Source organism: Mesoplodon mirus, assembly GCF_964341445.2.
Source record: "Mesoplodon mirus genome assembly, chromosome: X".
Classification (NCBI taxonomy): domain Eukaryota; kingdom Metazoa; phylum Chordata; class Mammalia; order Artiodactyla; family Ziphiidae; genus Mesoplodon; species Mesoplodon mirus.
In genome coordinates, this window is record NC_138981.1 from 91,413,231 (window position 1) to 91,557,409 (window position 144,179).

The 144,179-nt window shown below is 43.0% G+C and overlaps 2 protein-coding genes and 1 long non-coding RNA gene across 3 annotated transcripts; 2 read left to right on the forward strand and 1 right to left on the reverse strand.

The window, feature by feature from the left end:
* Window positions 1–4,617: 4,617 nt before the first annotated feature.
* LOC309796971 (uncharacterized protein) lies at window positions 4,618–46,484 on the forward strand (the record flags this gene model as incomplete). Its single annotated transcript, XM_082610355.1, has 4 exons — window positions 4,618–5,106; window positions 29,043–29,173; window positions 30,003–30,231; window positions 46,391–46,484. The coding sequence occupies exons 1-4, from the start codon at window positions 4,814–4,816 to the stop codon at window positions 46,482–46,484; spliced, it is 747 nt and encodes a 248-aa protein (XP_082466481.1). The 5' UTR covers window positions 4,618–4,813.
* Window positions 46,485–46,617: 133 nt separating this feature from the next.
* Window positions 46,618–70,859, forward strand: LOC309796815. The gene is made up of 3 exons (XR_014292509.1): window positions 46,618–47,101; window positions 59,741–59,855; window positions 70,702–70,859. It is a non-coding gene; the product is annotated as an uncharacterized lncRNA (long non-coding RNA).
* Window positions 70,860–116,017: 45,158 nt separating this feature from the next.
* LOC309796262 (uncharacterized protein) lies at window positions 116,018–142,942 on the reverse strand (the record flags this gene model as incomplete). Its single annotated transcript, XM_082609308.1, has 4 exons — window positions 142,484–142,942; window positions 128,381–128,495; window positions 117,149–117,279; window positions 116,018–116,316 (listed from the first exon to the last, which is right to left on the reverse strand). The coding sequence occupies exons 1-4, from the start codon at window positions 142,650–142,652 to the stop codon at window positions 116,018–116,020; spliced, it is 714 nt and encodes a 237-aa protein (XP_082465434.1). The 5' UTR covers window positions 142,653–142,942.
* Window positions 142,943–144,179: the final 1,237 nt, after the last annotated feature.

Consider the following 144,179-nt stretch of genomic DNA (forward strand, 5'->3'; position numbering starts at 1 on the left):
TCATTATGATGTGTCTAGGAGTGAATATCTGTTTTTTATCCTGCTGAGAATTCACTGGGCTTCTAGAATCTGTGGATGGGTGCATTTCATCTGCTCTGGAAAATTTCTGGCCATCATCTTCTTTCCCATTTCTCACTTCTGTCCTTCCAGGATTTAAATTAAATGTATATTAGACTTCTTCACTCTATTCATTGTGTCTCTTATCCTACATTTTTTTCATATAATTCATTTCTCCAGGCAAAATTCTGGATGATTTCTTTGGTCTATCTTCGAATTCAGTAATTCTCTCTTAGGTTTATTTCTCTTCATCGCATTTATCATCATCTAATGATTATGTATAGCCTTCTGTTAAATGCATACTTTGAACCCTCAATCGTTACATTGTTTAGTCCTAGATGTCCTGTTTGATTCTTTTTCAAATTGGCTATGCCACTTTTTAGGATTTTCTGTTCCCTGAAAATATTTTAAAGCATTTTTAAAAATTTTTTGAACTATAGTAGGCCATAGTGACTATAGTCTGTGTCTCATAATTCGGATATCTGAAATATTTGTGAATTTGTTTTCATTGCCTAGTTTTTCTTTCAGCTGTCACTTACAATGTGTTTTGTTGCTTATGTGTCCACTTATCTTTGACTATGTGCCAATATATTATTGAAAAATTATTTATCAGACTGATTTCAGGCATAGGAAGACAGAACCTTCCTGCAGAGAGCATTTTTACTTGCTGCTGCGAAATGCCTGGGGTCACTACCTGTCCAAGACCACTTTAATCCAAGTTCAGGGCTTGAAGTTCCTTGGGTCACTCTGGTGATGGATATCTAGACTCCAGTTCCATGCCAGGGCTTGTTGCTTCTGGTTCACCACTATCCCAAAGGGGTAGTCACTTATTTTAGAGTGGCTGGAGGGCTTATCAGATCTACTCACTTGGGATGAGAACTTCAACTTTTCATCTCTTTTCCATGAGGCCACCAAAACCACAGCTCAGTGTCACAATTCTTTCTTCTGGATTTGCTAATGCCCTCAGGCAAAAGTGGCTTTGAGTGCTGGGCTTTCCTATTTGGGTTTTTGCTTTCTTCTAGATTTTAGCCTCAGAGTTTCTTAGCGCTTAATGAAGATAATTTCTTTTTCACATTTCACCCAGTATTTTTTAGTTGTCCTCATTGGGATGGTGAGTGCAAATGACTTAGCCTGCCATGACTGGAAGCAGAGGTGTGCACCACCCTCCTAACTTCTCTCCTTGTCCCCAGTCTCTCTTTCTTCTAGTTCTTCCTCCAGAAAGTAACTGGTAGTTTCTTCCTGATGATGCCATTTTCCTGCACAAATCCTCCAAAAGCTTACTGTTGAATGTAAGATGAAATTCAAATTCCTTTGTTTGGACAATCAGATCTAAAACTCTCTTTCTGAGAAACTAGTATATAGCACAGGGAACTCTACTCAGTACTCTGTGGTGACCTAAATGCTAAGGAAATCTGAAAAAGAGGTGATATACATATACATAAAAGTGATTCACTTTGCTTTAAAGCAGAAACTAAAACAACATTGTAAAGCAACTATACTTCAATAAAAATTAACTTAAAGGAAAAATAGAGGGCTTCCCTGGTGGCGCAGTGTTTGAGAGTCCGCCTGCCGATGCAGGGGACTCGGGTCCGTGCCCCGGTCCGGGAAGATCCCACAGGCCGTGGAGCAGCTATGCCCCTTAGCCATGGCCGCTGAGCCTGCGCATCCGGAGCCTGTGCTCTGCAGCGGGAGAGGCCACAACAGTGAGAGGCCTGCGTACCACAAAAAAAGAAAGAAAGAAAGAAAGAAAGCAAACAAAAAACAAAAATAGAATAGATGCAGATGAAAAATGGAGTACGTGGAATAGGTTATGGAGAGAAAGGTTGAAGAAGAAAAGTTCTCTGCCAGTCAATCAGAAGACTTTGGACTTTTTAAAGCAAGAAAATGATGTGATTTTATTTGGGTTTCGACATGGCACTTTGTGGGCAGTGTGGAAATTGGGTAGGTATCCTAAATAGAATGTTTGCATTTCCCCCAAATCTATGTGTTGAAATCCTAAACCCCAAAATAACGGTATTAGAAGGTGGTGTCTCTGGGAGGTGGCTAGGTCATAAGGGTGGAGCCCTCATGAATGAGATTAGGGCCTTATTTAAGGGGGTCCAGAGAGATACTTTGACCCTTCCACCAGTGAGTACATAGTGAAAAGTTGCCACCTATGATCCAGGAAGTGGCCTTCACCAGACACCAAAGCTGCTGGTACCTTGATCTTGGACTAACCAGCTTCTAGGACTGTGGAAAATAACTGTTAGCTGTTTATAAGTAAAAAAAATAAAATAAAATAAAATTCTCTTTCTTAGCTTCACATATTCACTGAGTAGTTATTTTCTGTGCACTGAATGTGCGGCCCTCACTAGGCCAGGTACTACCTATTCTTTTTCTTCTTACGTGTTTTACCTCTTGCCTTACCTCCCAACCCACCTCATACTCTAGACAAAGTGGAATACTCGCAGTCATGGGTCAGAGCTGGGTCAGAACACAGATGGGCTAACTCCTAGGTCAGTGCTATGTCCTCTACACCATGATCCCATATTCAGGTTTAAGTGCATTCAATCTGGATATTGATGTACATTCTAATAAATGAACTAGACAAAAACTCAACAAGTATAAATTATACTGGCTTTTTCATATTCCTTGCTGCCTTCTCAGCTCTTTGTCATGTGAGTGTGGGACGTAAGCTCTGGAAGTAAATTCATTCTTGCCATCAAGTTTTTGGCCGTATCCATAGTCACAAGGATGCCTAGGAGAAAACCTTGAGGCTTGCTTTTCCTGTCGGTTGAGACACTGATTGAAGAATTTGATTCCAGGAATAGGAATAACCTGCTTCCAAACAAAACAATTCCCACATGCCTGTGGCTGCCTGAAATAGCAGTCAAAGCTGAGTTTCACTGGAAAAACACACTTTTCTAGAAGTAGGCCAACCTGGAAATAGGGTTCTAGTTTCGCTCTTTGCCACTGTGTAACCTTGGGCCCATCGACCCTCCTTCTCTAGGCAGTCCCCACACCTCCTCGCCCATATACAATTCAGATGCTCGGACAAACTGATCTGAAATGGCCTTTTCATTTTTAACCAGCAAGCATTGTCTGTTCGAGGATGCCTGGGTGACCAGAGACAAGGGGTGCAGGATTAAGAGCAGTAGGGCTGGGCTCAACTGACCCACTGCTGTTGTGATGGTTCGTCATAGAGGGATCCCCCACCTAAGTAAGTGGGTTAGTTCTATGCGGACCTGCCCCGTAAGTGAGAAGAGAGCACTTACTGCAATAGAAGGAAAAAGAGGGGGAAAGGAGAGGGAAAACGAATGTGTGAAGATGCTCTGCTGGTGAAGAGAAGGAAGGAAATTAAGAGACACATTTTAAACATGTGTGATTCTAAAATCGTTTAAAAAAAAGACAGAAGAAGAAAGAGGGTGCTTGAGAAGAGGTCGAGGTGGGGTAAAGAGTTAAATTTTTAGCTGTACAAAACACTCAGCCACCCCAGAGAGTTCCATGCAAGTAAAGCTGTGCAATATGCTGGGCACAAGCAGTCCCAACTATTTTCACCAAATACTGAAGGAAAGGGGAAGGGGGGGGAATGTTTGTTTTGAATATTCTAGTTGAACAAGAGTGAACCTGAAATCCATTTTGATTTCAACACTTTTACATGGCATGCCTCACGAGGTCCAGCGCTGGTGAATATGACTGAGGTCTATCTGTTCATTGCCCATGTGGCTTATGTGCTCGGAAGAAGCCTCTTTCTGACCTTGCTTCATCAAGGTACCTGAGATGGGAAGGATGAAGGGTAGTGAATGAGTGGAAGCATTTCCTCTTTCTCTGAGATATTTCTACTCTATGTGGCAATGTTCAGGGTAGCGGAAAGAAGAGAAGCCCTCTAGCAAAAATGTAAGGCTTTTTTTTCCCCACATGCGGGGCCAGAATGCTGGAGCATTAGAGTGGCCTGCTCTCCGGGGGCTCACTGCCTTGAAGATCCGATACACTGACCGTTGCCTTCTTTTCCCCTTCCATGCTGTCAGCCAAGAACCCTCACTTCAACTGTGCATCCCTTAGCTATGGGAGGGGGGCTCCTGGAGCCCAATTTCGGTCCTGATGATGGGCCAGAACCGTGTCACAAAACGCACTGGTTGAACCTCCTCTATGCCTTCCAGAGGACAGGCAGTCTGGTTCACTGGAGGCCCGAGGGTCAGGGAATGACCACCAGTCAACTAGGTCCTGATTCCTCAAAGGTGTCCAGTATTTTCAAAACGCAGATTGAGCCTGGGTGGTCAAATTACTACTTTCACCACAAAAAGCAAACTCTTGGGCATACGCTGTTCCAAGTGAAAAGCACATTTTGCGTTTTTGCAGAGGGGAGGTGCAGGGCGGGGTGCCCCACGCCGCCGACCCCCGGCCCAGCTCTCCAGCTGCCAGGGAGCTGGAACTGCGGCTGACCCGGGAATGACTGCAGACGCCAGAAGGAGCAGAGGGCTGGGCGGCACACAGGCTGCGGTAGGAGGCGGGACCATGCATCTCGTTGAAAGGCTCCCGGCGCCTGCCTGATTGGCGAAGCTCGCTTGCCATCGGGGTGGGCGGAGCCAGTTGTGCGCCGGGCCTCAGGCCCGCCCAGCGGCTGCCAGAAGTGCGTCAGACCCCGCGCTGTGTGCAGCGGCTGGGTTCGTGGTCGGGGTGCTGCGTGGAGTGAAGTTGCTGGGCTGCTGCTCTTCTTGCCGCTCCCTGGCTCAGGGCCGCTGGTCGACCCGCACCCTCCGCGCTCCCCTTGGCCTCGATGTTGTCACCTTACAGGCGGCTCTTTGCAGAAGCACGACCTCCTCGCCCCGCTCCTCTTGGTTATCCCGCGCCCCCCCTCGTCTATCGGCCTCCCGCTCTGCAGCGGTCTCCAGGGTTCTCGGACGGTCGGAGCTATGGCGTCCCGACATGCGGCGGGCCCCTGTGCGCCTACTCCTCATCAGGACCCGGCCCTTGGCGGGCGACGACCCCAATCCCAGGTGGAAATTGCACTTTGGCTTCTGACCTCTCCTCGCCTGATGTTCCTGACGTCGTTCTAGACTTCTTTGATTGGTGAGCGGGGTCGCCAGGCTGCCATGAGCTGGGCGGGCAGAGGGTGAGTGGGCGACCTCTTAGAAGGAGACGGCTGGAGCAGACGTGGGTCTGGGCTTTTGAACCGCTGCCCACGCGCGCTGCCTGCTGGCCAGTCCGTAGAGGAGTTGGTGGTGGGGCTGGGCACGTGCAGCTGCGATGGAGCCCCCTTGTTTCAGCCCCTGTGTTGCTGTGGTACCTAATAGCGCTGAAATGGCGGGGGTCGGGGAGCTACCGCCCCAGGGTCCACCCCTCCATCTCCAGGGACTGAGTTCTCCTCAGCCAGGTATACTGGCCCCTGTGTGTGTGTGTGCGCGGGGGGAGGGGGTGATGGTGCGGTGAGGGCTAAAGTTAGTATTCCGTGCTGAGTTGACGGCTGGTAAAACTGGGAGGGCCTCGAACGGCCTAATCCCAGATTCCGCTCCCCACTCTGCTCCGCCAGATAGGGTCCTCTAGCAACAACCCTTCTTATTAAATGCACCGGATGCTTTCCTGCTTCTTACCCCTGAATAGACCAGGGTTCAAACCCGTGTCCCCTCCATTGGCAGGCGGATTCTTTTTTTTTTTTTTTTTCGGATCGCGGGCCTCTCACTGTTGTGGCCTCTCCCGTTGCGGAGCACAGGCTCCGGACGTGCAGGCTCAGCGGCCATGGCTCACGGACCCAGCCGCTCTGCGGCATGTGGGATCTTCCCGGACTTGGGCACAAAGCTGTGTCCCCTGCATCGGCAGGCGGACTCTCAACCACTGGGCCACCAGGGAAGCCCAGGACATTCTTGCAGGTTGCCATTGCCACAGTGCTGTCACAACATACTCATTACATTTATATGCAAACAATCACACATTCACTTACCCATATTGTCACAAACAGGAATGAACTCACGTAGGCACGTCAAAACAAACATGCTCACACCTCCCAAGAAGCTCACAAGTTATCTCAAACTCAGAAAAAAGTACACTCACACACATACTTCCATACATTCCCTTATACATGTATACTTACATTCACATATCACACAAAAACACACGTACACAATCATCACATAGGAATATGCTGACATGCACTCAGATGCTCACCAATTCACTCATACAGATGAGTACACACAAAATATTCACTTAAACATACAGACTCCTTCACAATAAGGCACTCTCAGCCGTGGAAAGGCTTGCATATACCCAGTAACGTACACTCACCTAGTAACAAGACGCTTTCACACATGAACTCCTAAGAACATGCTGATGAATTCCCTCATACGTAAACACTCTCAGATGCACACATACACACATTCACTGCACATAAACCTACTCAAGCAGAACTGACACATTCACTGCACATAAACCTACTCAAGCAGTCATTCAACCACATGAGCATGCTGACAGTTTCATGCACATAGAGACCTATATTCATTTCCCAACACACTCATTCACTTTTCATGCACCTGAACATGCTCACAATCAGGAACCTACATATACACTTGCACATAAACATGATCACATTCGTCACGAAGCCCCAGCATTCACTCACATAAACTCACAAACATACTCCCATGCTCACATTCCACTCATACAGTGTACTCACACTTTAACAAGCTCACATAAATAAACACAATAAACCCTCACACCTACATGAATATGCTATCATTCATGAACATGCTCACAAATTCACATGCACACACAAATGCTTTTTCAATAAATTCAAACATTTCAAATATAATCACACTTGAAGACGTGTAAAAGTTCATATACTCATGCTCACAATGTGCATGCTCACCTATAGACACACAATTGCGTTAACACACGTAGTGTTGACTCATCCAAATGTACATACTGACTAAAAACTCAATACTACTCATTCACATTCGCACCATATGCTCGCACGTTTACTCAGGTATGCTCACAACTTCACTCATTTCCATGAGCGTGGTCAGACATTGACTCCCTCACTTGAACATGCTCACAATTTCACTGATGTACATACTCAGAGCTGCTCATACAAACACACTGATACATTCACTCCATAAAAATGAGCTGACACCTTCACTCAGTCGCATACCATGATTACCGTTTCTCTCACAGGGATACCCAAAAATATACTCTCCAGTGCTCCCATTTAGCTACCCACATTAACATGCTCACCATCAGGAACATGCTCACGTACGCCCTTGCACACAAATATGCTCGTGCTCACCACAAAGCTCACGCATTCATTAATCCATACGCTCACATGAACTCAAGTCGTGCGCTCACATTTCACCCACACAGTATACATGCATGAATATGAGCATAAAATACATTCATACACGCCCGTGAACATGCTTTCATCCAAGCATACAGTCACAAGGTAATGCATACACATGAACACCAAGAAACCTTTACTTGACCACTCAAATATTCTTCCGTGAGCATACTCCAAGACACGTACAAATTCACATAATCACTTTCAAAAATGTGCATCCTCACATATACGCACAGGATCACACACTGACTGACCAACATTAAGATGAGTATAGTTCACTTCTTGCAGTGAACATCCTGACGAGTTCCTCACATATGTAAACATGCATACATTCGCACTCACACACACAATTCCCTTCACTCACACAATCATGCCGACAACTCAGTGAGTCACAGAAGTATTACCACACATTCACACAGATGAATATGATGAAAAATTCATTCATACGCCATACATATTAGGTTTAGAGTTCCACAATCACACATTCACTTTCAATTTTATGCAAATTCTCATTGTCTCAAACGGAAACATGCTTATACATTCACTTGCACAGAAATCTTCTTACAGTCACCAAGAATCTCACAAATTCTTACAACACGTAAAACACTTTCCCTTACAACACACTTTCACACATGACCTTACTCAGATGTACTCCCACATAAACAAGATAAAAAAGAAACCCACCATATAGTCACTACACAGAAACATGCTAATGTGTCTGTACATGCTCACCATCCATACATACAATGAGTGCAATGAAACATCACTTGAAAAATGCTTGCTCACAATGAAGGGGCATGAGCAGGCTCACACATACACTTACACAGAGACATACATATATACACACACTCACACATTCATCACTCAGCAAAAAGTTTAAGCATTCAAGCATCGAAATATGCCCACAGAGTCACTCATATTTAAAGACATGCATTCACACACGCGGACTGACACATTCAGTCACACAACGTGGTGACATTCACTCAGCCACATGACCATGCCCACATTCATTCACACAGAGGCTCCCACTGAGACATTCACTTACACATGCAGATTAACATTGAGAAGATCAGGATCATGCTTGTAAGAACCCTCACACAAAAACATGCTCACATCCACTATGAAACATACAGTTTAAAACACACATATGTCAAATTTCCAATGCCATCCTAACACACTGTCACATGTATAAGTTTACACATTCATTCTCACGAGTGTACATGCTTACATATGTTCACACGCTCAAACATTCCCTCAGTCCTGTTAACATGCTTATAGTTCACTCACTCAAATGCACATACAAACTGGCTCACACACATACCCATACTAACATATGCACACTCAGATCCTCAAACATTCCCACAAAGTAGCTCGTACCACACTCGCATAAGCATAATCACATACTCACTTATACACACGAAAGTGATTACAAATTCCCTCACATTCTAGACACATTCATTGCATGTATATGCACACACTCACACATTCACTTTTCCACGCAAATTATCATTGTCACAAACACAGCATGCTTACAGACTCACTTGCTCAAGAACATACACTAAGAATCTCACCCATTCGCTCAGTTACATAAAATCACATTCACTCACACATGCTCTCAGAGTAGGTTATTCAAATATAGTTGTACGTTATCAAGATCACATGAGAACCACCTGCTCATACCCGCTAATATGCTAATAGGATTGCACATGCTAACAAATGGACGCGTAGAGATGGGAACACAAATATTCACTTTGTAAACACAAATTTACACTTAAGAACACAATCACCCATGAGCAGGCTCTCACTTAAACCATCATAGAAGACATGCTTGCGTACATAAACATGCTCACACAGTCACTCACAAAACACACTCAAATACTCATTCAAATATGCCCACAAAGTTGCTCACATTCAAAGACATAGAAACATTCATGCATACCGACACATTCACTCCTTCGCACAAACCTACTCAAACGGTCACTCAATCACATGAGCGTACCCACAAATTCATTCACACGGGGACTCAAAGATACATACTAAGATGCTCCCACTAACACATTCACTTATACATGCTCATTAATATTGTGAAAATCAGGAACATGCTCCCATGGACACTTACACATAAGTGTGCTCACTTCTAGGTGAAGGTCCAGTAGTCACTCACAGAAGAAAATACACTCACATGCACTTACACTCATGTTTGTATTTCACTCGCAGAAATACACTGAACGATTCAAGTCACGGTAATAAACTATACATATTCACTAACTCAGAGAAACATGATAACAGCTGTACACATGGTCACAAATTTAAACATACAGTTGAACACACAAACATGTCAGCATACACAGATGTACAGGTTCACATATTCACTCTAAAGAAGATAAATGCTCGCATAGAAGCACGTGGTTACACATTCACTCACATTACCACTTGCATTCACTATGCAAATGCATATAGTGACAACTTGCCCACATCCATACACATGGTAACTAACGTACATTCACACCGAAATGTTCATACTTTCACACACTCACAAAAAGTATCCCACACCTCACTCACTTTCATGAGCTGAATTACGTATTCATTCACTCATGAAAGTGATTACAAATTAACTCACTTGCAGATATGCTCATTGCAGTTATAAACACCCATTCACGCATGCACATTATTATTGTCACTAAGAGTAACAAGCTCATATATTCACTTGCACACAAATATGGTCACACCAAGCTCACAAATTCACTCAATTACACTACTTAAGAATAGTTGCATTCACTCACTCACATGCTCACAAATTACTTTATTCAAATATATTCACTCATTTATGAGATCACTTGAAAAACAAACTCACTGACTGAGAACTCAGCATTACACTAACCTACATTCACATGCTTATAAATTTATTTATACAAATGAGCACACATACATGTTCACTGTAAGTGTGCAGATTTACAGCCAGGAAATTACTCTTGCCCCTAAACCGTCTCACACATAGACTGTTGCACACAGATATCCTGACTTACATAGAGGTACACATTCACTCAGAAAGCACACCAAATATTCACAAACTCAAACACAAAAATTGACTCACATTCAACAACACATATGCATTTACACTCACACACTGACACATTCACTCTTTCACACAAACATGCTCCAACGTGCATTCAATCAAACGACCATGCTCACACATTCTCTGTAACTGGGATACAAATATATACAGTCAGATGCTCCCAATCCACACCTTCACTTACACATGTCATTCACAGTCCTAACCTCCAGAGTATGCTCACACGGATGCATGAAAACAAACATGCTCACATCCATCTTGGAGCTCAAACATTTGCTCACAGAAGAAAACACACTCACATGTCCTTCCATGTACACACCCATAATTTACACGAATGCTCACACTACCTTAACTAGCTGAAAACAGTGAATCTGATACTTATTCCCTAACGTGCTAACATCCATACACATGGTCACAAATTAAAAGATGCACTTTAACACGCACAAACATGTACATCAACACAAATATTGTCTCAGATCTACATGTTCATATATTCAGTGTTGTGAGTGGACCAGCTCAGATATACGCATACTTTCAAACATTCATTCACTAATATTAACATGCTTAAAATTCACTACTCAGACACGTGAAGTGACAAATTTACTTACACATATACACATATATACCCCTTCAGACACTCAGGCATTCATATACCTACCCAAAATTTCCCACATCACCCTTGTGAGCAAATGCACACATTCACTTATACACACAAGAGTGATTACAAATTCGCACACATTCCAGACATGCTCATTGTGTGTATATGCACAGTCCTACACATTCATTTACTCATGCAAATTTTTGGTCATAAATATTAACATAGTCACAGATATAATTGCACACAAACATGCTCACACTGACTTAGAAGCTCACAAATTCACTCATTTATATAAAAACGCTTACATTGACTCACACATATGGGCATGAATGACCTCATTCGAATATACAGCTGACCCTTGAACAACAAGAGTGTCACCTGTGTGGGTCCACTTATATGCGGATTTTTTTCAATAAATATACGGCTAGCCCTCTGTGTCAATGGGTTTTGCTTTCACAGATTTAACCAGCTGCATATCACGTGCTATGTTTATGATCCACAGTCGGTTGAGTCCGCGAATGCAGACTACGGGGATAGAGAGGGCTGACTATGGGACTTGGACACTCTCAGATTTTGGTATCCTTGGTGGGTGCTGGAATGAGTCCCCCGTGAATAGTCTGCAACTACTGTAGTCACATATTAACAAGGTCACAAGAAAACATACTTGCTCATCCACTATACGTGAATATGCTTACATGATTCCCAGGCTTACAAGTTCATTTATACAGATGAGCATACAAAAGTGTTCACTTTAAGCGTGGCAATGTAGATCCAAGAGACCACTCTCACCCACGAACAGGCTCACCTACACACTGTCACAGACAGATGGGCTCACATACATACACTCACACATTCACTCACTGACAAAACACTTAAACACTCATTCTCAAACTTGCCCACCAATTCACTCCCACTCACAGACACACATACATTTACACGTACATACTGACATTCACTCCTTCACACGAACGTGCTCAAACACTCAATCACATGACCATGCCAAGAGATTCATTCACACAGGGACACAAATGCATACATTCAGGAGCTCCCACTCACACATTCACTTACACACGCACATGTTCACTCTTAAAATCAGGAACATGTTCACATAGGTATTCACATACAAACATGCTCACATCCTCCATGAAGCTCAGAATATCCACTCAGAGAAGCAAATACACTCACATGCACTTCCACTCATGTTTATTCAGGTTTCACTTACACAAATATACTCACCTGTGAACTAGCTCACCACAGTGAACCTGATACACGTTCACTTACTCATACAAACATGCTAACCCCCATGCATATGGCTGCAAAGTCAAGGGTATGCTTGAACATACATTTACAGCAGTCCTCAGAGACTGAAATACTAGCACACTTTGAGATTACAAGGCCGCACATTTACTCTCACAAATGCACAAACTCACGTACATGCTCATTTGTTCACTCACATTATCATGCTTACAGATCACTCACTCAAACACATATACTGGCACATGTACTCACACATACTAACATACATTCACACTTGGTGGCTCACAGTTCACACACACACAGTAGCCCCACCTCATTCAGATTATCATCATCAATCATGCACTTAAAACATAAACTTGGTTACAAGTTCACTCACACTCCAGGTACACTCATTTCATTTACACATGCACACACCCATTCCCTTACCCATATAAAATATCCTTGTCACCAACAGTAACATGCTTACATATTGAGTTGCACAGGAACACGCTCACAGTCAGCAAGAAGCTCATGATTTCATTCATTCACTTGGGGGCTTCCCTGGTGGTGCAGTGGTTGGGAGTCCGCCTGCCGATGCGGGGGACGTGGGTTCGTGCCCCGGTCTGGGAGGATCCCGCGTACCGTGGAGCGGCTGGGCCCATGAGCCATGGGCGCTGGGCCTGTGCGTCTGGAGCCTGTGCTCCGCAATGGGAGAGGCCACAGCAGTGAGAGGCCCGCGTACTGCAAAAAAAAAAAAAAAAAAAAAACACATTTACCCCCAACGACTCAGAATTATGCTAATCTGCCTTCACGTGCTTACAAATTCATTCGTACAAGTGAACACACTTAAATATTTTAAACACAAATTTGCACCTACGAAAACACTCACCCATGGACATGTTCACACTTATGTCACACAGAGATATGCTTACATACAGTCACATGTTTGCACACTCCCTAAACATGCTCAGAATTGCCTACAAATTTAAATTTAAGAACACGTACATTCACATGCATCCAATTATACTTTCACGGCTTCACATAAACATGCTGATATATTCAGTTAATTTCATGACCATACTCATAAGTTTACTCACATGGGGACCCGAGTATAAACACTCAGGTGCTTCCCAATGCTGTTACTCACACTTTCACTTGCACATGCACATTCTTGAAATCAGGAACATGCTTACGTATAGATGTACACACAGATATGCTCACATCCACCGTATAGCTCCACCATAAGCTCACAGAAGAAATGCGCTCATATGGACTCACATTCTCACATTCTCTCACATGAATATGCAGACACAGTACCTAGCTCAGCAATGATCCGGACACATTCTCTCACTCACAGGAACATAGTAACATCAGCATTGTCAATAAAAAAGTATGCCATATGGAGTTTAAGGCATGGAAGGCTTTTTTCAGGACCATTGTAATAGGGGCCAGGGACTATTGCCATAGGGAAAATAAACTCAACTCCACATACAAGACAGACAGATGACAGTTTATGGCCAACAGGGAGGGTGAGGGAGTTAGTGAATGGCAGATTACTGAGGGGAACTTAGGTATTGTGTTGGTTAATTTTAGGGGTCTATTTGATTTGAGTAAAAGATGCCCAGATTGTTGGTGAAACATTTCTTGGTGTGTCTGTGAGCAGGATTCCGGAAGAGATTAGCATGTGAACTGGCAGACTTAGTAAAGAAAATTGCCTTCATCAATGCAAGTGGGCATTATCACAATCTCTTGAGGGCCTGAATAGAACTAAAAGGCAGTGGAAGGATGAGTTTTCTCTTTGCTTGAGCTGGGACATCCATATTATTCTGCTCTTAGACATCACTACTCCTAGTCTGGGACCTTTGGACTTGGACCAGGATTTGCAGCATCAGTCCCCTGATTTTTGGGCCTTCAATCTTGATCTGGGACTTTCCTGTTTGTCAGGCCTTCAGACTTAGAGTGGTTTATACCACTGGCTTTCTTGGTTTCCCAGCTTACAGCAGATTGTAGGACTTCTCAGCCTCCATAATCTCATGAGCCAATTACTATAATAAATCTCCTCATCTATATCTATATCTATATCAACATCTATATCTCTATACAACAGAGAAATAGCATTAATATAAAGATATATCTATAAATATACAGATATTAGATATCTGACATAGCTATCTAGATATATATACCTACCATTGATATTGATCTGTAGATATAGATAGATAAGCTATCTATATGCCTATCTGTTTCTTACTGGTCCTGTTTCTATGGAGAACCCTGACTAACACAAGGATGAAGGGAGGCTGGGGGGTGGAACTTGATTAGACCTCAAGAGGAGGGATGAAGAACTTAGATACGAAGGAGGGGGGGATTCTTGCTAAACTGGCCTAGGAGGATTTTTGCTAAAACTGGGCTTGGCAGGCCAAAGATAGGATCAAGCTTGAGGCCTAGTGAAGAAGAGGACTCAGAATGGCCTCAAGTTTGGTTAAGAAGGGAGTTACTTTGAGTTCCCCTTCTTGTGCAAGGCAAGAAGAGGCATTCTTTTTTCCTGTGAACAATATAAGTCCATTTCTCATTCAGTCACCTTTTGTTCATTAAGGAACAACTGAGCCATCTGCTGATGTTTGGTAGTAGAGGATATTTGCTGGATCATGCCAGGAATGAGGCATTTAATGAGGGGGATTTCTAAGAAAAGGAAAAGAAAGATTAATGTTTGTAGTGGACTATTTGAAGCCAGCTTCTGAGTCCAGAAGGACAGCCCATTGAAGATGCTGGGCTTGAAGCATGTTTAGATGGTGGAGTGAGGATGGCAGTGGCAATCTGATGGATTTCCTAGTTTGCAGTGGATGTTTTCTGATGGCCTAGACATCAGTTAGGTTTGGGTAAGATCATCCACAGTCATGATTATTTCGTGGAGCAGAGCATGGGAGATAAAGTGAATTTCCCGAGTGGCCCACACGGCAGCAGTTCCAGGCATGAGGATCATACATGATCTGCTGCAGGGAAGAGTCCTTTGAAGTTTACATCAAGTTGTCCAACTTCAGCTCACAGGGCTTCTTTAGATCCTGTGAAACAAAGCCAGTTAGAAGAAAACCTAAGGATCCAGTAAGAATCTGGGTGGTCAGCTTTGAGTTCTCTGCGATGTCAAATCAGGAGGGTTGGAGAAAAATTGGAAACGTTAGTTTGAAGAGTTGTAGCCAGATGTTGAAGGAAATTGGAAGAATTGAGAATTTGGTAAGGACTGACAAAATGTGTGAGATAGCAGGAGCTAGTCCAATTTACATGTAGGTAACACAACCACGTAGTTTACAAAGAAGTGCAAATTAGCTGAAAGATAATGAACGGGACCAGAATCTCATCCCTCACGAGGGTGTGTTTTGTATTGAAATATAAAATTTCACTCAACCGTCACTTCCTTTTTTTTTTTTTTTTTCTTTTGCGGTACGTGGGCCTCTCACTGTTGTGGCCTCTGCTGTTGTGGAGCACAGGCTCCGGGCCACTCCGCGGCATGTGGGTTCCTCCCGGACCAGGGCACGAACCCGTGTCCCCTGCATCAGCAGGCAGACTCTCAATCACTGCACCACCAGGGAAGCCCCGTCACCTCCCTTTTGATCAAAGATAATCAAAGTAAGATTATTCTTGCTTATAGAGTGTCTGGTCTTATTAGATTTGGCTTGCTTATTTGCACAATTGCAGCAAGAATGATAATTGACCACATAGGCCATTTTTAGTTTACTCTGCTGGAACTTTTCATAAGGAGTCTCACTCCGATTGGACTTTTAAAAGCCTCTCAAAGCTAGGAATCCAAGCCCAAATCTCACCACCACAATTCCCCTGCAGTACCTATAGATCTGGGTAAATTAATCTCTTCTTGAAGGCCCCCAAAATATCCTAAGTTTCCTAGGCCTGCCATGAGGTGACCTCTCCCACTCACCTATAAGGCTGAGAAAGCTGTGAACCAGGTGCCAGGCCCATTTTCCCAAGAAGACTTCGTAAGCATTGGCTCCATAAAGTCACCTTTAGTTCCTTAAAACTATCTGGTCATATCTGATTATATATATTGTTCTCAACTATGAGAGTCTGGGACTTCCCTGGTGGTCCAGTGGCTAAGACTGTGTGCTCTGAATGCAGGGGGCCCGGGTTTGATCCCTGGTCAGGGAACTAGATCCCACATGCCACAACTACGAGTTTGCATGCCACAACTAAGGATCCCACATGCCGCGACTAAAAGACCCCACATGCCACAGCTGAAGTTCCCGCATGCCGCAACGAAGATCCCTCGTGCCGCAACTAAGACCTGGTGCAGCCAAGTCAATCAATCCATCACTATTTTTAAAAACACTGTATTCTTTCAAAACATGATAGTCCACTCAGAGCTTTGGTCATATTGTCAAATCAATTATGTTCTGTTCCCAGGAGGAAGGATTCTTATTGAACCTAAGCAGTTCATTGTATTACTGTGAAAATAAGAATACTTAGTAAGAATATTCAAATTCTAGAGTGATCAGGCAGGCAAAAAAAGATAAATACTTCATTTCTGCTTACAGAAGTATGATCTACTAAACTGTTATGAATTGTAGATAGCTGAAGTTAGAAAAGTAGGCAGTTCTTTATATCCAGAAAACAGAACATTAAAGCATCAGCAGTAGTCCAAGCAAAAGCCATAATCGTCCTTGACCAATTCATTCAGCCCTATGTAATTCTTGTTCTGCTTGATCTTGGGTTAGCCATCTCATGAACTTATCAGCTTCTCCAGGAGAATTGTGGAAATCCTGACTCAGGCCGGTGGTACGGTCTCAAAGTTATTTAAGCAATGCCATTAGGAGTTTTGTGCCTCACGACTACCTGGCATAGTCCTTTCTGTGGGACTCTCATTATGTTGAAGATATTTACTGTGGCCTGTAGCTGATTGCAAGAGCTTTCAGGGAGGCATCAAACTAAAACAAGTGTGGATGACAAAAGAGTGAAAATGGCCATGGTAAAAGACGTGATGAAAGTTCATTATAAAAATGATGCAATTGCCAAGGACATTTGGTTGTTTCTGTGGCATACAACATTTTAAGACACTAACTGGCATGACAGCTGATAACATTATGCTGATGTTGTCTAATTCTAAGGCAAAGCAGCACCAAGATACGTCATGGACAGCAAGGGCACTGACATTTATAGGAATTAATACAATTTCTGAAGTATTTGTATTAATAACATTTTACACATAGAAATATAAACTAGAGAAGGTTAAGCATCTCTTCATATTTGGCAGTGCTTCCTGTGCAACTCAACTTATCAAATAAACCTACTTATTGTAACATCTCTCATTTACAAGGTGAAAGAACAAACTCTGGATTTTCTGCAGGCCCTCTGGGAAATATCAGTGTCAGCATGAGATCAAGCAGATTTCATTTAGGATTTGAATTTGGAAAGACCAAATATCACTAGTTGTTAGAAATGGCAAAAGATTTGTACACCTGGCTAAATAGAATCATGGGTCACTAAGAAACTATTTGGCCACCTATCTAACCAGAGTACTAATATAAGATTTCAAAAGTAAATATTGGAAGTAATGTGATTAAAAAGAGCCTTCTCTCTTTTAGAAGTAAGAAGACTCATTTATCTTACAAATAAAGGACATGATAAATCAACAAGAAGCACAGGAAATTATTCTGATAAGACACAGAATCTCTGCTTTCTATGGAGATTACCTAGAAGGTAAGGAAAAACCTATTATCATCTCTTATTAAGAGCAAACCTAAGAGGGTTTTGTCTTAGCAACTTTCAAATATACAATATAGTAGTATTAACTGTAGTCATCACGCTGTACATTACATCCCCATGACATTTATTTTATAACTAAGAGTTTGTACCTTTTTTATGGCTTCATAGCTGCGTTTCATTTTTTAATATATTTTTATTGAAGTGCAGTTGATTTACAATGTTATGTTAGTTTCTGGTGTACAGCAAAGGGATTCAGTTATATATATAAATATATATATACATATATACATATATATATATACACAAAGACACATTCTTTTGCATATTCTTTTCCATTATGGTTAACAACAGGATATTGAATATAGCTTCCTGTGCTATGCAGTAGGACCTTGTTGTTTACATATTTTATGTATAGTAGTTTATATCTGCAAATCCCAAACTCCTAATTTATCCCTTCCCCACCCCCTTTCCCCTTTGGTAACCATATGTTTGTTTTCTATGTCTGTGAGTCTGTTTCTGTTTTGTAAATATCAATAAGTTCATTTGTATCATTTTGTATTAGATTCCACATGTAAGTGATATCATATGATACTTGTCTTTCTCTGTCTGACATACTTCACTTAGTATAATAATCTCTAGGTCCAACGATGTTGCTGCAAATGGCATTATTTCATTATTCTTTATGGCTGAGTGGTATTCCATTGTATATATGTACCACGTTTTCTTTATCCATTCATCTGTCGATAGACATTTAGGTTTCTTCCGTGTCTTGGCTGTCGTAAATAGTGCTGCTGTGAACATTGCAGTGCATTTATCTTTTTGAATTAGAGTTTTCTCTGGATATATGCCCAGGAGTGGAATTGCTGGATCATATGGCAACTCTAGTTTTAGGTTTTGAAGGAACCTCCACACTGTTTTCCATAGTGGCTGCACCAATTTAATTTCCCACCAACAGCGTAGAAGGGTTCCTTTTGCTCCTCACTTTCTCCAGCATTTAGTGTTCGTAAACGTTTTTTTAAATTTTATTTTATTTTCTTTCTTTATTTGGCTGTGCTGGTTCTTAGTTGGGGCACGTGGGATCTTTGTTGCCCCGTGCAGGATCTTCATTGCACGTGGGATCTTTTAGTTGTTGCATGCAGGATCTTTAGTCGTGGCATGTGGGATCTTTGGTTGTGACATGTGGGATCTTTTAGTTGTGGCATGTGGGCTCTAACTTGTGGCATGCGGGGTCCTTTAGTTGTGGCATGTGGGATCTAGTTCCTCGATGAGGGTTTGAACCTGGGCTCCCTGCATTGGGAGTGTGGAGTCTAAACCATTGGACCACCAAGGGAAGTCCCTGTTTGTAAACTTTTTGATGATGGCCATTCTGACCGGTGTGAGGTGAGACCTCATTATAGTTTTGATTTGCATTTCTCTAATAATTAGTGATGTTGAGCATTGAAGAAGATGTCTTCTAATCCTAGTTTTTTTGAGAGCTTTTATCATGGAAGTTTCTTGAATTATGCTAAAGGCTTTATAAATGTCTCTTAAGATGATCATGAGGATTTTTCTGGTATTCTGTTAGATGTAGTACACTTTGAGTACTTTTTTTAATATAAATTTATTTATTTTTATTTTTCTCTGCGTTGGGTCTTCATTGCTGTGCGTGGGCTTTCTCTAGTTGCGCTGAGCGGGGGCTATTCTTCATTGCAGTACGCGGGCTTCTCCTTGCAGTGGCTTCTCTTGTTGCGGAGCACAGGCTCTAGGCGTGCCGGCTTCAGTAGTTGTGGCACGTTGGCTCAGTATTTGTGGCTCAAGGACTCTAGAGCGCAGGCTCAGTAGTTGTGACACACGGGCTTAGTTGCTCCGGGGCATGTGGGATCTTCCCGGACCAGGGCTCGGACCCGTGTACCCTGCATTGGCGGGTGGATTGTTAACCACTTCTCCAGCAGGGAAGTCCCTACACTGTGATTTCTTTTCTTTCTTTCTTTCTTTCTTTCTTTATTTTTTGCTGCTGTTGCATCTTCGTTGCTGCATGCGGGCTTTCTCTAGTTGCAGTGACTGCAGGCTACTCTTCGTTGCGGTGTGCGGTCTTCTCATTGCGGTGGCCTCTCTTGTTGCGAAGCATGGGCTCTAGGCACGCAGGCTTCAGTAGTTGTGGCACATGGGCTCTAGAGCGCAGGCTCAGTATTTGTGGCACATGGGCTTAGTTGCTCCGTGGCATGTGGGATCTTCCCAGACCAGGGCTCGAACCTGTGCCCCCTTCATTTTTGGGTGGATTCTTAACCACTGCTCCACCAGGGAAGTCCCTACACTGTGATTTCTTAATGTTAAATCAACATTATATTCCTGGGATACAAATCCAAATCAACATTATATTCCTGGGATAAAAATCCTTTGGTCAGGGCATACAATCTTTGTGTATGTTCTTGGACTGCTACAGGCATTATACCCAAGGAGTCTAGGTCGTTTACAGGGAGAGTCCAAAACGGGTTCCAAACAGGCAAGTACAAACAGGCAAGAAACTCATACAATATGGAAGATTCTCTTCTATCATTATACACAATCATGCATGAAGTGAATCTTTTAGAATGAGAAAAAGTTCATAATGAAAAAAGATAACAACTACCATGAACAAAAATTACAAAATATCACACACACACACACACACACACACACACAAACACACAATGCCACATATGGCATGATTCCATTTCTATGAAATGTCCAGATTAGGCAAATCCATAGTGGCAGAAAGGAGATTAGTGGTTGCCAGTGTTTGAGGATAGGAGGGAATGGGGTATGACCGCTTCCTGGGTATAGGGTTTCTTTTTGAGTTGATGAAGATGCTCTGAAACTAGATAGGGGTGATGGTTGCACAGCATCGTGAATGTACTAAAAGAACTGATTTGTACATTTTATTTTTAAAACTTTTTATTTGATTTGTCCATTTTACAGTGACTAAAATCATTAATTTTATGTTATTTTATTTTCACTTTAGTTTAAAAATAATAAAGGAAGAAATGTGCAACCCCGTCTTAACAGAGAAGAGGCTTCTTGTAAAAAAAAAAAAAAAAAAAAAGCCTGAGTTGGGACGTTAAGGATGATTAGGGCTTAGAAAGTCAGTTTGGGCCAAAGCTATGCATAAGGTCTAGTTAGAGGAATGAAGATGGGCAAAGATCCATTAGAAGAAAGAGAACATAGTATATTTGAAGGAGTAAAAGATGATCTGTGCAGCTACAGCAGTGAGCATGGAATGTGTTCATTTTGTGATGTATGCAGACATTAATTTGCACTTACTCTGTGCCAAGCTCGACATCAAGTAGGCCCTTGTAAAGTATTAGCTCATTAAATCTGTACAGCAATCCGGTGAGGTTGGGACTATTTTTCACCTCATTTACTGATGGAGAAATTGAGAATTATTATAGAAGACAGGATTTGAGATATTAAATCCTGAGCCCAAGATCTCACAGCCTGTAAGTGAACTGGAACTTTTATCCAGGCAGTCTGGTTTGAGAGCTCACACCCTTTAAGTGCCACAGCTGCCCAAAGACACCAGGTCCTGCCTCTGCAGGGCAGCTCATCTCATGAGTTTAAAGACACAGGGGATTGGAAAGTGTTTCTGTGTAGAGTTTATGTTTACAGTTTGCCTAAAGTTCAACCGAAATAATCTTTACCCATACACTCACACACACCCACTCAACCCTCCCGATACATTTCTGAGTCATACAAGGTTTTTGCTTTTACATAGTGTTTGCACAGATTTTACCTTTAGACCTCCCAATTCTTCCCAAATCTTAAGGGTATTTTGAAATCCTTCAGGTAGAAACACTGCCTCACCTGAGAGTGGTGTTCCATCAGGGGCGCAGGCAGAGGTGTTGAGTATATCTGAGGCTAGGATATTAAACCAACATATGGGGAAGGAAGCTTTTTTCCTAATCTCTGAGTTTCCTAGGTGGCCATGGGAGAAAGAAGAGAAGTCATTATGTACATGAAATTTTCTACATCAAAATTAATGATATATGTAAATTTCATTAAAATCTGTCAGTGGTTCCCTATTTACTATCTAAACATGAGTACACTTCCTAACAAAGGTCTTAAATTTTGTTTTTGTGTTTTTGGAAGTGGGTGTTACTGATGTTATAGTCACTTCTGTGTTTATTTTGTGTCAGAAGGCACACTGTTTGCATTCTTTGTCAGGATGTATAAGAGGAAGTAGATGCGAGGTAAGTAAAATTTGTTTAATATCTGAGCTCAAAATTCTATAACCTGTTCTAAGTTTCTGGGTCTCTGTCAACCCTATTTTGCCTTTCCAGCTGGCTCACTATTAAGCTGTGCCTGTAGAGATTTCCTGAGAGAGACAAGACGTCTGAAGGAAGGAGAATCTACCATGTCTTGTCTCTGTTCCTGTTCCTCTCTGTATCACCCCCAAAGACAAGAATAGTCTTGCAAATGAACTTTTATTACTTTATTTATTTTGTTTTTATTTATTTATTATTTTTGGCCGTGTCAGGTCTTCGTTGCTGCGCATGGGCTTTCTCTAGGTGCGGCGAGCGGGGACTACTCTTCGTTGTGGTGTGCGGGCTTCTCATTACGGTGGCTTCTCTTGTGCAGCACGGCCTCTAGACTTGCGGGCTTCAGTAGTTGTAGCACGCGGGCTCAGAAGTTGCAGCTCACAGGCTCTAGAGCACAGGCTCAGTAGTTGTGGCTCACAGGCTAAGTTGCTCCGCAGCGTGTGGGATCTTCGTGGACCAGGGCTTGAACCCATGTTCACTGCGTTGGCAGGTGGATTCTTAATCACTGTGCCACAGGGAAGCCCTCTGATGAATTTTTAAGAAGAATTCTTTGATATGTCTTTTATATAATTGTGATATGTTCTTTATCCTTTCATCTGCCCAGAACACTTAGCTTGTCTCCATTCCTTGGCTCTTGTGAATAATGCTGCAATGAGCATAAGGGAGCAGAGCAGAAATCACCTCCTTTGGATCTGTTTTCAGGAGTGGGATTGCTGGCTGATCTGATAGTTCTACTTTCAGTCTTTTGAGGAACCTCCATGCAGTTGTCCACAGTGGCTGCACCATTTTACTTTCCCACCAACAGGGCACCAGGGTTCCCTTTTTACCACACTCTTGCCAACACATGCTGTCTCTTGTCCTTTTGATAATAGCCATCCTAATAGGTGTGATGTCTTAATTGCAGCTTTGATTTGCATTTCCCTGATGGTTAGTGATGTTGAACACCTCTTCATATACCTATTTGCCAGTTGTATGTCTTCTTTGAGAAAATGTTTATTCGAACCCTGTGCCCTTTTATTAATTATTGGTTGATGGTTTTTTTTTTTTTTTGCTGTTGAGTTGATTGAATTCCTTTTATATTTTGCATATTATCCCCTCAACAGATAACATGATTTGCAAATATTTTCTTCTGCTTCACAGGTCAGTTGCCTTTTCATTTTGTTGATTGTTTCCTTTGCTGTGCAGAAGCTTTTGAGTTTGATGTAGTCCACTTGTTTATTTTTGATTTTGTTGCCTTTGTTTTGGTGTCATTTCAAAAAAATATCATTGCCATAACCTATGTCAAGGAGCTTACCCCTGTGTCTTCCTCTAGGAGTTTCACAGATTCAGGCCTTACGTTTAAGTCTTTAATCCATTTTGAGTTCATTTTGGGGTATGGTGTAAGATAAGGCTCCAGTATAGTATCTTTGCACGTGGATATGCAGTGTTCCCAGCAGCATTTATTGAAGAGACTATCCTGTCCTCATTGTGTGTTCTTGGAGTTCTTGTCAAATAGTTGAACATATATGTGTGGGTTTATTTCTGGGCTCTATATTTTGATCCATTGGTCTATATATATATATATATCTGTTCTTATGCCACTACCATACTGTTTTCATTACTATACCTTTGTCATATAATGAAATCAGGAACCATGATGCCTCCAGGTTTGTTATTTGTGGGGTGGTTCATCAAAGGGTACAAATGATCAGTTATAAGATGAATACATTCTAGGGATCTAATGCACAGCATGCAGATTTAATTTAAGATATTGTATGGTATGCTGGAGACTTGCTGAGAGAGTAGATCTTAGTTTTATCCCACGCACCACCCCAAAAAACCTTTAGCTATGTGAGGTAATAGATGCATAAATTAGTTTGACTGTGGTAATCATTTAACAGTGTGTACATACATCAAGCATCACATTGTTCCCCTTCAATATACAAATTTTATTTGTAAATTATACTTCCATATAGTTGGAGGGGATGGGAGGAATGTGTGTCCTGTTCACATGGAAAAAATTAATTACTATAAACTGTCAGAGGTGAAGCACAGTATTTGGGTTACTAGAAAAATACACTTTTAGTCAGCTGTCTTCAATAAACTCAATGAGCGAAAGGAAACAGTGATCAAAGAACTAGGAAACAATGAGAAAGATGTATCCCAAAGAGATAGAAATTATAAATAGGGACAAAAAAAAGTTCTTCAGGGGCTTCCCTGGTGGCGCAGTGGTTGAGAGTCCGCCTGCCGATGCATGGGGCACGGGTTCGTGCCCCGGTCTGGGAAGATCCCACACGCCACGGAGCGGCTGGGTCCGTGAGCCATGGCCGTTGGGCCTGCACGTCCGGAGCCTCTGCTCCGCAACGGGAGAGGCCAAAACAGTGAGGCCCGCGTACCGCAAAAAAAAAAAAAAAAAAAAAAAAAAAAAAAAAAAGTTCTTCAGCTGAAAATCACCGTAAGTGAGATGAAAATTTAATAAAAGATGTCCAACAGCAAATTTGAACAGGAGCAAAAGGATCAGCAAAGTTTAAAAGGTTAGTTGAAATATCCAGTCTCTGGAAAGGAAAAGAGGAGCAGAAAAAGCAAAGAATGAAGAATAATGAGCAAATCCTATGAGACTTATATGCATCAGCAAGCTTATCAATGTACACATAATGACAGTGGCAGAGGCAGAGGAGAGAGAGAAAGGGGCAGGAAATGTTTAAAGAAATGATGCCTGAAAACCTCCAAACTCGGAGGAAAGACATGAATCTACACACCCAGTAAGTTCTACACACTCCAAGCAGGATAAAATCAGAGATCCCCACCTAGGCACATCATGATCAAATTATCAAAAGTCAAAGACAAAGAGTGAACCTTGAAAACAGCCATAGAAACAACTCCTCATGTACAAGTAATCGTCGGTAAGATTTGTGCCCATTCCTCTACAGAAACCACAGAGGACAGGTGGCATTGGAATGGCATATTAAAAGCATAGAACAAATGAACAAAAATACCCTTTCAACCAAGAATTCTATATGTGGGGGAAATGAAGGGGAGTTAAAGACATTCCAAGACAAACAATAACTGAGAGAGTACATAGCTAGTAAGCTTGCCCTATAGAAAGTACTGAAAGGAGTCCTTCAGGCTGAATTGAAACAATGCTGGGCACGTATTGGAAGCAATATGAAGAAATAAACCACAAAGGCCAAGGTAACTACACAGGTAAACGCAGAAGCCAGTATTGCTGCACTTTTGGTTTATATCTCCTCTTTTTGTTCTCATATATGATTTAAAATACAAATGTATAAAGCATTAACTATAAATCTCTGTTAATGGGCACCAAATATACAAACATGCCGTGTGTCACCATAATTAAATAAAGAAATGTGGCAGAGCTAGGGAAAAGCAGAGGTTTTGAATACTATGGCAACTATCTCCGTATTAATACAAACTTGATTATTATAAAGCTAAGATACTAATTGTAACTCCCAGTGTAACCACCGACACTACCCCACAAAAAGCTCCAGCACTAAAAAAAACTAAAAAAGTACAGCAAAAGGGGTGATGAAGGATCACCTTGTACACTATAAAAATGTAATTAATAACAGAAAATACAGTAATTGAGGAGTGAAGGAACAAAAAACGACTGACATGTGGAAAATAAATAGGAAAATGTCAGGAAAACTCTTTCCTTGTCAGTAATCAATACAATAACCATAGATAAAACTGTTCAACGAAAAGACAGCACCAGTGAGTGAACTTCAGGCAGTCACCTTAGCGCTGGATGCTCTGGCCAACAGTTAGCACCATCTGCACATTTTCATAGACAATCAGGCCGTTGTCGTCGGTCTGGCTGTCTGGTCCGGCCCATGGCGGCAGCGACGTTTCCTTGTGTAAAACTGTCCCCTTTGGGGTAAAGAGCCTTGGGAATCTCTTGGCCCACAGACTCCCAAATTATAAATCCAGGTCACACGTGTCTCTACATATACTAAAACCACTACGCAGGGCTTCGCCAAGACCCTCCTTATGGGCTTTGGTGTTCCGGGCCTTATTGATGGTGACCGAGGCATGCATTTTACTTCACAGGATACACCACGCTGGGCTCTTGAACAGCCTTCAGTGGACCTTATGCCTCCCTACCTGGCCTTAGGCTGCAGGACTCAAGAGTTCCAGAGTGGCTTACTTCCACAAGTTCAGATTCCATTACACGAAAATGGCACGTTTCTGTCGCTTGCAACACGCCAGAGGTGAATTATAGTATAGGGTCTGACTGCATCCTTTGGTGTTTGACTGCTGAGGGCTTTTAAACGTCAACCCTCCCTCTTCCTCATTGCCCCACCCTCCACTCTCTCCTTTGGCACGGTTGTAGGGTGGAGGGCAGGAGGAGTGGGCATCAAACGACACTAGCTACTGCCAGCACAAGGGAACTGTCATGCTGGCCCCATCCACTAATCACAGTAGAACTCCCAAAGCAATTTCTTCCATTCCTGACTCTCTGAAGTCTATTTTGGAGCAGCTTGAAAAGGCTGCCCTGCTCTCCCCCCAGAAGCCTCCTCACGTAAGGAATACACTTTGCATCGCGTCTCGGTAGTGTGTGTGTGTGTGTGTGTGGTGTCACCAGTCTTGATTGACCGTTGAACCCAACTTGGGATAGGAGGAGTCCATAGTGACTCAGGGTGGCAACAACAGCTCTTCTCCTCAGCCTTCCCAGGAGCGCACTGCAGAATGTGTGCTTCCCATCTGTGAAGCGTTAGGATGTGTCAAATTAGATGTCCTGGATCCCAAGGCAGTGTGCTTACTGGAAGTAAGGGACATAGCTTATGTTCTCCTGAACGTGAAGTTACAGCTGACACCCAGTCTAGCTTCTATGCCCATCAACAGTAGTAACTGGGATTAGCATAAAATAGTTGTTGATTTCTTCCTCGTTTTCAGCATTCGTTACCCTTGACCACTCGGCTAAGTGGGGCTGAGTACAACAAAAAGTCTCGGACTGTTGACCGAGAAATGACTCTAGGAAGCCTGTGCTGTTAAGGTCTGCCATGCTGTATTAGTCTGCTCAGGCTAATAAAATGCCTAATAAAATGCCATAGGCTGGGCGGCTTAAACAAGACAGTTATTTATTTCCTAGAGTTCTGGAGGCTAGGAAGCCCAAAGTCAGGGTGTCAGGATGGTGGAGTTCTTGGTGAGGGCCCTCGTTTTGGCTTGAAGATAGCCACCTTCTTCCTGTGGCTTCACGTTGGGATGGTGGGAGGAGAGTACCATCTATGGTCTCTTCCTGTAAGGGCAATAATCCCAATGTGTGGACCCCAGCCTCCTGACCTTACCAAAACTGAATGACCTACCAAAGACCCAGTCTCCAAATACCATCTCCGGGGGGTGGGGTGGGGCTGGGGCTGGGCTTCTCGTATGAATTTGGGAGGCAAGGGGTGTGCACAATCCAGTGCAGAGCAGGTGCTCAGCCCAGTCTTTAAAAGAAATCTCTGTCTCTCTCTCTCTCTCTCTGTCTCTCTTCCCTCTCTCTCTCTGTCTTCATTTCTTGGAGGCTGCAACGGAATTGGGGAGCCCTGATGAAACACTCTCCAGCTCCTGTCTTTACTGCTTCTTCCACTCTCCATTCTCACTGCATCCATATCGACTCTGTATGTCCTTTTCTAAGGAGCCTTAACAGCATTAAAACCTCCAAATTCTCTTGCTGTCTCCTGTGGGAGGTTTTAAGCGTTGCTGAGATTTGATCTATACAACTTCTCTCTCTCTCTCGGTTTTGAACTAAGTGTGTCTGTATCAGTGTGAGCTGCCCCAGGGTGGCAATTGGGGAAAACATGCAGGTTCCCATACCCCAGGGCGCCGCCTTTAGGGGTATTGTAGTTTTGCTCTTGCAGTTGTGGAATGAAAAGAAGGGATTCCTGTGCGCTCACAGAGGCTGAGGGTGAGCTGGCCCTTTAAGGCCTCCAGGGAAAGTGAAGACCTTGATCACTCATTGGACGGTGGTGCTGTCAATCCTTGGCTGCTGGCAAATGAGCTTAGAGTCGGTGCTGGAGGAAGTGGCCCTTCGTTGACCCTTGTAAGGTGCGCCTCCCGTCACCAGCCAATCAAGCTCTTTCCCGCCTTGTGCGCAGCAGGCGCGGCCCAGTCTCGGTGGGGCACTCGGCGGGCAGGCCGTCTGCACTTCCCGTAGCGGGGCTCGCAGAGGAATCTTCTCCGACTCTGGTGCCCTGGGCAGGCGGCTTCTCTGCAGCCCCCACCCCGTCCCGGTGGCCCAGCTGCCAACAGCGTCCCCTCCCTCAGCGGCACTCAGCGCAGCGGCCGCCATCTTCCCCACGGTCGTCACTGCAGCCCGATCCGTGTCTGGCGTGTCCCTCCAGCCATGTCTGCCACCGAGGAGCGTGGGCCGATCCCAGGTGGCCAGGATAGAGCTGGTGGCAGGGCGGGTGGTGACCCCAGTCCCCTCGGGGTCCGTGCCTCCCCTTCTGGAGGGATGGATGGAGTCGAGGGGGCCGCGGCCCTTCTGGCTTCCCTGGGGCTCTCCAGAGCCCTTCACGGGGAGGATGGTGGGCAGGAGGCCGCCCAGGCCGCAGTGGCAGAAGACTGGGATGCAGAGATGGTGGAGGAGGAGGCGGAAGAGTTTGAATTAGACACCGAGGACCGGGAGGAGGCTGAGTACCAGTCAGAAGAGGGGGAGGAAACTGAGGAAGAGGTCGAGGAGGAGGAAGAGACAGAAGAGGAGGACGAGCATGGGCAGCTAGGCGCGGGAGTGGTCGCAGGCCGCGGGGCGCCCGCGGTGCAGTTTCATTTCCTGCTCCGGGATGTGGCCCATTGTCTTCTGCACCACAGCCACTACAAGGACCGTGTCCTGGTCGGGCCCCACGCCAGCCGCGTGATGGTCAGGCGCCGCTCCCGACGGCCCTCGGACCGTGCAGAGGCTGCCGCGCTTCCTCACGGGCAGGAAGACCTGGGAGAGGCAGGTGAGGTCTGGGGGGGGCGAGTACCAGGCAGAGGGCCCCCCGCCCTGGGAGCCGCGGGAGCCTGCGGAGGGGGTGGCATCCCAGAAGGCAGAGGAACCGGTGGCGGGGGCAGGGGAGGCTGAGTTCTGGGCGGGCGAGGTCCTGGCTGATGGCTCCGAGTCCTGGGTGGCTGGGACTTGTGGACCCGTCGAAGGGGCCGAGGCTGGCGAGGCGCGGCCCAGTCCCCTGTCCCTTGCAGCCCCTGACTGGGCATCGGCCTCAAAGGCAGGGTGCACTCAGCGCTGGCCTCTGGCGGTTAAGTAGCGGGTCAAAGCTCTCAAAAACCTTCAGGCACGATATGCACAAGTAGAAGCCCAATTCAATAAAGACCTTTAGGATCTTGAGAAAAAGTATGCTGCCTTCTACCAACCTAGGGGCAAACAAATGGCATACCTCACTTTTGGCTGACGGGCTTTGAAAAATGTAAAGATTCTCAGTACGATGACCTGAGAAAATGATGAAATGGCACAGGGGCACATTTCAGTGGCTGAGGAATCAATGAGATTCGCGGTAGAATTTGTCTTGAAAGCGGGTGAACACTTGCCAGTGAGGTTCTGGCAGAAACATACAAAAATCCGCTCAGAATCAAATGATTTCGATCCCTTCTCCAAAGGGCCAGAAATAATCAGCAGCACAGTGTGTGAGATCTCCTGGAAAGAGGGGGAAAATGTTGGGAAAACTGTCAAGCAGCAAAAGGGTGAGGGCCAAGGAAGTGCTGTATCAACCAGTAGGAACATGATCAGTTATTCTTCTTTATTTATTTATTTTCTGACATATTTCTCTTCTCCAGATCCTCCTGAGAGCAGAGAACTAGATTCTGCTGCTGATTTTAAATCGGGAAATGTTTCCCACCACCTTGGGATGCCAAAGTCCGTATCACTTGACACTAAAGAAGAGAGTGAATATCATTATGAAAGTGCTGAGGAAGAGAAAGAGGATGGAGATGAAAAAGCAGAAGAAGGACCGAAGCTGGATATGGTCTCAGCAGAGGGCAGCTCTGGAGAACACAAGGTATTATTGTATAGTGCAACCGGTCCTGACATATACCTGTTACTGACAGCTTTATGTTTTGTTTTGTTTACATCCTTAATCTATTTTATGTTTATCTTTTTAACATCTTTATGGGAGTATAATTGCTTTACAGGGGTGTGTTAGTTTCTGCTTTATAACAAAGTGAATCACCTATAGTATACCAATATCCCCATTTCTCTTCCCACTTGCGTCTCCCTCCCACCCTCCCCATCCCACCCGTCTAGGTGGTCACAGAGCTCCGAGCTGATCTCCCTGTGCTACGCAGCTGCTTCCCACTAGCTATCTATCATGTTTTTAATGTTGTTTGTAAAGTAAATAAGAAAAAATTGTTGAAATTTAGTTTTGGAAGAACAGTTTAATGTTAATAATGTGCTTGTATTCTAGATGGTATGGAAAGAAGTGTGTTCTGAAATGTATTTCATTTACAGCCACAAGTCCATTGTCCTGGAGCTTTAAGTCTACTGCAGATGGGAAATTTATCAGACCTGGAAATAGAGACCTATATTTTTTTAGAGGTCTAAAATATAGAGACCTATAGTGTTAGAGACTGGTCACCAGGAGAAGCAGCTAAAGCGACTAAGCTGTGCACTAGCTGTACCTTCATCACCTGGCCACAGAAATGAAGTCTCTTGGAATAGCAATGCCTTTGAGACGGTGACTCCTTACAAAGTAGTAAAAAGTTAAGGATTTCAAATAAGACTGCATTTCATGAGTAATTCACAAATATTAGTTCAATTTAGATGTTTTATTCAAAAGGAAAGAAAATTAGCCACAGTATTATTATTGGCTCTCACTGAGTTGGTAATTCAATCCTAGTTTCTCTTCCCGCTACCCATTCATCTTTTCCTTTCTCTCTCTCATCTCTCTCTCTCTCTCAGTATCACACTCTTTCTTTCTCCCTTTCTTAATTTTCACACCTGTGGATGTTTGATAACAGCCACATTCTCACTTTATAGATATGGAAACTGAAGGTCAGGGCTCATAAGGGATTTATGATCTGTGTAAGGAGCATAGGCTCTTAACTTGGAAAGACATTTAAATCACAGAGTGGCCTTTCAAGAAAAAAAAACTAACATATATAGTGGTTGGCAAGAGAGAGATGTGGTTGGTGTGATGAAATGATGTGCACCCTGACAACCAAGGGTCTGGGTTACAAGAAGAAAACATTTTGTTTTCTCCTTGGAGAGCCAGGAGATGTACATAGTATTGACTCATATTTAGAAAGTCCCTGGTGCATGTTATTGGTGTACAATTGTTAATTGACTCTTATCCCATCCTACAGTTGGAAGACATAAAAAGAAGTGGAAAGCGAAAGAAAAGAAAAATGTGTCCTTCACGGAGATTCTAGTTTTCATTAGCCCACAACACAGATTTTGTTTCAAAGTTCAACATCCCAAAATGATATTAACTGCTATCTGACTTTATTCTTACGTTTTACATATAAATTTGACAGTATTGTTCACATTGAAAATAAAAGCTTGTTTGACACGAATAAGCTGCAGATTTTTTTTTAACATAAATAACACTGACTCCAATGTATCTTTGTTCTATTTATTTCGGCCCACCTTACTGTCATTGAAAGGGATTTCTTTCAAGTATTTGGTAAGCCTGTTTGACATCCTTTTATAGCAGCCTCAAATAAATTAAAATATTAGATTATAAACAACTTGTGTGATGATAGAGATGGTGGCCCAGCCTCTAGTATATGTTATTGAAAGAAACTGATGGATGACCTAGCTTGCCTGGGGACCAGATGGTGCTATTGGCCTGCCATGGAGCAGCAGCATCAGCATCAGCATCAGCATCAACTGGGAACTTGTTTGAAATGCAAATTCTCAGGCCCTGCCCCAGACCTACTGGATTGGATATTCTGAAGGTAGGCTGCTAGCCATCAGGTTTTTACAAGTCCTCCAAGTGCTACTGAAGCACACTAAAGTTTGAGAACCACTGCTTTAGAGCAGTGGGGGAAACGTTTAAGTACACCTACAGTAGAACCAGCCTTAATTCACTGACTTGGTACTATTGCAGGTAAACTGAACAGGATGGTAAGATCTGGACTGAGGAAGGTACTAGAATTCTCAGGGGCCTGAGACACAAAGACCTCCCGGAGGGAGGTGTTAGTTTCCTAGGTTGACCGTAACAAATTACCACAAAGCAGGTGGCTTAAAACAACCGAAATTTATTCTCTCACAGTTCTGGAGACCAGAAGTCTGAGGTTAAAGTGTCGGCAGGACTGGTTCCTTCTGGAGGCTTAGAGGAAGCATCCGTTCCATGCCTCTCTCCTAGTTTCTGGTGGTTGCTGTGAATCCTTGGCATCACTCGGCTTGTACATGCAGATTTCCAGTGTCGTTCTTCATCTTTACATAGTGTTTTCCCCTGTCTCTGTTTCTGTGTTCTTTCTCTTCTTACAAGGACACCAGTCATATTGGATGAAGGGCCCACCCTAATCCAGTATGACCTCATCTGATCTTTATTACACCTGCAAATACCCTATTTCCAAATAAGGTCACATTTACAGTTTCCGGGGGTCAAGACTTCACCATATCTTTTGCAGGGATACAATTCAGCTTATAACAAGGGGCAAAGATTCAGTAGTGGAAGGGACAAATAGATAAAGGAAGAACCTAGTTCCAACACGATAAAAGCATTATGATACCATGCACATATGAAGTTTAAAGGCATTCAAAATTATTAGATTGATTATACATACATCTATTTGTAGTAAAAGGCATACATAGGAGTAATGCATGCATATGTAGAATGCAGAAAGGTGTGTATGAGAACAATAAACTTATTTAAGACAGTGGTTAAATGTATGGAAAGAAAGGGAGAATTCAGTTAGGGAGGGGAATAGTGGGTTTCAATTTTATTTGTAAGCTTACGTTTCTTAAGACGGCTGATGGTTGCATGGGTGTAGCATTCTCTGTACCTTTGTCGAGGTCTGAAATATGTCCTAATTTAAAGAAAATTAAAAGAGGAAATGGGCGTAGTATCTGGAACTTCTTTAAGGGAAAAGAGTGAAGTGGTCCTTGAGCAGAGCAGATGATCAGAGAAGGGGAGGACCAGGGGTTTGAGGGTACAAAGCCTTATTTCTACATTTAGTTAAGGCTGCTTGAGAGCTTCCTGGTTAGCATCAATACATTTTCTGTTTTCCATGCTAGTTCCTCTCGTATCCTAGAGTAGATTAACGTTATTTATGTGTGTATCGCCCCAGCTCCCTAAAATGTGAGCTTCTGACTTGTTCAGAACGTAAAGGCTTTTATTGATTTCTCTCTTCTAAAGCACTGTGTTTTCTTCTTCATAGATGCTTGATAAAGTTCTGTTAAAGTGAAGTGAGTGTAATGTATCCACAACCCTTTCCCCTGTCAGTGGGGTTGACATTTAAAAATGCATTGTCATGTAGTAACACAGAGTATTCCTCATGGCTAGAACAACAACAACAAAAGGCACGAGGCCTTTTGTCACCATTGTTTAATGAAAGAACAGTCCAAGTAGAAATTTATCCATGTACGGTCCCTCGAAAGACCTCAAATTGGTTTGGTTCCATATGGTTCATGCCATGCCAGCAGGGTGTGTGTGTGTGTGTGTATTTCTGTGTTATATAGTTAGTGTATTAACTATCGTTAATATTAAAGGCCTTTACCTGCGCTTAAAAATTTTCGGAGGTTCACTTTATTTATATATTTATTGGTTTATTTGTTTATTTATTTATATTTTTGGCCATGTCATGTGGCATGCAGGATATCAGATCACCGACCAGGTTTCGAACCCGTGCCCCCTGCATTGGGAGCACAGAGTCTTAACCACTGGACTGCCAGGGAAGTCCCGGGAGTTTCAGTTTAAACAAACGCATGCATACCTCTTTTTGAGATAAGCCTTTTTTGGTGCATGCTCGGAGTCCTTATCCCTGCCCCTTACCGAGCTCCAGTTACCTAGGGCCCTGAATTTACTCCCCAGGTGGCCCCATGTCCCAAGCCCCAAGGGGCATGTGTGTTCCTCTTCACTGGGTCTGTGCTTCTGTGGGGTGAGTTGCACTGTCAGTGTTATACTCTCAGGACTGAGAGGTATCTACGAGGTGATGGCCACGTATACAGGTAACAGGAAAAGTGGGCTACGTTATCCACATGTATGCACCTGAAGCCTCTCATGTTGAGGGAGGAAGCTCAGGCTTGCTGCTCTGAGGGTTTGCTGTAGGTCTAACATATCAGGCTTCTCTGAGTCTCTGAGAGACGGTCCCTAAATCAGGTCAGGGACAAATCCTGTGTTTCCTATCTCTCTGGGTGTTTGTGGATTTGTCTGTATCCACATGTATAAAATGTGTTTTCAGTGAGTCCTTCAGCCTTGAAAACTCTGTGCTTTTTCTAGGAAGAGACCTGTCTTGTCCCTCCCTGCCTGGTCCAGGAAAGGTTAGGATGTTCTGATATTTTCCTTGGTTATGGCTCCGTCTTCTGAAAGGATTTGATCCAAAAGTTCTCCTGTTATTCCACTACCTGAGAGGTGACCATTGGGAGAAAAGCAGAGGGGTAGGGTGGGTGCCGAAGTTGGAAACAGTTTTCTGTACCAGTTAGGTGTATGCTAATGACACTAAAGTTAGTGATGAAGAATCACTTTTACTCTTAAGCCACCTATTTTCAGATGCTTATAACTCCAAGGAATACAAATGGGTACAGGTTTACAAGTCTAACAGGGCAGGATTCTCAGACAATGGTGTTTTGTGAAATGTAGTATTATCCAGTCCTGTGAATCACGTCATATAGTAGGATCCGTGTTGAGGCATAAAATGTACATTTCGTAGAAGTCTGAGCAATGAATTATGTGTGTTTATAGATAAGGAATTGATTTCATCCCCAATTCTATGAAGAAAATGAATTTAAAATGATTCAAAGAGGCACCTAAAGGTTGGCTCCTCCCTCTCTCTCTCTGTCTGTCTCTGTCTCTCATCCAATTAGTTATTTACACTGTTGCCTTTCTCTCCGTTTTCCTGCATTATTTTAGACCGCGTCACTTCCTGACAAATTTTATGAACTGTTTCATGTATACAGAAGATAATACAGAATATATGTAAGGTATATCTTAATAATATGTAAACCTGTGTACTCACCACCAAGCTTGAGAACTAGAACACGGCTAATGCCTTGGAAGCCCCTGCTGTGCCCTTCCTGATTCACCCCCTCATTCCTTCCCAGAGGTAACCATGATCCTGAACTGGGATAATAATTCACATTTTTATACATTCACTGCAGAGGAATGTTCCCTTAAATAATGTTATTTCTTTTCCATTTTGGAGTTTATGTAAATCTAACTATACTAGATGTATTACTTGTCTTGCTCTTTCTCTACCCCCGCAATTTTGTGTTTGTGGTATTTATCCATGCTGATGTGTGCAACTGTAGTCATCATTATTCACTGCTCTATAGTTATCCATCATATGAAAATTCCACAATATGTCTATTTCCTGTTGATGGACATGTGGCTTGTTTCCAGCTTTAGGCTTTTGCAAATTATTTTGCGATGAACTTTCTCATTCATATCCCACTGTGCCCTTATACAACAGCTTCTTTAGTTTCTCAGTTGAGAGCAATTCTCCGCACTTCCCCATCCGCCCCAGCCAGGGTGATATTTGATAACGTCTGGAAGCATTTTGGGTGACATAATTGAGGGTGTGCTACTGGCATCTAGTGGGTGGAGGCCAAGGATACTGCTAAACGTCCTACAATGCACAGGACAGTCCTCTACAACCCAGAATTATCTTTCCAACATGTCAGCAGTTGAGAAATCCTGATCTACAGTATAGGCCTAGACATGAAATTTCTGGGTCTTAGGTTCTGTCCAAGTTCAGTTTACTAGGTAACACCAATTATCTTTCAAAACGGTTGTACTAGTTCATATTCCCAAGAGCAGAGGATGAGATTTCTATTTGCTCCACATTCTTGCCAACTCTTAGTATCATTACCTTCATTACTTCTTGCCTGAACTTTGCCCTAGACTCCTAACCTTCTCCTACCTCCCTGTCTTTCCCCACAGATACATGCTTCATATACTTGCTAAGTTAACCTTCCTAAAACCCAACTCTGGCCATGCCAAATTCCTGTAAGAAAAATTTGATGACTCTACTGCATACACAATAAACTTGGCATTTAAGACGCACACAAAAGGGCCCACTAGCTCTGTAGTGCTAGTAATACCAACTTATTAGGTGGTTTTCAAATAAGCCCTGCCCTTTCTCTTCCCTCTGCAGCATGTGTGTTGTTGAAGACTTACCCTTTCTTAAGTCTGTTCTACCTTCATTTCTATGTCCGTTAATTCAGCCAGTTATTAATTCTTTTTAATTTACTGAGTATTTGTCTTTCTCTGTCTCACTCATTTCTCTTAACATAATACCCTCCAAGTCCATCCATGTTGCTGCCAATGGCAAAATTCTTTTTTTATGGCTGATTAGTATTTCTTTGTATATATACCTGACATCTTCTTTGTCCATTCATCTGTTGAAAGACACAGATTGCTTCCATACACTGGCAATTGTAAATGACACTGCTATGAACATTGGGATGCATGCATCTTTTTGAATTCGTGTTTTTGTGTTTTACAGATGGATGCCCAGCAGTGGAATTGTTGGGTCGTATGGTAGTTCTATTTTTAGTTTTCTGAGAAATATCCATACTGTTTTCCACAGTGGCTGCAACAGTTTACACTCCCGCGAAACCGTGTAGGATGGTTCCCTTTTCTCCACATCCTCGCCAAAATTTGTTACGTGTGTCCTTTTGTGAGGTGGTGTCTCATTGTGGTTTTGGTTTGCATTTCCCTGATGATTAGTGATGTTGAACATGTATGCATGTGCCTGTTGGCCATCTGCATTTCCCCAGAGACAGCAGTGGAGACTTCATTCTTAAGGCTACAAGAAGCCATCAAGGGGCTCTACTTTGGGAAATAATTTGTGTTTTAGAAATGTCACTCTGAAAGCAATGTGAAGAAAGGATCAGAGAGGAGCAAGAATGGAGTGCTCATTGTAGCAGTGATTTATGTGAGAGATGCTGAAGTCCTAGACTAAGGTAGGGGTATTGAAAGCACATGAAGAAGTGTATAGAACTGAAAGTCAACAGTGATTGGCTATGGGTGATAACTGGATGTGGAGATACAGAAGGTGTTATAAGCGTAGAAGAATAAGTGGTGGTAGATGTATTGAGAACTTAGTATACCTGAGTGGGAGCAGGAAAAGAAGGAAAAGAGGAGAAACGCCAGGGAATCGCTGGCGGTCCAGTGGTTCGGACTCGGCAGTGGCTGGGGACCAGGGTTCGATCCTGGGTCGGGGAACTAAGATCCCAGCAAGCTGCGCGGCACGGCCAGAAAAAAAAATAGGGAGAACCCCAAACCAAATCAATAGTGACTGGAGGGAGAGACAGAAGAGGGAGAGTGCAGATGGGCAGAAAATAGAGAGGCCAAGGAATAGGAGGGCTCAGTGAGATAAAAGAACACGTGTAGATAGAGTGGAAGAATGAGAGAGCAGCATGGCCAGGGGCTTGCGGTCCAACACTGGGATATTTTCCTTTTAGATGTGAGAGGTAGAGTAGTTTAGGGTGAAGAATAAACCAGAGTGTCTCTGTGAGAGGGGTTGGCTAGTATGTTGTAAAGATGTTCATTGGAAATGAGAGCGTCAAATTGTTGAGTGATTGATGTGGAAGTTGGAGTCATGTAGAAAGTGGTAGGATGGGGCAGAGAGCAGTGGATGGCTAGGGTCAGTGGATGATAGCGTGAGGGAGTTATAGAAGGTGGCATAGCGGGATAGCTTAAACCTCAATGATAAATTTTAGGACTGTAGGGACTGATAGATACGTTAACAATGAGAGCTGGAGATTTTAACCCACCACTCTTAGAACATGAACGTCCAAGCAAACAGAAATAAGCAGTGATATCAAAGGCCTAAGCAATAATACATTTGAGCTATTAGATACTATAAAACTTTATACCCAACAAGCAGAGAACATAAATTCTGTTGAGCATATTGACCGTTTACAGAAATAGACCTTACTAAGAAAAAGGAAGCCTCAATAAACTGCAAAGGATCACTGGCATGAAATCTAGGCTCTCTGAAGATAATGCTTAACGCAGTGGGTAATAACACAGAGATAGCTTTAAAACACCCAAATGTTTGGAAACAAAATAGCATACTACTAACTAATCCTTGGATTGGAGGAAATCAAGAAATATGCAGAACTGAATAACGGGAATATTCAGTATCCCTCAAAGTTTAAGATATATTTACCCTGGACCCACTAATACTACCACTAGGCGCTTCGCCTAGAGAACCCCATGCCCATGCAAAGCAGATGACAAGGCCAAGGATGCACAGAGCTGCATTGTTTGTAATTGTCCAGAACTGGACACAACCCAAATTCAAATACTAGTTGGGTAGGTATATGAAGTGATATATGCATCAGTGGAATGTCATACAGCAAAGAAAATGAACAATCTTGGCTACATACAAGTTAGATGAATCTTATGAATCAAGATATCAAGCCAGAAAAAGAAAAAGAACACACACACACACAAGAAAACATTCTATAGGAGGCCATTTTTACAAAGTACAAAAACAGGCATGCATAAATAAATCACAAGAGCCTACAAAATACCTGGGTGTATGAGGGAAAAGCACAAGAGACTTTTGCACGGGGGCGGTGGTGGTCATGTTTGTTTTAACTCAAGTAGTAGTTATAATTTCCAGAATTGTTTTCTTGAATAATACCCCAGAACTGGGACAATCAGGAGGGTGGAAAGTGAAGAAGACTTTGGACCACTCTGTTTCTGCTGAGAGCATCACAAATTTTGGCTTTGAGACCACATTGCCTCCTCCTCCATCTATACAAAGTTGATGTCCCATGCCTTGCCTTTTGATACCCACAAAACTAGGAACTGTACCCTGGGACCTCTATTATTACTGCTGCAGGAGAAGCAACAGTTTCTGAGCCCATGCTCACTAAGAGAAATCAGAAACCACAGAAGAAGCAGCATAGACTCCACCTTCCTGCTCCCACCAAGTCTCATGGGGGTTTATTATCTGCTTGGCAGAGGCTAAGCTATGTGTGGAATCCAGGCCATAAGGGCGGGAGTTCAGGAAATGTAGACTTGGTCTGCAACCTCGACCAAGCCTTACCTGCTGTGATTGGGATTGTAATGGAGTCAAGTGAGCTAATCTACGATATTTGCCACAGGATATAAAACTGGAAGTGGGGAAGCCAATTAGGAGGCTATTGGAGTAGTCCACCTGAGAGACGATGGGAGCTTGGACCAGAGTGACAAAAGCAAGGCGTTAGAAAGTGGTTGGATTTATATTTTACTCAGAAAATAGGACTTGTCTATAAATTATGGCAGGGTTGAGGGAAAGACATAAAAGTGTGAAGATTAATACTTCCTTTCACTCCTGCCCCAGACATCCAGTTTTCTCTGCAAACCCTCAAGCCTGGTTCAGGAGCCCCTCTTATGTATATCACTGCACCATGTGTTTTGAAATTCCTTGGCTCATCATCTATATTTCTACTAAAGAGTTGTTTCCCTGGGGGCAGACCGTGTGTGTGGCTGTGCATGGCACAAGACCTGGCATATGGCTCTCTCTCAGTAAATACTGCTATCATGAGGAATGGAGGAATACCACATGACCTTGAGTTCACCAACTCAGTGACCTGGGGAATTCCTCTGTATTAAGGGGCCCTATGACACCTTGCTTATTTCCAGTGTTGCCAGATGGGGCTACATCTTCTAGTGTGCATTGTGAACACATTTGGGTAGTCAGAAACTGGAATCCAGCCCCAAGGGAGGGGCACGGGACTGAGGCTTACTCAAGTCAACACACATTATGTTCCGCTAAATTTCCCCTTTGCTCTCCATGGGAGTGATTGCCCTAAGCACACTTATCCCTCATTATAGTAAGTCAGAAACACAAAAACATTCTGCATTTTGCCCTGGGCTCCATTGTGAACAAGGCTGTATCCACATGAATATCTGAGACAAAGCTGCTGACAGAAAGGTATAAATGCTGAAGCTGCTCTAGGAACTACTTGAGAGTCTTAACTGAAAAGTAAAGGGGAAGGTAGTTTGATATGGAGTAAGGGCTTTGAACAAAGTAATAGTTGAAACCATTTACCTTCTGTGATGACAACGGAACACGAAATCCAGCCATTAGAAATTATAAGGTAAGGTGATAAGGTGGTTGCGTGTCACTCAGGGGTTTGACATCCGTACTGGGTAAGCCAGAAACTGCTTCAGGTCTCCCAAAGAAAAACTATGATGAACAATCAGTTGCTTCATACATTGCCACTTGTAAATTAAGAGGGTAAACTAGTACTTTTAAAGTGAATTTATTGTGATTCATTGAGCTTAGTAATTTGTATATTCCTTGGGGTTCTAAACGCTTCCTGGAGCCTGTGGGGGAAAGGGCCTTCTCTCATCTCCGGGATTCCAGGAGCTTCTGGCTGGGCAGACACATTTGGGACATATCTTAGGCACTGGCTCCCCATGGAGTGCCTTCTCCAACCCTTGTAGACACCTCCCACTGCCCCCAGTCAGGGTCACACAGCTCATTTCAGGAACTATGGATAATAAGGCCAGGCTGCTCCCATGACCCATGTTTCTTCTTCTAGTCGGCTTCAGTGATGCATATTTTTGCTTCTCATTCGTGCTATTAAGTGGCCACAAAAAAATGGCCTCGTAACTCTAGAACAAGTAGATTTTCCATATTTTGAGCACTGATTGTATGATTGGCCATAATAATTTAGGTGCCTTCCATGAATTAACTCATTGCAGCCTCTAAAGAAGCCCTATTATTATCTTACTCTAGAGATGAGGAAACTGAGGCACAGAGAAGCTATGTAACTTGCTTAAGATTCCACGGCTAGTGGGTAGCACAGGTGAAATTGCAACCCAGGCAGTCTGGCTTCAGAGTCTAACCTCTGACATCTACTATATCATCTCCCCTCCTGGCTGGAAAATGGGAAGAATAATACCTACCTTACAGAGCTGAAGTGCGGATTAAATGATTATTATTCGTCCTCTGGAGCAGGGTGGCCATTTTCTGATCAGTGGGATGGGGTAGAGAGTACATTTTGTCAATTAAGGTCCACACATAATCCTCAAGGTGAAATAAGCATCTCCATTTATTTTTAATAAATTCAAAGTGAAGTTCTGTATAAGCAAGTTGCCATAATAATGCATTTCAGTGTAAAGATGCTCTCTTAATATGTTTGCCTCAAATGGAACACAAGAAAGGTCACTCTGACTTCATTTCCATAGCTCACTCCTAAATAGGATCTGCAGATCCACACAGAAGCTTTTCCAGACCTAATAGCTCCTGGAATAGGTTTATGCACTTGAAATTCTTCCTTAGCCCAATCAAGGTGACACATAAAATTAACCGTCATAATTCCTATGGAGAATACTCACCCCTTTCATAGCCCGTGAGATGACATACTTATAAGATGACGACCTTTCATGTATGACTAAGAAAATTTGAACAGCTCCTAGGTGTCAGGTTGCTCTAACAAATAGATTTGTTAGCAAATGTATTTTATTAATGAAGAATGAAATGGAGAATGTTTATAAAATAGTCGTTCATGGTAAGTCTGAGCAAAAGGTATTCTAAAGGCAAGCGTGTAGAGGCCCATCCCCTTGTCTTTATTTCTTCTGCTCCTGCCCAAGGTCAAGATTCATTATCTCTAACTTGGATCATTAATATAGCCTTCATTCTTTCTGATTTCCTGCACTTTCATTATGATGTGTCTAGGAGTGAATATCTGTTTTTTATCCTGCTGAGAATTCACTGGGCTTCTAGAATCTGTGGATGGGTGCATTTCATCTGCTCTGGAAAATTTCTGGCCATCATCTTCTTTCCCATTTCTCACTTCTGTCCTTCCAGGATTTAAATTAAATGTATATTAGACTTCTTCACTCTATTCATTGTGTCTCTTATCCTACATTTTTTTCATATAATTCATTTCTCCAGGCAAAATTCTGGATGATTTCTTTGGTCTATCTTCGAATTCAGTAATTCTCTCTTAGGTTTATTTCTCTTCATCGCATTTATCATCATCTAATGATTATGTATAGCCTTCTGTTAAATGCATACTTTGAACCCTCAATCGTTACATTGTTTAGTCCTAGATGTCCTGTTTGATTCTTTTTCAAATTGGCTATGCCACTTTTTAGGATTTTCTGTTCCCTGAAAATATTTTAAAGCATTTTTAAAAATTTTTTGAACTATAGTAGGCCATAGTGACTATAGTCTGTGTCTCATAATTCGGATATCTGAAATATTTGTGAATTTGTTTTCATTGCCTAGTTTTTCTTTCAGCTGTCACTTACAATGTGTTTTGTTGCTTATGTGTCCACTTATCTTTGACTATGTGCCAATATATTATTGAAAAATTATTTATCAGACTGATTTCAGGCATAGGAAGACAGAACCTTCCTGCAGAGAGCATTTTTACTTGCTGCTGCGAAATGCCTGGGGTCACTACCTGTCCAAGACCACTTTAATCCAAGTTCAGGGCTTGAAGTTCCTTGGGTCACTCTGGTGATGGATATCTAGACTCCAGTTCCATGCCAGGGCTTGTTGCTTCTGGTTCACCACTATCCCAAAGGGGTAGTCACTTATTTTAGAGTGGCTGGAGGGCTTATCAGATCTACTCACTTGGGATGAGAACTTCAACTTTTCATCTCTTTTCCATGAGGCCACCAAAACCACAGCTCAGTGTCACAATTCTTTCTTCTGGATTTGCTAATGCCCTCAGGCAAAAGTGGCTTTGAGTGCTGGGCTTTCCTATTTGGGTTTTTGCTTTCTTCTAGATTTTAGCCTCAGAGTTTCTTAGCGCTTAATGAAGATAATTTCTTTTTCACATTTCACCCAGTATTTTTTAGTTGTCCTCATTGGGATGGTGAGTGCAAATGACTTAGCCTGCCATGACTGGAAGCAGAGGTGTGCACCACCCTCCTAACTTCTCTCCTTGTCCCCAGTCTCTCTTTCTTCTAGTTCTTCCTCCAGAAAGTAACTGGTAGTTTCTTCCTGATGATGCCATTTTCCTGCACAAATCCTCCAAAAGCTTACTGTTGAATGTAAGATGAAATTCAAATTCCTTTGTTTGGACAATCAGATCTAAAACTCTCTTTCTGAGAAACTAGTATATAGCACAGGGAACTCTACTCAGTACTCTGTGGTGACCTAAATGCTAAGGAAATCTGAAAAAGAGGTGATATACATATACATAAAAGTGATTCACTTTGCTTTAAAGCAGAAACTAAAACAACATTGTAAAGCAACTATACTTCAATAAAAATTAACTTAAAGGAAAAATAGAGGGCTTCCCTGGTGGCGCAGTGTTTGAGAGTCCGCCTGCCGATGCAGGGGACTCGGGTCCGTGCCCCGGTCCGGGAAGATCCCACAGGCCGTGGAGCAGCTATGCCCCTTAGCCATGGCCGCTGAGCCTGCGCATCCGGAGCCTGTGCTCTGCAGCGGGAGAGGCCACAACAGTGAGAGGCCTGCGTACCACAAAAAAAGAAAGAAAGAAAGAAAGAAAGCAAACAAAAAACAAAAATAGAATAGATGCAGATGAAAAATGGAGTACGTGGAATAGGTTATGGAGAGAAAGGTTGAAGAAGAAAAGTTCTCTGCCAGTCAATCAGAAGACTTTGGACTTTTTAAAGCAAGAAAATGATGTGATTTTATTTGGGTTTCGACATGGCACTTTGTGGGCAGTGTGGAAATTGGGTAGGTATCCTAAATAGAATGTTTGCATTTCCCCCAAATCTATGTGTTGAAATCCTAAACCCCAAAATAACGGTATTAGAAGGTGGTGTCTCTGGGAGGTGGCTAGGTCATAAGGGTGGAGCCCTCATGAATGAGATTAGGGCCTTATTTAAGGGGGTCCAGAGAGATACTTTGACCCTTCCACCAGTGAGTACATAGTGAAAAGTTGCCACCTATGATCCAGGAAGTGGCCTTCACCAGACACCAAAGCTGCTGGTACCTTGATCTTGGACTAACCAGCTTCTAGGACTGTGGAAAATAACTGTTAGCTGTTTATAAGTAAAAAAATAAAATAAAATAAAATTCTCTTTCTTAGCTTCACATATTCACTGAGTAGTTATTTTCTGTGCACTGAATGTGCGGCCCTCACTAGGCCAGGTACTACCTATTCTTTTTCTTCTTACGTGTTTTACCTCTTGCCTTACCTCCCAACCCACCTCATACTCTAGACAAAGTGGAATACTCGCAGTCATGGGTCAGAGCTGGGTCAGAACACAGATGGGCTAACTCCTAGGTCAGTGCTATGTCCTCTACACCATGATCCCATATTCAGGTTTAAGTGCATTCAATCTGGATATTGATGTACATTCTAATAAATGAACTAGACAAAAACTCAACAAGTATAAATTATACTGGCTTTTTCATATTCCTTGCTGCCTTCTCAGCTCTTTGTCATGTGAGTGTGGGACGTAAGCTCTGGAAGTAAATTCATTCTTGCCATCAAGTTTTTGGCCGTATCCATAGTCACAAGGATGCCTAGGAGAAAACCTTGAGGCTTGCTTTTCCTGTCGGTTGAGACACTGATTGAAGAATTTGATTCCAGGAATAGGAATAACCTGCTTCCAAACAAAACAATTCCCACATGCCTGTGGCTGCCTGAAATAGCAGTCAAAGCTGAGTTTCACTGGAAAAACACACTTTTCTAGAAGTAGGCCAACGTGGAAATAGGGTTCTAGTTTCGCTCTTTGCCACTGTGTAACCTTGGGCCCATCGACCCTCCTTCTCTAGGCAGTCCCCACACCTCCTCGCCCATATACAATTCAGATGCTCGGACAAACTGATCTGAAATGGCCTTTTCATTTTTAACCAGCAAGCATTGTCTGTTCGAGGATGCCTGGGTGACCAGAGACAAGGGGTGCAGGATTAAGAGCAGTAGGGCTGGGCTCAACTGACCCACTGCTGTTGTGATGGTTCGTCATAGAGGGATCCCCCACCTAAGTAAGTGGGTTAGTTCTATGCGGACCTGCCCCGTAAGTGAGAAGAGAGCACTTACTGCAATAGAAGGAAAAAGAGGGGGAAAGGAGAGGGAAAACGAATGTGTGAAGATGCTCTGCTGGTGAAGAGAAGGAAGGAAATTAAGAGACACATTTTAAACATGTGTGATTCTAAAATCGTTTAAAAAAAAGACAGAAGAAGAAAGAGGGTGCTTGAGAAGAGGTCGAGGTGGGGTAAAGAGTTAAATTTTTAGCTGTACAAAACACTCAGCCACCCCAGAGAGTTCCATGCAAGTAAAGCTGTGCAATATGCTGGGCACAAGCAGTCCCAACTATTTTCACCAAATACTGAAGGAAAGGGGAAGGGGGGGGAATGTTTGTTTTGAATATTCTAGTTGAACAAGAGTGAACCTGAAATCCATTTTGATTTCAACACTTTTACATGGCATGCCTCACGAGGTCCAGCGCTGGTGAATATGACTGAGGTCTATCTGTTCATTGCCCATGTGGCTTATGTGCTCTGAAGAAGCCTCTTTCTGACCTTGCTTCATCAAGGTACCTGAGATGGGAAGGATGAAGGGTAGTGAATGAGTGGAAGCATTTCCTCTTTCTCTGAGATATTTCTACTCTATGTGGCAATGTTCAGGGTAGCGGAAAGAAGAGAAGCCCTCTAGCAAAAATGTAAGGCTTTTTTTTCCCCACATGCGGGGCCAGAATGCTGGAGCATTAGAGTGGCCTGCTCTCCGGGGGCTCACTGCCTTGAAGATCCGATACACTGACCGTTGCCTTCTTTTCCCCTTCCATGCTGTCAGCCAAGAACCCTCACTTCAACTGTGCATCCCTTAGCTATGGGAGGGGGGCTCCTGGAGCCCAATTTCGGTCCTGATGATGGGCCAGAACCGTGTCACAAAACGCACTGGTTGAACCTCCTCTATGCCTTCCAGAGGACAGGCAGTCTGGTTCACTGGAGGCCCGAGGGTCAGGGAATGACCACCAGTCAACTAGGTCCTGATTCCTCAAAGGTGTCCAGTATTTTCAAAACGCAGATTGAGCCTGGGTGGTCAAATTACTACTTTCACCACAAAAAGCAAACTCTTGGGCATACGCTGTTCCAAGTGAAAAGCACATTTTGCGTTTTTGCAGAGGGGAGGTGCAGGGCGGGGTGCCCCACGCCGCCGACCCCCGGCCCAGCTCTCCAGCTGCCAGGGAGCTGGAACTGCGGCTGACCCGGGAATGACTGCAGACGCCAGAAGGAGCAGAGGGCTGGGCGGCACACAGGCTGCGGTAGGAGGCGGGACCATGCATCTCGTTGAAAGGCTCCCGGCGCCTGCCTGATTGGCGAAGCTCGCTTGCCATCGGGGTGGGCGGAGCCAGTTGTGCGCCGGGCCTCAGGCCCGCCCAGCGGCTGCCAGAAGTGCGTCAGACCCCGCGCTGTGTGCAGCGGCTGGGTTCGTGGTCGGGGTGCTGCGTGGAGTGAAGTTGCTGGGCTGCTGCTCTTCTTGCCGCTCCCTGGCTCAGGGCCGCTGGTCGACCCGCACCCTCCGCGCTCCCCTTGGCCTCGATGTTGTCACCTTACAGGCGGCTCTTTGCAGAAGCACGACCTCCTCGCCCCGCTCCTCTTGGTTATCCCGCGCCCCCCCTCGTCTATCGGCCTCCCGCTCTGCAGCGGTCTCCAGGGTTCTCGGACGGTCGGAGCTATGGCGTCCCGACATGCGGCGGGCCCCTGTGCGCCTACTCCTCATCAGGACCCGGCCCTTGGCGGGCGACGACCCCAATCCCAGGTGGAAATTGCACTTTGGCTTCTGACCTCTCCTCGCCTGATGTTCCTGACGTCGTTCTAGACTTCTTTGATTGGTGAGCGGGGTCGCCAGGCTGCCATGAGCTGGGCGGGCAGAGGGTGAGTGGGCGACCTCTTAGAAGGAGACGGCTGGAGCAGACGTGGGTCTGGGCTTTTGAACCGCTGCCCACGCGCGCTGCCTGCTGGCCAGTCCGTAGAGGAGTTGGTGGTGGGGCTGGGCACGTGCAGCTGCGATGGAGCCCCCTTGTTTCAGCCCCTGTGTTGCTGTGGTACCTAATAGCGCTGAAATGGCGGGGGTCGGGGAGCTACCGCCCCAGGGTCCACCCCTCCATCTCCAGGGACTGAGTTCTCCTCAGCCAGGTATACTGGCCCCTGTGTGTGTGTGTGCGCGGGGGGAGGGGGTGATGGTGCGGTGAGGGCTAAAGTTAGTATTCCGTGCTGAGTTGACGGCTGGTAAAACTGGGAGGGCCTCGAACGGCCTAATCCCAGATTCCGCTCCCCACTCTGCTCCGCCAGATAGGGTCCTCTAGCAACAACCCTTCTTATTAAATGCACCGGATGCTTTCCTGCTTCTTACCCCTGAATAGACCAGGGTTCAAACCCGTGTCCCCTCCATTGGCAGGCGGATTCTTTTTTTTTTTTTTTTTCGGATCGCGGGCCTCTCACTGTTGTGGCCTCTCCCGTTGCGGAGCACAGGCTCCGGACGTGCAGGCTCAGCGGCCATGGCTCACGGACCCAGCCGCTCTGCGGCATGTGGGATCTTCCCGGACTTGGGCACAAAGCTGTGTCCCCTGCATCGGCAGGCGGACTCTCAACCACTGGGCCACCAGGGAAGCCCAGGACATTCTTGCAGGTTGCCATTGCCACAGTGCTGTCACAACATACTCATTACATTTATATGCAAACAATCACACATTCACTTACCCATATTGTCACAAACAGGAATGAACTCACGTAGGCACGTCAAAACAAACATGCTCACACCTCCCAAGAAGCTCACAAGTTATCTCAAACTCAGAAAAAAGTACACTCACACACATACTTCCATACATTCCCTTATACATGTATACTTACATTCACATATCACACAAAAACACACGTACACAATCATCACATAGGAATATGCTGACATGCACTCAGATGCTCACCAATTCACTCATACAGATGAGTACACACAAAATATTCACTTAAACATACAGACTCCTTCACAATAAGGCACTCTCAGCCGTGGAAAGGCTTGCATATACCCAGTAACGTACACTCACCTAGTAACAAGACGCTTTCACACATGAACTCCTAAGAACATGCTGATGAATTCCCTCATACGTAAACACTCTCAGATGCACACATACACACATTCACTGCACATAAACCTACTCAAGCAGAACTGACACATTCACTGCACATAAACCTACTCAAGCAGTCATTCAACCACATGAGCATGCTGACAGTTTCATGCACATAGAGACCTATATTCATTTCCCAACACACTCATTCACTTTTCATGCACCTGAACATGCTCACAATCAGGAACCTACATATACACTTGCACATAAACATGATCACATTCGTCACGAAGCCCCAGCATTCACTCACATAAACTCACAAACATACTCCCATGCTCACATTCCACTCATACAGTGTACTCACACTTTAACAAGCTCACATAAATAAACACAATAAACCCTCACACCTACATGAATATGCTATCATTCATGAACATGCTCACAAATTCACATGCACACACAAATGCTTTTTCAATAAATTCAAACATTTCAAATATAATCACACTTGAAGACGTGTAAAAGTTCATATACTCATGCTCACAATGTGCATGCTCACCTATAGACACACAATTGCGTTAACACACGTAGTGTTGACTCATCCAAATGTACATACTGACTAAAAACTCAATACTACTCATTCACATTCGCACCATATGCTCGCACGTTTACTCAGGTATGCTCACAACTTCACTCATTTCCATGAGCGTGGTCAGACATTGACTCCCTCACTTGAACATGCTCACAATTTCACTGATGTACATACTCAGAGCTGCTCATACAAACACACTGATACATTCACTCCATAAAAATGAGCTGACACCTTCACTCAGTCGCATACCATGATTACCGTTTCTCTCACAGGGATACCCAAAAATATACTCTCCAGTGCTCCCATTTAGCTACCCACATTAACATGCTCACCATCAGGAACATGCTCACGTACGCCCTTGCACACAAATATGCTCGTGCTCACCACAAAGCTCACGCATTCATTAATCCATACGCTCACATGAACTCAAGTCATGCGCTCACATTTCACCCACACAGTATACATGCATGAATATGAGCATAAAATACATTCATACACGCCCGTGAACATGCTTTCATCCAAGCATACAGTCACAAGGTAATGCATACACATGAACACCAAGAAACCTTTACTTGACCACTCAAATATTCTTCCGTGAGCATACTCCAAGACACGTACAAATTCACATAATCACTTTCAAAAATGTGCATCCTCACATATACGCACAGGATCACACACTGACTGACCAACATTAAGATGAGTATAGTTCACTTCTTGCAGTGAACATCCTGACGAGTTCCTCACATATGTAAACATGCATACATTCGCACTCACACACACAATTCCCTTCACTCACACAATCATGCCGACAACTCAGTGAGTCACAGAAGTATTACCACACATTCACACAGATGAATATGATGAAAAATTCATTCATACGCCATACATATTAGGTTTAGAGTTCCACAATCACACATTCACTTTCAATTTTATGCAAATTCTCATTGTCTCAAACGGAAACATGCTTATACATTCACTTGCACAGAAATCTTCTTACAGTCACCAAGAATCTCACAAATTCTTACAACACGTAAAACACTTTCCCTTACAACACACTTTCACACATGACCTTACTCAGATGTACTCCCACATAAACAAGATAAAAAAGAAACCCACCATATAGTCACTACACAGAAACATGCTAATGTGTCTGTACATGCTCACCATCCATACATACAATGAGTGCAATGAAACATCACTTGAAAAATGCTTGCTCACAATGAAGGGGCATGAGCAGGCTCACACATACACTTACACAGAGACATACATATATACACACACTCACACATTCATCACTCAGCAAAAAGTTTAAGCATTCAAGCATCGAAATATGCCCACAGAGTCACTCATATTTAAAGACATGCATTCACACACGTGGACTGACACATTCAGTCACACAACGTGGTGACATTCACTCAGCCACGTGACCATGCCCACATTCATTCACACAGAGGCTCCCACTGAGACATTCACTTACACATGCAGATTAACATTGAGAAGATCAGGATCATGCTTGTAAGAACCCTCACACAAAAACATGCTCACATCCACTATGAAACATACAGTTTAAAACACACATATGTCAAATTTCCAATGCCATCCTAACACACTGTCACATGTATAAGTTTACACATTCATTCTCACGAGTGTACATGCTTACATATGTTCACACGCTCAAACATTCCCTCAGTCCTGTTAACATGCTTATAGTTCACTCACTCAAATGCACATACAAACTGGCTCACACACATACCCATACTAACATATGCACACTCAGATCCTCAAACATTCCCACAAAGTAGCTCGTACCACACTCGCATAAGCATAATCACATACTCACTTATACACACGAAAGTGATTACAAATTCCCTCACATTCTAGACACATTCATTGCATGTATATGCACACACTCACACATTCACTTTTCCACGCAAATTATCATTGTCACAAACACAGCATGCTTACAGACTCACTTGCTCAAGAACATACACTAAGAATCTCACCCATTCGCTCAGTTACATAAAATCACATTCACTCACACATGCTCTCAGAGTAGGTTATTCAAATATAGTTGTACGTTATCAAGATCACATGAGAACCACCTGCTCATACCTGCTAATATGCTAATAGGATTGCACATGCTAACAAATGGACGCGTAGAGATGGGAACACAAATATTCACTTTGTAAACACAAATTTACACTTAAGAACACAATCACCCATGAGCAGGCTCTCACTTAAACCGTCATAGAAGACATGCTTGCGTACATAAACATGCTCACACAGTCACTCACAAAACACACTCAAATACTCATTCAAATATGCCCACAAAGTTGCTCACATTCAAAGACATAGAAACATTCATGCATACCGACACATTCACTCCTTCGCACAAACCTACTCAAACGGTCACTCAATCACATGAGCGTACCCACAAATTCATTCACACGGGGACTCAAAGATACATACTAAGATGCTCCCACTAACACATTCACTTATACATGCTCATTAATATTGTGAAAATCAGGAACATGCTCCCATGGACACTTACACATAAGTGTGCTCACTTCTAGGTGAAGGTCCAGTAGTCACTCACAGAAGAAAATACACTCACATGCACTTACACTCATGTTTGTATTTCACTCGCAGAAATACACTGAACGATTCAAGTCACGGTAATAAACTATACATATTCACTAACTCAGAGAAACATGATAACAGCTGTACACATGGTCACAAATTTAAACATACAGTTGAACACACAAACATGTCAGCATACACAGATGTACAGGTTCACATATTCACTCTAAAGAAGATAAATGCTCGCATAGAAGCACGTGGTTACACATTCACTCACATTACCTCATGCATTCACTATGCAAATGCATATAGTGACAACTTGCCCACATCCATACACATGGTAACTAACGTGCATTCACACCCAAATGTTCATACTTTCACACACTCACAAAAAGTATCCCACACCTCACTCACTTTCATGAGCTGAATTACGTATTCATTCACTCATGAAAGTGATTACAAATTAACTCACTTGCAGATATGCTCATTGCAGTTATAAACACCCATTCACGCATGCACATTATTATTGTCACTAAGAGTAACAAGCTCATATATTCACTTGCACACAAATATGGTCACACCAAGCTCACAAATTCACTCAATTACACTACTTAAGAATAGTTGCATTCACCCACTCACATGCTCACAAATTACTTTATTCAAATATATTCACTCATTTATGAGATCACTTGAAAAACAAACTCACTGACTGAGAACTCAGCATTACACTAACCTACATTCACATGCTTATAAATTTATTTATACAGATGAGCACACATACATGTTCACTGTAAGTGTGCAGATTTACAGCCAGGAAATTACTCTTGCCCCTAAACCGTCTCACACATAGACTGTTGCACACAGATATCCTGACTTACATAGAGGTACACATTCACTCAGAAAGCACACCAAATATTCTCAAACTCAAACTCAAAAATAGACTCACATTCAAAAACACATGCATTTACACTCACACACTGACACATTCACTCTTTCACACAAACATGCTCCAACGTGCATTCAATCAAACGACCATGCTCACACATTCTCTCGAACTGGGATACGAATATATATAGTCAGATGCTCCCACTCACACCTTCACTTACACATGTCATTCACAGTCTTAACCTCCAAAATATGCTCACATGGATGCACGAACACAAACATGCTCACATCCACCTTGGAGCTCAAACATTTGCTCACAGAAGAAAATACACTCACATGTCCTTCCATGTACACACCCATAATTTACACGAATGCTCACACTACCTTAACTAGCTGAAAACAGTGAATCTGATACTTATTCCCTAACGTGCTAACATCCATACACATGGTCACAAATTAAAAGATGCACTTTAACACGCACAAACATGTACATCAACACAAATATTGTCTCAGATCTACATGTTCATATATTCAGTGTTGTGAGTGGACCAGCTCAGATATACGCATACTTTCAAACATTCATTCACTAATATTATCATGCTTAAAATTCACTACTCAGACACGTGAAGTGACAAATTTACTTACACATATACACATATACACATATATACCCCTTCAGACACTCAGGCATTCATATACCTACCCAAAATTTCCCACATCACCCTTGTGAGCAAATGCACACATTCACTTATACACACAAGAGTGATTACAAATTCACACACATTCCAGACATGCTCATTGTGTGTATATGCACAGTCCTACACATTCATTTACTCATGCAAATTTTTGGTCATAAATATTAACATAGTCACAAATATAATTGCACACAAACATGCTCACACTGACTTAGAAGCTCACAAATTCACTCATTTATATAAAAACGCTTACATTGACTCACACATATGGGCATGAATGACCTCATTCGAATATACAGCTGACCCTTGAACAACAAGAGTGTCACCTGTGTGGGTCCACTTATATGCGGATTTTTTTCAATAAATATACGGCTAGCCCTCTGTGTCAATGGGTTTTGCTTTCACAGATTTAACCAGCTGCATATCACATGCTATGTTTATGATCCACAGTCGGTTGAGTCCGCGAATGCAGACTACGGGGATAGAGAGGGCTGACTATGGGACTTGGACACTCTCAGATTTTGGTATCCTTGGTGGGTGCTGGAATGAGTCCCCCGTGAATAGTCTGCAACTACTGTAGTCACATATTAACAAGGTCACAAGAAAACATACTTGCTCATCCACTATACGTGAATATGCTTACATGATTCGCAGGCTTACAAGTTCATTTATACAGATGAGCATACAAAAGTGTTCACTTTAAGCGTGCCAATGTAGATGCAAGAGATCACTCTCACCCACGAACAGGCTCACCTACACACTGTCACAGACAGATGGGCTCACATACATACACTCACACATTCACTCACTGACAAAACACTTAAACACTCAGACATTCTCAAACTTGCCCACCAATTCACTCCCACTCACAGACACACATACATTTACACGTACATACTGACATTCACTCCTTCAGACGAACGTGCTCAAACACTCAATCACATGACCATGCCAAGAGATTCATTCACACAGGGACACAAATGCATACATCCAGGAGCTCCCACTCACACATTCACTTACACACGCACATGTTCACTCTTAAAATCAGGAACATGTTCACATAGGTATTCACATACAAACACGCTCACATCCTCCATGAAGCTCAGAATATCCACTCAGAGAAGCAAATACACTCACATGCACTTCCACTCATGTTTATTCAGGTTTCACTTACACAAATATACTCACCTGTGAACTAGCTCACCACAGTGAACCTGACACACGTTCACTTACTCATACAAACATGCTAACCCCCATGCATATGGCTGCAAAGTCAAGGGTACGCTTGAACATACATTTACAGCAGTCCTCAGAGACTGAAATACTAGCACACTTTGAGATTACAAGGCCGCACATTTACTCTCACAAATGCACAAGCTCATGTACATGCTCATTTGTTCACTCACATTATCATGCTTACAGATCACTCACTCAAACACATATACTGGCACATGTACTCACACATACTAACATACATTCACACTTGGTGTCTCACAGTTCACACTCACACAGTAGCCCCACCTCATTCAGATTATCATCATCAATCATGCACTTAAAACATAAACTTGGTTACAAGTTCACTCACACTCCAGGTACACTCATTTCATTTACACATGCACACACCCATTCCCTTACCCATATAAAATATCCTTGTCACCAACAGTAACATGCTTACATATTGAGTTGCACAGGAACACGCTCACAGTCAGCAAGAAGCTCATGATTTCATTCATTCACTTAAAAAAACATTACATGCATTCCCATATACATGCTCCCTTTTTCAAATATATTCACACATAAACAAGAACACACAAAAAACACATTTACCCCCAACGACTCAGAATTATGCTAATCTGCCTTCACGTGCTTACAAATTCATTCGTACAAGTGAACACACTTAAATACTAATTTTAAACACAAATTTGCACCTACGAAAACACTCACCCATGGACATGTTCACACTTATGTCACACAGAGATATGCTTACATACAGTCACATGTTTGCACACTCCCTAAACATGCTCAGAATTGCCTACAAATTGAAATTTAAAAACACGTACATTCACATGCATCCACTTACGCTTTCACGGCTTCACATAAACATGCTGATATATTCAGTTAATTTCATGACCATACTCATAAGTTTACTCACATGGGGACCCGAGTATAAACACTCAGGTGCTTCCCAATGCTGTTACTCACACTTTCACTTGCACATGCACATTCTTGAAATCAGGAACATGCTTACGTATAGATGTACACACAGATATGCTCACATCCACCGTATAGCTCCAACATAAGCTCACAGAAGAAATGCGCTCATATGGACTCACATTCTCACATTCTCTCACATGAATATGCAGACACAGTACCTAGCTCAGCAATGATCCGGACACATTCTCTCACTCACAGGAACATAGTAACATCAGCATTGTCAATAAAAAAGTATGCCATATGGAGTTTAAGGCATGGAAGGCTTTTTTCAGGACCATTGTAATAGGGGCCAGGGACTATTGCCATAGGGAAAATAAACTCAACTCCACATACAAGACAGACAGATGACAGTTTATGGCCAACAGGGAGGGTGAGGGAGTTAGTGAACGGCAGATTACTGAGGGGAACTTAGGTATTGTGTTGGTTAATTTTAGGTGTCTATTTGATTTGAGTAAAAGATGCCCAGATTGTTGGTGAAACATTTCTTGGTGTGTCTGTGAGCAGGATTCCGGAAGAGATTAGCATGTGAACTGGCAGACTTAGTAAAGAAAATTGCCTTCATCAATGCAAGTGGGCATTATCACAATCTCTTGAGGGCCTGAATAGAACTAAAAGGCAGTGGAAGGATGAGTTTTCTCTTTGCTTGAGCTGGGACATCCATATTATTCTGCTCTTAGACATCACTACTCCTAGTCTGGGACCTTTGGACTTGGACCAGGATTTGCAGCATCAGTCCCCTGATTTTTGGGCCTTCAGTCTTGATCTGGGACTTTCCTGTTTGTCAGGCCTTCAGACTTAGAGTGGTTTATACCACTGGCTTTCTTGGTTTCCCAGCTTACAGACAGCAGATTGTAGGACTTCTCAGCCTCCATAATCTCATGAGCCAATTACTATAATAAATCTCCTCATCTATATCTATATCTATATCAACATCTATATCTCTATACAACAGAGAAATAGCATTAATATAAAGATATATCTATAAATATACAGATATTAGATATCTGACATAGCTATCTAGATATATATACCTACCATTGATATTGATCTGTAGATATAGATAGATAAGCTATCTATATGCCTATCTGTTTCTTACTGGTCCTGTTTCTATGGAGAACCCTGACTAACACAAGGATGAAGGGAGGCTGGGGGGGTGGAACTTGATTAGACCTCAAGAGGAGGGATGAAGAACTTAGATACAAAGGAGGGGGGGATTCTTGCTAAACTGGCCTAGGAGGATTTTTGCTAAAACTGGGCTTGGCAGGCCAAAGATAGGATCAAGCTTGAGGCCTAGTGAAGAAGAGGACTCAGAATGGCCTCAAGTTTGGTTAAGAAGGGAGTTACTTTGAGTTCCCCTTCTTGTGCAAGGCAAGAAGAGGCATTCTTTTTTCCTGTGAACAATATAAGTCCATTTCTCATTCAGTCACCTTTTGTTCATTAAGGAACAACTGAGCCATCTGCTGATGTTTGGTAGTAGAGGATATTTGCTGGATCATGCCAGGAATGAGGCATTTAATGAGGAGGATTTCTAAGAAAAGGAAAAGAAAGATTAATGTTTGTAGTGGACTATTTGAAGCCAGCTTCTGAGTCCAGAAGGACAGCCCATTGAAGATGCTGGGCTTGAAGCATGTTTAGATGGTGGAGTGAGGATGGCAGTGGCAATCTGATGGATTTCCTAGTTTGCAGTGGATGTTTTCTGATGGCCTAGACATCAGTTAGGTTTGGGTAAGATCATCCACAGTCATGATTATTTCGTGGAGCAGAGCATGGGAGATAAAGTGAATTTCCCGAGTGGCCCACACGGCAGCAGTTCCAGGCATGAGGATCATACATGATCTGCTGCAGGGAAGAGTCCTTTGAAGTTTACATCAAGTTGTCCAACTTCAGCTCACAGGGCTTCTTTAGATCCTGTGAAACAAAGCCAGTTAGAAGAAAACCTAAGGATCCAGTAAGAATCTGGGTGGTCAGCTTTGAGTTCTCTGCAATGTCAAATCAGGAGGGTTGGAGAAAAATTGGAAACATTAGTTTGAAGAGTTGTAGCCAGATGTTGAAGGAAATTGGAAGAATTGAGAATTTGGTAAGGACTGACAAAATGTGTGAGATAGCAGGAGCTAGTCCAATTTACATGTAGGTAACACAACCACGTAGTTTACAAAGAAGTGCAAATTAGCTGAAAGATAATGAACGGGACCAGAATCTCATCCCTCACGAGGGTGTGTTTTGTATTGAAATATAAAATTTCACTCAACCGTCACTTCCTTTTTTTTTTTTTTTTCTTTTGCGGTACGTGGGCCTCTCACTGTTGTGGCCTCTGCTGTTGCGGAGCACAGGCTCCGGGCCACTCCGCGGCATGTGGGTTCCTCCCGGACCAGGGCACGAACCCGTGTCCCCTGCATCAGCAGGCAGACTCTCAATCACTGCACCACCAGGGAAGCCCCGTCACCTCCCTTTTGATCAAAGATAATCAAAGTAAGATTATTCTTGCTTATAGAGTGTCTGGTCTTATTAGATTTGGCTTGCTTATTTGCACAATTGCAGCAAGAATGATAATTGACCACATAGGCCATTTTTAGTTTACTCTGCTGGAACTTTTCATAAGGAGTCTCACTCCGATTGGACTTTTAAAAGCCTCTCAAAGCTAGGAATCCAAGCCCAAATCTCACCACCACAATTCCCCTGCAGTACCTATAGATCTGGGTAAATTAATCTCTTCTTGAAGGCCCCCAAAATATCCTAAGTTTCCTAGGCCTGCCATGAGGTGACCTCTCCCACTCACCTATAAGGCTGAGAAAGCTGTGAACCAGGTGCCAGGCCCATTTTCCCAAGAAGACTTCGTAAGCATTGGCTCCATAAAGTCACCTTTAGTTCCTTAAAACTATCTGGTCATATCTGATTATATATATTGTTCTCAACTATGAGAGTCTGGGACTTCCCTGGTGGTCCAGTGGCTAAGACTGTGTGCTCTGAATGCAGGGGGCCCGGGTTTGATCCCTGGTCAGGGAACTAGATCCCACATGCCACAACTACGAGTTTGCATGCCACAACTAAGGATCCCACATGCCGCGACTAAAAGACCCCACATGCCACAGCTGAAGTTCCCGCATGCCGCAACGAAGATCCCTCGTGCCGCAACTAAGACCTGGTGCAGCCAAGTCAATCAATCCATCACTATTTTTAAAAACACTGTATTCTTTCAAAACATGATAGTCCACTCAGAGCTTTGGTCATATTGTCAAATCAATTATGTTCTGTTCCCAGGAGGAAGGATTCTTATTGAACCTAAGCAGTTCATTGTATTACTGTGAAAATAAGAATACTTAGTAAGAATATTCAAATTCTAGAGTGATCAGGCAGGCAAAAAAAGATAAATACTTCATTTCTGCTTACAGAAGTATGATCTACTAAACTGTTATGAATTGTAGATAGCTGAAGTTAGAAAAGTAGGCAGTTCTTTATATCCAGAAAACAGAACATTAAAGCATCAGCAGTAGTCCAAGCAAAAGCCATAATCGTCCTTGACCAATTCATTCAGCCCTATGTAATTCTTGTTCTGCTTGATCTTGGGTTAGCCATCTCATGAACTTATCAGCTTCTCCGGGAGAATTGTGGAAATCCTGACTCAGGCCGGTGGTACGGTCTCAAAGTTATTTAAGCAATGCCATTAGGAGTTCTGTGCCTCAAGAGTACCTGGCATAGTCCTTTCTGTGGGACTCCAAGATAGTCCCATTTTGTTGAAGATAATTACTGTGGCCTGTAGCTGATTGCAAGAGCTTTCAGGGAGGTATCAAACTAAAACAAGTGTGGATGACAAAAGAGTGAAAATGGCCATGGTAAAAGACGTGATGAAAGTTCATTATAAAAATGATGCAATTGCCAAGGACATTTGGTTGTTTCTGTGGCATACAACATTTTAAGACACTAACTGGCATGACAGCTGATAACATTATGCTGATGTTGTCTAATTCTAAGGCAAAGCAGCACCAAGATACGTCATGGACAGCAAGGGCACTGACATTTATAGGAATTAATACCATTTCTGAAGTATTTGTATTAATAACATTTTACACATAGAAATATAAACTAGAGAAGGTTAAGCATCCCTTCATATTTGGCAGTGTTTCCTGTGCAACTCAACTTATCAAATAAACCTACTTATTGTAACATCTCTCATTTACAAGGTGAAAGAACAAACTCTGGATTTTCCGCAGGCCCTCTGGGAAATATCAGTGTCAGTATGAGATCAAGCAGATTTCATTTAGGATTTGAATTTGGAAAGACCAAATATCACTAGTTGTGAGGAATGGCAAAAGATTTGTACACTTGGCTAAATAGAATCATGGGTCACTAAGAAACTATTTGGCCACCTATTTAACCAGAGTACTAATATAAGATTTCAAAAGTAGATATTGGAAGTAATGTGATTAAAAAGAGCCTTCTCTCTTTTAGAAGTAAGAAGACTCATTTATCTTACAAATAAAGGACATGATAAATCAACAAGAAGCACAGGAAATTATTCTGATAAGACACAGAATCTCTGCTTTCTATGGAGATTACTTAGAAGGTAAGGAAAAACCTATTATCATCTCTTATTAAGAGCAAACCTAAGAGGGTTTTGTCTTAGCAACTTTCAAATATACAATATAGTAGTATTAACTGTAGTCATCACGCTGTACATTACATCCCCATGACATTTATTTTATAACTAAGAGTTTGTACCTTTTTTATGGCTTCATAGCTGCGTTTCATTTTTTAATATATTTTTATTGAAGTGCAGTTGATTTACAATGTTATGTTAGTTTCTGGTGTACAGCAAAGGGATTCAGTTATATATATAAATATATATATACATATATACATATATATATATATACACAAAGACACACATTCTTTTGCATATTCTTTTCCATTATGGTTAACAACAGGATATTGAATATAGCTTCCTGTGCTATGCAGTAGGACCTTGTTGTTTACATATTTTATGTATAGTAGTTTATATCTGCAAATCCCAAACTCCTAATTTATCCCTTCCCCACCCCCTTTCCCCTTTGGTAACCATATGTTTGTTTTCTATGTCTGTGAGTCTGTTTCTGTTTTGTAAATATCAATAAGTTCATTTGTATCATTTTGTATTAGATTCCACATGTAAGTGATATCATATGATACTTGTCTTTCTCTGTCTGACATACTTCACTTAGTATAATAATCTCTAGGTCCAACGATGTTGCTGCAAATGGCATTATTTCATTATTCTTTATGGCTGAGTGGTATTCCATTGTATATATGTACCACGTTTTCTTTATCCATTCATCTGTCGATAGACATTTAGGTTTCTTCCGTGTCTTGGCTGTCGTAAATAGTGCTGCTGTGAACATTGCAGTGCATTTATCTTTTTGAATTAGAGTTTTCTCTGGATATATGCCCAGGAGTGGAATTGCTGGATCATATGGCAACTCTAGTTTTAGGTTTTGAAGGAACCTCCACACTGTTTTCCATAGTGGCTGCACCAATTTAATTTCCCACCAACAGCGTAGAAGGGTTCCTTTTGCTCCTCACTTTCTCCAGCATTTAGTGTTCGTAAACGTTTTTTTAAATTTTATTTTATTTTCTTTCTTTATTTGGCTGTGCTGGTTCTTAGTTGGGGCACGTGGGATCTTTGTTGCCCCGTGCAGGATCTTCATTGCACGTGGGATCTTTTAGTTGTTGCATGCAGGATCTTTAGTCGTGGCATGTGGGATCTTTGGTTGTGACATGTGGGATCTTTTAGTTGTGGCATGTGGGCTCTAACTTGTGGCATGCGGGGTCCTTTGGTTGTGGCATGTGGGATCTAGTTCCTCGATGAGGGTTTGAACCTGGGCTCCCTGCATTGGGAGTGTGGAGTCTAAACCATTGGACCACCAAGGGAAGTCCCTGTTTGTAAACTTTTTGATGATGGCCATTCTGACCGGTGTGAGGTGAGACCTCATTATAGTTTTGATTTGCATTTCTCTAATAATTAGTGATGTTGAGCATTGAAGAAGATGTCTTCTAATCCTAGTTTTTTTGAGAGCTTTTATCATGGAAGTTTCTTGAATTATGCTAAAGGCTTTATAAATGTCTCTTAAGATGATCATGAGGATTTTTCTGGTATTCTGTTAGATAGAGTACACTTTGAGTACTTTTTTTAATATAAATTTATTTATTTTTATTTTTCTCTGCGTTGGGTCTTCATTGCTGTGCGTGGGCTTTCTCTAGTTGCGCTGAGCGGGGGCTATTCTTCATTGCAGTACGCGGGCTTCTCCTTGCAGTGGCTTCTCTTGTTGCAGAGCACAGGCTCTAGGCGTGCCGGCTTCAGTAGTTGTGGCACGTTGGCTCAGTATTTGTGGCTCAAGGACTCTAGAGCGCAGGCTCAGTAGTTGTGACACACGGGCTTAGTTGCTCCGGGGCATGTGGGATCTTCCCGGACCAGGGCTCGGACCCGTGTACCCTGCATTGGCGGGTGGATTGTTAACCACTTCTCCAGCAGGGAAGTCCCTACACTGTGATTTCTTTTCTTTCTTTCTTTCTTTCTTTCTTTCTTTCTTTCTTTATTTATTTATTTATTTTTTGCTGCTGTTGCATCTTCGTTGCTGCATGCGGGCTTTCTCTAGTTGCAGTGACTGCAGGCTACTCTTCGTTGCGGTGTGCGGTCTTCTCATTGCGGTGGCCTCTCTTGTTGCGAAGCATGGGCTCTAGGCACGCAGGCTTCAGTAGTTGTGGCACATGGGCTCTAGAGCGCAGGCTCAGTAGTTGTGGCACATGGGCTTAGTTGCTCCGTGGCATGTGGGATCTTCCCAGACCAGGGCTCGAACCTGTGCCCCCTTCATTTTTGGGTGGATTCTTAACCACTGCTCCACCAGGGAAGTCCCTACACTGTGATTTCTTAATGTTAAATCAACATTATATTCCTGGGATACAAATCCAAATCAACATTATATTCCTGGGATAAAAATCCTTTGGTCAGGGCATACAATCTTTGTGTATGTTCTTGGACTGCTACAGGCATTATACCCAAGGAGTCTAGGTCGTTTACAGGGAGAGTCCAAAACGGGTTCCAAACAGGCAAGTACAAACAGGCAAGAAACTCATACAATATGGAAGATTCTCTTCTATCATTATACACAATCATGCATGAAGTGAATCTTTTTTTAGAATGAGAAAAAGTTCATAATGAAAAAAGATAACAACTACCATGAACAAAAATTACAAAATATCACACACACACACACACACAAACACACAATGCCACATATGGCATGATTCCATTTCTATGAAATGTCCAGATTAGGCAAATCCATAGTGGCAGAAAGGAGATTAGTGGTTGCCAGTGTTTGAGGATAGGAGGGAATGGGGTATGACCGCTTCCTGGGTATAGGGTTTCTTTTTGAGTTGATGAAGATGCTCTGAAACTAGATAGGGGTGATGGTTGCACAGCATTGTGAATGTACTAAAAGAACGGATTTGTACATTTTATTTTTAAAACTTTTTATTTGATTTGTCCATTTTAAAGTGACTAAAATCATTAATTTTATGTTATTTTATTTTCACTTTAGTTTAAAAATAATAAAGGAAGAAATGTGCAACCCCGTCTTAACAGAGAAGAGGCTTCTTGTAAAAAAAAAAAAAAAAAAAGCCTGAGTTGGGACGTTAAGGATGATTAGGGCTTAGAAAGTCAGTTTTGGCCAAAGCTATGCATAAGGTCTAGTTAGAGGAATGAAGATGGGCAAAGATCCATTAGAAGAAAGACAACATAGCATATTTGAAGGAGTAAAAGATGATCTGTGCAGCTACAGCAGTGAGCATGGAATGTGTTCATTTTGTGATGTATCCAGACATTAATTTGCACTTACTCTGTGCCAAGCTCGATATCAAGTAGGCCTTGTAAAGTATTAGCTCATTAAATCTGTACAGCAATCCGGTGAGGTTGGGACTATTTTTCACCTCATTTACTGATGGAGAAATTGAGAATTATTATAGAAGACAGGATTTGAGATATTAACTCCTGAGCCCAAGATCTCACAGCCTGTAAGTGAACTGGAACTTTTATCCAGGCAGTCTGGTTTGAGAGCTCACACCCTTTAAGTGCCACAGCTGCCCAAAGACACCAGGTCCTGCCTCTGCAGGGCAGCTCAGCTCATGAGTTTAAAGACACAGGGGATTGGAAAGTGTTTCTGTGTAGAGTTTATGTTTACAGTTTGCCTAAAGTTCAACTGAAATAATCTTTACCCATACACTCACACACACCCACTCAACCCTCCCGATACATTTCTGAGTCATACAAGGTTTTTGCTTTTACATAGTGTTTGCACAGATTTTACCTTTAGACCTCCCAATTCTTCCCAAATCTTAAGGGTATTTTGAAATCCTTCAGGTAGAAACACTGCCTCACCTGAGAGTGGTGTTCCATCAGGGGCGCAGGCAGAGGTGTTGAGTATATCTGAGGCTAGGATATTAAACCAACATATGGGGAAGGAAGCTTTTTTCCTAATCTCTGAGTTTCCTAGGTGGCCATGGGAGAAAGAAGAGAAGTCATTATGTGAAATTTTCTACATCAAAATTAATGATATATGTAAATTTCATTAAAATCTGTCAGTGGTTCCCTATTTACTATCTAAACATGAGTACACTTCCTAACAAAGGTCTTAAATTTTGTTTTTGTGTTTTTGGAAGTGGGTGTTACTGATGTTATAGTCACTTCTGTGTTTATTTTGTGTCAGAAGGCACACTGTTTGCATTCTTTGTCAGGATGTATAAGAGGAAGTAGATGCGAGGTAAGTAAAATTTGTTTAATATCTGAGCTCAAAATTCTATAACCTGTTCTAAGTTTCTGGGTCTCTGTCAACCCTATTTTGCCTTTCCAGCTGGCTCACTATTAAGCTGTGCCTGTAGAGATTTCCTGAGAGAGACAAGACTTCTGAAGGAAGGAGAATCTACCATGTCTTGTCTCTGTTCCTGTTCCTCTCTGTATCACCCCCAAACACAAGAATAGTCTTGCAAATGAACTTTTATTACTTTATTTATTTTGTTTTTATTTATTTATTATTTTTGGCCGTGTCAGGTCTTCGTTGCTGCGCATGGGCTTTCTCTAGGTGCGGCGAGCGGGGACTACTCTTCGTTGTGATGTGCGGGCTTCTCATTACGGTGGCTTCTCTTGTGCAGCACGGCCTCTAGACTTGTGGGCTTCAGTAGTTGTAGCACGCGGGCTCAGAAGTTGCAGCTCACAGGCTCTAGAGCACAGGCTCAGTAGTTGTGGCTCACAGGCTAAGTTGCTCCGCAGCGTGTGGGATCTTCGCGGACCAGGGCTTGAACCCATGTTCACTGCGTTGGCAGGTGGATTCTTAATCACTGTGCCACAGGGAGGCCCTCTGATGAATTTTTAAGAAGAATTCTTTGATATGTCTTTTATATAATTGTGATATGTTCTTTATCCTTTCATCTGCCCAGAACACTTAGCTTGTCTCCATTCCTTGGCTCTTGTGAATAATGCTGCAGTGAGCATAAGGGAGCAGAGCAGAAATCACCTCCTTTGGATCTGTTTTCAGGAGTGGGATTGCTGGCTGATCTGATAGTTCTACTTTCAGTCTTTTGAGGAACCTCCATGCAGTTGTCCACAGTGGCTGCACCATTTTACTTTCCCACCAACAGGGCACCAGGGTTCCCTTTTTACCACACTCTTGCCAACACATGCTGTCTCTTGTCCTTTTGATAATAGCCATCCTAATAGGTGTGATGTCTTAATTGCAGCTTTGATTTGCATTTCCCTGATGGTTAGTGATGTTGAACACCTCTTCATATACCTATTTGCCAGGTGTATGTCTTCTTTGGGAAAATGTTTATTCGAACCGTGTGCCCTTTTATTAATTATTGGTTGATGGGTTTTTTTTATTTTTTATTTTTTTTGCTGTTGAGTTGATTGAATTCCTTTTATATTTTGCATATTATCCCCTCAACAGATAACATGATTTGCAAATATTTTCTTCTGCTTCATAGGTCAGTTGCCTTTTCTTTTTGTTGATTGTTTCCTTTGCTGTGCAGAAGCTTTTGAGTTTGATGTAGTCCACTTGTTTATTTTTGATTTTGTTGCCTTTGTTTTGGTGTCATTTCAAAAAAATATCATTGCCATAACCTATGTCAGGGAGCTTACCCCTGTGTCTTCCTCTAGGAGTTTCACAGATTCAGGCCTTACGTTTAAGTCTTTAATCCATTTTGAGTTCATTTTGGGGTATGGTGTAAGATAAGGCTCCAGTATAGTATCTTTGCACGTGGATATGCAGTGTTCCCAGCAGCATTTATTGAAGAGACTATCCTGTCCTCATTGTGTGTTCTTGGAGTTCTTGTCAAATAGTTGAACATATATGTGTGGGTTTATTTCTGGGCTCTATATTTTGATCCATTGGTCTATATATATATATATATATCTGTTCTTATGCCACTACCATACTGTTTTCATTACTATACCTTTGTCATATAATGAAATCAGGAACCATGATGCCTCCAGGTTTGTTATTTGTGGGGTGGTTCATCAAAGGGTACAAATGATCAGTTATAAGATGAATACATTCTAGGGATCTAATGCACAGCATGAAGATTTAATTTAAGATATTGTATGGTATGCTGGAGACTTGCTGAGAGAGTAGATCTTAGTTTTATCCCACGCACCACCCCAAAAAACCTTTAGCTATGTGAGGTTATAGATGCATAAATTAGTTTGACTGTGGTAATCATTTAACAATGTGTACGTACATCAAGCATCACATTGTTCCCCTTCAATATACAAATTTTATTTGTAAATTATACTTCCATATAGTTGGAGGGGATGGGAGGAATGTGTATCCTGTTCACATGGAAACAATTAATTACTATAAACTGTCAGAGGTGAAGCACAGTATTTGGGTTACTAGAAAAATACACTTTTAGTCAGCTGTCTTCAATAAACTCAATGAGCGAAAGGAAACAGTGATCAAAGAACTAGGAAACAATGAGAAAGATGTATCCCAAAGAGATAGAAATTATAAATAGGGACAAAGTAAAAGCTCTTCAGCTGAAAAGCACAGTAAGTGAAATGAAAAATTAATAAAAGATGTCCAACAGCAAATTTGAACAGGAGAAAAAGAATCAGCAAAGTTTAAAAGGTTAGTTGAAATATCCAGTCTCTGGAAAGGAAAAGAGGAGCAGAAAAAGCAAAGAATGAAGAATAATGAGCAAATCCTATGAGACTTATATGCATCAGCAAGCTTATCAATGTACACATAATGACAGTGGCAGAGGCAGAGGAGAGAGAGAAAGGGGCAGGAAATCTTTAAAGAAATGATGCCTGAAAACCTCCAAACTCGGAGGAAAGACATGAATCTACACACCCAGTAACTTCTACAAACTCCAAGCAGGATAAAATCAGAGATCCCCACCTAGGCACATCATGATCAAATTATCAAAAGTCAAAGACAAAGAGTGAACCTTGAAAACAGCAATAGAAACAACTCCTCATATACAAGTAATCGTCGGTAAGATTTGTGCCCATTCCTCTACAGAAACCACAGAGGACAGGTGGCATTGGAATGGCATATTAAAAGCGTAGAACAAATGAACAAAAATACCCTTTCAACCAAGAATTCTATATGTGGGGGAAATGAAGGAGAGTTAAAGACATTCCAAGACCAAAAATAACTGAGAGAGTACATAGCTAGTAAGCTTGCCCTATGGAAAGTACTGAAAGGAGTCCTTCAGGCTGAATTGAAATAATGCTGGGCACGTATTGGAAGCAATATGAAGAAATAAACCACAAAGGCCAAGGTAACTACACAGGTAAACGCAGAAGCCAGTATTGCTGCACTTTTGGTTTATGTCTCCTCTTTTTGTTCTCATATATGATTTAAAATACAAATGTATAAAGCATTAACTATAAATCTCTGTTTATGGGCACCAAATATACAAACATGCCGTGTGTCACCATAATTAAATAAAGAAATGTGGCAGAGCTAGGGAAAAGCAGAGGTTTTGAATACTATGGCAACTATCTCCGTATTAATACAAACTTGATTATTATAAAGCTAAGATACTAATTGTAACTCCCAGTGTAACCACCGACACTACCCCACAAAAAGCTCCAGCACTAAAAAAAAACTTAAAAAGTACAGCAAAAGGAGTGATAAAGGATCACTTTGTACACTATAAAAAGTAATTAATAACAGAAAGTAGAGTAATTGAGGAGTGAAGGAACAAAAAAGACTGACATGTGGAAAATAAATAGGAAAATGTCAGGAAAACTCTTTCCTTGTCAGTAATCAATACAATAACCATAGATAAAACTGTTCAACGAAAAGACAGCACCAGTGAGTGAACTTCAGGCAGTCACCTTAGCGCTGGATGCTCTGGCCAACAGTTAGCACCATCTGCACATTTTCATAGACAATCAGGCCGTTGTCGTCGGTCTGGCTGTCTGGTCCGGCCCATGGCGGCAGCGACGTTTCCTTGTGTAAAACTGTCCCCTTTGGGGTAAAGAGCCTTGGGAATCTCTTGGCCCACAGACTCCCAACTTATAAAGCCAGGTCACACGTGTCTCTACATATACTAAAGCCACTATGCAGGGCTTCGCCAAGACCCTCCTTATGGGCTTTGGAATTCCGGGCTTTATTGATGGTGACCGAGGCATGCATTTTACTTCTCAGGATACACCACGCTGGGCTCTTGAACAGCCTTCAGTGGACCTTTTGCCTCCCTACCTGGCCTTAGGCTGCAGGACTCAGAGTTCCAGAGTGGCTTACTTCCACAAGTTCAGATTCCATTACAGAAAAATGCCACGTTTCTGTCGCCTGTCACACGCCAGAGGTGAATTATCGTATAGGGTCTGACTGCATCCTTTGATATTTGACTGCTGAGGGATTTTAAACGTCAACCCTCCCTCTTCCCCAATGCCCCACCCTCCACTCTCTCCTTTGGCACGGTTGTAGGGTGGAGGGCAGGAGGAGTGGGCATCAAACGACACTAGCTACTGCCAGCACAAGGGAACTGTCATGCTGGCCCCATCCACTAGTCACAGTAGAACTCCCAAAGCAATTTCTTCCTTTCCTGACTCTCTGAAGTCTATTTTGGAGCAGCTTGAAAAGGCTGCCCTGCTCTCCCCCCAGAAGCCTCCTCACGTAAGGAATACACTTTGCATCGCGTCTCGGTAGTGTGTGTGTGTGTGGTGTCACCAGTCTTGATTGACCGTTGAACCCAACTTGGGATAGGAGGAGTCCATAGTGACTCAGGGTGGCAACAACAGCTCTTCTCCTCAGCCTTCCCAGGAGCACACTGCAGAATGTGTGCTTCCCATATGTGAAGCGTTAGGATGTGTCAAATTAGATGTCCTGGATCCCAAGGCAGTGTGCTTACTGGAAGTAAGGGACATAGCTTATGTTCTCCTGAACGTGAAGTTACAGCTGACACCCAGTCTAGCTTCTATGCCCATCAACAGTAGTAACTGGGATTAGCATAAAATAGTTGTTGATTTCTTCCTCGTTTTCAGCATTCGTTACCCTTGACCACTCGGCTAAGTGGGGCTGAGTACAACAAAAAGTCTCGGACTGTTGACCGAGAAATGACTCTAGGAAGCCTGTGCTGTTAAGGTCTGCCATGCTGTATTAGTCTGCTCAGGCTGCCCTAATAAAATGCCATAGGCTGGGCGGCTTAAACAAGACAGTTATTTATTTCCTAGAGTTCTGGAGGCTAGGAAGCCCAAAGTCAGGGTGTCAGGATGGTGGAGTTCTTGGTGAGGGCCCTCGTTTTGGCTTGAAGATAGCCACCTTCTTCCTGTGGCTTCACGTTGGGATGGTGGGAGGAGAGTACCATCTATGGTCTCTTCCTGTAAGGGCAATAATCCCAATGTGTGGACCCCAGCCTCCTGACCTTACCAAAACTGAATGACCTACCAAAGACCCAGTCTCCAAATACCATCTCCTGGGGGTGGGCTGGGGCTGGGGATGGGCTTCTCGTATGAATTTGGGAGGCAAGGGGTGTGCACAATCCAGTGCAGAGCAGGTGCTCAGCCCAGTCTTTAAAAGAAATCTCTCTCTCTCTCTCTCTCTGTCTCTCTTCCCTCTCTCTCTCTGTCTTCATTTCTTGGAGGCTGCAACGGAATTGGGGAGCCCTGATGAAACACTCTCCAGCTCCTGTCTTTACTGCTTCTTCCACTCTCCATTCTCACTGCATCCATATCGACTCTGTATGTCCTTTTCTAAGGAGCCTTAACAGCGTTAAAACCTCCAAATTCGCTTGCTGTCTCCTGTGGGAGGTTTTAAGCGTTGCTTAGATTTGATCTATACAACTTCTCTCTCTCTCTCGGTTTTGAACTAAGTGTGTCTGTATCAGCGTGAGCTGCCCCAGGGTGGCAATTGGGGAAAACATGCAGGTTCCCATACCCCAGGGCGCCGCCTTTAGGGGTATTGTAGTTTTGCTCTTGCAGTTGTGGAATGAAAAGAAGGGATTCCTGTGCGCTCACAGAGGCTGAGGGTGAGCTGGCCCTTTAAGGCCTCCAGGGAAAGTGAAGACCTTGATCACTCATTGGACGGTGGTGCTGTCAATCCTTGGCTGCTGGCAAATGAGCTTAGAGTCGGCGCTGGAGGAAGTGGCCCTTCGTTGACCCTTGTAAGGTCCGCCTCCCATCACCAGCCAATCAAGCTCTTTCCCGCCTTGTGCGCAGCAGCCGCGGCCCAGTCTCGGTGGGGCGCTCGGCGGGCAGGCCGTCTGCACTTCCCGTAGCGGGGCTCGCAGAGGAATCTTCTCCGACTCTGGTGCCCTGGGCAGGCGGCTTCTCCGCAGCCCCCACCCCGTCCCGGTGGCCCAGATGCCAACAGCGTCCCCTCCCTCAGCGGCACTCAGCGCAGCGGCCGCCATCTTCCCCACGGTCGTCACTGCAGCCCGATCCGTGTCTGGCGTGTCCCTCCAGCCATGTCTGCCACCGAGGAGCGTGGGCCGATCCCAGGTGGCCAGGATAGAGCTGGTGGCAGGGCGGGTGGTGACCCCAGTCCCCTCGGGGTCCGTGCCTCCCCTTCTGGAGGAATGGATGGAGTCGAGGGGGCCGCGGCCCTTCTGGCTTCCCTGGGGCTCTCCAGAGCCCTTCACGGGGAGGATGGTGGGCAGGAGGCCGCCCAGGCCGCAGTGGCAGAAGACTGGGATGCAGAGATGGTGGAGGAGGAGGCGGAAGAGTTTGAATTAGACACCGAGGACCGGGAGGAGGCTGAGTACCAGTCAGAAGAGGGGGAGGAAACTGAGGAAGAGGTCGAGGAGGAGGAAGAGACAGAAGAGGAGGACGAGCATGGGCAGCTAGGCGCGGGAGTGGTCGCAGGCCGCGGGGCGCCCGCGGTGCAGTTTCATTCCCTGCTCCAGGATGTGGCCCATTGTCTTCTGCACCGCAGCCACTACAAGGACCGTGTCCTGGTCGGGCCCCACGCCAGCCACGTGATGGTCAGGCGCCGCTCCCGACGGCCCTCGGACCCTGCAGAGGCTGCCGCGCTTCCTCACGGGCAGGAAGACCTGGGAGAGGCAGATGAGGTCTGGGGGGGGCGAGTACCAGGCAGAGGGCCCCCCGCCCTGGGAGCCGCGGGAGCCTGCGGAGGGGGTGGCATCCCAGAAGGCAGAGGAACCGGTGGCGGGGGCAGGGGAGGCTGAGTTCTGGGCGGGCGAGGTCCTGGCTGATGCCTCCGAGTCCTGGGTGGCTGGGACTTGTGGACCCGTCGAAGGGGCCGAGGCTGGCGAGGCGCGGCCCAGTCCCCTGTCCCTTGCAGCCCCTGACTGGGCATCGGCCTCAAAGGCAGGGTGCACTCAGCGCTGGCCTCTGGCGGTTAAGTAGCGGGTCAAAGCTCTCAAAAACCTTCAGGCACGATATGCACAAGTAGAAGCCCAATTCAATAAAGACCTTTAGGATCTTGAGAAAAAGTATGCTGCCTTCTACCAACCTAGGGGCAAACAAATGGCATACCTCACTTTTGGCTGACGGGCTTTGAAAAATGTAAAGATTCTCAGTACGATGACCTGAGAAAATGATGAAATGGCACAGGGGCACATTTCAGTGGCGGAGGAATCAATGAGATTCGCGGTAGAATTTGTCTTGAAAGCGGGTGAACACTTTCCAGTGAGGTTCTGGCAGAAACATACAAAAATCCGCTCAGAATCAAATGATTTCGATCCCTTCTCCAAAGGGCCAGAAATAATCAGCAGCACAGTGTGTGAGATCTCCTGGAAAGAGGGGGAAAATGTTGTGAAAACTGTCAAGCAGCAAAAGGGTGAGGGCCAAGGAAGTGCTGTATCAACCAGTAGGAACATGATCAGTTATTCTTCTTTATTTATTTATTTTCTGACATATTTCTCTTCTCCAGATCCTCCTGAGAGCAGAGAACTAGATTCTGCTGCTGATTTTAAATCGGGAAATGTTTCCCACCACCTTGGGATGCCAAAGTCCGTATCACTCGACACTAAAGAAGAGAGTGAATATCATTATGAAAGTGCTGAGGAAGAGAAAGAGGATGGAGATGAAAAAGCAGAAGAAGGACCGAAGCTGGATATGGTCTCAGCAGAGGGCAGCTCTGGAGAATACAAGGTATTATGGTATAGTGCAACCGGTCCTGACATATACCTGTTACTGACAGCTTTATGTTTTGTTTTGTTTACATCCTTAATCTATTTTATGTTTATCTTTTTAACATCTTTATGGGAGCATAATTGCTTTACAGGGGTGTGTTAGTTTCTGCTTTATAACAAAGTGAATCACCTATAGTATACCAATATCCCCATTTCTCTTCCCACTTGCGTCTCCCTCCCACCCTCCCCATCCCACCCGTCTAGGTGGTCACAGAGCTCCGAGCTGATCTCCCTGTGCTACGCAGCTGCTTCCCACTAGCTATCTATCATGTTTTTAATGTTGTTTGTAAAGTAAATAAGAAAAAATTGTTGAAATTTAGTTTTGGAAGAACAGTTTAATGTTAATAATGTACTTGTATTCTAGATGGTATGGAAAGAAGTGTGTTCTGAAATGTATTTCATTTACAACCACAAGTCCATTGTCCTGGAGCTTTAAGTCTACTGCAGATGGGAAATTTATCAGACCTGGAAATAGAGACCTATATTTTTTTAGAGGTCTAAAATATAGAGACCTATAGTGTTAGAGACTGGTCACCAGGAGAAGCAGCTAAAGCGACTAAGCTGTGCACTAGCTGTACCTTCATCACCTGGCCACAGAAATGAAGTCTCTTGGAATAGCAATGCCTTTGAGACGGTGACTCCTTACAAAGTAGTAAAAAGTTAAGGATTTCAAATAAGACTGCATTTCATGAGTAATTCACAAATATTAGTTCAATTTAGATGTTTTATTCAAAAGGAAAGAAAATTAGCCACAGTATTATTATTGGCTCTCACTGAGTTGGTAATTCAATCCTAGTTTCTCTTCCCGCTACCCATTCATCTTTTCCTTTCTCTCTCTCATCTCTCTCTCTCTCTCAGTATCACACTCTTTCTTTCTCCCTTTCTTAATTTTCACACCTGTGGATGTTTGATAACAGCCTCCTTCTCATTATACAGATACGGAAACTGAAGGTCTGGGATTATAAGGGATTTATGATTTGGTAAGGAGCATAGGCTCTTAAGGTGGAAAGACATTTAAATCACAGAGTGGCCTTTCAAGAAAAAAAACTAACATATATAGTGGTTGGCAAGAGAGAGATGTGGTTGGTGTGATGAAATGATGTGCACCCTGACAACCAAGGGTCTGGGTTACAAGAAGAAAACATTTTGTTTTCTCCTTGGAGAGCCAGGAGATGTACATAGTATTGACTCATATTTAGAAAGTCCCTGGTGCATGTTATTGGTGTACAATTGTTAATTGACTCTTATCCCATCCTACAGTTGGAAGACATAAAAAGAAGTGGAAAGCGAAAGAAAAGAAGAATGTGTCCTTCACGGAGATTCTAGTTTTCATTAGCCCACAACACAGATTTTGTTTCAAAGTTCAACATCCCAAAATGATATTAACTGCTATCTGACTTTATTCTTACCTTTTACATATAAATTTGACAGTATTGTTCACATTGAAAATAAAAGCTTGTTTGACATGAATAAGCTGCAGAGGGGTTTTTTTTTTAACATAAATAACACTGACTCCAATGTATCTTTGTTCTATTTATTTCGGCCCACCTTACTGTCATTGAAAGGGATTTCTTTCAAGAATTTGGTAAGCCTGTTTGACATCCTTTTATAGCAGCCTCAAATAAATTAAAATATTAGATTATAAACAACTTGTGTGATGATAGAGATGGTGGCCCAGCCTCTAGTATATGTTATTGAAAGAAACTGATGGATGACCTAGCTTGCCTGGGGACCAGATGGTGCTATTGGCCTGCCATGGAGCAGCAGCAGCATCAGCATCAACTGGGAACTTGTTTGAAATGCAAATTCTCAGACCCGGCCACAGACCTACTGGATTGGATATTCTGAAGGTAGGCTGCTAGCCATCAGGTTTTTACAAGTCCTCCAAGTGCTACTGAAGCACACTAAAGTTTGAGAACCACTGCTTTAGAGCAGTGGGGGAAACGTTTAAGTACACCTACAGTAGAACCAGCCTTAATTCACTGACTTGGTACTATTGCAGGTAAACTGAACAGTATGGTAAGATCTGGACTGAGGAAGGTACTAGAATTCTCAGGGGCCTGAGACACAAAGACCTCCCGGAGGGAGGTGTTAGTTTCCTAGGTTGACCATAACAAATTACCACAAAGCAGGTGGCTTAAAACAACCGAAATTTATTCTCTCACAGTTCTGGAGACCAGAAGTCTGAGGTTAAAGTGTCGGCAGGACTGGTTCCTTCTGGAGGCTTAGAGGAAGCATCCGTTCCATGCCTCTCTCCTAGTTTCTGGTGGTTGCTGTGAATCCTTGGCATCACTCGGCTTGTACATGCAGATTTCCAGTGTCGTTCTTCATCTTTACATAGTGTTTTCCCCTGTCTCTGTTTCTGTGTTCTTTCTCTTCTTACAAGGACACCAGTCATATTGGATGAAGGGCCCACCCTAATCCAGTATGACCTCATCTGATCTTTATTACACCTGCAAATACCCTATTTCCAAATAAGGTCACATTTACAGTTTCCGGGGGTCAAGACTTCACCATATCTTTTGCAGGGATACAATTCAGCTTATAACAAGGGGCAAAGATTCAGTAGTGGAAGGGACAAATAGATAAAGGAAGAACCTAGTTCCAACACGATAAAAGCATTATGATACCATGCACATATGAAGTTTAAAGGCATTCAAAATTATTAGATTGATTATACATACATCTATTTGTAGTAAAAGGCATACATAGGAGTAATGCATGCATATGTAGAATGCAGAAAGGTGTGTATGAGAACAATAAACTTATTTAAGACAGTGGTTAAATGTATGGAAAGAAAGGGAGAATTCAGTTAGGGAGGGGAATAGTGGGTTTCAATTTTATTTGTAAGCTTACGTTTCTTAAGACGGCTGATGGTTGCATGGGTGTAGCATTCTCTGTACCTTTGTCGAGGTCTGAAATATGTCCTAATTTAAAGAAAATTAAAAGAGGAAATGGGCGTAGTATCTGGAACTTCTTTAAGGGAAAAGAGTGAAGTGGTCCTTGAGCAGAGCAGATGATCAGAGAAGGGGAGGACCAGGGGTTTGAGGGTACAAAGCCTTATTTCTACATTTAGTTAAGGCTGCTTGAGAGCTTCCTGGTTAGCATCAATACATTTTCTGTTTTCCATGCTAGTTCCTCTCGTATCCTAGAGTAGATTAACGTTATTTATGTGTGTATCGCCCCAGCTCCCTAAAATGTGAGCTTCTGACTTGTTCAGAACGTAAAGGCTTTTATTGATTTCTCTCTTCTAAAGCACTGTGTTTTCTTCTTCATAGATGCTTGATAAAGTTCTGTTAAAGTGAAGTGAGTGTAATGTATCCACAACCCTTTCCCCTGTCAGTGGGGTTGACATTTAAAAATGCATTGTCATGTAGTAACACAGAGTATTCCTCATGGCTAGAACAACAACAACAAAAGGCACGAGGCCTTTTGTCACCATTGTTTAATGAAAGAACAGTCCAAGTAGAAATTTATCCATGTACGATCCCTCGAAAGACCTCAAATTGGTTTGGTTCCATATGGTTCATGCCATGCCAGCAGGGTGTGTGTGTGTGTGTGTATTTCTGTGTTATATAGTTAGTGTATTAACTATCGTTAATATTAAAGGCCTTTACCTGCGCTTAAAAATTTTCGGAGGTTCACTTTATTTATATATTTATTGGTTTATTTGTTTATTTTTTTATATTTTTGGCCATGTCATGTGGCATGCAGGATATCAGATCACCGACCAGGTTTCGAACCCGTGCCCCCTGCATTGGGAGCACAGAGTCTTAACCACTGGACTGCCAGGGAAGTCCCGGGAGTTTCAGTTTAAACAAACGCATGCATACCTCTTTTTGAGATAAGCCTTTTTTGGTGCATGCTCGGAGTCCTTATCCCTGCCCCTTACCGAGCTCCAGTTACCTAGGGCCCTGAATTTACTCCCCAGGTGGCCCCATGTCCCAAGCCCCAAGGGGCATGTGTGTTCCTCTTCACTGGGTCTGTGCTTCTGTGGGGTGAGTTGCACTGTCAGTGTTATACTCTCAGGACTGAGAGGTATCTACGAGGTGATGGCCACGTATACAGGTAACAGGAAAAGTGGGCTACGTTATCCACATGTATGCACCTGAAGCCTCTCATGTTGAGGGAGGAAGCTCAGGCTTGCTGCTCTGAGGGTTTGCTGTAGGTCTAACATATCAGGCTTCTCTGAGTCTCTGAGAGACGGTCCCTAAATCAGGTCAGGGACAAATCCTGTGTTTCCTATCTCTCTGGGTGTTTGTGGATTTGTCTGTATCCACATGTATAAAATGTGTTTTCAGTGAGTCCTTCAGCCTTGAAAACTCTGTGCTTTTTCTAGGAAGAGACCTGTCTTGTCCCTCCCTGCCTGGTCCAGGAAAGGTTAGGATGTTCTGATATTTTCCTTGGTTATGGCTCCGTCTTCTGAAAGGATTTGATCCAAAAGTTCTCCTGTTATTCCACTACCTGAGAGGTGACCATTGGGAGAAAAGCAGAGGGGTAGGGTGGGTGCCGAAGTTGGAAACAGTTTTCTGTACCAGTTAGGTGTATGCTAATGACACTAAAGTTAGTGATGAAGAATCACTTTTACTCTTAAGCCACCTATTTTCAGATGCTTATAACTCCAAGGAATACAAATGGGTACAGGTTTACAAGTCTAACAGGGCAGGATTCTCAGACAATGGTGTTTTGTGAAATGTAGTATTATCCAGTCCTGTGAATCACGTCATATAGTAGGATCCGTGTTGAGGCATAAAATGTACATTTCGTAGAAGTCTGAGCAATGAATTATGTGTGTTTATAGATAAGGAATTGATTTCATCCCCAATTCTATGAAGAAAATGAATTTAAAATGATTCAAAGAGGCACCTAAAGGTTGGCTCCTCCCTCTCTCTCTCTGTCTGTCTCTGTCTCTCATCCAATTAGTTATTTACACTGTTGCCTTTCTCTCCGTTTTCCTGCATTATTTTAGACCGCGTCACTTCCTGACAAATTTTATGAACTGTTTCATGTATACAGAAGATAATACAGAATATATGTAAGGTATATCTTAATAATATGTAAACCTGTGTACTCACCACCAAGCTTGAGAACTAGAACACGGCTAATGCCTTGGAAGCCCCCGCTGTGCCCTTCCTGATTCACCCCCTCATTCCTTCCCAGAGGTAACCATGATCCTGAACTGGGATAATAATTCACATTTTTATACATTCACTGCAGAGGAATGTTCCCTTAAATAATGTTATTTCTTTTCCATTTTGGAGTTTATGTAAATCTAACTATACTAGATGTATTACTTGTCTTGCTCTTTCTCTACCCCCGCAATTTTGTGTTTGTGGTATTTATCCATGCTGATGTGTGCAACTGTAGTCATCATTATTCACTGCTCTATAGTTATCCATCATATGAAAATTCCACAATATGTCTATTTCCTGTTGATGGACATGTGGCTTGTTTCCAGCTTTAGGCTTTTGCAAATTATTTTGCGATGAACTTTCTCATTCATATCCCACTGTGCCCTTATACAACAGCTTCTTTAGTTTCTCAGTTGAGAGCAATTCTCCGCACTTCCCCATCCGCCCCAGCCAGGGTGATATTTGATAACGTCTGGAAGCATTTTGGGTGACATAATTGAGGGTGTGCTACTGGCATCTAGTGGGTGGAGGCCAAGGATACTGCTAAACGTCCTACAATGCACAGGACAGTCCTCTACAACCCAGAATTATCTTTCCAACATGTCAGCAGTTGAGAAATCCTGATCTACAGTATAGGCCTAGACATGAAATTTCTGGGTCTTAGGTTCTGTCCAAGTTCAGTTTACTAGGTAACACCAATTATCTTTCAAAACGGTTGTACTAGTTCATATTCCCAAGAGCAGAGGATGAGATTTCTATTTGCTCCACATTCTTGCCAACTCTTAGTATCATTACCTTCATTACTTCTTGCCTGAACTTTGCCCTAGACTCCTAACCTTCTCCTACCTCCCTGTCTTTCCCCACAGATACATGCTTCATATACTTGCTAAGTTAACCTTCCTAAAACCCAACTCTGGCCATGCCAAATTCCTGTAAGAAAAATTTGATGACTCTACTGCATACACAATAAACTTGGCATTTAAGACGCACACAAAAGGGCCCACTAGCTCTGTAGTGCTAGTAATACCAACTTATTAGGTGGTTTTCAAATAAGCCCTGCCCTTTCTCTGCCCTCTGCAGCATGTGTGTTGTTGAAGACTTACCCTTTCTTAAGTCTGTTCTACCTTCATTTCTATGTCCGTTAATTCAGCCAGTTATTAATTCTTTTTAATTTACTGAGTATTTGTCTTTCTCTGTCTCACTCATTTCTCTTAACATAATACCCTCCAAGTCCATCCATGTTGCTGCCAATGGCAAAATTCTTTTTTTATGGCTGATTAGTATTTCTTTGTATATATACCTGACATCTTCTTTGTCCATTCATCTGTTGAAAGACACAGATTGCTTCCATACACTGGCAATTGTAAATGACACTGCTATGAACATTGGGATGCATGCATCTTTTTGAATTCGTGTTTTTGTGTTTTACAGATGGATGCCCAGCAGTGGAATTGTTGGGTCGTATGGTAGTTCTATTTTTAGTTTTCTGAGAAATATCCATACTGTTTTCCACAGTGGCTGCAACAGTTTACACTTCCGCGAAACCGTGTAGGATGGTTCCCTTTTCTCCACATCCTCGCCAAAATTTGTTACGTGTGTCCTTTTGTGAGGTGGTGTCTCATTGTGGTTTTGGTTTGCATTTCCCTGATGATTAGTGATGTTGAACATGTACGCATGTGCCTGTTGGCCATCTGCATTTCCCCAGAGACAGCAGTGGAGACTTCATTCTTAAGGCTACAAGAAGCCATCAAGGGGCTCTACTTTGGGAAATAATTTGTGTTTTAGAAATGTCACTCTGAAAGCAATGTGAAGAAAGGATCAGAGAGGAGCAAGAATGGAGTGCTCATTGTAGCAGTGATTTATGTGAGAGATGCTGAAGTCCTAGACTAAGGTAGGGGTATTGAAAGCACATGAAGAAGTGTATAGAACTGAAAGTCAACAGTGATTGGCTATGGGTGATAACTGGATGTGGAGATACAGAAGGTGTTATAAGCGTAGAAGAATAAGTGGTGGTAGATGTATTGAGAACTTAGTATACCTGAGTGGGAGCAGGAAAAGAAGGAAAAGAGGAGAAACGCCAGGGAATCGCTGGCGGTCCAGTGGTTCAGACTCGGCAGTGGCTGGGGACCAGGGTTCGATCCTGGGTCGGGGAACTAAGATCCCAGCAAGCTGCGCGGCACGGCCAGAAAAAAAAATAGGGAGAACCCCAAACCAAATCAATAGTGACTGGAGGGAGAGACAGAAGAGGGAGAGTGCAGATGGGCAGAAAATAGAGAGGCCAAGGAATAGGAGGGCTCAGTGAGATAAAAGAACACGTGTAGATAGAGTGGAAGAATGAGAGAGCAGCATGGCCAGGGGCTTGCGGTCCAACACTGGGATATTTTCCTTTTAGATGTGAGAGGTAGAGTAGTTTAGGGTGAAGAATAAACCAGAGTGTCTCTGTGAGAGGGGTTGGCTAGTATGTTGTAAAGATGTTCATTGGAAATGAGAGCGTCAAATTGTTGAGTGATTGATGTGGAAGTTGGAGTCATGTAGAAAGTGGTAGGATGGGGCAGAGAGCAGTGGATGGCTAGGGTCAGTGGATGATAGCGTGAGGGAGTTATAGAAGGTGGCATAGCAGGATAGCTTAAACCTCAATGATAAATTTTAGGACTGTAGGGACTGATAGATACGTTAACAATGAGAGCTGGAGATTTTAACCCACCACTCTTAGAACATGAACGTCCAAGCAAACAGAAATAAGCAGTGATATCAAAGGCCTAAGCAATAATACATTTGAGCTATTAGATACTATAAAACTTTATACCCAACAAGCAGAGAACATAAATTCTGTTGAGCATATTGACCGTTTACAGAAATAGACCTTACTAAGAAAAAGGAAGCCTCAATAAACTGCAAAGGATCACTGGCATGAAATCTAGGCTCTCTGAAGATAATGCTTAACGCAGTGGGTAATAACACAGAGATAGCTTTAAAACACCCAAATGTTTGGAAACAAAATAGCATACTACTAACTAATCCTTGGATTGGAGGAAATCAAGAAATATGCAGAACTGAATAACGGGAATATTCAGTATCCCTCAAAGTTTAAGATATATTTACCCTGGACCCACTAATACTACCACTAGGCGCTTCGCCTAGAGAACCCCATGCCCATGCAAAGCAGATGACAAGGCCAAGGATGCACAGAGCTGCATTGTTTGTAATTGTCCAGAACTGGACACAACCCAAATTCAAATACTAGTTGGGTAGGTATATGAAGTGATATATGCATCAGTGGAATGTCATACAGCAAAGAAAATGAACAATCTTGGCTACATACAAGTTAGATGAATCTTATGAATCAAGATATCAAGCCAGAAAAAGAAAAAGAACACACACACACACAAGAAAACATTCTATAGGAGGCCATTTTTACAAAGTACAAAAACAGGCATGCATAAATAAATCACAAGAGCCTACAAAATACCTGGGTGTATGAGGGAAAAGCACAAGAGACTTTTGCACGGGGGCGGTGGTGGTCATGTTTGTTTTAACTCAAGTAGTAGTTATAATTTCCAGAATTGTCTTCTTGAATAATACCCCAGAACTGGGACAATCAGGAGGGTGGAAAGTGAAGAAGACTTTGGACCACTCTGTTTCTGCTGAGAGCATCACAAATTTTGGCTTTGAGACCACATTGCCTCCTCCTCCATCTATACAAAGTTGATGTCCCATGCCTTGCCTTTTGATACCCACAAAACTAGGAACTGTACCCTGGGACCTCTATTATTACTGCTGCAGGAGAAGCAACAGTTTCTGAGCCCAAGCTCACTAAGAGAAATCAGAAACCACAGAAGAAGCAGCATAGACTCCACCTTCCTGCTCCCACCAAGTCTCATGGGGGTTTATTATCTGCTTGGCAGAGGCTAAGCTATGTGTGGAATCCAGGCCATAAGGGCGGGAGTTCAGGAAATGTAGACTTGGTCTGCAACCTCGACCAAGCCTTACCTGCTGTGATTGGGATTGTAATGGAGTCAAGTGAGCTAACCTACGATATTTGCCACAGGATATAAAACTGGAAGTGGGGAAGCCAATTAGGAGGCTATTGGAGTAGTCCACCTGAGAGACGATGGGAGCTTGGACCAGAGTGACAAAAGCAAGGCGTTAGAAAGTGGTTGGATTTATATTTTACTCAGAAAATAGGACTTGTCTATAAATTATGGCAGGGTTGAGGGAAAGACATAAAAGTGTGAAGATTAATACTTCCTTTCACTCCTGCCCCAGACATCCAGTTTTCTCTGCAAACCCTCAAGCGTGGTTCAGGAGTCCCTCTTATGTAAATCACTGCACCATGTGTTTTGGAATTACTTGGCTCATCATCTATATTTCTACTAAAGTGTCATTTCCCGGGGGGCAGACCATGTGTGTGGCTGTGCATGGCACAGGACCTGGCATATGGTTCTCTCTCAATAAATAATGCTATCATGAGGAATGGAGAAATACCGCATCACCTTGAGTTCACCAACTCAGTGACCTGGGGAATTCCTCTGTATTAAGGGGCCCTATGACTCCTTGCTTATTTCCAGTGTTGCCAGATGGGGCTACATCTTCTAGTGTGCATTGTGAACACATTTGGGTAGTCAGAAACTGGAATACAACCCCAAAGGAGGGGCACGGGACTGAGGCTTACTCAAGTCAACACACATTATGTTCTGCTAAATTTCCCCTTTGTTCTCCATGGGAGTGATTGCCCTAAGCACACTTATCCCTCATTATAGTAAGTCAGAAACACAAAAACATTCTGCATTTTGCCCTGGGCTCCATTGTGAACAAGGCTGTATCCACATGAATATCTGAGACAAAGCTGCTGACAGAAAGGTATAAATGCTGAAGCTGCTCTAGGAACTACTTGAGAGTCTTAACTGAAAAGTAAAGGGGAAGGTAGTTTGATATGGACTAAGGGCTTTGAACAAAGTAATAGTTGAAACCATTTACATTCTGTGATGACAACGGAACACGAAATCCAGCCATTAGAAATTATAAGGTAAGGTGATAAGGTGGTTGCGTGTCACTCAGGGGTTTGACATCCCTACTGGGTAAGCCAGAAACTGCTTCAGGTCTCCCAAAGAAAAACTATGATGAACAATCAGTTGCTTCATACATTGCCACTTGTAAATTAAGAGGGTAAACTAGTACTTTTAAAGTGAATTTATTGTGATTCATTGAGCTTAGTAATTTGTATATTCCTTGGGGTTCTAAACGCTTCCTGGAGCCTGTGTGGGAAAGGGCCTTCTCTCATCTCCGGGATTCCAGGAGCTTCTGGCTGGGCAGACACATTTGGGACATATCTTAGGCACTGGCTCCCCATGGAGTGCCTTCTCCAACCCTTGTAGACACGTCCCACTGCCCCCAGTCAGGGTCACACAGCTCATTTCAGGAACTATGGATAATAAGACCAGGCTGCTCCCATGACCCATGTTTCTTCTTCTAGTCGGCTTCAGTGATGCATATTTTCCCTTCTCATTCATTGTATTGAGCGGCCAGAGACAAATGGCCATGTAAGTGTAGAAGAAGAAGATTTTCCACTTTTGTAGCACTGATTGTATGATTGGCCATAATAATTTAGGTGCTTTCCATGAATTAACTCATTGCAGCCTCTAAAGAAGTCCTATTATTATCTTACTCTAGAGATGATGAAACTGAGGCACAGAAAAGCTATGTAACTTGCTTAAGATGTGCCAGCTAGTGGGTAGCACAGGTGAAATTCCAACCCAGGCAGTCTGGCTTCAGAGTCGATCCTCTGGCATTTAATATATCATCTCCCCTCCTGGCTGGAAAATGGGAAGAATAATACCTACCTTACAGAGCTGAAGTGAGGATTAAATTATTGTTATCCATCCTCTGGAGGAGGGTGGCCATTTTCTGATCAGTGGGTTGGGGTAGAGAGTACATTTTGTCAATTAAGGTCTACACATAATCCTCAAGGTGAAATAAGCATCTCCATTTATTTTTAATAAATTCAAAGTGAAGTTCTGTATAAGCAAGTTGCCATAATAATGCATTTCAGTGTAAAGATGCTCTCTTAATATGTTTGCATTAAATGGAACACAAGAAAGGTCACTCTGACTTCATTTCCATAGCTCACTCTTAAATAGGATCTGCAGATCCACACAGAAGCTTTTCCAGACCTAATAGCTTCTGGAATAGATTTATGCACTTGAAAATCTTCCTTAGCCCAATCAAGATGACACATAAAATTAACCGTCATAATTCCTATGGAGAATACTCACCCCTTTCATAGCCCATGATATGACATACTTATAAGATGACGACCTTTCATGTATGACTAAGAAAATTTGAACAGCTCCTAGGTGTCAGGTTGCTCTAACAAATAGATTTGTTAGCAAATGTATTTTATTAATGAAGAATGAAATGGAGAATGTTTATAAAATAGTCATTCATGGTAAGTCTGAGCAAAAGGTATTCTAAAGGCAAGCGTGTAGAGGCCCATCCCCTTGTCTTTATTTCTTTTGCTCCTGCCCAAGGTCAAGATTCATTATCTCTAACTTGGATCATTAATATAGCCTTCATTCTTTCTGATTTCCTGCACTTTCATTATGATGTGTCTAGGAGTGAATATCTGTTTTTTATCCTGCTGAGAATTTACTGGGCTTCTAGAATCTGTGGATTGGTGCATTTCATCTGCTCTGGAAAATTTCTGGCCATCATCTTCTCTCCCATTTCTCACTTCTGTCCTTCTAGGCTTTAAATTAAATGTATATTAGACTTCTTCACTCTATTCATTGTGTCTCTTATCCTACTTTTTTTTTCATATAATTCATTTCTCCAGGAAAAAGTCTGGATGATTTCTTTGGTCTATCTTCGAATTCAGTAATTCTCTCTTAGGTTTATTTCTCTTCATCGCATTTATCGTCATCTAATGATTATGTATAGCCTTCTGTTAAACTCATCCATTAAACCCTCAATCGTTATATTGTTTAGTCCTAGATGTCCTATTTGATTCTTTTTCAAATTGGCCATGCCACTTTTTAGGATTTTCTGTTCCCTGAAAATATTTTAAAGCTTTTTAAAAATTTTTTGAACTATAGTAGGCCATAGTGATTATAGTCTGTGTCTCATAATTCTGATATCTGAAATATTTGTGAATTTGTTTTCACTGTCTAATTTTTATTTCAGCTGTCACTTACAATGTATTTTTTTGCTTATGTGTCCACTTATCTTTGACTATGTGTCAATATATTATTGAAAAATTATTTATCAGACTGATTTCAGGATTAGGAAGACAGAACCTTCCTGCAGAGAGCATTTTTACTTGCTGCTGCGAAATGCCTCGGTCACTACCTGTCCAAGACCACTTTAATCCAAGTTCAGGGCTTGAAGTTCCTTGGATCACTCTGGTGATGGATATCTAGACTGAAATTCCATGCCAGGGCTTGTTGCTTCTGGTTCACCATTATCCCAAAGGGGTAGCCACTTATTTTAGAGTGGCTGGAGGGCTTATCAGATCTACTCACTGGGGATGAGAACTTCAACTTTTCATCTCTTTTCCATGAGGCCACCAAAACCACAGCTCAGTGTCACAATTCTTTCTTCTGGATTTGCTAATGCCCTCAGGCAAAAGTGGCTTTGAGTGCTGGGCTTTCCTATTTGGGTTTTTGCTTTCTTCTAGATTTTAGCCTCAGACTTTCTTAGCGCTTAATGAAGATAATTTCTTTTTCACATTTCACCCAGTATTTTTTAGTTGTCCTCACTGGGATGGTGAGTGCAAATGACTTAGCCTGCCATGACTGGAAGCAGAGGTGTGCACCACACTCCTAACTTCTCTCCTTGTCCCCAGTCTCTCTTTCTTCTAGTTCTTCCTCCAGAAAGTAACTGGAATTTTCTTCCTGATGGTGTCATTTTCCTGCACAAATCCTCGAAAATCTTACTGTTGAATGTAAGATGAAATTCAAATTCCTTTGTTTGGACAATCAGATCTAAAACTCTCTTTCTGAGAAACTACTATATAGCACAGGGAACTCTACTCAATACTCTGTGGTGACCTAAATGCTAAGGAAATCTAAAAAAGAGGTGATATACATATACATAAAAATGATTCACTTTGCTTTAAAGCAGAAACTAAAACAACATTGTAAAGCAACTATACTTCAATAAAAATTAACTTAAAGAAAAAATAGAGGGCTTCCCTGGTGGTGCAGTGTTTGAGAGTCCGCCTGCCAATGCAGGGGACTCGGGTCCGTGCCCCGGTCCGGGAAGATCCCACATGCCGTGGAGCAGCTATGCCCCTTAGCCATGGCCGCTGAGCCTGCACATCCGGAGCCTGTGCTCTGCCGCAGGAGAGGCCGCAACAGTGAGAGGCCTGCGTACCACAAAAAAAAAAAAAAAAGAAAGAAAGAAAGCAAACAAAAAACAAAAATAGAATAGATGCAGATGAAAAATGGAGTACGTGGAATAGGTTATGGAGAGAAAGGTTGAAGAAGAAAAGTTCTCTGCCAGTCAATCAGAAGACTTTAGACTTTTTAAAGCAAGAAAATGATGCGATTTTATTTGGGTTTCGACATGGCACTTTGTGGGCAGTGTGGAAATTGGGTAGGTATCCTAAATAGAATGTTTGCATTTTCCCCAAATCTATGTGTTGAAATCCTAAACCCCAAAATAATGGTATTAGAAGGTGGTGTCTCTTGGAGGTGGCTAGGTCATAAGGGTGGAGCCCTCATGAATGAGATTAGGGCCTTATTTAAGGGGGTCCAGAGAGATACTTTGACCCTTCCACCAGCGAGTACATAGTGAAAAGTTGCCACCTATGATCCAGGAAGTGGCCTTCACCAGACACCAAAGCTGCTGGTACCTTGATCTTGGACTAACCAGCTTCTAGGACTGTGGAAAATAACTGTTAGCTGTTTATAAGTAAAAAAATAAAATAAAATAAAATTCTCTTTCTTAGCTTCACATATTCACTGAGTAGTTATTTTCTGTGCACTGAATGTGCGGCCCTCACTAGGCCAGGTACTACCTATTCTTTTTCTTCTTACGTGTTTTACCTCTTGCCTTACCTCCCAATCCACCTCATACTCTAGACAAAGTGGAATACTCGCAGTCATGGGTCAGAGCTGGGTCAGAACACAGATGGGCTAACTCCTAGGTCAGTGCTATGTCCTCTACACCATGATCCCATATTCAGGTTTAAGTGCATTCAATCTGGATATTGATGTACATTCTAATAAATGAACTAGACAAAAACTCAACAAGTATAAATTATACTGGCTTTTTCATATTCCTTGCTGCCTTCTCAGCTCTTTGTCATGTGAGTGTGGGACGTAAGCTCTGGAAGTAAATTCATTCTTGCCATCAAGTTTTTGGCCGTATCCATAGTCACAATGACGCCTAGGAGAAAAACTTGAAGCTTGCTTTTCCTGTCAGTTGAGACACTGATTGAAGAATTTGATTCCAGGAATAGGAATAACCTGCTTTCAAACAAAACAATTCCCACATTCCTGTGGCTGCCTGATATAACAGTCAAAGCTGAGTTTCACTGGAAAAACACACTTTTCTAGAAGTAGGCCAACCTGGAAATAGGGTTCTAGTTTCGCTCTTTGCCACTGTGTAACCTTGGGCCCATCGACCCTCCTTCTCTAGGCAGTCCCCACACCTCCTCACCCATATACAATTCAGATGCTTGGACAAACTGATCTGAAATGGCCTTTTTATTTTTAACCAGCAAGCATTGTCTGTACGAGGATGCCTGAGTGACCAGAGACATGGGTTGCAAGATTAAGAGCGCTAGGGCTGTGCTCAACTGACCCACTGCTGTTGAGATGGTTCGTTATAGAGGGATCCCCCACCTAAGTAAGTGGGTTAGTTCTATGCGGACCTGCCCCGTAAGTGAGGAGAGAGCACTTACTGCAATAGAAGGAAAAAGAGGGGGAAAGGAGAGGGAAAACGAATGTGTGAAGATGCTGTTTTGTCATCCACACTTGTTATAGTTTGATGTCTCCCTGAAAGCTCTTGCAATCAGGTACAGGCCACAGTAAATATCTTCAACATAATGGGAGTCCCACAGAAAGGACTATGCCAGGTAGTCGTGAGGCACAGAACTCCTAATGGCATTGCTTAAATAACTTTGAGACCGTACCACCGGCCTGAGTCAGGATTTCCACAATTCTCCTGGAGAAGCTGATAAGTTCATGAGATGGCTAACCCAAGATCAAGCAGAACAAGAATTACATAGGGCTGAATGAATTGGTCAAGGACGATTATGGCTTTTGCTTGGACTACTGCTGATGCTTTAATGTTCTGTTTTCTGGATATAAAGAACTGCCTACTTTTCTAACTTCAGCTATCTACAATTCATAACAGTTTAGTAGATCATACTTCTGTAAGCAGAAATGAAGTATTTATCTTTTTTTGCCTGCCTGATCACTCTAGAATTTGAATATTCTTACTAAGTATTCTCATTTTCACAGTAATACAATGAACTGCTTAGGTTCAATAAGAATCCTTCCTCCTGGGAACAGAACATAATTGATTTGACAATATGACCAAAGCTCTGAGTGGACTATCATGTTTTGAAAGAATACAGTGTTTTTAAAAATAGTGATGGATTGATTGACTTGGCTGCACCAGGTCTTAGTTGCGGCACGAGGGATCTTCGTTGCGGCATGCGGGAACTTCAGCTGTGGCATGTGGGGTCTTTTAGTCGCGGCATGTGGGATCCTTAGTTGTGGCATGCAAACTCGTAGTTGTGGCATGTGGGATCTAGTTCCCTGACCAGGGATCAAACCCGGGCCCCCTGCATTCAGAGCACACAGTTTAGCCACTGGACCACCAGGGAAGTCCCAGACTCTCATAGTTGAGAACAATATATATAATCAGATATGACCAGATAGTTTTAAGGAACTAAAGGTGACTTTATGGAGCCAATGCTTACGAAGTCTTCTTGGGAAAATGGGCCTGGCACCTGGTTCACAGCTTTCTCAGCCTTATAGGTGAGTGGGAGAGGTCACCTCATGGCAGGCCTAGGAAACTTAGGATATTTTGGGGGCCTTCAAGAAGAGATTAATTTACCCAGATCTATAGGTACTGCAGGGGAATTGTGGTGGTGAGATTTGGGCTTGGATTCCTAGCTTTGAGAGGCTTTTAAAAGTCCAATCGGAGTGAGACTCCTTATGAAAAATTCCAGCAGAGTAAACTAAAAATGGCCTATGTGGTCAATTACCATTCTTGCTGCAATTGTGCAAATAAGCAAGCCAAATCTAATAAGACCAGACACTCTATAAGCAAGAATAATCTTACTTTGATTATCTTTGATCAAAAGGGAGGTGACGGGGCTTCCCTGGTGGTGCAGTGATTGAGAGTCTGCCTGCTGATGCAGGGGACACGGGTTCGTGCCCTGGTCCGGGAGGAACCCACATGCCGCGGAGTGGCCCGGAGCCTGTGCTCCGCAACAGCAGAGGCCACAACAGTGAGAGGCCCACGTACCGCAAAAGAAAAAAAAAAAAAAAAGGAAGTGACGGTTGAGTGAAATTTTATATTTCAATACAAAACACACCCTCGTGAGGGATGAGATTCTGGTCCCGTTCATTATCTTTCAGCTAATTTGCACTTCTTTGTAAACTACGTGGTTGTGTTACCTACATGTAAATTGGACTAGCTCCTGCTATCTCACACATTTTGTCAGTCCTTACCAAATTCTCAATTCTTCCAATTTCCTTCAACATCTGGCTACAACTCTTCAAACTAATGTTTCCAATTTTTCTCCAACCCTCCTGATTTGACATCGCAGAGAACTCAAAGCTGACCACCCAGATTCTTACTGGATCCTTAGGTTTTCTTCTAACTGGCTTTGTTTCACAGGATCTAAAGAAGCCCTGTGAGCTGAAGTTGGACAACTTGATGTAAACTTCAAAGGACTCTTCCCTGCAGCAGATCATGTATGATCCTCATGCCTGGAACTGCTGCCGTGTGGGCCACTCGGGAAATTCACTTTATCTCCCATGCTCTGCTCCACGAAATAATCATGACTGTGGATGATCTTACCCAAACCTAACTGATGTCTAGGCCATCAGAAAACATCCACTGCAAACTAGGAAATCCATCAGATTGCCACTGCCATCCTCACTCCACCATCTAAACATGCTTCAAGCCCAGCATCTTCAATGGGCTGTCCTTCTGGACTCAGAAGCTGGCTTCAAATAGTCCACTACAAACATTAATCTTTCTTTTCCTTTTCTTAGAAATCCTCCTCATTAAATGCCTCATTCCTGGCATGATCCAGCAAATATCCTCTACTACCAAACATCAGCAGATGGCTCAGTTGTTCCTTAATGAACAAAAGGTGACTGAATGAGAAATGGACTTACATTGTTCACAGGAAAAAAGAATGCCTCTTCTTGCCTTGCACAAGAAGGGGAACTCAAAGTAACTCCCTTCTTAACCAAACTTGAGGCCATTCTGAGTCCTCTTCTTCACTAGGCCTCAAGCTTGATCCTATCTTTGGCCTGCCAAGCCCAGTTTTAGCAAAAATACTCCTAGGCCAGTTTAGCAAGAATCCCCCCCTCCTTCGTATCTAAGTTCTTCATCCCTCCTCTTGAGGTCTAATCAAGTTCCACCCCCCAGCCTCCCTTCATCCTTGTGTTAGTCAGGGTTCTCCATAGAAACAGGACCAGTAAGAAACAGATAGGCATATAGATAGCTTATCTATCTATATCTACAGATCAATATCAATGGTAGGTATATATATCTAGATAGCTATGTCAGATATCTAATATCTGTATATTTATAGATATATCTTTATATTAATGCTATTTCTCTGTTGTATAGAGATATAGATGTTGATATAGATATAGATATAGATGAGGAGATTTATTATAGTAATTGGCTCATGAGATTATGGAGGCTGAGAAGTCCTACAATCTGCTGTCTGTAAGCTGGGAAACCAAGAAAGCCAGTGGTATAAACCACTCTAAGTCTGAAGGCCTGACAAACAGGAAAGTCCCAGATCAAGATTGAAGGCCCAAAAATCAGGGGACTGATGCTGCAAATCCTGGTCCAAGTCCAAAGGTCCCAGACTAGGAGTAGTGATGTCTAAGAGCAGAATAATATGGATGTCCCAGCTCAAGCAAAGAGAAAACTCATCCTTCCACTGCCTTTTAGTTCTATTCAGGCCCTCAAGAGATTGTGATAATGCCCACTTGCATTGATGAAGGCAATTTTCTTTACTAAGTCTGCCAGTTCACATGCTAATCTCTTCCGGAATCCTGCTCACAGACACACCAAGAAATGTTTCACCAACAATCTGGGCATCTTTTACTCAAATCAAATAGACACCTAAAATTAACCAACACAATACCTAAGTTCCCCTCAGTAATCTGCCGTTCACTAACTCCCTCACCCTCCCTGTTGGCCATAAACTGTCATCTGTCTGTCTTGTATGTGGAGTTGAGTTTATTTTCCCTATGGCAATAGTCCCTGGCCCCTATTACAATGGTCCTGAAAAAAGCCTTCCATGCCTTAAACTCCATATGGCATACTTTTTTATTGACAATGCTGATGTTACTATGTTCCTGTGAGTGAGAGAATGTGTCCGGATCATTGCTGAGCTAGGTACTGTGTCTGCATATTCATGTGAGAGAATGTGAGAATGTGAGTCCATATGAGCGCATTTCTTCTGTGAGCTTATGGTGGAGCTATACGGTGGATGTGAGCATATCTGTGTGTACATCTATACGTAAGCATGTTCCTGATTTCAAGAATGTGCATGTGCAAGTGAAAGTGTGAGTAACAGCATTGGGAAGCACCTGAGTGTTTATACTCGGGTCCCCATGTGAGTAAACTTATGAGTATGGTCATGAAATTAACTGAATATATCAGCATGTTTATGTGAAGCCGTGAAAGTATAATTGGATGCATGTGAATGTACGTGTTCTTAAATTTCAATTTGTAGGCAATTCTGAGCATGTTTAGGGAGTGTGCAAACATGTGACTGTATGTAAGCATATCTCTGTGTGACATAAGTGTGAACATGTCCATGGGTGAGTGTTTTCGTAGGTGCAAATTTGTGTTTAAAATATTTAAGTGTGTTCACTTGTACGAATGAATTTGTAAGCACGTGAAGGCAGATTAGCATAATTCTGAGTCGTTGGGGGTAAATGTGTTTTTTGTGTGTTCTTGTTTATGTGTGAATATATTTGAAAAAGGGAGCATGTATATGGGAATGCATGTAATGGTCTTTTAAGTGAATGAATGAAATCATGAGCTTCTTGCTGACTGTGAGCGTGTTCCTGTGCAACTCAATATGTAAGCATGTTACTGTTGGTGACAAGGATATTTTATATGGGTAAGGGAATGGGTGTGTGCATGTGTAAATGAAATGAGTGTACCTGGAGTGTGAGTGAACTTGTAACCATGTTTATGTTTTAAGTGCATGATTGATGATGATAATCTGAATGAGGTGGGGCTACTGTGTGTGTGAACTGTGAGCCACCAAGTGTGAATGTATGTTAGTATGTGTGAGTACATGTGCCAGTATATGTGTTTGAGTGAGTGATCTGTAAGCATGATAATGTGAGTGAACAAATGAGCATGTACGTGAGCTTGTGCATTTGTGAGAGTAAATGTGCGGCCTTGTAATCTCAAAGTGTGCTAGTATTTCAGTCTCTGAGGACTGCTGTAAATGTATGTTCAAGCGTACCCTTGACTTTGCAGCCATATGCATGGGGGTTAGCATGTTTGTATGAGTAAGTGAACGTGTATCAGGTTCACTGTGGTGAGCTAGTTCACAGGTGAGTATATTTGTGTAAGTGAAACCTGAATAAACATGAGTGGAAGTGCATGTGAGTGTATTTGCTTCTCTGAGTGGATATTCTGAGCTTCATGGAGGATGTGAGCGTGTTTGTATGTGAATACCTATGTGAACATGTTCCTGAGTTTAAGAGTGAACATGTGCATGTGTAAGTGAATATGTGAGTGGGAGCTCCTGAATGTATGCATTTGTGTCCCTGTGTGAATGAATCTCTTGGCATGGTCATGTGATTGAGTGTTTGAGCACGTTCGTGTGAAGGAGTGAATGTCAATATGTATGTGTGAATGTATGTGTGTCTGTGAGTGGGAGTGAATTGGTGGGCAAGTTTGAGAATGTCTGAGTGTTTAAGTGTTTTGTCAGTGAGTGAATGTGTGAGTGTATGTATGTGAGCCCATCTGTCTGTGACAGTGTGTAGGTGAGCCTGTTCATGGGTGAGAGTGGTCTCTTGGATCTACATTGCCACGCTTAAAGTGAACACTTTTGTATGCTCACCTGTATAAATGAACTTGTAAGCCTGCGAATCATGTTAGCATATTCATGTACAGTGGATGAGCAAGTATGTTTTCTTGTGACCTTGTTAATATGTGACTACAGTAGTTGCAGACTATTCACGGGGGACTCATTCCAGCACCCACCAAGGATACCAAAATCTGAGAGTGTCCAAGTCCCATAGTCAGCCCTCTCTATCCCCGTAGTCTGCATTCGCGGACTCAACCGACTGTGGATCATAAACATAGCACGTGATATGCAGCTGGTTAAATCTGTGAGAGCAAAACCCATTGACACAGAGGGCTAGCCGTATATTTATTGAAAAAAATCCGCATATAAGTGGACCCACACAGGTGACACTCTTGTTGTTCAAGGGTCAGCTGTATATTCGAATGAGGTCATTCATGCCCATATGTGTGAGTCAATGTAAGCGTTTTTATATAAATGAGTGAATTTGTGAGCTTCTAAGTCAGTGTGAGCATGTTTGTGTGCAATTATATCTGTGACTATGTTAATATTTATGACCAAAAATTTGCATGAGTAAATGAATGTGTAGGACTGTGCATATACACACAATGAGCATGTCTGGAATGTGTGCGAATTTGTAATCACTCTTGTGTGTATAAGTGAATGTGTGCATTTGCTCACAAGGGTGATGTGGGAAATTTTGGGTAGGTATATGAATGCCTGAGTGTCTGAAGGGGTATATATGTGTATATGTGTAAGTAAATTTGTCACTTCACGTGTCTGAGTAGTGAATTTTAAGCATGTTAATATTAGTGAATGAATGTTTGAAAGTATGCGTATATCTGAGCTGGTCCACTCACAACACTGAATATATGAACATGTAGATCTGAGACAATATTTGTGTTGATGTACATGTTTGTGCGTGTTAAAGTGCATCTTTTAATTTGTGACCATGTGTATGGATGTTAGCACGTTAGGGAATAAGTATCAGATTCACTGTTTTCAGCTAGTTAAGGTAGTGTGAGCATTCGTGTAAATTATGGGTGTGTACATGGAAGGACATGTGAGTGTGTTTTCTTCTGTGAGCAAATGTTTGAGCTCCAAGTTGGATGTGAGCATGTTTGTTTTCATGCATCCGTGTGAGCATACTCTGGAGGTTAGGACTGTGAATGACATGTGTAAGTGAAGGTGTGGATTGGGAGCATCTGACTGTATATATTTGTATCCCAGTTCCAGAGAATGTGTGAGCATGGTCGTTTGATTGAATGCACGTTGGAGCATGTTTGTGTGAAAGAGTGAATGTGTCAGTGTGTGAGTGTAAATGCATATGTGTTGTTGAATGTGAGTCAATTTTTGTGTTTGAGTTTGTGAATATTTGGTGTGCTTTCTGAGTGAATGTGTACCTCTATGTAAGTCAGGATATCTGTGTGCAACAGTCTATGTGTGAGACGGTTTAGGGGCAAGAGTAATTTCCTGGCTGTAAATCTGCACACTTACAGTGAACATGTATGTGTGCTCATTTGTATAAATAAATTTATAAGCATGTGAATGTAGGTTAGTGTAATGCTGAGTTCTCAGTCAGTGAGTTTGTTTTTCAAGTGATCTCATAAATGAGTGAATATATTTGAATAAAGTAATTTGTGAGCATGTGAGTGAGTGAATGCAACTATTCTTAAGTAGTGTAATTGAGTGAATTTGTGAGCTTGGTGTGACCATATTTGTGTGCAAGTGAATATATGAGCTTGTTACTCTTAGTGACAATAATAATGTGCATGCGTGAATGGGTGTTTATAACTGCAATGAGCATATCTGCAAGTGAGTTAATTTGTAATCACTTTCATGAGTGAATGAATACGTAATTCAGCTCATGAAAGTGAGTGAGGTGTGGGATACTTTTTGTGAGTGTGTGAAAGTATGAACATTTCGGTGTGAATGTACGTTAGTTACCATGTGTATGGATGTGGGCAAGTTGTCACTATATGCATTTGCATAGTGAATGCAAGTGGTAATGTGAGTGAATGTGTAACCACGTGCTTCTATGCGAGCATTTATCTTCTTTAGAGTGAATATGTGAACCTGTACATCTGTGTATGCTGACATGTTTGTGTGTTCAACTGTATGTTTAAATTTGTGACCACGTGTACAGCTGTTATCATGTTTCTCTGAGTTAGTGAATATGTATAGTTTATTACCGTGACTTGAATCGTTCAGTGTATTTCTGCGAGTGAAATACAAACATGAGTGTAAGTGCATGTGAGTGTATTTTCTTCTGTGAGTGACTACTGGACCTTCACCTAGAAGTGAGCACACTTATGTGTAAGTGTCCATGGGAGTATGTTCCTGATTTTCACAGTATTAATGTGCATGTATAAGTGAATGTGTTAGTGGGAGCATCTTAGTATGTATCTTTGAGTCCCCGTGTGAATGAATTTGTGGGTACGCTCATGTGATTGAGTGACCGTTTGAGTAGGTTTGTGCGAAGGAGTGAATGTGTCGGTATGCATGAATGTTTCTATGTCTTTGAATGTGAGCAACTTTGTGGGCATATTTGAATGAGTATTTGAGTGTGTTTTGTGAGTGACTGTGTGAGCATGTTTATGTACGCAAGCATGTCTTCTATGACGGTTTAAGTGAGAGCCTGCTCATGGGTGATTGTGTTCTTAAGTGTAAATTTGTGTTTACAAAGTGAATATTTGTGTTCCCATCTCTACGCGTCCATTTGTTAGCATGTGCAATCCTATTAGCATATTAGCGGGTATGAGCAGGTGGTTCTCATGTGATCTTGATGACGTACAACTATATTTGAATAACCTACTCTGAGAGCATGTGTGAGTGAATGTGATTTTATGTAATTGAGCGAATGGGTGAGATTCTTAGTGTATGTTCTTGAGCAAGTGAGTCTGTAAGCATGCTGTGTTTGTGACAATGATAATTTGCGTGGAAAAGTGAATGTGTGAGTGTGTGCATATACATGCAATGAATGTGTCTAGAATGTGAGGGAATTTGTAATCACTTTCGTGTGTATAAGTGAGTATGTGATTATGCTTATGCGAGTGTGGTACGAGCTACTTTGTGGGAATGTTTGAGGATCTGAGTGTGCATATGTTAGTATGGGTATGTGTGTGAGCCAGTTTGTATGTGCATTTGAGTGAGTGAACTATAAGCATGTTAACAGGACTGAGGGAATGTTTGAGCGTGTGAACATATGTAAGCATGTACACTCGTGAGAATGAATGTGTAAACTTATACATGTGACAGTGTGTTAGGATGGCATTGGAAATTTGACATATGTGTGTTTTAAACTGTATGTTTCATAGTGGATGTGAGCATGTTTTTGTGTGAGGGTTCTTACAAGCATGATCCTGATCTTCTCAATGTTAATCTGCATGTGTAAGTGAATGTCTCAGTGGGAGCCTCTGTGTGAATGAATGTGGGCATGGTCACGTGGCTGAGTGAATGTCACCACGTTGTGTGACTGAATGTGTCAGTCCACGTGTGTGAATGCATGTCTTTAAATATGAGTGACTCTGTGGGCATATTTCGATGCTTGAATGCTTAAACTTTTTGCTGAGTGATGAATGTGTGAGTGTGTGTATATATGTATGTCTCTGTGTAAGTGTATGTGTGAGCCTGCTCATGCCCCTTCATTGTGAGCAAGCATTTTTCAAGTGATGTTTCATTGCACTCATTGTATGTATGGATGGTGAGCATGTACAGACACATTAGCATGTTTCTGTGTAGTGACTATATGGTGGGTTTCTTTTTTATCTTGTTTATGTGGGAGTACATCTGAGTAAGGTCATGTGTGAAAGTGTGTTGTAAGGGAAAGTGTTTTACGTGTTGTAAGAATTTGTGAGATTCTTGGTGACTGTAAGAAGATTTCTGTGCAAGTGAATGTATAAGCATGTTTCCGTTTGAGACAATGAGAATTTGCATAAAATTGAAAGTGAATGTGTGATTGTGGAACTCTAAACCTAATATGTATGGCGTATGAATGAATTTTTCATCATATTCATCTGTGTGAATGTGTGGTAATACTTCTGTGACTCACTGAGTTGTCGGCATGATTGTGTGAGTGAAGGGAATTGTGTGTGTGAGTGCGAATGTATGCATGTTTACATATGTGAGGAACTCGTCAGGATGTTCACTGCAAGAAGTGAACTATACTCATCTTAATGTTGGTCAGTCAGTGTGTGATCCTGTGCGTATATGTGAGGATGCACATTTTTGAAAGTGATTATGTGAATTTGTACGTGTCTTGGAGTATGCTCACGGAAGAATATTTGAGTGGTCAAGTAAAGGTTTCTTGGTGTTCATGTGTATGCATTACCTTGTGACTGTATGCTTGGATGAAAGCATGTTCACGGGCGTGTATGAATGTATTTTATGCTCATATTCATGCATGTATACTGTGTGGGTGAAATGTGAGCGCATGACTTGAGTTCATGTGAGCGTATGGATTAATGAATGCGTGAGCTTTGTGGTGAGCACGAGCATATTTGTGTGCAAGGGCGTACGTGAGCATGTTCCTGATGGTGAGCATGTTAATGTGGGTAGCTAAATGGGAGCACTGGAGAGTATATTTTTGGGTATCCCTGTGAGAGAAACGGTAATCATGGTATGCGACTGAGTGAAGGTGTCAGCTCATTTTTATGGAGTGAATGTATCAGTGTGTTTGTATGAGCAGCTCTGAGTATGTACATCAGTGAAATTGTGAGCATGTTCAAGTGAGGGAGTCAATGTCTGACCACGCTCATGGAAATGAGTGAAGTTGTGAGCATACCTGAGTAAACGTGCGAGCATATGGTGCGAATGTGAATGAGTAGTATTGAGTTTTTAGTCAGTATGTACATTTGGATGAGTCAACACTACGTGTGTTAACGCAATTGTGTGTCTATAGGTGAGCATGCACATTGTGAGCATGAGTATATGAACTTTTACACGTCTTCAAGTGTGATTATATTTGAAATGTTTGAATTTATTGAAAAAGCATTTGTGTGTGCATGTGAATTTGTGAGCATGTTCATGAATGATAGCATATTCATGTAGGTGTGAGGGTTTATTGTGTTTATTTATGTGAGCTTGTTAAAGTGTGAGTACACTGTATGAGTGGAATGTGAGCATGGGAGTATGTTTGTGAGTTTATGTGAGTGAATGCTGGGGCTTCGTGACGAATGTGATCATGTTTATGTGCAAGTGTATATGTAGGTTCCTGATTGTGAGCATGTTCAGGTGCATGAAAAGTGAATGAGTGTGTTGGGAAATGAATATAGGTCTCTATGTGCATGAAACTGTCAGCATGCTCATGTGGTTGAATGACTGCTTGAGTAGGTTTATGTGCAGTGAATGTGTCAGTTCTGCTTGAGTAGGTTTATGTGCAGTGAATGTGTGTATGTGTGCATCTGAGAGTGTTTACGTATGAGGGAATTCATCAGCATGTTCTTAGGAGTTCATGTGTGAAAGCGTCTTGTTACTAGGTGAGTGTACGTTACTGGGTATATGCAAGCCTTTCCACGGCTGAGAGTGCCTTATTGTGAAGGAGTCTGTATGTTTAAGTGAATATTTTGTGTGTACTCATCTGTATGAGTGAATTGGTGAGCATCTGAGTGCATGTCAGCATATTCCTATGTGATGATTGTGTACGTGTGTTTTTGTGTGATATGTGAATGTAAGTATACATGTATAAGGGAATGTATGTGTGTGAGTGTACTTTTTTCTGAGTTTGAGATAACTTGTGAGCTTCTTGGGAGGTGTGAGCATGTTTGTTTTGACGTGCCTACGTGAGTTCATTCCTGTTTGTGACAATATGGGTAAGTGAATGTGTGATTGTTTGCATATAAATGTAATGAGTATGTTGTGACAGCACTGTGGCAATGGCAACCTGCAAGAATGTCCTGGGCTTCCCTGGTGGCCCAGTGGTTGAGAGTCCGCCTGCCGATGCAGGGGACACAGCTTTGTGCCCAAGTCCGGGAAGATCCCACATGCCGCAGAGCGGCTGGGTCCGTGAGCCATGGCCGCTGAGCCTGCACGTCCGGAGCCTGTGCTCCGCAACGGGAGAGGCCACAACAGTGAGAGGCCCGCGATCCGAAAAAAAAAAAAAAAAAGAATCCGCCTGCCAATGGAGGGGACACGGGTTTGAACCCTGGTCTATTCAGGGGTAAGAAGCAGGAAAGCATCCGGTGCATTTAATAAGAAGGGTTGTTGCTAGAGGACCCTATCTGGCGGAGCAGAGTGGGGAGCGGAATCTGGGATTAGGCCGTTCGAGGCCCTCCCAGTTTTACCAGCCGTCAACTCAGCACGGAATACTAACTTTAGCCCTCACCGCACCATCACCCCCTCCCCCCGCGCACACACACACAGGGGCCAGTATACCTGGCTGAGGAGAACTCAGTCCCTGGAGATGGAGGGGTGGACCCTGGGGCGGTAGCTCCCCGACCCCCGCCATTTCAGCGCTATTAGGTACCACAGCAACACAGGGGCTGAAACAAGGGGGCTCCATCGCAGCTGCACGTGCCCAGCCCCACCACCAACTCCTCTACGGACTGGCCAGCAGGCAGCGCGCGTGGGCAGCGGTTCAAAAGCCCAGACCCACGTCTGCTCCAGCCGTCTCCTTCTAAGAGGTCGCCCACTCACCCTCTGCCCGCCCAGCTCATGGCAGCCTGGCGACCCCGCTCACCAATCAAAGAAGTCTAGAACGACGTCAGGAACATCAGGCGAGGAGAGGTCAGAAGCCAAAGTGCAATTTCCACCTGGGATTGGGGTCGTCGCCCGCCAAGGGCCGGGTCCTGATGAGGAGTAGGCGCACAGGGGCCCGCCGCAGGTCGGGACGCCATAGCTCCGAACATCCGAGAACCCTGGAGACCGCTGCAGAGCGGGAGGCCGATAGACGAGGGGGGGCGCGGGATAACCAAGAGGAGCGGGGCGAGGAGGTCGTGCTTCTGCAAAGAGCCGCCTGTAAGGTGACAACATCGAGGCCAAGGGGAGCGCGGAGGGTGCGGGTCGACCAGCGGCCCTGAGCCAGGGAGCGGCAAGAAGAGCAGCAGCCCAGCAACTTCACTCCACGCAGCACCCCGACCACGAACCCAGCCGCTGCACACAGCGCGGGGTCTGACGCACTTCTGGCAGCCGCTGGGCGGGCCTGAGGCCCGGCGCACAACTGGCTCCGCCCACCCCGATGGCAAGCGAGCTTCGCCAATCAGGCAGGCGCCGGGAGCCTTTCAACGAGATGCATGGTCCCGCCTCCTACCGCAGCCTGTGTGCCGCCCAGCCCTCTGCTCCTTCTGGCGTCTGCAGTCATTCCCGGGTCAGCCGCAGTTCCAGCTCCCTGGCAGCTGGAGAGCTGGGCCGGGGGTCGGCGGCGTGGGGCACCCCGCCCTGCACCTCCCCTCTGCAAAAACGCAAAATGTGCTTTTCACTTGGAACAGCGTATGCCCAAGAGTTTGCTTTTTGTGGTGAAAGTAGTAATTTGACCACCCAGGCTCAATCTGCGTTTTGAAAATACTGGACACCTTTGAGGAATCAGGACCTAGTTGACTGGTGGTCATTCCCTGACCCTCGGGCCTCCAGTGAACCAGACTGCCTGTCCTCTGGAAGGCATAGAGGAGGTTCAACCAGTGCGTTTTGTGACACGGTTCTGGCCCATCATCAGGACCGAAATTGGGCTCCAGGAGCCCCCCTCCCATAGCTAAGGGATGCACAGTTGAAGTGAGGGTTCTTGGCTGACAGCATGGAAGGGGAAAAGAAGGCAACGGTCAGTGTATCGGATCTTCAAGGCAGTGAGCCCCCGGAGAGCAGGCCACTCTAATGCTCCAGCATTCTGGCCCCGCATGTGGGGAAAAAAAAGCCTTACATTTTTGCTAGAGGGCTTCTCTTCTTTCCGCTACCCTGAACATTGCCACATAGAGTAGAAATATCTCAGAGAAAGAGGAAATGCTTCCACTCATTCACTACCCTTCATCCTTCCCATCTCAGGTACCTTGATGAAGCAAGGTCAGAAAGAGGCTTCTTCCGAGCACATAAGCCACATGGGCAATGAACAGATAGACCTCAGTCATATTCACCAGCGCTGGACCTCGTGAGGCATGCCATGTAAAAGTGTTGAAATCAAAATGGATTTCAGGTTCACTCTTGTTCAACTAGAATATTCAAAACAAACATTCCCCCCCCTTCCCCTTTCCTTCAGTATTTGGTGAAAATAGTTGGGACTGCTTGTGCCCAGCATATTGCACAGCTTTACTTGCATGGAACTCTCTGGGGTGGCTGAGTGTTTTGTACAGCTAAAAATTTAACTCTTTACCCCACCTCGACCTCTTCTCAAGCACCCTCTTTCTTCTTCTGTCTTTTTTTTAAACGATTTTAGAATCACACATGTTTAAAATGTGTCTCTTAGTTTCCTTCCTTCTCTTCACCAGCAGAGCATCTTCACACATTCGTTTTCCCTCTCCTTTCCCCCTCTTTTTCCTTCTATTGCAGTAAGTGCTCTCTTCTCACTTACGGGGCAGGTCCGCATAGAACTAACCCACTTACTTAGGTGGGGGATCCCTCTATGACGAACCATCACAACAGCAGTGGGTCAGTTGAGCCCAGCCCTACTGCTCTTAATCCTGCACCCCTTGTCTCTGGTCACCCAGGCATCCTCGAACAGACAATGCTTGCTGGTTAAAAATGAAAAGGCCATTTCAGATCAGTTTGTCCGAGCATCTGAATTGTATATGGGCGAGGAGGTGTGGGGACTGCCTAGAGAAGGAGGGTCGATGGGCCCAAGGTTACACAGTGGCAAAGAGCGAAACTAGAACCCTATTTCCAGGTTGGCCTACTTCTAGAAAAGTGTGTTTTTCCAGTGAAACTCAGCTTTGACTGCTATTTCAGGCAGCCACAGGCATGTGGGAATTGTTTTGTTTGGAAGCAGGTTATTCCTATTCCTGGAATCAAATTCTTCAATCAGGGGCCTCCCTGGTGGCGCAGTGGTTGAGAGTCCGCCTGCCGATGCAGGGGATACGGGTTCGTGCCCCGGTCTGGGAGGATCCCATGTGCCGCGGAGCGGCTGGGCCCGTGAGCCATGGCCGCTGAGCCTGCGCGTCCGGAGCCTGTGCTCCGCAACGGGAGAGGCCACAACAGTGAGAGGCCCGCGTACGGAAAAAAAAAAAAAAAAAAAAAAAAAAAATTCTTCAATCAGTGTCTCAACCGACAGGAAAAGCAAGCCTCAAGGTTTTCTCCTAGGCATCCTTGTGACTATGGATACGGCCAAAAACTTGATGGCAAGAATGAATTTACTTCCAGAGCTTACGTCCCACACTCACATGACAAAGAGCTGAGAAGGCAGCAAGGAATATGAAAAAGCCAGTATAATTTATACTTGTTGAGTTTTTGTCTAGTTCATTTATTAGAATGTACATCAATATCCAGATTGAATGCACTTAAACCTGAATATGGGATCATGGTGTAGAGGACATAGCACTGACCTAGGAGTTAGCCCATCTGTGTTCTGACCCAGCTCTGACCCATGACTGCGAGTATTCCACTTTGTCTAGAGTATGAGGTGGATTGGGAGGTAAGGCAAGAGGTAAAACACGTAAGAAGAAAAAGAATAGGTAGTACCTGGCCTAGTGAGGGCCGCACATTCAGTGCACAGAAAATAACTACTCAGTGAATATGTGAAGCTAAGAAAGAGAATTTTATTTTATTTTATTTTTTTACTTATAAACAGCTAACAGTTATTTTCCACAGTCCTAGAAGCTGGTTAGTCCAAGATCAAGGTACCAGCAGCTTTGGTGTCTGGTGAAGGCCACTTCCTGGATCATAGGTGGCAACTTTTCACTATGTACTCACTGGTGGAAGGGTCAAAGTATCTCTCTGGACCCCCTTAAATAAGGTCCTAATCTCATTCATGAGGGCTCCACCCTTATGACCTAGCCACCTCCCAGAGACACCACCTTCTAATACCGTTATTTTGGGGTTTAGGATTTCAACACATAGATTTGGGGGAAATGCAAACATTCTATTTAGGATACCTACCCAATTTCCACACTGCCCACAAAGTGCCATGTCGAAACCCAAATAAAATCACATCATTTTCTTGCTTTAAAAAGTCCAAAGTCTTCTGATTGACTGGCAGAGAACTTTTCTTCTTCAACCTTTCTCTCCATAACCTATTCCACGTACTCCATTTTTCATCTGCATCTATTCTATTTTTGTTTTTTGTTTGCTTTCTTTCTTTCTTTCTTTTTTTTTTTGTGGTACGCAGGCCTCTCCCTGTTGTGGCCTCTCCCGCTGCAGAGCACAGGCTCCGGATGCGCAGGCTCAGCGGCCATGGCTAAGGGGCATAGCTGCTCCACGGCCTGTGGGATCTTCCCGGACCGGGGCACGGACCCGAGTCCCCTGCATCGGCAGGCGGACTCTCAAACACTGCGCCACCAGGGAAGCCCTCTATTTTTCCTTTAAGTTAATTTTTATTGAAGTATAGTTGCTTTACAATGTTGTTTTAGTTTCTGCTTTAAAGCAAAGTGAATCATTTTTATGTATATGTATATCACCTCTTTTTCAGATTTCCTTAGCATTTAGGTCACCACAGAGTACTGAGTAGAGTTCCCTGTGCTATATACTAGTTTCTCAGAAAGAGAGTTTTAGATCTGATTGTCCAAACAAAGGAATTTGAATTTCATCTTACATTCAACAGTAAGCTTTTGGAGGATTTGTGCAGGAAAATGGCATCATCAGGAAGAAACTACCAGTTACTTTCTGGAGGAAGAACTAGAAGAAAGAGAGACTGGGGACAAGGAGAGAAGTTAGGAGGGTGGTGCACACCTCTGCTTCCAGTCATGGCAGGCTAAGTCATTTGCACTCACCATCCCAATGAGGACAACTAAAAAATACTGGGTGAAATGTGAAAAAGAAATTATCTTCATTAAGCGCTAAGAAACTCTGAGGCTAAAATCTAGAAGAAAGCAAAAACCCAAATAGGAAAGCCCAGCACTCAAAGCCACTTTTGCCTGAGGGCATTAGCAAATCCAGAAGAAAGAATTGTGACACTGAGCTGTGGTTTTGGTGGCCTCATGGAAAAGAGATGAAAAGTTGAAGTTCTCATCCCAAGTGAGTAGATCTGATAAGCCCTCCAGCCACTCTAAAATAAGTGACTACCCCTTTGGGTTAGTGGTGAACCAGAAGCAACAAGCCCTGGCATGGAACTGGAGTCTAGATATCCATCACCAGAGTGACCCAAGGAACTTCAAGCCCTGAACTTGGATTAAAGTGGTCTTGGACAGGTAGTGACCCCAGGCATTTCGCAGCAGCAAGTAAAAATGCTCTCTGCAGGAAGGTTCTGTCTTCCTATGCCTGAAATCAGTCTGATAAATAATTTTTCAATAATATATTGGCACATAGTCAAAGATAAGTGGACACATAAGCAACAAAACACATTGTAAGTGACAGCTGAAAGAAAAACTAGGCAATGAAAACAAATTCACAAATATTTCAGATATCCGAATTATGAGACACAGACTATAGTCACTATGGCCTACTATAGTTCAAAAAATTTTTAAAAATGCTTTAAAATATTTTCAGGGAACAGAAAATCCTAAAAAGTGGCATAGCCAATTTGAAAAAGAATCAAACAGGACATCTAGGACTAAACAATGTAACGATTGAGGGTTCAAGGTATGCATTTAACAGAAGGCTATACATAATCATTAGATGATGATAAATGCGATGAAGAGAAATAAACCTAAGAGAGAATTACTGAATTCGAAGATAGACCAAAGAAATCATCCAGAATTTTGCCTGGAGAAATGAATTATATGAAAAAAATGTAGGATAAGAGACACAATGAATAGAGTGAAGAAGTCTAATATACATTTAATTTAAATCCTGGAAGGACAGAAGTGAGAAATGGGAGAGAAGATGATGGCCAGAAATTTTCCAGAGCAGATGAAATGCACCAATCCACAGATTCTAGAAGCCCAGTGAATTCTCAGCAGGATAAAAAACAGATATTCACTCCTAGACACATCATAATGAAAGTGCAGGAAATCAGAAAGAATGAAGGCTATATTAATGATCCAAGTTAGAGATAATGAATCTTGACCTTGGGCAGGAGCAGAAGAAATAAAGACAAGGGGATGGGCCTCTACACGCTTGCCTTTAGAATACCTTTTGCTCAGACTTACCATGAACGACTATTTTATAAACATTCTCCATTTCATTCTTCATTAATAAAATACATTTGCTAACAAATCTATTTGTTAGAGCAACCTGACACCTAGGAGCTGTTCAAATTTTCTTAGTCATACATGAAAGGTCATCATCTTATAAGTATGTCAACTCACGGGCTATGAAAGGGGTGAGTATTCTCCATAGGAATTATGACGGTTAATTTTATGTGTCACCTTGATTGGGCTAAGGAAGAATTTCAAGTGCATAAACCTATTCCAGGAGCTATTAGGTCTGGAAAAGCTTCTGTGTGGATCTGCAGATCCTATTTAGGAGTGAGCTATGGAAATGAAGTCAGAGTGACCTTTCTTGTGTTCCATTTAATGCAAACATATTAAGAGAGCATCTTTACACTGAAATGCATTATTATGGCAACTTGCTTATACAGAACTTCACTTTGAATTTATTAAAAATAAATGGAGATGCTTATTTCACCTTGAGGATTATGTGTGGACCTTAATTGACAAAATGTACTCTCTACCCCATCCCACTGATCAGAAAATGGCCACCCTGCTCCAGAGGACGAATAATAATCATTTAATCTGCACTTCAGCTCTGTAAGGTAGGTATTATTCTTCCCATTTTCCAGCCAGGAGGGGAGATGATATAGTAGATGTCAGAGGTTAGACTCTGAAGCCAGACTGCCTGGGTTGCAATTTCACCTGTGCTACCCACTAGCCGTGGAATCTTAAGCAAGTTACATAGCTTCTCTGTGCCTCAGTTTCCTCATCTCTAGAGTAAGATAATAATAGGGCTTCTTTAGAGGCTGCAATGAGTTAATTCATGGAAGGCACCTAAATTATTATGGCCAATCATACAATCAGTGCTCAAAATATGGAAAATCTACTTGTTCTAGAGTTACGAGGCCATTTTTTTGTGGCCACTTAATAGCACGAATGAGAAGCAAAAATATGCATCACTGAAGCCGACTAGAAGAAGAAACATGGGTCATGGGAGCAGCCTGGCCTTATTATCCATAGTTCCTGAAATGAGCTGTGTGACCCTGACTGGGGGCAGTGGGAGGTGTCTACAAGGGTTGGAGAAGGCACTCCATGGGGAGCCAGTGCCTAAGATATGTCCCAAATGTGTCTGCCCAGCCAGAAGCTCCTGGAATCCCGGAGATGAGAGAAGGCCCTTTCCCACACAGGCTCCAGGAAGCGTTTAGAACCCCAAGGAATATACAAATTACTAAGCTCAATGAATCACAATAAATTCACTTTAAAAGTACTAGTTTACCTTCTTAATTTACAAGTGGCAATGTATGAAGCAACTGATTGTTCATCATAGTTTTTCTTTGGGAGACCTGAAGCAGTTTCTGGCTTACCCAGTACGGATGTCAAACCCCTGAGTGACACGCAACCACCTTATCACCTTACCTTATAATTTCTAATGGCTGGATTTCGTGTTCCGTTGTCATCACAGAAGGTAAATGGTTTCAACTATTACTTTGTTCAAAGCCCTTAGTCCATATCAAACTACCTTCCCCTTTACTTTTCAGTTAAGACTCTCAAGTAGTTCCTAGAGCAGCTTCAGCATTTATACCTTTCTGTCAGCAGCTTTGTCTCAGATATTCATGTGGATACAGCCTTGTTCACAATGGAGCCCAGGGCAAAATGCAGAATGTTTTTGTGTTTCTGATTTACTATAATGAGGGATAAGTGTGCTTAGGGCAATCACTCCCATGGAGAGCAAAGGGGAAATTTAGCGGAACATAATGTGTGTTGACTTGAGTAAGCCTCAGTCCCGTGCCCCTCCCTTGGGGCTGGATTCCAGTTTCTGACTACCCAAATGTGTTCACAATGCACACTAGAAGATGTAGCCCCATCTGGCAACACTGGAAATAAGCAAGGAGTCATAGGGCCCCTTAATACAGAGGAATTCCCCAGGTCACTGAGTTGGTGAACTCAAGGTCATGTGGTATTCCTCCATTCCTCATGATAGCAGTATTTACTGAGAGAGAGCCATATGCCAGGTCTTGTGCCATGCACAGCCACACACACGGTCTGCCCCCAGGGAAACAACTCTTTAGTAGAAATATAGATGATGAGCCAAGGAATTTCAAAACACATGGTGCAGTGATATACATAAGAGGGGCTCCTGAACCAGGCTTGAGGGTTTGCAGAGAAAACTGGATGTCTGGGGCAGGAGTGAAAGGAAGTATTAATCTTCACACTTTTATGTCTTTCCCTCAACCCTGCCATAATTTATAGACAAGTCCTATTTTCTGAGTAAAATATAAATCCAACCACTTTCTAACGCCTTGCTTTTGTCACTCTGGTCCAAGCTCCCATCGTCTCTCAGGTGGACTACTCCAATAGCCTCCTAATTGGCTTCCCCACTTCCAGTTTTATATCCTGTGGCAAATATTGTAGATTAGCTCACTTGACTCCATTACAATCCCAATCACAGCAGGTAAGGCTTGGTCGAGGTTGCAGACCAAGTCTACATTTCCTGAACTCCCGCCCTTATGGCCTGGATTCCACACATAGCTTAGCCTCTGCCAAGCAGATAATAAACCCCCATGAGACTTGGTGGGAGCAGGAAGGTGCAGTCTATGCTGCTTCTTCTGTGGTTTCTGATTTCTCTTAGTGAGCATGGGCTCAGAAACTGTTGCTTCTCCTGCAGCAGTAATAATAGAGGTCCCAGGGTACAGTTCCTAGTTTTGTGGGTATCAAAAGGCAAGGCATGGGACATCAACTTTGTATAGATGGAGGAGGAGGCAATGTGGTCTCAAAGCCAAAATTTGTGATGCTCTCAGCAGAAACAGAGTGGTCCAATGTCTTCTTCACTTTCCACCCTCCTGATTGTCCCAGTTCTGGGGTATTATTCAAGAAAACAATTCTGGAAATTATAACTACTACTTGAGTTAAAACAAACATGACCACCACCGCCCCCGTGCAAAAGTCTCTTGTGCTTTTCCCTCATACACCCAGGTATTTTGTAGGCTCTTGTGATTTATTTATGCATGCCTGTTTTTGTACTTTGTAAAAATGGCCTCCTATAGAATGTTTTCTTGTGTGTGTGTGTGTTCTTTTTCTTTTTCTGGCTTGATATCTTGATTCATAAGATTCATCTAACTTGTATGTAGCCAAGATTGTTCATTTTCTTTGCTGTATGACATTCCACTGATGCATATATCACTTCATATACCTACCCAACTAGTATTTGAATTTGGGTTGTGTCCAGTTCTGGACAATTACAAACAATGCAGCTCTGTGCATCCTTGGCCTTGTCATCTGCTTTGCATGGGCATGGGGTTCTCTAGGCGAAGCGCCTAGTGGTAGTATTAGTGGGTCCAGGGTAAATATATCTTAAACTTTGAGGGATACTGAATATTCCCGTTATTCAGTTCTACATATTTCTTGATTTCCTCCAATCCAAGGATTAGTTAGTAGTATGCTATTTTGTTTCCAAACATTTGGGTGTTTTAAAGCTATCTCTGTGTTATTACCCACTGCGTTAAGCATTATCTTCAGAGAGCCTAGATTTCATGCCAGTGATCCTTTGCAGTTTATTGAGGCTTCCTTTTTCTTAGTAAGGTCTATTTCTGTAAACGGTCAATATGCTCAACAGAATTTATGTTCTCTGCTTGTTGGGTATAAAGTTTTATAGTATCTAATAGCTCAAATGTATTATTGCTTAGGCCTTTGATATCACTGCTTATTTCTGTTTGCTTGGACGTTCATGTTCTAAGAGTGGTGGGTTAAAATCTCCAGCTCTCATTGTTAACGTATCTATCAGTCCCTACAGTCCTAAAATTTATCATTGAGGTTTAAGCTATCCCGCTATGCCACCTTCTATAACTCCCTCACGCTATCATCCACTGACCCTAGCCATCCACTGCTCTCTGCCCCATCCTACCACTTTCTACATGACTCCAACTTCCACATCAATCACTCAACAATTTGACGCTCTCATTTCCAATGAACATCTTTACAACATACTAGCCAACCCCTCTCACAGAGACACTCTGGTTTATTCTTCACCCTAAACTACTCTACCTCTCACATCTAAAAGGAAAATATCCCAGTGTTGGACTGCAAGCCCCTGGCCATGCTGCTCTCTCATTCTTCCACTCTATCTACACGTGTTCTTTTATCTCACTGAGCCCTCCTATTCCTTGGCCTCTCTATTTTCTGCCCATCTGCACTCTCCCTCTTCTGTCTCTCCCTCCAGTCACTATTGATTTGGTTTGGGGTTCTCCCTATTTTTTTTTCTGGCCGTGCCGCGCAGCTTGCTGGGATCTTAGTTCCCCGACCCAGGATCGAACCCTGGTCCCCAGCCACTGCCGAGTCCGAACCACTGGACCGCCAGCGATTCCCTGGCGTTTCTCCTCTTTTCCTTCTTTTCCTGCTCCCACTCAGGTATACTAAGTTCTCAATACATCTACCACCACTTATTCTTCTACGCTTATAACACCTTCTGTATCTCCACATCCAGTTATCACCCATAGCCAATCACTGTTGACTTTCAGTTCTATACACTTCTTCATGTGCTTTCAATACCCCTACCTTAGTCTAGGACTTCAGCATCTCTCACATAAATCACTGCTACAATGAGCACTCCATTCTTGCTCCTCTCTGATCCTTTCTTCACATTGCTTTCAGAGTGACATTTCTAAAACACAAATTATTTCCCAAAGTAGAGCCCCTTGATGGCTTCTTGTAGCCTTAAGAATGAAGTCTCCACTGCTGTCTCTGGGGAAATGCAGATGGCCAACAGGCACATGCATACATGTTCAACATCACTAATCATCAGGGAAATGCAAACCAAAACCACAATGAGACACCACCTCACAAAAGGACACACGTAACAAATTTTGGCGAGGATGTGGAGAAAAGGGAACCATCCTACACAGTTTCGCGGAAGTGTAAACTGTTGCAGCCACTGTGGAAAACAGTATGGATATTTCTCAGAAAACTAAAAATAGAACTACCATACGACCCAACAATTCCACTGCTGGGCATCCATCTGTAAAACACAAAAACACGAATTCAAAAAGATGCATGCATCCCAATGTTCATAGCAGTGTCATTTACAATTGCCAGTGTATGGAAGCAATCTGTGTCTTTCAACAGATGAATGGACAAAGAAGATGTCAGGTATATATACAAAGAAATACTAATCAGCCATAAAAAAAGAATTTTGCCATTGGCAGCAACATGGATGGACTTGGAGGGTATTATGTTAAGAGAAATGAGTGAGACAGAGAAAGACAAATACTCAGTAAATTAAAAAGAATTAATAACTGGCTGAATTAACGGACATAGAAATGAAGGTAGAACAGACTTAAGAAAGGGTAAGTCTTCAACAACACACATGCTGCAGAGGGCAGAGAAAGGGCAGGGCTTATTTGAAAACCACCTAATAAGTTGGTATTACTAGCACTACAGAGCTAGTGGGCCCTTTTGTGTGCGTCTTAAATGCCAAGTTTATTGTGTATGCAGTAGAGTCATCAAATTTTTCTTACAGGAATTTGGCATGGCCAGAGTTGGGTTTTAGGAAGGTTAACTTAGCAAGTATATGAAGCATGTATCTGTGGGGAAAGACAGGGAGGTAGGAGAAGGTTAGGAGTCTAGGGCAAAGTTCAGGCAAGAAGTAATGAAGGTAATGATACTAAGAGTTGGCAAGAATGTGGAGCAAATAGAAATCTCATCCTCTGCTCTTGGGAATATGAACTAGTACAACCGTTTTGAAAGATAATTGGTGTTACCTAGTAAACTGAACTTGGACAGAACCTAAGACCCAGAAATTTCATGTCTAGGCCTATACTGTAGATCAGGGTTTCTCAACTGCTGACATGTTGGAAAGATAATTCTGGGTTGTAGAGGACTGTCCTGTGCATTGTAGGACATTTAGCAGTATCCTTGGCCTCCACCCACTAGATGCCAGTAGCACACCCTCAATTATGTCACCCAAAATGCTTCCAGACGTTATCAAATATCACCCTGGCTGGGGCGGATGGGGAAGTGCGGAGAATTGCTCTCAACTGAGAAACTAAAGAAGCTGTTGTATAAGGGCACAGTGGGATATGAATGAGAAAGTTCATCGCAAAATAATTTGCAAAAGCCTAAAGCTGGAAACAAGCCACATGTCCATCAACAGGAAATAGACATATTGTGGAATTTTCATATGATGGATAACTATAGAGCAGTGAATAATGATGACTACAGTTGCACACATCAGCATGGATAAATACCACAAACACAAAATTGCGGGGGTAGAGAAAGAGCAAGACAAGTAATACATCTAGTATAGTTAGATTTACATAAACTCCAAAATGGAAAAGAAATAACATTATTTAAGGGAACATTCCTCTGCAGTGAATGTATAAAAATGTGAATTATTATCCCAGTTCAGGATCATGGTTACCTCTGGGAAGGAATGAGGGGGTGAATCAGGAAGGGCACAGCGGGGGCTTCCAAGGCATTAGCCGTGTTCTAGTTCTCAAGCTTGGTGGTGAGTACACAGGTTTACATATTATTAAGATATACCTTACATATATTCTGTATTATCTTCTGTATACATGAAACAGTTCATAAAATTTGTCAGGAAGTGACGCGGTCTAAAATAATGCAGGAAAACGGAGAGAAAGACAACAGTGTAAATAACTAATTGGATGAGAGACAGAGACAGACAGAGAGAGAGAGGGAGGAGCCAACCTTTAGGTGCCTCTTTGAATCATTTTAAATTCATTTTCTTCATAGAATTGGGGATGAAATCAATTCCTTATCTATAAACACACATAATTCATTGCTCAGACTTCTACGAAATGTACATTTTATGCCTCAACACGGATCCTACTATATGACGTGATTCACAGGACTGGATAATACTACATTTCACAAAACACCATTGTCTGAGAATCCTGCCCTGTTAGACTTGTAAACCTGTACCCATTTGTATTCCTTGGAGTTATAAGCATCTGAAAATAGGTGGCTTAAGAGTAAAAGTGATTCTTCATCACTAACTTTAGTGTCATTAGCATACACCTAACTGGTACAGAAAACTGTTTCCAACTTCGGCACCCACCCTACCCCTCTGCTTTTCTCCCAATGGTCACCTCTCAGGTAGTGGAATAACAGGAGAACTTTTGGATCAAATCCTTTCAGAAGACGGAGCCATAACCAAGGAAAATATCAGAACATCCTAACCTTTCCTGGACCAGGCAGGGAGGGACAAGACAGGTCTCTTCCTAGAAAAAGCACAGAGTTTTCAAGGCTGAAGGACTCACTGAAAACACATTTTATACATGTGGATACAGACAAATCCACAAACACCCAGAGAGATAGGAAACACAGGATTTGTCCCTGACCTGATTTAGGGACCGTCTCTCAGAGACTCAGAGAAGCCTGATATGTTAGACCTACAGCAAACCCTCAGAGCAGCAAGCCTGAGCTTCCTCCCTCAACATGAGAGGCTTCAGGTGCATACATGTGGATAACGTAGCCCACTTTTCCTGTTACCTGTATACGTGGCCATCACCTCGTAGATACCTCTCAGTCCTGAGAGTATAACACTGACAGTGCAACTCACCCCACAGAAGCACAGACCCAGTGAAGAGGAACACACATGCCCCTTGGGGCTTGGGACATGGGGCCACCTGGGGAGTAAATTCAGGGCCCTAGGTAACTGGAGCTCGGTAAGGGGCAGGGATAAGGACTCCGAGCATGCACCAAAAAAGGCTTATCTCAAAAAGAGGTATGCATGCGTTTGTTTAAACTGAAACTCCCGGGACTTCCCTGGCAGTCCAGTGGTTAAGACTCTGTGCTCCCAATGCAGGGGGCACGGGTTCGAAACCTGGTCGGTGATCTGATATCCTGCATGCCACATGACATGGCCAAAAATATAAAAAAATAAACAAATAAACCAATAAATATATAAATAAAGTGAACCTCCGAAAATTTTTAAGCGCAGGTAAAGGCCTTTAATATTAACGATAGTTAATACACTAACTATATAACACAGAAATACACACACACACACACACCCTGCTGGCATGGCATGAACCATATGGAACCAAACCAATTTGAGGTCTTTCGAGGGATCGTACATGGATAAATTTCTACTTGGACTGTTCTTTCATTAAACAATGGTGACAAAAGGCCTCGTGCCTTTTGTTGTTGTTGTTCTAGCCATGAGGAATACTCTGTGTTACTACATGACAATGCATTTTTAAATGTCAACCCCACTGACAGGGGAAAGGGTTGTGGATACATTACACTCACTTCACTTTAACAGAACTTTATCAAGCATCTATGAAGAAGAAAACACAGTGCTTTAGAAGAGAGAAATCAATAAAAGCCTTTACGTTCTGAACAAGTCAGAAGCTCACATTTTAGGGAGCTGGGGCGATACACACATAAATAACGTTAATCTACTCTAGGATACGAGAGGAACTAGCATGGAAAACAGAAAATGTATTGATGCTAACCAGGAAGCTCTCAAGCAGCCTTAACTAAATGTAGAAATAAGGCTTTGTACCCTCAAACCCCTGGTCCTCCCCTTCTCTGATCATCTGCTCTGCTCAAGGACCACTTCACTCTTTTCCCTTAAAGAAGTTCCAGATACTACGCCCATTTCCTCTTTTAATTTTCTTTAAATTAGGACATATTTCAGACCTCGACAAAGGTACAGAGAATGCTACACCCATGCAACCATCAGCCGTCTTAAGAAACGTAAGCTTACAAATAAAATTGAAACCCACTATTCCCCTCCCTAACTGAATTCTCCCTTTCTTTCCATACATTTAACCACTGTCTTAAATAAGTTTATTGTTCTCATACACACCTTCCTGCATTCTACATATGCATGCATTACTCCTATGTATGCCTTTTACTACAAATAGATGTATGTATAATCAATCTAATAATTTTCAATGCCTTTAAACTTCATATGTGCATGGTATCATAATGCTTTTATCGTGTTGGAACTAGGTTCTTCCTTTATCTATTTGTCCCTTCCACTACTGAATCTTTGCCCCTTGTTATAAGCTGAATTGTATCCCCGCAAAAGATATGGTGAAGTCTTGACCCCCGGAACCTGTAAATGTGACCTTATTTGGAAATAGGGTATTTGCAGGTGTAATAAAGATCAGATGAGGTCATACTGGATTAGGGTGGGCCCTTCATCCAATATGACTGGTGTCCTTATAAGAAGAGAAAGAACACAGAAACAGAGACAGGGGAAAACACTATGTAAAGATGAAGAACGACACTGGAAATCTGCATGTACAAGCCGAGTGATGCCAAGGATTCACAGCAACCACCAGAAACTAGGAGAGAGGCATGGAACGGATGCTTCCTCTAAGCCTCCAGAAGGAACCAGTCCTGCCGACACTTTAACCTCAGACTTCTGGCCTCCAGAACTGTGAGAGAATAAATTTCGGTTGTTTTAAGGCACCTGCTTTGTGGTAATTTGTTACGGTCAACCTAGGAACCTAACACCTCCCTCCGGGAGGTCTTTGTGTCTCAGGCCCCTGAGAATTCTAGTACCTTCCTCAGTCCAGATCTTACCATCCTGTTCAGTTTACCTGCAATAGTACCAAGTCAGTGAATTAAGGCTGGTTCTACTGTAGGTGTAGTTAAACGTTTCCCCCACTGCTCTAAAGCAGTGGTTCTCAAACTTTAGTGTGCTTCAGTAGCACTTGGAGGACTTGTAAAAACCTGATGGCTAGCAGCCTACCTTCAGAATATCCAATCCAGTAGGTCTGGGGCAGGGTCTGAGAATTTGCATTTCAAACAAGTTCCCAGCTGATGCTGATGCTGATGCTGATGCTGCTGCTCCATGGCAGGCCAATAGCACCATCTGGTCCCCAGGCAAGCTAGGTCATCCATCAGTTTCTTTCAATAACATATACTAGAGGCTGGGCCACCATCTCTATCATCACACAAGTTGTTTATAATCTAATATTTTAATTTATTTGAGGCTGCTATAAAAGGATGTCAAACAGGCTTACCAAATACTTGAAAGAAATCCCTTTCAATGACAGTAAGGTGGGCCGAAATAAATAGAACAAAGATACATTGGAGTCAGTGTTATTTATGTTAAAAAAAAATCTGCAGCTTATTCGTGTCAAACAAGCTTTTATTTTCAATGTGAACAATACTGTCAAATTTATATGTAAAACGTAAGAATAAAGTCAGATAGCAGTTAATATCATTTTGGGATGTTGAACTTTGAAACAAAATCTGTGTTGTGGGCTAATGAAAACTAGAATCTCCGTGAAGGACACATTTTTCTTTTCTTTCGCTTTCCACTTCTTTTTATGTCTTCCAACTGTAGGATGGGATAAGAGTCAATTAACAATTGTACACCAATAACATGCACCAGGGACTTTCTAAATATGAGTCAATACTATGTACATCTCCTGGCTCTCCAAGGAGAAAACAAAATGTTTTCTTCTTGTAACCCGGACCCTTGGTTGTCAGGGTGCACATCATTTCATCACACCAACCACATCTCTCTCTTGCCAACCACTATATATGTTAGTTTTTTTTCTTGAAAGGCCACTCTGTGATTTAAATGTCTTTCCACCTTAAGAGCCTATGCTCCTTACCAAATCATAAATCCCTTATAATCCCAGACCTTCAGTTTCCGTATCTGTATAATGAGAAGGAGGCTGTTATCAAACATCCACAGGTGTGAAAATTAAGAAAGGGAGAAAGAAAGAGTGTGATACTGAGAGAGAGAGAGAGATGAGAGAGAGAAAGGAAAAGATGAATGGGTAGCGGGAAGAGAAACTAGAATTGAATTACCAACTCAGTGATAGCCAATAATAATACTGTGGCTAATTTTCTTTCCTTTTGAATAAAACATCTAAATTGAACTAATATTTGTGAATTACTCATGAAATGCAGTCTTATTTGAAATCCTTAACTTTTTACTACTTTGTAAGGAGTCACCGTCTCAAAGGCATTGCTGTTCCAAGAGACTTCATTTCTGTGGCCAGGTGATGAAGGTACAGCTAGGGCACAGCTTAGTCGCTTTAGCTGCTTCACCTGGTGACCAGTCTCTAACCCTATAGGTCTCTATATTTTAGACCTCTAAAAAAATATAGGTCTCTATTTCCAGGTCTGATAAATTTCCCATCTGCAGTAGACTTAAAGCTCCAGGACAATGGACTTGTGGCTGTAAATGAAATACATTTCAGAACACACTTCCTTCTAAACCATCTAGAATACAAGTACATTATTATCATTAAACTGTTCTTCCAAAACTAAATTTGAACAATTTTTTCTTATTATTTTACAAAAACAATTAAAAACATGATAGATGGCTAAAGGGAAGCAGCTGCATAGCACAGGGAGATCAGCTCGGAGCTCTGTGACCACCTAGACGGGTGGGATAGGGAGGGTGGGAGGGAGACGCAAGTGGGAAGAGAAATGGGGATATAGGTATACTATAGGTCATTCACTTTGTTATAAAGCAGAAACTAACACAACCCTGTAAAGCAATTATACTCCCATAAAGATGTTAAAAAGATAAACAAAAAGTAGATTAAGGATGTAAACAAAACAAACATAAAGCTGTCAGTAACAGGTATATGTCAGGACCGGTTGCACTATACAATAATACCTTGTGTTCTCCAGAGCTGCCCTCTGCTGAGACCATATCCAGCTTCGGTCCTTCTTCTGCTTTTTCATCTCCATCCTCTTTCTCTTCCTCAGCACTTTCATAATGATATTCACTCTCTTCTTTAGTGTCGAGTGATACGGACTTTGGCATCCCAAGGTGGTGGGAAACATTTCCCGATTTAAAATCAGCAGCAGAATCTAGTTCTCTGCTCTCAGGAGGATCTGGAGAAGAGAAATATGTCAGAAAATAAATAAATAAAGAAGAAGAATAACTGATCATGTTCCTACTGGTTGATACAGCACTTCCTTGGCCCTCACCCTTTTGCTGCTTGACAGTTTTCACAACATTTTCCCCCTCTTTCCAGGAGATCTCACACACTGTGCTGCTGATTATTTCTGGCCCTTTGGAGAAGGGATCGAAATCATTTGATTCTGAGCGGATTTTTGTATGTTTCTGCCAGAACCTCACTGGAAAGTGTTCACCCGCTTTCAAGACAAATTCTACCGCGAATCTCATTGATTCCTCAGCCACTGAAATGTGCCCCTGTGCCATTTCATCATTTTCTCAGGTCATCGTACTGAGAATCTTTACATTTTTCAAAGCCCGTCAGCCAAAAGTGAGGTATGCCATTTGTTTGCCCCTAGGTTGGTAGAAGGCAGCATACTTTTTCTCAAGATCCTAAAGGTCTTTATTGAATTGGGCTTCTACTTGTGCATATCGTGCCTGAAGGTTTTTGAAAGCTTTGACCCGCTACTTAACCGCCAGAGGCCAGCGCTGAGTGCACCCTGCCTTTGAGGCCGATGCCCAGTCAGGGGCTGCAAGGGACAGGGGACTGGGCCGCGCCTCGCCAGCCTCGGCCCCTTCGACGGGTCCACAAGTCCCAGCCACCCAAGACTCGGAGGCATCAGCCAGGACCTCGCCCGCCCAGAACTCAGCCTCCCCTGCCCCCGCCACCGGTTCCTCTGCCTTCTGGGATGCCACCCCCTCCGCAGGCTCCCGTGGCTCCCAGGGCGGGAGGCCCTCTGCCTCGTACTCGCCCCCCCCAGACCTCACCTGCCTCTCCCAGGTCTTCCTGCCCGTGAGGAAGCGCGGCAGCCTCTGCACGGTCCGAGGGCCGTCGGGAGTGGCGCCTGACCATCACGCGGCTGGCGTGGGGCCCGACCAGGACACGGTCCTTGTAGTGGCTGTGGTGCAGAAGACAATGGGCCACATCCCGGAGCAGGGAATGAAACTGCACCGCGGGCGCCCCGCGGCCTGCGACCACTCCCGCGCCTAGCTGCCCATGCTCGTCCTCCTCTTCTGTCTCTTCCTCCTCCTCGACCTCTTCCTCAGTTTCCTCCCCCTCTTCTGACTGGTACTCAGCCTCCTCCCGGTCCTCGGTGTCTAATTCAAACTCTTCCGCCTCCTCCTCCACCATCTCTGCATCCCAGTCTTCTGCCACTGCGGCCTGGGCGGCCTCCTGCCCACCATCCTCCCCGTGAAGGGCTCTGGAGAGCCCCAGGGAAGCCAGAAGGGCCGCGGCCCCCTCGACTCCATCCATCCCTCCAGAAGGGGAGGCACGGACCCCGAGGGGACTGGGGTCACCACCCGCCCTGCCACCAGCTCTATCCTGGCCACCTGGGATCGGCCCACGCTCCTCGGTGGCAGACATGGCTGGAGGGACACGCCAGACACGGATCGGGCTGCAGTGACGACCGTGGGGAAGATGGCGGCCGCTGCGCTGAGTGCCGCTGAGGGAGGGGACGCTGTTGGCAGCTGGGCCACCGGGACGGGGTGGGGGCTGCAGAGAAGCCGCCTGCCCAGGGCACCAGAGTCGGAGAAGATTCCTCTGCGAGCCCCGCTACGGGAAGTGCAGACGGCCTGCCCGCCGAGTGCCCCACCGAGACTGGGCCGCGCCTGCTGCGCACAAGGCGGGAAAGAGCTTGATTGGCTGGTGACGGGAGGCGCACCTTACAAGGGTCAACGAAGGGCCACTTCCTCCAGCACCGACTCTAAGCTCATTTGCCAGCAGCCAAGGATTGACAGCACCACCGTCCAATGAGTGATCAAGGTCTTCACTTTCCCTGGAGGCCTTAAAGGGCCAGCTCACCCTCAGCCTCTGTGAGCGCACAGGAATCCCTTCTTTTCATTCCACAACTGCAAGAGCAAAACTACAATACCCCTAAAGGCGGCGCCCTGGGGTATGGGAACCTGCATGTTTTCCCCAATTGCCACCCTGGGGCAGCTCACACTGATACAGACACACTTAGTTCAAAACCGAGAGAGAGAGAGAAGTTGTATAGATCAAATCTCAGCAACGCTTAAAACCTCCCACAGGAGACAGCAAGAGAATTTGGAGGTTTTAATGCTGTTAAGGCTCCTTAGAAAAGGACATACAGAGTCGATATGGATGCAGTGAGAATGGAGAGTGGAAGAAGCAGTAAAGACAGGAGCTGGAGAGTGTTTCATCAGGGCTCCCCAATTCCGTTGCAGCCTCCAAGAAATGAAGACAGAGAGAGAGAGGGAAGAGAGACAGAGAGAGAGAGACAGAGACAGAGATTTCTTTTAAAGACTGGGCTGAGCACCTGCTCTGCACTGGATTGTGCACACCCCTTGCCTCCCAAATTCATACGAGAAGCCCAGCCCCAGCCCCACCCCACCCCCCGGAGATGGTATTTGGAGACTGGGTCTTTGGTAGGTCATTCAGTTTTGGTAAGGTCAGGAGGCTGGGGTCCACACATTGGGATTATTGCCCTTACAGGAAGAGACCATAGATGGTACTCTCCTCCCACCATCCCAACGTGAAGCCACAGGAAGAAGGTGGCTATCTTCAAGCCAAAACGAGGGCCCTCACCAAGAACTCCACCATCCTGACACCCTGACTTTGGGCTTCCTAGCCTCCAGAACTCTAGGAAATAAATAACTGTCTTGTTTAAGCCGCCCAGCCTATGGCATTTTATTAGGCATTTTATTAGCCTGAGCAGACTAATACAGCATGGCAGACCTTAACAGCACAGGCTTCCTAGAGTCATTTCTCGGTCAACAGTCCGAGACTTTTTGTTGTACTCAGCCCCACTTAGCCGAGTGGTCAAGGGTAACGAATGCTGAAAACGAGGAAGAAATCAACAACTATTTTATGCTAATCCCAGTTACTACTGTTGATGGGCATAGAAGCTAGACTGGGTGTCAGCTGTAACTTCACGTTCAGGAGAACATAAGCTATGTCCCTTACTTCCAGTAAGCACACTGCCTTGGGATCCAGGACATCTAATTTGACACATCCTAACGCTTCACAGATGGGAAGCACACATTCTGCAGTGCGCTCCTGGGAAGGCTGAGGAGAAGAGCTGTTGTTGCCACCCTGAGTCACTATGGACTCCTCCTATCCCAAGTTGGGTTCAACGGTCAGTCAAGACTGGTGACACCACACACACACACACACACACACACACACACACACACACTACAGAGACGCGATGCAAAGTGTATTCCTTACGTGAGGAGGCTTCTGGGGGGAGAGCAGGGCAGCCTTTTCAAGCTGCTCCAAAATAGACTTCAGAGAGTCAGGAATGGAAGAAATTGCTTTGGGAGTTCTACTGTGATTAGTGGATGGGGCCAGCATGACAGTTCCCTTGTGCTGGCAGTAGCTAGTGTCGTTTGATGCCCACTCCTCCTGCCCTCCACCCTACAACCGTGCCAAAGGAGAGAGTGGAGGGTGGGGCAATGAGGAAGAGGGAGGGTTGACGTTTAAAAGCCCTCAGCAGTCAAACACCAAAGGATGCAGTCAGACCCTATACTATAATTCACCTCTGGCGTGTTGCAAGCGACAGAAACGTGCCATTTTCGTGTAATGGAATCTGAACTTGTGGAAGTAAGCCACTCTGGAACTCTTGAGTCCTGCAGCCTAAGGCCAGGTAGGGAGGCATAAGGTCCACTGAAGGCTGTTCAAGAGCCCAGCGTGGTGTATCCTGTGAAGTAAAATGCATGCCTCGGTCACCATCAATAAGGCCCGGAACACCAAATCCCATAAGGAGGGTCTTGGCGAAGCCCTGCGTAGTGGTTTTAGTATATGTAGAGACACGTGTGACCTGGATTTATAATTTGGGAGTCTGTGGGCCAAGAGATTCCCAAGGCTCTTTACCCCAAAGGGGACAGTTTTACACAAGGAAACGTCGCTGCCGCCATGGGCCGGACCAGACAGCCAGACCGACGACAACGGCCTGATTGTCTATGAAAATGTGCAGATGGTGCTAACTGTTGGCCAGAGCATCCAGCGCTAAGGTGACTGCCTGAAGTTCACTCACTGGTGCTGTCTTTTCGTTGAACAGTTTTATCTATGGTTATTGTATTGATTACTGACAAGGAAAGAGTTTTCCTGACATTTTCCTATTTATTTTCCACATGTCAGTCGTTTTTTGTTCCTTCACTCCTCAATTACTGTATTTTCTGTTATTAATTACATTTTTATAGTGTACAAGGTGATCCTTCATCACCCCTTTTGCTGTACTTTTTTAGTTTTTTTTAGTGCTGGAGCTTTTTGTGGGGTAGTGTCGGTGGTTACACTGGGAGTTACAATTAGTATCTTAGCTTTATAATAATCAAGTTTGTATTAATACGGAGATAGTTGCCATAGTATTCAAAACCTCTGCTTTTCCCTAGCTCTGCCACATTTCTTTATTTAATTATGGTGACACACGGCATGTTTGTATATTTGGTGCCCATTAACAGAGATTTATAGTTAATGCTTTATACATTTGTATTTTAAATCATATATGAGAACAAAAAGAGGAGATATAAACCAAAAGTGCAGCAATACTGGCTTCTGCGTTTACCTGTGTAGTTACCTTGGCCTTTGTGGTTTATTTCTTCATATTGCTTCAAATACGTGCCCAGCATTGTTTCAATTCAGCCTGAAGGACTCCTTTCAGTACTTTCCATAGGGCAAGCTTACTAGCTATGTACTCTCTCAGTTATTGTTGGTCTTGGAATGTCTTTAACTCCCCTTCATTTCCCCCACATATAGAATTCTTGGTTGAAAGGGTATTTCTGTTCATTTGTTCTACGCTTTTAATATGCCATTCCAATGCCACCTGTCCTCTGTGGTTTCTGTAGAGGAATGGGCACAAATCTTACCGACGATTACTTGTACATGAGGAGTTGTTTCTATGGCTGTTTTCAAGGTTCACTCTTTGTCTTTGACTTTTGATAATTTGATCATGATGTGCCTAGGTGGGGATCTCTGATTTTATCCTGCTTGGAGTTTGTAGAACTTACTGGGTGTGTAGATTCATGTCTTTCCTCCGAGTTTGGAGGTTTTCAGGCATCATTTCTTTAAAGATTTCCTGCCCCTTTCTCTCTCTCCTCTGCCTCTGCCACTGTCATTATGTGTACATTGATAAGCTTGCTGATGCATATAAGTCTCATAGGATTTGCTCATTATTCTTCATTCTTTGCTTTTTCTGCTCCTCTTTTCCTTTCCAGAGACTGGATATTTCAACTAACCTTTTAAACTTTGCTGATTCTTTTTCTCCTGTTCAAATTTGCTGTTGGACATCTTTTATTAAATTTTCATTTCACTTACGGTGATTTTCAGCTGAAGAATTTTTTTTTTCTTGCGGTACGCAGGCCTCTCACTGTTGTGGCCTCTCCCATTGCGGAGCACAGGCTCCGGACGCGCAGGCCCAATGGCCATGGCTCATGGGCCCAGTCGCTCCGTGGCATGTGGGATCTTCCCAGACCGGGGCACGAACACGTGCCCCCTGCATCGGCAGGCACACTCTCAACCACTGCGCCACCAGGGAAGCCCCTGAAGAACTTTTATTTTGTCCCTATTTATAATTTCTATCTCTTTGGGATACATCTTTCTCATTGTTTCCTAGTTCTTTGATCACTGTTTCCTTTTGCTCATTGAGTTTATTGAAGACAGCTGACTAAAAGTGTATTTTTCTAGTAACCCAAATACTGTGCTTCACCTCTGACAGTTTACAGTAATTAATTTTTTCCATGTGAACAGCACACACATTACTCCCATCCCCTCCAACTATATGGAAGTATAATTTACAAATAAAATTTGTATATTGAAGGGGAACAATGTGATGCTTGATGTATGTACACATTGTTAAATGATTACCACAGTCAAACTAATTTATGCATCTATAACCTCACATAGCTAAAGGTTTTTTGGGGTGGTGCGTGGGATAAAACTAAGATCTACTCTCTCAGCAAGTCTCCAGCATACCATACAATATCTTAAATTAAATCTGCATGCTGTGCATTAGATCCCTAGAATGTATTCATCTTATAACTGATCATTTGTACCCTTTGATGAACCACCCCACAAATAACAAACCTGGAGGCATCATGGTTCCTGATTTCATTATATGACAAAGGTATAGTAATGAAAACAGTATGGTAGTGGCATAAGAACAGATATATATATATATATATATATAGACCAATGGATCAAAATATAGAGCCCAGAAATAAACCCACACATATATGTTCAACTATTTGACAAGAACTCCAAGAACACACAATGAGGACAGGATAGTCTCTTCAATAAATGCTGCTGGGAACACTGCATATCCACGTGCAAAGATACTATACTGGAGCTTTATCTTACACCATACCCCAAAATGAACTCAAAATGGATTAAAGACTTAAACGTAAGGCCTGAATCTGTGAAACTCCTAGAGGAAGACACAGGGGTAAGCTCCTTGACATAGGTTATGGCAATGATATTTTTTTGAAATGACACCAAAACAAAGGCAACAAAATCAAAAATAAACAAGTGGACTACATCAAACTCAAAAGCTTCTGCACAGCAAAGGAAACAATCAACAAAATGAAAAGGCAACTGACCTGTGAAGCAGAAGAAAATATTTGCAAATCATGTTATCTGTTGAGGGGATAATATGCAAAATATAAAAGGAATTCAATCAACTCAACAGCAAAAAAAAAAAAAAAAAACCATCAACCAATAATTAATAAAAGGGCACAGGGTTCGAATAAACATTTTCTCAAAGAAGACATACAACTGGCAAATAGGTATATGAAGAGGTGTTCAACATCACTAACCATCAGGGAAATGCAAATCAAAGCTGCAATTAAGACATCACACCTATTAGGATGGCTATTATCAAAAGGACAAGAGACAGCATGTGTTGGCAAGAGTGTGGTAAAAAGGGAACCCTCGTGCCCTGTTGGTGGGAAAGTAAAATGGTGCAGCCACTGTGGACAACTGCATGGAGGTTCCTCAAAAGACTGAAAGTAGAACTATCAGATCAGCCAGCAATCCCACTCCTGAAAACAGATCCAAAGGAGGTGATTTCTGCTCTGCTCCCTTATGCTCATTGCAGCATTATTCACAAGAGCCAAGGAATGGAGACAAGCTAAGTGTTCTGGGCAGATGAAAGGATAAAGAACATATCACAATTATATAAAAGACATATCAAAGAATTCTTCTTAAAAATTCATCAGAGGGCCTCCCTGTGGCACAGTGATTAAGAATCCACCTGCCAACGCAGTGAACATGGGTTCAAGCCCTGGTCCGCGAAGATCCCACACGCTGCGGAGCAACTTAGCCTGTGAGCCACAACTACTGAGCCTGTGCTCTAGAGCCTGTGAGCTGCAACTTCTGAGCCCGCGTGCTACAACTACTGAAGCCCGCAAGTCTAGAGGCCGTGCTGCACAAGAGAAGCCACCGTAATGAGAAGCCCGCACACCACAACGAAGAGTAGTCCCCGCTCGCCGCACCTAGAGAAAGCCCATGCGCAGCAACGAAGACCTGACACGGTCAAAAATAATAAATAAATAAAAACAAAATAAATAAAGTAATAAAAGTTCATTTGCAAGACTATTCTTGTCTTTGGGGGTGATACAGAGAGGAACAGGAACAGAGACAAGACATGGTAGGTTCTCCTTCCTTCAGACGTCTTGTCTCTCTCAGGAAATCTCTACAGGCACAGCTTAATAGTGAGCCAGCTGGAAAGGCAAAATAGGGTTGACAGAGACCCAGAAACTTAGAACAGGTTATAGAATTTTGAGCTCAGATATTAAACAAATTTTACTTACCTCGCATCTACTTCCTCTTATACATCCTGACAAAGAATGCAAACAGTGTGCCTTCTGACACAAAATAAACACAGAAGTGACTATAACATCAGTAACACCCACTTCCAAAAACACAAAAACAAAATTTAAGACCTTTGTTAGGAAGTGTACTCATGTTTAGATAGTAAATAGGGAACCACTGACAGATTTTAATGAAATTTACATATATCATTAATTTTGATGTAGAAAATTTCATGTACATAATGACTTCTCTTCTTTCTCCCATGGCCACCTAGGAAACTCAGAGATTAGGAAAAAAGCTTCCTTCCCCATATGTTGGTTTAATATCCTAGCCTCAGATATACTCAACACCTCTGCCTGCGCCCCTGATGGAACACCACTCTCAGGTGAGGCAGTGTTTCTACCTGAAGGATTTCAAAATACCCTTAAGATTTGGGAAGAATTGGGAGGTCTAAAGGTAAAATCTGTGCAAACACTATGTAAAAGCAAAAACCTTGTATGACTCAGAAATGTATCGGGAGGGTTGAGTGGGTGTGTGTGAGTGTATGGGTAAAGATTATTTCGGTTGAACTTTAGGCAAACTGTAAACGTAAACTCTACACAGAAACACTTTCCAATCCCCTGTGTCTTTAAACTCATGAGATGAGCTGCCCTGCAGAGGCAGGACCTGGTGTCTTTGGGCAGCTGTGGCACTTAAAGGGTGTGAGCTCTCAAACCAGACTGTCTGGATAAAAGTTCCAGTTCTCTTACAGGCTGTGAGATCTTGGGCTCAGGATTTAATATCTCAAATCCTGTCTTCTATAATAATTCTCAATTTCTCCATCAGTAAATGAGGTGAAAAATAGTCCCAACCTCACCGGATTGCTGTACAGATTTAATGAGCTAATACTTTACAAGGGCCTACTTGATGTCGAGCTTGGCACAGAGTAAGTGCAAATTAATGTCTGCATACATCACAAAATGAACACATTCCATGCTCACTGCTGTAGCTGCACAGATCATCTTTTACTCCTTCAAATATACTATGTTCTCTTTCTTCTAATGGATCTTTGCCCATCTTCATTCCTCTAACTAGACCTTATGCATAGCTTTGGCCCAAACTGACTTTCTAAGCCCTAATCATCCTTAACGTCCCAACTCAGGCTTTTTTTTTTTTTTTTTTTTACAAGAAGCCTCTTCTCTGTTAAGACGGGGTTGCACATTTCTTCCTTTATTATTTTTAAACTAAAGTGAAAATAAAATAACATAAAATTAATGATTTTAGTCACTGTAAAATGGACAAATCAAATAAAAAGTTTTAAAAATAAAATGTACAAATCAGTTCTTTTAGTACATTCACGATGCTGTGCAACCATCACCCCTATCTAGTTTCAGAGCATCTTCATCAACTCAAAAAGAAACCCTATACCCAGGAAGCGGTCATACCCCATTCCCTCCTATCCTCAAACACTGGCAACCACTAATCTCCTTTCTGCCACTATGGATTTGCCTAATCTGGACATTTCATAGAAATGGAATCATGCCATATGTGGCATTGTGTGTTTGTGTGTGTGTGTGTGTGTGTGTGTGTGATAGTTTGTAATTTTTGTTCATGGTAGTTGTTATCTTTTTTCATTATGAACTTTTTCTCATTCTAAAAAAAGATTCACTTCATGCATGATTGTGTATAATGATAGAAGAGAATCTTCCATATTGTATGAGTTTCTTGCCTGTTTGTACTTGCCTGTTTGGAACCCGTTTTGGACTCTCCCTGTAAACGACCTAGACTCCTTGGGTATAATGCCTGTAGCAGTCCAAGAACATACACAAAGATTGTATGCCCTGACCAAAGGATTTTTATCCCAGGAATATAATGTTGATTTGGATTTGTATCCCAGGAATATAATGTTGATTTAACATTAAGAAATCACAGTGTAGGGACTTCCCTGGTGGAGCAGTGGTTAAGAATCCACCCAAAAATGAAGGGGGCACAGGTTCGAGCCCTGGTCTGGGAAGATCCCACATGCCACGGAGCAACTAAGCCCATGTGCCACAAATACTGAGCCTGCGCTCTAGAGCCCATGTGCCACAACTACTGAAGCCTGCGTGCCTAGAGCCCATGCTTCGCAACAAGAGAGGCCACCGCAATGAGAAGACCGCACACCACAACGAAGAGTAGCCTGCAGTCACTGCAACTAGAGAAAGCCCGCATGCAGCAACAAAGATGCAACAGCAGCAAAAAATAAATAAATAAATAAATAAAGAAAGAAAGAAAGAAAGAAAGAAAGAAAAGAAATCACAGTGTAGGGACTTCCCTGCTGGAGAAGTGGTTAACAATCCACCCGCCAATGCAGGGTACACGGGTCCGAGCCCTGGTCCGGGAAGATCCCACATGCCCCGGAGCAACTAAGCCCGTGTGTCACAACTACTGAGCCTGCGCTCTAGAGTCCTTGAGCCACAAATACTGAGCCAACGTGCCACAACTACTGAAGCCGGCACGCCTAGAGCCTGTGCTCTGCAACAAGAGAAGCCACTGCAAGGAGAAGCCCGCGTACTGCAATGAAGAATAGCCCCCGCTCAGCGCAACTAGAGAAAGCCCACGCACAGCAATGAAGACCCAACGCAGAGAAAAATAAAAATAAATAAATTTATATTAAAAAAAGTACTCAAAGTGTACTACATCTAACAGAATACCAGAAAAATCCTCATGATCATTTTAAGAGACATTTATAAAGCCTTTAGCATAATTCAAGAAACTTCCATGATAAAAGCTCTCAAAAAAACTAGGATTAGAAGACATCTTCTTCAATGCTCAACATCACTAATTATTAGAGAAATGCAAATCAAAACTATAATGAGGTCTCACCTCACACCGGTCAGAATGGCCATCATCAAAAAGTTTACAAACAGGGACTTCCCTTGGTGGTCCAATGGTTTAGACTCCACACTCCCAATGCAGGGAGCCCAGGTTCAAACCCTCATCGAGGAACTAGATCCCACATGCCACAACCAAAGGACCCTGCATGCCACAAGTAAGAGCCCACATGCCACAACTAAAAGATCCCACATGTCACAACCAAAGATCCCACATGCCACGACTAAAGATCCTGCATGCAACAACTAAAAGATCCCACGTGCAATGAAGATCCTGCATGGGGCAACAAAGATCCCACGTGCCCCAACTAAGAACCAGCACAGCCAAATAAATGAAGAAAATAAAATAAAATTTAAAAAAACGTTTACGAACACTAAATGCTGGAGAAAGTGAGGAGCAAAAGGAACCCTTCTACGCTGTTGGTGGGAAATTAAATTGGTGCAGCCACTATGGAAAACAGTGTGGAGGTTCCTTCAAAACCTAAAACTAGAGTTGCCATATGATCCAGCAATTCCACTCCTGGGCATATATCCAGAGAAAACTCTAATTCAAAAAGATAAATGCACTGCAATGTTCACAGCAGCACTATTTACGACAGCCAAGACACGGAAGAAACCTAAATGTCTATCGACAGATGAATGGATAAAGAAAACGTGGTACATATATACAATGGAATACCACTCAGCCATAAAGAATAATGAAATAATGCCATTTGCAGCAACATCGTTGGACCTAGAGATTATTATACTAAGTGAAGTATGTCAGACAGAGAAAGACAAGTATCATATGATATCACTTACATGTGGAATCTAATACAAAATGATACAAATGAACTTATTGATATTTACAAAACAGAAACAGACTCACAGACATAGAAAACAAACATATGGTTACCAAAGGGGAAAGGGGGTGGGGAAGGGATAAATTAGGAGTTTGGGATTTGCAGATATAAACTACTATACATAAAATATGTAAACAACAAGGTCCTACTGCATAGCACAGGAAGCTATATTCAATATCCTGTTGTTAACCATAATGGAAAAGAATATGCAAAAGAATGTGTGTCTTTGTGTATATATATATATGTATATATGTATATATATATTTATATATATAACTGAATCCCTTTGCTGTACACCAGAAACTAACATAACATTGTAAATCAACTGCACTTCAATAAAAATATATTAAAAAATGAAACGCAGCTATGAAGCCATAAAAAAGGTACAAACTCTTAGTTATAAAATAAATGTCATGGGGATGTAATGTACAGCGTGATGACTACAGTTAATACTACTATATTGTATATTTGAAAGTTGCTAAGACAAAACCCTCTTAGGTTTGCTCTTAATAAGAGATGATAATAGGTTTTTCCTTACCTTCTAAGTAATCTCCATAGAAAGCAGAGATTCTGTGTCTTATCAGAATAATTTCCTGTGCTTCTTGTTGATTTATCATGTCCTTTATTTGTAAGATAAATGAGTCTTCTTACTTCTAAAAGAGAGAAGGCTCTTTTTAATCACATTACTTCCAATATCTACTTTTGAAATCTTATATTAGTACTCTGGTTAAATAGGTGGCCAAATAGTTTCTTAGTGACCCATGATTCTATTTAGCCAAGTGTACAAATCTTTTGCCATTTCTCACAACTAGTGATATTTGGTCTTTCCAAATTCAAATCCTAAATGAAATCTGCTTGATCTCATACTGACACTGATATTTCCCAGAGGGCCTGCGGAAAATCCAGAGTTTGTTCTTTCACCTTGTAAATGAGAGATGTTACAATAAGTAGGTTTATTTGATAAGTTGAGTTGCACAGGAAGCACTGCCAAATATGAAGGGATGCTTAACCTTCTCTAGTTTATATTTCTATGTGTAAAATGTTATTAATACAAATACTTCAGAAATGGTATTAATTCCTATAAATGTCAGTGCCCTTACTGTCCATGACGTATCTTGGTGCTGCTTTGCCTTAGAATTAGACAACATCAGCATAATGTTATCAGCTGTCATGCCAGTTAGTGTCTTAAAATGTTGTATGCCACAGAAACAACCAAATGTCCTTGGCAATTGCATCATTTTTATAATGAACTTTCATCACGTCTTTTACCATGGCCATTTTCACTCTTTTGTCATCCACACTTGTTTTAGTTTGATGCCTCCCTGAAAGCTCTTGCAATCAGCTACAGGCCACAGTAATTATCTTCAACAAAATGGGACTATCTTGGAGTCCCACAGAAAGGACTATGCCAGGTACTCTTGAGGCACAGAACTCCTAATGGCATTGCTTAAATAACTTTGAGACCGTACCACCGGCCTGAGTCAGGATTTCCACAATTCTCCTGGAGAAGCTGATAAGTTCATGAGATGGCTAACCCAAGATCAAGCAGAACAAGAATTACATAGGGCTGAATGAATTGGTCAAGGACGATTATGGCTTTTGCTTGGACTACTGCTGATGCTTTAATGTTCTGTTTTCTGGATATAAAGAACTGCCTACTTTTCTAACTTCAGCTATCTACAATTCATAACAGTTTAGTAGATCATACTTCTGTAAGCAGAAATGAAGTATTTATCTTTTTTTGCCTGCCTGATCACTCTAGAATTTGAATATTCTTACTAAGTATTCTTATTTTCACAGTAATACAATGAACTGCTTAGGTTCAATAAGAATCCTTCCTCCTGGGAACAGAACATAATTGATTTGACAATATGACCAAAGCTCTGAGTGGACTATCATGTTTTGAAAGAATACAGTGTTTTTAAAAATAGTGATGGATTGATTGACTTGGCTGCACCAGGTCTTAGTTGCGGCACGAGGGATCTTCGTTGCGGCATGCGGGAACTTCAGCTGTGGCATGTGGGGTCTTTTAGTCGCGGCATGTGGGATCCTTAGTTGTGGCATGCAAACTCGTAGTTGTGGCATGTGGGATCTAGTTCCCTGACCAGGGATCAAACCCGGGCCCCCTGCATTCAGAGCACACAGTCTTAGCCACTGGACCACCAGGGAAGTCCCAGACTCTCATAGTTGAGAACAATATATATAATCAGATATGACCAGATAGTTTTAAGGAACTAAAGGTGACTTTATGGAGCCAATGCTTACGAAGTCTTCTTGGGAAAATGGGCCTGGCACCTGGTTCACAGCTTTCTCAGCCTTATAGGTGAGTGGGAGAGGTCACCTCATGGCAGGCCTAGGAAACTTAGGATATTTTGGGGGCCTTCAAGAAGAGATTAATTTACCCAGATCTATAGGTACTGCAGGGGAATTGTGGTGGTGAGATTTGGGCTTGGATTCCTAGCTTTGAGAGGCTTTTAAAAGTCCAATCGGAGTGAGACTCCTTATGAAAAGTTCCAGCAGAGTAAACTAAAAATGGCCTATGTGGTCAATTATCATTCTTGCTGCAATTGTGCAAATAAGCAAGCCAAATCTAATAAGACCAGACACTCTATAAGCAAGAATAATCTTACTTTGATTATCTTTGATCAAAAGGGAGGTGACGGGGCTTCCCTGGTGGTGCAGTGATTGAGAGTCTGCCTGCTGATGCAGGGGACACGGGTTCGTGCCCTGGTCCGGGAGGAACCCACATTCCGCGGAGTGGCCCGGAACCTGTGCTCTGCAACAGCAGAGGCCACAACAGTGAGAGGCCCACGTACCGCAAAAGAAAAAAAAAAAAAAAAAAGGAAGTGACGGTTGAGTGAAATTTTATATTTCAATACAAAACACACCCTCGTGAGGGATGAGATTCTGGTCCCGTTCATTATCTTTCAGCTAATTTGCACTTCTTTGTAAACTACGTGGTTGTGTTACCTACATGTAAATTGGACTAGCTCCTGCTATCTCACACATTTTGTCAGTCCTTACCAAATTCTCAATTCTTCCAATTTCCTTCAACATCTGGCTACAACTCTTCAAACTAACGTTTCCAATTTTTCTCCAACCCTCCTGATTTGACATCGCAGAGAACTCAAAGCTGACCACCCAGATTCTTACTGGATCCTTAGGTTTTCTTCTAACTGGCTTTGTTTCACAGGATCTAAAGAAGCCCTGTGAGCTGAAGTTGGACAACTTGATGTAAACTTCAAAGGACTCTTCCCTGCAGCAGATCATGTATGATCCTCATGCCTGGAACTGCTGCCATGTGGGCCACTCGGGAAATTCACTTTATCTCCCATGCTCTGCTCCACGAAATAATCATGACTGTGGATGATCTTACCCAAACCTAACTGATGTCTAGGCCATCAGAAAACATCCACTGCAAACTAGGAAATCCATCAGATTGCCACTGCCATCCTCACTCCACCATCTAAACATGCTTCAAGCCCAGCATCTTCAATGGGCTGTCCTTCTGGACTCAGAAGCTGGCTTCAAATAGTCCACTACAAACATTAATCTTTCTTTTCCTTTTCTTAGAAATCCCCCTCATTAAATGCCTCATTCCTGGCATGATCCAGCAAATATCCTCTACTACCAAACATCAGCAGATGGCTCAGTTGTTCCTTAATGAACAAAAGGTGACTGAATGAGAAATGGACTTATATTGTTCACAGGAAAAAAGAATGCCTCTTCTTGCCTTGCACAAGAAGGGGAACTCAAAGTAACTCCCTTCTTAACCAAACTTGAGGCCATTCTGAGTCCTCTTCTTCACTAGGCCTCAAGCTTGATCCTATCTTTGGCCTGCCAAGCCCAGTTTTAGCAAAAATCCTCCTAGGCCAGTTTAGCAAGAATCCCCCCCTCCTTCGTATCTAAGTTCTTCATCCCTCCTCTTGAGGTCTAATCAAGTTCCACCCCCCAGCCTCCCTTCATCCTTGTGTTAGTCAGGGTTCTCCATAGAAACAGGACCAGTAAGAAACAGATAGGCATATAGATAGCTTATCTATCTATATCTACAGATCAATATCAATGGTAGGTATATATATCTAGATAGCTATGTCAGATATCTAATATCTGTATATTTATAGATATATCTTTATATTAATGCTATTTCTCTGTTGTATAGAGATATAGATGTTGATATAGATATAGATATAGATGAGGAGATTTATTATAGTAATTGGCTCATGAGATTATGGAGGCTGAGAAGTCCTACAATCTGCTGTCTGTAAGCTGGGAAACCAAGAAAGCCAGTGGTATAAACCACTCTAAGTCTGAAGGCCTGACAAACAGGAAAGTCCCAGATCAAGATTGAAGGCCCAAAAATCAGGGGACTGATGCTGCAAATCCTGGTCCAAGTCCAAAGGTCCCAGACTAGGAGTAGTGATGTCTAAGAGCAGAATAATATGGATGTCCCAGCTCAAGCAAAGAGAAAACTCATCCTTCCACTGCCTTTTAGTTCTATTCAGGCCCTCAAGAGATTGTGATAATGCCCACTTGCATTGATGAAGGCAATTTTCTTTACTAAGTCTGCCAGTTCACATGCTAATCTCTTCCGGAATCCTGCTCACAGACACACCAAGAAATGTTTCACCAACAATCTGGGCATCTTTTACTCAAATCAAATAGACACCTAAAATTAACCAACACAATACCTAAGTTCCCCTCAGTAATCTGCCATTCACTAACTCCCTCACCCTCCCTGTTGGCCATAAACTGTCATCTGTCTGTCTTGTATGTGGAGTTGAGTTTATTTTCCCTATGGCAATAGTCCCTGGCCCCTATTACAATGGTCCTGAAAAAAGCCTTCCATGCCTTAAACTCCATATGGCATACTTTTTTATTGACAATGCTGATGTTACTATGTTCCTGTGAGTGAGAGAATGTGTCCGGATCATTGCTGAGCTAGGTACTGTGTCTGCATATTCATGTGAGAGAATGTGAGAATGTGAGTCCATATGAGCGCATTTCTTCTGTGAGCTTATGGTGGAGCTATACGGTGGATGTGAGCATATCTGTGTGTACATCTATACGTAAGCATGTTCCTGATTTCAAGAATGTGCATGTGCAAGTGAAAGTGTGGGTAACAGCATTGGGAAGCACCTGAGTGTTTATACTCGGGTCCCCATGTGAGTAAACTTATGAGTATGGTCATGAAATTAACTGAATATATCAGCATGTTTATGTGAAGCCGTGAAAGTATAATTGGATGCATGTGAATGTACGTGTTCTTAAATTTAAATTTGTAGGCAATTCTGAGCATGTTTAGGGAGTGTGCAAACATGTGACTGTATGTAAGCATATCTCTGTGTGACATAAGTGTGAACATGTCCATGGGTGAGTGTTTTCGTAGGTGCAAATTTGTGTTTAAAATATTTAAGTGTGTTCACTTGTACGAATGAATTTGTAAGCACGTGAAGGCAGATTAGCATAATTCTGAGTCGTTGGGGGTAAATGTGTTTTTTGTGTGTTCTTGTTTATGTGTGAATATATTTGAAAAAGGGAGCATGTATATGGGAATGCATGTAATGGTTTTTTAAGTGAATGAATGAAATCATGAGCTTCTTGCTGACTGTGAGCGTGTTCCTGTGCAACTCAATATGTAAGCATGTTACTGTTGGTGACAAGGATATTTTATATGGGTAAGGGAATGGGTGTGTGCATGTGTAAATGAAATGAGTGTACCTGGAGTGTGAGTGAACTTGTAACCATGTTTATGTTTTAAGTGCATGATTGATGATGATAATCTGAATGAGGTGGGGCTACTGTGTGTGTGAACTGTGAGCCACCAAGTGTGAATGTATGTTAGTATGTGTGAGTACATGTGCCAGTATATGTGTTTGAGTGAGTGATCTGTAAGCATGATAATGTGAGTGAACAAATGAGCATGTACGTGAGCTTGTGCATTTGTGAGAGTAAATGTGCGGCCTTGTAATCTCAAAGTGTGCTAGTATTTCAGTCTCTGAGGACTGCTGTAAATGTATGTTCAAGCGTACCCTTGACTTTGCAGCCATATGCATGGGGGTTAGCATGTTTGTATGAGTAAGTGAACGTGTATCAGGTTCACTGTGGTGAGCTAGTTCACAGGTGAGTATATTTGTGTAAGTGAAACCTGAATAAACATGAGTGGAAGTGCATGTGAGTGTATTTGCTTCTCTGAGTGGATATTCTGAGCTTCATGGAGGATGTGAGCGTGTTTGTATGTGAATACCTATGTGAACATGTTCCTGAGTTTAAGAGTGAACATGTGCATGTGTAAGTGAATATGTGAGTGGGAGCTCCTGAATGTATGCATTTGTGTCCCTGTGTGAATGAATCTCTTGGCATGGTCATGTGATTGAGTGTTTGAGCACGTTCGTGTGAAGGAGTGAATGTCAATATGTATGTGTGAATGTATGTGTGTCTGTGAGTGGGAGTGAATTGGTGGGCAAGTTTGAGAATGTCTGAGTGTTTAAGTGTTTTGTCAGTGAGTGAATGTGTGAGTGTATGTATGTGAGCCCATCTGTCTGTGACAGTGTGTAGGTGAGCCTGTTCATGGGTGAGAGTGGTCTCTTGGATCTACATTGCCACGCTTAAAGTGAACACTTTTGTATGCTCACCTGTATAAATGAACTTGTAAGCCTGCGAATCATGTTAGCATATTCATGTACAGTGGATGAGCAAGTATGTTTTCTTGTGACCTTGTTAATATGTGACTACAGTAGTTGCAGACTATTCACGGGGGACTCATTCCAGCACCCACCAAGGATACCAAAATCTGAGAGTGTCCAAGTCCCATAGTCAGCCCTCTCTATCCCCGTAGTCTGCATTCGCGGACTCAACCGACTGTGGATCATAAACATAGCACGTGATATGCAGCTGGTTAAATCTGTGAAAGCAAAACCCATTGACACAGAGGGCTAGCCGTATATTTATTGAAAAAAATCCGCATATAAGTGGACCCACACAGGTGACACTCTTGTTGTTCAAGGGTCAGCTGTATATTCGAATGAGGTCATTCATGCCCATATGTGTGAGTCAATGTAAGCGTTTTTATATAAATGAGTGAATTTGTGAGCTTCTAAGTCAGTGTGAGCATGTTTGTGTGCAATTATATCTGTGACTATGTTAATATTTATGACCAAAAATTTGCATGAGTAAATGAATGTGTAGGACTGTGCATATACACACAATGAGCATGTCTGGAATGTGTGCGAATTTGTAATCACTCTTGTGTGTATAAGTGAATGTGTGCATTTGCTCACAAGGGTGATGTGGGAAATTTTGGGTAGGTATATGAATGCCTGAGTGTCTGAAGGGGTATATATGTGTATATGTGTAAGTAAATTTGTCACTTCACGTGTCTGAGTAGTGAATTTTAAGCATGTTAATATTAGTGAATGAATGTTTGAAAGTATGCGTATATCTGAGCTGGTCCACTCACAACACTGAATATATGAACATGTAGATCTGAGACAATATTTGTGTTGATGTACATGTTTGTGCGTGTTAAAGTGCATCTTTTAATTTGTGACCATGTGTATGGATGTTAGCACGTTAGGGAATAAGTATCAGATTCACTGTTTTCAGCTAGTTAAGGTAGTGTGAGCATTCGTGTAAATTATGGGTGTGTACATGGAAGGACATGTGAGTGTGTTTTCTTCTGTGAGCAAATGTTTGAGCTCCAAGTTGGATGTGAGCATGTTTGTTTTCATGCATCCGTGTGAGCATACTCTGGAGGTTAGGACTGTGAATGACATGTGTAAGTGAAGGTGTGGATTGGGAGCATCTGACTGTATATATTTGTATCCCAGTTCCAGAGAATGTGTGAGCATGGTCATTTGATTGAATGCACGTTGGAGCATGTTTGTGTGAAAGAGTGAATGTGTCAGTGTGTGAGTGTAAATGCATATGTGTTGTTGAATGTGAGTCAATTTTTGTGTTTGAGTTTGTGAATATTTGGTGTGCTTTCTGAGTGAATGTGTACCTCTATGTAAGTCAGGATATCTGTGTGCAACAGTCTATGTGTGAGACGGTTTAGGGGCAAGAGTAATTTCCTGGCTGTAAATCTGCACACTTACAGTGAACATGTATGTGTGCTCATTTGTATAAATAAATTTATAAGCATGTGAATGTAGGTTAGTGTAATGCTGAGTTCTCAGTCAGTGAGTTTGTTTTTCAAGTGATCTCATAAATGAGTGAATATATTTGAATAAAGTAATTTGTGAGCATGTGAGTGAGTGAATGCAACTATTCTTAAGTAGTGTAATTGAGTGAATTTGTGAGCTTGGTGTGACCATATTTGTGTGCAAGTGAATATATGAGCTTGTTACTCTTAGTGACAATAATAATGTGCATGCGTGAATGGGTGTTTATAACTGCAATGAGCATATCTGCAAGTGAGTTAATTTGTAATCACTTTCATGAGTGAATGAATGTGTAATTCAGCTCATGAAAGTGAGTGAGGTGTGGGATACTTTTTGTGAGTGTGTGAAAGTATGAACATTTCGGTGTGAATGTACGTTAGTTACCATGTGTATGGATGTGGGCAAGTTGTCACTATATGCATTTGCATAGTGAATGCAAGTGGTAATGTGAGTGAATGTGTAACCACGTGCTTCTATGCGAGCATTTATCTTCTTTAGGGTGAATATGTGAACCTGTACATCTGTGTATGCTGACATGTTTGTGTGTTCAACTGTATGTTTAAATTTGTGACCATGTGTACAGCTGTTATCATGTTTCTCTGAGTTAGTGAATATGTATAGTTTATTACCGTGACTTGAATCGTTCAGTGTATTTCTGCGAGTGAAATACAAACATGAGTGTAAGTGCATGTGAGTGTATTTTCTTCTGTGAGTGACTACTGGACCTTCACCTAGAAGTGAGCACACTTATGTGTAAGTGTCCATGGGAGCATGTTCCTGATTTTCACAGTATTAATGTGCATGTATAAGTGAATGTGTTAGTGGGAGCATCTTAGTATGTATCTTTGAGTCCCCGTGTGAATGAATTTGTGGGTACGCTCATGTGATTGAGTGACCGTTTGAGTAGGTTTGTGCGAAGGAGTGAATGTGTCGGTATGCGTGAATGTTTCTATGTCTTTGAATGTGAGCAACTTTGTGGGCATATTTGAATGAGTATTTGAGTGTGTTTTGTGAGTGACTGTGTGAGCATGTTTATGTACGCAAGCATGTCTTCTATGACGGTTTAAGTGAGAGCCTGCTCATGGGTGATTGTGTTCTTAAGTGTAAATTTGTGTTTACAAAGTGAATATTTGTGTTCCCATCTCTACGCGTCCATTTGTTAGCATGTGCAATCCTATTAGCATATTAGCGGGTATGAGCAGGTGGTTCTCATGTGATCTTGATAACGTACAACTATATTTGAATAACCTACTCTGAGAGCATGTGTGAGTGAATGTGATTTTATGTAATTGAGCGAATGGGTGAGATTCTTAGTGTATGTTCTTGAGCAAGTGAGTCTGTAAGCATGCTGTGTTTGTGACAATGATAATTTGCGTGGAAAAGTGAATGTGTGAGTGTGTGCATATACATGCAATGAATGTGTCTAGAATGTGAGGGAATTTGTAATCACTTTCGTGTGTATAAGTGAGTATGTGATTATGCTTATGCGAGTGTGGTACGAGCTACTTTGTGGGAATGTTTGAGGATCTGAGTGTGCATATGTTAGTATGGGTATGTGTGTGAGCCAGTTTGTATGTGCATTTGAGTGAGTGAACTATAAGCATGTTAACAGGACTGAGGGAATGTTTGAGCGTGTGAACATATGTAAGCATGTACACTCGTGAGAATGAATGTGTAAACTTATACATGTGACAGTGTGTTAGGATGGCATTGGAAATTTGACATATGTGTGTTTTAAACTGTATGTTTCATAGTGGATGTGAGCATGTTTTTGTGTGAGGGTTCTTACAAGCATGATCCTGATCTTCTCAATGTTAATCTGCATGTGTAAGTGAATGTCTCAGTGGGAGCCTCTGTGTGAATGAATGTGGGCATGGTCATGTGGCTGAGTGAATGTCACCACGTTGTGTGACTGAATGTGTCAGTCCACGTGTGTGAATGCATGTCTTTAAATATGAGTGACTCTGTGGGCATATTTCGATGCTTGAATGCTTAAACTTTTTGCTGAGTGATGAATGTGTGAGTGTGTGTATATATGTATGTCTCTGTGTAAGTGTATGTGTGAGCCTGCTCATGCCCCTTCATTGTGAGCAAGCATTTTTCAAGTGATGTTTCATTGCACTCATTGTATGTATGGATGGTGAGCATGTACAGACACATTAGCATGTTTCTGTGTAGTGACTATATGGTGGGTTTCTTTTTTATCTTGTTTATGTGGGAGTACATCTGAGTAAGGTCATGTGTGAAAGTGTGTTGTAAGGGAAAGTGTTTTACGTGTTGTAAGAATTTGTGAGATTCTTGGTGACTGTAAGAAGATTTCTGTGCAAGTGAATGTGTAAGCATGTCTCCGTTTGAGACAATGAGAATTTGCATAAAATTGAAAGTGAATGTGTGATTGTGGAACTCTAAACCTAATATGTATGGCGTATGAATGAATTTTCATCATATTCATTTGTGTGAATGTGTGATAATGCTTCTGTGACTCACTGAGTTGTCGACATGATTGTGTGAGTGAAGGGAAGTGTGTGTGTGAGTGCGAATGTATGCATGTTTACATATGTGAGGAACTCGTCAGGATGTTCACTGCAAGAAGTGAACTATACTCATCTTAATGTTGGTCAGTCAGTGTGTGATCCTGTGCGTATATGTGAGGATGCACATTTTTGAAAGTGATTATGTGAATTTGTACGTGTCTTGGAGTATGCTCACGGAAGAACATTTGATTGGTCAAGTAAATGTTTGTTGGTGTTCATGTGTATGCATTACCTTGTGACCAAATGCTTGGATGAAAGCATGTTCATGGGCGTGTATGAATGTATTTTATGCTCATATTCATGCATGTATACTGTGTGGGTGAACTGTGAACACATGACTTGAGTTCACTTGAGCGTATGGATTAATGAATGCGTGAGCTTTGTGGTGAGCACGAGCATATTTGTGTGCAAGGGCATACGTGAGCATGTTCCTGATGGTGAGCATGTTAATGTGGGTAGCTAAATGGGAGCACTGGAGAGTATATTTTTGGGTATCCCTGTGAGAGAAACGGTAATCATGGTATGCGACTGAGTGAAGGTGTCAGCTCATTTTTATGGAGTGAATGTATCAGTGTGTTTGTATGAGCAGCTATGAGTATGTACATCAGTGAAATTGTGAGCATGTTCAAGTGAGGGAGTCAATGTCTGACCACGCTCATGGAAATGAGTGAAGTTGTGAGCATACCTGAGTAAACGTGCGAGCATATGGTGCGAATGTGAATGAGTAGTATTGAGTTTTTAGTCAGTATGTTCATTGGGATGAGTCAACACTACGTGTGTTAATGCAATTGAGTCTCTATAGGTGAGCATGCACACTGTGAGCATGAATATATGAACTTTTACATGTCTTCAAGTGTGATTATATTTGAAATGTTTGAATTTATTGAAAAAGCATTTGTGTGTGCATGTGAATTTGTGAGCATGTTCATGAATGATAGCATATTCATGTAGGTGTGAGGGTTTATTGTGTTTATTTATGTGAGCTTGTTAAAGTGTGAGTACACTGTATGAGTGGAATGTGAGCATGGGAGTATGTTTGTGAGTTTATGTGAGTGAATGCTGGGGCTTCGTGACGAATGTGATCATGTTTATGTGCAAGTGTATATGTAGGTTCCTGATTGTGAGCATGTTCAGGTGCATGAAAAGTGAATGGGTGTGTTGGGAAATGAATATAGGTCTCTATGTGCATGAAACGGTCAGCATGCTCATGTGATTGAATGACTGCTTGAGTAGGTTTATGTGCAGTGAATGTGTCAGTGTGTGTATGCGTGCATCTGAGAGTGTTTATGTATGAGGGAATTCATCAGCATGTTCTTAGGAGTTCATGTGTGAAAGCGTCTTGTTACTAGGTGAGTGTACGTTACTGGGTATATGCAAGCCTTTCCACGGCTGAGAGTGCCTTATTGTGAAGGAGTCTGTATGTTTAAGTGAATATTTTGTGTGTACTCATCTATATGAGTGAATTGGTGAGCATCTGAGTGCATGTCAGCATATTCTTATGTGATGATTGTGTATGTGTGTTTTTCTGTGATATGTGAATGTAAGTATACTTGTATAAGGGAATGTATGGAAGTATGTGTGTGAGGGTACTTTTTTCTGAGTTTGAGATAATTTGTGAGCTTCTTGGGAGGTGTGAGCATCTTTGTTTTGACGTGCCTACGTGAGTTAATTCCTCTTTGTGACAATATGGGTAAGTGAATGTGTTATTGTTTGCATATAAATGTAATAAGTATGTTGTGACAGCACTGTGGCAATGGCGACCTACAAGAATGTCCTGGGCTTCCCTGGTGGCACAGTGGTTGAGCGTCTGCCTGCCGATGCAGGGGACACGGGCTCGTGCCCCAGTCCGGGAAGATCCCACATGCCGCGCAGTGGCTGGGTACGTGAGCCATGGCCGCAGAGCCTGCACGTCCGGAGCCTGTGCTCCGCAACGGGAGAGGCCACAACAGTGAGAGGCCCACGAACCGAAAAAAAAAAGAAGAATCCGCCTGCCAATGGAGGGGACACGGGTTTGAACCCTGGTCCGGGAAGATCCCGCATGCCATGGGGCAACTAAGCCGTGCGCCACAACTACTGAGCCTGAGCTCTAGAGCCCACGAACCACCACTACTAAGCCCACATGCGGCAACTACTGAAGCCCGGGCACCTAGAGCCCGTGCCCCACAACAAGAGAAGCCACTGCAGTGAGAAGCCGGTGTATCTCAACGAAGAGAAGCCCCCACTCACGGGAACTAGAGAAAACCCGTGCACAGCAACAAACACCCAACAGACAAAAGTAAAAAAAAAAAAAAAAAAAAAAAAAAAAACCATGTTATGGACTGAATTCTGTTCCCCCAAAATTCGTTGGTTGAAGCCCTAACCCCAGTGTGACTATATTTGGAGATATGGCCTTAATGTTAATCTAGGTGATAACCTTGGAGCTCTAATCCAACAGGGGGGTATCCCTATAAAAAGAGGAACAGATGCCACAGGGCTCTCTCTCTCCCCACACTGAACAAAGTAAAGGCCATGTGAGGACACAGTGAGAAGCCAGCTGTCTGCCAAGGACAAAGGTCTCACCAGGGTATAAATTCTTTTAGCAAATTCTAGACTTCCAAGTGGATTGAATTGTGGACCTTTGTATCAATTTAAATTGTTTCCTCCCTCTGCATTCAAGTTTTCTGATTTCTTTCTCTCTGATTCTTTTTGTTGTTTGTTTGTCACTGGATGTACTTTGTGTGTGGGGGTGAGGGGGTGTCCTCTCTAATCTGCTCATATTTATAGATTTCTTCCTTCAGAGAGCATCAAACCAGTTTCATTAGGGATAGAAGCCACCCCTATGGCAATGGTTGCTTACTAAGTCTTAAGGACTCTGGCTTAAGTTGGGGTTAATTTCATCACTGTGTCACAAAAGTGCCATGGTTGCTTTTCCCTATCATTAGGATGATCAGGATTTTTACTGCAACAGAGGCATACGCAAAGGAGTGGCACAGCAGAAGATTGCTGGGCCCCCAAGCCAGAGGTGGGTGGACTGAAACCATCTTCTGCTATGGTGCTGCCACTTGCGCTGCATGGAATTATTATTATTATTATTTTGTCTTTTCTCTCTATACAAATTCCCTCAGAATATTTTAGATTTCTAGCAGGGCAAATTTACAGCTTTGGGTTTTATCTCCATTTAATCATGAGTGGTCCAGACCTTTTCGGTGCTTATGGGGACAGGTTCGGAGGCCCACTGACCCACCTCTTGGGCAGCCCAGGAGAGGAGGACATCGCAGGCCATGCAGGACACGTGGGGGTTGCATTCTGGAACAGCGTGAACCAGAAGGCTCTGTGGCAGGCGGGCTTTGCAGTGCTAAGAGGGTGAGGTACGCCCTGGTGCCTAAGCAAGGATGTGATTGGCTTGTTTGAATCGTTCTGCTGGCTGACAAGGAAACACTATTCAGGGGTAAGAAGCAGGAATGCATCCGGTGCATTTAATAAGAAGGGTTGTTGCTAGAGGACCCTATCTGGTGGAGCAGAGTGGGGAGCGGAATCTGGGATTAGGCCGTTCGAGGCCCTCCCAGTTTTACCAGCCGTCAACTCAGCACGGAATACTAACTTTAGCCCTCACCGCACCATCACCCCCTCCCCCCACGCACACACACACACAGGGGCCAGTATACCTGGCTGAGGAGAACTCAGTCCCTGGAGATGGAGGGGTGGACCCTGGGGCGGTAGCTCCCCGACCCCCGCCATTTCAGCGCTATTAGGTACCACAGCAACACAGGGGCTGAAACAAGGGGGCTCCATCGCAGCTGCACGTGCCCAGCCCCACCACCAACTCCTCTACGGACTGGCCAGCAGGCAGCGCGCGTGGGCAGCGGTTCAAAAGCCCAGACCCACGTCTGCTCCAGCCGTCTCCTTCTAAGAGGTCGCCCACTCACCCTCTGCCCGCCCAGCTCATGGCAGCCTGGCGACCCCGCTCACCAATCAAAGAAGTCCAGAACGACGTCAGGAACATCAGGCGAGGAGAGGTCAGAAGCCAAAGTGCAATTTCCACCTGGGATTGGGGTCGTCGCCCGCCAAGGGCCGGGTCCTGATGAGGAGTAGGCGCACAGGGGCCCGCCGCATGTCGGGACGCCATAGCTCCGAACATCCGAGAACCCTGGAGACCGCTGCGGAGTGGGAGGCCGATAGACGAGGGGGGGCGTGGGATAACCAAGAGGAGCGGGGCGAGGAGGTCGTGCTTCTGCAAAGAGCCGCCTGTAAGGTGACAACATCGAGGCCAAGGGGAGCGCGGAGGGTGCGGGTCGACCAGCGGCCCTGAGCCAGGGAGCGGCAAGAAGAGCAGCAGCCCAGCAACTTCACTCCACGAAGCACCCCGACCACGAACCCAGCCGCTGCACACAGCGCGGGGTCTGACGCACTTCTGGCAGCCGCTGGGCGGGCCTGAGGCCCGGCGCACAACTGGCTCCGCCCACCCCGATGGCAAGCGAGCTTCGCCAATCAGGCAGGCGCCAGGAGCCTTTCAATGAGCTCCATGGTCCCGCCTCCTACCACAGCCTGTGTGCGGCCAGCCCTCTGCTCCTTCTGGCGTCTGCAGTCATTCCCGGGTCAGCAAGCAGTTCCAGCTCCCTGGCAGCTGGAGAGCTGGGCCGGGGGTCGGCGGCGTGGGGCACCCCGCCCTGCACCTCCCCTCTGCAAAAACGCAAAATGTGCTTTTCACTTGGAACAGCGTATGCCCAAGAGTTTGCTTTTTGTGGTGAAAGTAGTAATTTGACCACCCAGGCTCAATCTGCGTTTTGAAAATACTGGACACCTTTGAGGAATCAGGACCTAGTTGACTGGTGTTCATTCCCTGACCCTCGGGCCTCCAGTGAACAAGACTGCCTGTCCTCTGGAAGGCATAGAGGAGGTTCAACCAGTGCGTTTTGTGACACGGTTCTGGCCCATCATCAGGACCGAAATTGGGCTCCAGGAGCCCCCCTCCCATAGCTAAGGGATGCACAGTTGAAGTGAGGGTTCCTGGCTGACAGCATAGAAGGGGAAGAGAAGGCAACGGTCAGTGTATCAGATCTTCAAGGCAGTGAGCCCCCGGAGAGCAGGCCACTCTAATGCTCCAGCATTCTGGTCCCACATGTGGGGAAAAAAAAGCCTTACATTTTTGCTAGAGGGCTTCTCTTCTTTCCGCTACCCTGAACATTGCCACATAGAGTAGAAATATCTCAGAGAAAGAGGAAATGCTTCCACTCATTCACTACCCTTCATCCTTCCCATCTCAGGTACCTTGATGAAGCAAGGTCAGAAAGAGGCTTCTTCAGAGCACATAAGCCACATGGGCAATGAACAGATAGACCTCAGTCATATTCACCAGCGCTGGACCTCGTGAGGCATGCCATGTAAAAGTGTTGAAATCAAAATGGATTTCAGGTTCACTCTTGGTCAACTAGAATATTCAAACAAACATTCCCCCCCCCCTTCCCCTTTCCTTCAGTATTAGGTGAAAAGAGCTGGGACTGCTTGTGTCCAGCATATTGCACAGCTTTATTTGCATGGAACTCTCTGGGGTGGCTGAGTGTTTTGTACAGCTAAAAATTTAACTCTTTACCCCACCTCGACCTCTTCTCAAGCACCCTCTTTCTTCTTCTGTCTTTCTTTTAAACGATTTTAGAATCACATGTGT